This window comes from Nipponia nippon, unplaced genomic scaffold (genome assembly GCF_047370975.1).
Source record: "Nipponia nippon isolate SJK-2023a ecotype South Korea unplaced genomic scaffold, ASM4737097v1 scaffold_3, whole genome shotgun sequence".
In the NCBI taxonomy this organism is placed as follows: Eukaryota; Metazoa; Chordata; class Aves; order Pelecaniformes; family Threskiornithidae; genus Nipponia; species Nipponia nippon.
In genome coordinates this window covers 35,992,505-36,136,683 of record NW_028262347.1, presented here as the reverse complement: position 1 = coordinate 36,136,683, position 144,179 = coordinate 35,992,505, and the positions used below count along the sequence as shown (strand labels likewise).

At 36.8% G+C, this 144,179-nt stretch overlaps 1 protein-coding gene and 1 long non-coding RNA gene across 4 annotated transcripts; one reads left to right on the top strand and one right to left on the bottom strand.

Moving 5' to 3' along the window:
* Positions 1 to 28,351: 28,351 nt before the first annotated feature.
* On the bottom strand, positions 28,352 to 110,511 carry SLC16A7 (solute carrier family 16 member 7). Of its 3 annotated transcripts, XM_087764846.1 has the most exons (6): positions 110,243 to 110,511; positions 82,953 to 83,079; positions 58,049 to 58,291; positions 34,277 to 34,420; positions 31,886 to 32,698; positions 28,352 to 29,262 (listed from the first exon to the last, which is right to left on the bottom strand). In XM_087764846.1, exons 3-6 carry the CDS (start codon positions 58,260 to 58,262, stop codon positions 28,991 to 28,993), a joined length of 1,443 nt encoding a protein of 480 aa, XP_087620972.1. In that variant the 5' UTR covers positions 58,263 to 58,291; positions 82,953 to 83,079; positions 110,243 to 110,511; the 3' UTR covers positions 28,352 to 28,990. The 3 variants fall into 3 exon arrangements, with proteins under 3 accessions (XP_087620972.1, XP_087620971.1, XP_087620973.1); XM_087764845.1 differs by lacking the exon at positions 82,953 to 83,079; XM_087764847.1 differs by lacking the exons at positions 82,953 to 83,079; positions 110,243 to 110,511 and adding an exon at positions 89,559 to 89,582.
* On the top strand, positions 109,841 to 121,076 carry LOC148054548 (uncharacterized). The gene is made up of 3 exons (XR_015706369.1): positions 109,841 to 110,307; positions 111,991 to 112,132; positions 114,832 to 121,076. It is a non-coding gene; the product is annotated as an uncharacterized LOC148054548 (long non-coding RNA).
* The last annotated feature ends 23,103 nt before the right edge of the window (positions 121,077 to 144,179 follow it).

Here is a 144,179-nt window from a genome sequence, read left to right as displayed (position 1 = left end):
GAGCACAAGTTGAAATAGGAGAGCTTGGGACTGGATACAGGAAAACATTTTTCACCGTGAGGACAGGCAGGTGTGAGAGACTGGACTGTTAAGATAATTGTCTCAAAGCTCGCGTGAGCCTGCGGTGGTAGCGGGAGGTTCTGATACCTGTCAGACACTGGCAGAGCAGTTGCAGAGACATCTGGACCTGGCTGGCAACTTGTCATGGGGGGAGGGGGGTTTGCGTGAAAGACAAGACCCAAGACGCGTGGACAGCGCAGGAAAGGTGCATGCATGTGCCGGATGGTGAGTACGTGCCAAACGTGCCAGAGCCCAGGTACCGACTCCTGGTACCAGAACTCCGCCCCTGCCCCCTTCCGACCCTCTATAAAAGGAGCGTGAAGCCGAATCGCAGTGAGCACCCACCACCGAAGATGCGACTGCGGACCAACGGGACGCCGCTGGATCCATGGTGGTGACTATCCTCTGCTTATCTCTCCGAATGCTTGCTTAGTTTCCTCCTAATATTTCCTGCCTTTCCTATCACTCTTTTTCCACTTATACGTGTTCAATAAAGTGACCAAATGTGGCGGCATTTGACCTTGTTTGTGTCTTAATCTCACTCTTGGGATCATTACAAACATTCCCCAAGCTCGAAATCAGACCAGGACAGCAGGTAATAGATCCAATGGTCCGAGCAGGCTGTGAGGTCTCTGGCCTTTGAAGTTTTCATGATCTGACTGGATAAAGCCCTGAGCAACTTGGTCTTACCCCAGAGCTGATGGTCAGGGTGCCACAAAGCCAGGGTCTCCTGTGGGCTTGGTGGGGGCTGCCCATGAGGGCAGCAGGGCAGGACCCCACAGCCAGGGCCTGTCCCACTGCCCCATCCAGGAGCAGGGCAGCTGGCGGGAGCCAGGGCATTGGGCACCTCCCTGGGGACGGGGACAGGCCGAGAATGGGCCAGGACGTGGGTTCGCAGGTGGGCCCAGCTCATATGGGCCTATGGCCCAGCAGGGCAGGGCTGTGGGGAGCTGGAGACCAGCCCTGCTGCTGCATTGCTGGTGCAGGAACTGATGGCCCCAGGGGACTGCAATGGTGTCGTGGGACATGCGCAGGACGGGAGGAGCCCCAGGGGCTGGGCAAGGGCAGTCAGGGCTCTGTGTGTGCCCTCAGGGCCCAGACACTGACCCTGCTTTGAGCGGGAGATTGGACTAGCAACATTTCAATCTGAATTATTATATGATCCCATGACCTTGGGAATGGCAGCATAAAATCTCTTTTTCCTAAAATGAGATGCAAACAAACAAAAAAGAAAAAGAAATATTTAAAGACTGAACTTTGTAACTTTTAATAATCAAAGAACAAGCTCAGCAAATGAAGTCCCTTTAAGCAGGGCATATTGACCATAACCTATTTGAATGGTGGTAACACAAATGGTGAAATACCATACTGCCACTGCACAAAATGCATAGGAATAACAGAACAGATGTAGTAGTGAAGAAGCAGTGCTGCTGCTTAGGGAGCTTAGTCAAATATAATGAATACATTATATTTGTATTAAAACCTAGTATGGAGTACATTTCCAAAGATAAGTAGGAAATGTAATATTAAATATTAGCTAAGTGATTGTGCATCTGGCAAGCTTTAACTACAAAATTCTTAATAATACTTGGAAGATCTAGTTATTCATATGGATAAATAATATAAAATTTAGTTCAGCAATAAAACTTTAGAGTGTTGCTTGAAACAATTAATACAAAACCCGAATCTATACACTGAAACTGGTTGAAAATTGGTTTATAACCATTTAGTGAACACAATTTACAAAATTCAGTTAGCTGCATAAAACTGAAAAACAAAAAAAAATATCCACTATATTATTGACTAACTTCTAAGAAACGAATTATGGGAAAATGAGAAAGAGTTTTAAAGGTGCATCAAAAGGAGTAAAGTGTTTGCATGCAATACTGAGAATGGTTAATGACACCAAACCCTCCAAAAATAATCTAAACCAACTTTAACAAGACCACAAATAAAAGCAGCATGTGTAAAAAGAAGTGTAAATGAGCATCCTAAAACTAAAATGACTGCCTACAAAGGCTGGAATTTCTCTCTGGAACAATAAAGGTACACAGATTATAAAAAAGTTGAATGAAAAAACATAATACATTAATCTAAAAGGCTATTTATGAACAATTTAATAATGACATCAAAAGCAAGTAAAAATTTTTTTAAAGACATTAGAAGCATCTCACAACAGAGACTGAAGAGCCAACAGATGATCAAGATACACTCAGGAAAATAAAGACTGTTCAGGGAAAATAAGGATAAAACAGAAAGTTATAGACTATATTTTGCACCAGTGTTTTTTTATGAAGACATTCAAATAATTTCCTTCATGGAATATATTTTTATGTGGTGAGTGGAAGATCTGTTTCAGATTGTAATATGTATCATCTTAAAAGAAATCAGTAGCATTAATAGTAGCAATCACTACAACCAGATTTTTTTTTTCCACAGAAAGCTAAAAGAATTCATTGTCAAACTCCTAACAGTCATTTTGTAGTTAGTGGAGTGTGTACTTAGTTCATTAACTTGGCTACAGTATGAAAGAATGACAGTCAATAAAAAGTGATGCTAATTATAAAAACGTTCAGGGGGCTTCTCAGAAATTATAGTTCAATAAATCTGGCCCATATACTGGAAAAGCTAGCTGAAAACATACATTTGACAATGGTCAGAAAGAATATTGGGAAATATGGACATGTGGTCTGAGTATGGCAGCTGTTCCTGTGTTTCTGTATGTTTCTTATATGAAATTATCCGTAATACCGTTCTGTTTCACAGAGAAACATAAGAAAATCAGCAGTATAAAAGATGTTAATGCATTCTGAATCATTAAAAACCACCCATCCTATTGTAACTGATCCCTTTTCACTGGTTGAAACACAGAAAAACTTCAGTCATTTAGCGTACCTTGGATTTACACTGGCAGATATAGTAACTGGATTGGGAAAGTGATTGGATCATTTTGCATATAAATTTGTATTGCATTATCTGCCTGATGGTATAATGAGAGGAAAGAAAGTCACAATAATCACCTTTTGTAAAAAGTAAATACAGTCATTTCCTTCATTGTTCATATCAACTATAGGCTTCAGATGTATGGTTTATTAAGTGTGATGTCTTCGTGTGTCACTGGAGGAGAGGAAATTAAGTCTCTGTTATTTGCTAATATTTGAGATATTTTCTTTTTTCTTTTTTGTGTAATCTCTGTCTTAAGGTACTTGAATAAAGTTTGAATATGTTCACAAAAAATGTTTAGCAAGATTACATTCAAAAAACTTCTGTTGTTTCAGCAGAATACTTTAGGTGATCCTGTGATTTCAGTCAGGAGCATGGAGATACTTTGAAAGCACAATTTTACTTCGTTTTCCAGGGAAGAACATGGTGGTGCTGGGTGTGAAAATGGAAGCTTTTTCAGGAAGAAGTGGGAAATTGGTGGTGACTGCAGAATAACTTGCTAGAGGCTGAATGGTGGTTAACTGCATTACCAAGTTGTTGATTTACATGTCGTACACTTACAATCAATTTTACAAGGAAGTCTGTGAGTCTAACTGACAGGAGATTTATTTACTTTCTTTAATAGTTTTTACTTGCTCAAAGTATTTCTGTTTTTCCTTGAGGTGCTTACCAACAGGGAATGTTTGTGACTAGTATCCACTTTTTTTAAGAATGACTTTTTGACTCTGCATACAAGAAGTGCACATAACCCTTTCTGATGTTTTTTAGTCTTCCATTAAACAAAGCTTCTTTCAAAAGCCCTGTTGGTCATGCTGGCCCTACAAACATTTAGGCATGGCTACATGGTCTACTGGACAGGGAGGGTCATAGGTGTTGAATTCTTCAATTTCTCTATATGAAGGTAAAAATATACGGGGGATTTTTTCTTTTCCTATTACATTCAATTTCTACAATAATTGCATATCAATTTACAATTAATTAATCAGTTTTATCAGCATAGCATGTACGGTAGTTATCAATTCTTTCCTGAATTTGTCTGCATGCTTTATTGACTTCCACCCACTCCAATTGTATATTCTATATCAATTTATAATATTTGAATGCATTGATGAAGATTTAATATTTAAAATTTATGTAGTTAGTAAAAACAATTAGATGTCTTTTCCAGGGTTTATTCAAATTATGGATTAGTTTGACAAAAAAATCAGATTAGATTTCTATCAGCAATGAAAAAACTTGAGAAGGTAACTGCTTAATAATTGATCTCAGTTTAAGCACTATTGTGCTACTGTTGCCTTTGTGAGGAGCTATTTTTTGCCAGTTAGAAACTCTTTTTTTCCTGCTCAGTAATCTACAAAGCTGTATCATGTAACATATTCTGATTAAAAGTGACAGGGTCTAAGGTCCAATGAAAATACATCTGCTCACAAAAAGAATTTATATGCTTTGGCCTAACAATAATATTGAATACCCACACTGTTTCAGAAGCCTGTCAAATTAGCAAAAAATGACAGATTTCATTTTCAGCACTGATCTTGACTATCTACATTTTACCATTTGTGATGTCAAATTAAGTTGGTGAAAAAATGCAGGATGAATTCTCTATAAATTTTTTGAAATAAAAAGAAAACCACTGTTACATGTGATTATCAATAACCTGCAACCTACAAACAGTAGTAAAAGAATATTTACCTTAATTTTCTGAATTATTGAAAGCCATAATTACTAAGATGAAAGTTCCAGGATTTGTTTTGTTTTGCTTTCAGCTTTAAAGTGTAACTTTCAAGCAGCTGAATTGCAATTCATGCATCCAATCCCAGGTCATTTTCTGAAAAAAAAAAAAAAAAAAGAAAAGAAAAAAGAAAGGATGATCTTGTGGTTATAGCAGGGTGTGTACTTGACATATACATGTACATAATATTACTCTTTATAGAAAAGGAACAAAAAAATTAGTTACATGACTTACTAAAGTCCAAAATTACCACTGAAATGAAACTGTATGCAGTAGCTGCTTACATGTAAAGGTGTTTTTGTGGATGCTCTTTGATCTGAAAGTTGCCCTGATTTCTTCACATCTGGATATGGTGCATGCACCTACAGGTTTGGACTTGACTTTTGCCTAAGCATCACTGAATTCTAAAGACTACAGGAATAACCCCAATGTCACTTGAGTTGATCTATAGGCAACTTTTTCACATGTCTAATGACACTAACAGGAATGAAGCATTCATGAATGGAAGGCACAGGTTCTCACTACTACCTACCCTACACATCCTAGTGATTACAGCCTCAAAGTAGTAAGTATGTATTTACTTCTCTACTTGGAATGGAGAGTTCTAAATTTATATTTCTCCCTCTCATTTCCTACAAAATTTTTAGTAGGCTGGATAGCCTCCTCCTTTAGAAATTGTATAAAAAATTGCAGTTTAATGGTTAGGCTACTGACTGTCTTCAGTGTTAGTAGACACAAGCCCCTCAAGCGCTTCTGCATTTGCATTACATTGCTATTGAATGAAACAAAACAAAAAAATTACTGGCTGACCAAAATCAAAGACTCCCTTTGAGATAGGCAATGCATAATATAAAAGTATAGAATCATATTCTTTTTTTTTCTCATCTTCTGTCTGCAGGACAAGCATTCAGCATCACAAGAATTACACAGGAAAGAGACAAAACTTTCTCAGTCCCCAGATAGTCCTTCTGCTGGAAGTTAAGGAGCTTTCCTAGGAAGCATAGCTTTGAATGTCAGTTTCCCCTGGAACACTGAACCAAGCTATTGCTCTCCTTAATGATCCTTTAGATAACAGTATAAAAAAAAGGGAGCATGAATTCATGTACATCACAAAACTACAGGTACCCAGTATGTCTACATAACTTACTATTTCTGGATTAATAACCTGCTCATGACCAGTTTCATTTATTTTTACATTATCAATAGCCTCTTTCTTCTATATGTGAGGGATGTAAGAGAATATAATCTTGACTTTCTTTCTGTGAAGTTTACTGAAATTTCATTTGCATCTACATGGAGCATCTAGTAAGAAGAAGGTGGGAGATATGTGCTTTACACAGGGAAAACTTGTACACAGCTATTGTTTTTATTAATGGTGAATTCATTCCTAAGGAGTAACTGAAAAATTGTCATAAAAGATTCTCAGAAACAGAAGACATATCTAAGAATATATCCCTTAAAAGAGAGTCCTAATTCCCGTCACAGATTAAAAGATATTTTGCTGAAGCCAAGAATGCGCAAGTCAAATCACTGATCAGTCAGACCGGGAGCAGTGTTGGAGCAGACTGGGAGTGTGCAATGTTAGGGGGTTGCCAAATCCAGCAGTCTGATAGAGAAGAGGCTGCCAATGCCCCACGCCTGCAGATCCACTGGGTAGCAAAGATAAGTGTGTACATGTACGCACGTGCACACAAATACGTGTATACAACATACATACATACACAAATGACCAACCACATAGATCAGCACAGACAGACACACTCAGCACTCGTGGGAACACAGCCAGCACCAATGGCCTTATCCTGTTCTCCTCTCTGGCTGATCAGGATTAAGGTTCATCACTGTGAAATACATTGATGTTGTACAAAATGGACCCTCCAGCAGCTGGGGTCAGACACCCAATCTGCGCAATAAAGGGCCTTGCTGCTGGCACCAGGGGACAGACAAGCTCCCAGGGCCACAGTCCTACTACAGCTACTGGTACAGACACATGCACACACGCGCAATGGATCCTCCAGTAATTGGCTCAGACAGTCAGTCTGTCCAGTACCTGGGCCTGCATCCTCACTCTCCCCAGTTGCCTCCTGCACTGCCTCCAGCACATGTACACACACACGCACACACACACAGGCAAACGGATCTCTCAGTCAAACTCCAGACCCCATGGCATCTTCAGGAGCTGGCTTGGACCTCACAATTCATCCAGTAGCCATGGCACAGACCCCTTGTTTTTCCAGTATCCAGCCTAGACCAGTGGTCGCTCTGATTTCCAGCTGCCATACACACACAGACATATGCACCCTCACACAATGCACACATACAACAGCCTCTTCAGGTGCTGGCATCATAGGCACGCGGGGTCCCAGCTAGTAGTCCACCTCTGGCACTGGCACTCAGCTCCTCCCCCCAAACAGGCACACACCCGAGGAAGCCATGAACCCAGGAAAATCACTAGACATGGAGTTTAGTGAGAAGTCAGGACAGACTGCACTGGTCACGTGCAGGCATGGCCAGACAGACGTCCATCCCAGCACCTGCTTGCTTGCACAGGATGGGCTCCTTTTCTCCCCTTCTTCCTCTGTTTTCCCACGCTTGTTCTTCCCCAAACCACTGTGATCCTTCCCTTTCCCCATCTGCATTACTTCCCCTAAACATGCTATAGTAAGCCTTGTGCAGTCCCGCAATGCTCTTCTCTGCACCCCACAGCAAGCCCTGTACCCCAGGCAATGCCCCCATTCTGTGGGGTGACCCAGAGAGCCTTCTTGCTGACTCCTGGCACTGGGTGTCCCGCAGCACATGGAGCTGGTTCTGCCCTGGGACAGCCCTGGGGCTGGGACAGAGCTATCTGTCCCTGACTAGGGCATTGGGGTCCCCCCTGCCATCACATCTCTGTGCTCCTTCTTGGCCATGGGCATGAGCCTTTCAGCACCCCTTGAGATTAGACTGTGGTTCACATAGGCAGGGTCTGCAGAAGCACCTGAAGAATGGTGGCATGAAATCCCCATTTTTCTTCCACTCTTCCAAATTGAGAAAATTCCAAGTATATGTAAATCTGTAAAGGACTTATATAGGACTCTCTTCTTTAACAGATTTGAGATGTCTTTATTGTTCCACAAATTAAGTTGGCTAACAAGTATAGAAGCATCCATGCCTTACCCTTTTACACACGGTTTTCTTAGACCGGTTAAAAGAAGAAATAGAGTTTGCAAATGTAATATTCTTGTCCTGTCTTGAAAGTGATTTTCTCGACCCCATCAAATGCAACCAGTGAGACTGCATTTCCCAAAGTAAATCAAGATCTTATATTTGAAATCTACATGGAACCCCCCAGGACATAAAAGAATGCTCCTAGAAATATTAACATTCTTTTTTCCTCTATTTACATTTGCTCATTCCTTGAAGTGTCAGATGAGAACAGATATTCTCTATAGCTTTTCTAGTTAGGACTTTTTTTTTTTTTTCCAGTATTTGCTTTGTTTTTAATTTATAGAAATTTTAATAATAAATTTTCCACTTCTGGCTTATGTATTTACCTGTATGCCATGTTTTATCCTGTAAATGTATTCTGTTCTTACTAACAATTAAAGGCAAAAGCTCTCAGATTCCATTATATCAAAAGTTTCAGAGGCTGATTGGAGTCAATAATAATAATAATAATAATAATAATAATAATAATAATAATAATAATAATAATAATAATAATAATAATAATAATAATAATAAAGAACAGTGGAAAACTCCACAAAAGAAGTAAAAAGAAAAAATATCTTCAAATAAAATTATAGACTTAAAATTAAGGAAATAGGTGAGAGAAGATGAAGCATAAAGCAATAGCCATTTTTGTATCAGTGTAGTTCATTAAAATTAAAGTAACCTCATCACATCTGAATTGGTTGATCCCTTGTTCATTAATTAGCTAATAAAAGGGATTTTCTGCTAAAGTATTTTTGTGTAAGGGATGTTCCTTAGGATTTTGTTGAGAACCACATCGAGATAGTGTTCCATTATTCATACTAACCAACACCAAAGGTCAGCTCCAAAGGGGTTATTTAGAAAGACTTATGTCTTTTTAAATAAGCAGTGTAGTACCTTCACATGTTATTCTGTAATAATTCCAGATTTACTCCTTTCTGATTATTACAAAAGGACAGTAAATTGTCTTTTGTAAGCACATATTCCTTTAAGAGATGTAAGGATTAATTTATGACTTATTTTTGGTTTTGAATTAGATAAATATGAGGGGTGACTCAAAGACCAGTGATGGGAGAGAGGTTTTCAATTATTAATGTAGGGATTCGAGTGCAGTACATGGATGGGACTTATCCTTGCTCTGTCTTCTCAAACCTCTCAATCCTTGCCCACTCCACAGTCATTTACATGTGTGAGTGACAAGTGAGAAAGAATTAGGAAATAGTGAAAACAAAAGCTTCTTTATTCCCTTCAAATACGTTAAAATCACTTAAGTGAATTCTGTGATTTGGCTCTTATAATGTCCCATTCAAAGTGATATGTTAATCTGGCCTAGGTATGTTATTCTTCTCAAATGAAATAATGGACAAATTTAAGCACCTGTTATTGAATGCAAGTTCAACAAATCAGCCAGCACTTCACTCTTCCTGCTGTCAGCATTAGCTCATCCTGTATCCATGCTCTACTGCCCAAGAATGCTGCTTCCACAAGGCATAGCCTGTATCTCTGAGGGAGATAAATATGCTATTTTGCTCCATGATAGGATACTTTGTTTCCACCAAACTTCTAATACAGTTTCTCTTTATCCATTTTATTTTCCTAGCTCAAGGAAAAGAAGAAAAAACAAACAAACAAACAAAAAATAACCCGTTATTCCACACCCTATAAAACACCACTGACTGCTGAGAAAATAATTTCAGTGGAACAGAAGATCTGGAAAGAAATCTGTAGTAGAAGACACATAAGAATAAACTGAGAAGAAAATTAGTTACTAGAAAAAATCTTGCAACTAGAAAATTAAAGATCTTAAGTCTGATTCTGATTTGAATACATATATATTAGTTGATTCCTGTATTATTTTAGATTTTTTTGATTCTTGACTCATACTTGGTTTAGCAGAATCTTATTCTTACCAATGATCGGGAGGAAACAATAATTACCATTATTTTCCTCTCATCTCTGAGATATTATAGTAAAGAACAGCACACACTTGTAGAATGGGGAAGATGAAGTCCAAAAATAAGGAGAAAAAAAGAAATGGGCAAGCATAGCAACAAGATTGGGAGAGAAGGAAGAATATTTACAAATTGGAAAAAATTGAAATAGTCAACATATTTCAGTCATTTATTTAGTGACAAAGAGACTGGATATGGTGTCAAGCGGTTTTGATTTTCTTTCTGTTCCTCACCAAGGATAACCCAATCTCACACCTAATAATTACGTGTCTTTTATCACGAGAAAGCACATCTTTGAAGTGAGACTCCATGAGCCAATTAGGCAGATTAGTTTCCAAACACACAGGATGCAGCAGTTCTCATTTGTTGACCCTTGGACAGCTGTGCTAATGGCTTTGTCTCTAGATTATCGATGTATTAGCTCAATTACAGCTACTTTAGTTTTTAAAAATGTTAGGAACCTGATTAGTGTACCCAGCCTAGCTGGAATATGTGGGCTGACTGTCCAGCTGTATCTTCTGTTGCTGAGTTTGAAAAACATAAAGAGGACAAAGACATAGTCAGCAAAGCTGAGTGTCAGCTCAGAGTTCAGGTCTAAATGTTCCTAATTGTGGTTGCTTTAATTGACTTTATCAATAGAAATTTTCTCTCTAAACAGTGTATTATTTATTTAAGATACGGCCAACAACACTGTCAGAAAATGTACGTATTTTTCTCTTACTACATAAGAGTGTAAGAATGTAAGTCAGCATATCGTATTATAACTTCCTCTCATCCTGCTGAATATTAATATTGAATCTAGTTAAGGCCAAGAAAAAACTAAGAGTTGAAACATGATGGTCTTCAGAAGATACAGAAGCAATGTGAAGGTTATTACATCATTTGCTCTGCTTGCCACTAATGTTACAGGGAAAAAGATCCCTAGTCCAGACTTCTGCTATCACATTGGTGCTGGTGATCACTGTACTCCAAAATCAATTAGAACACTCCTGATGAGAGTAAAAATAGTTCAGGAAGACTCATCTGTGCAAAACACCGTCAGGATCAGGGTTCTGTGAAAAATAAATTTATGAACCTCAGCCTGATCTAGCCATATGCCAGAGGTGAACCAGGTTTATGATAATACTGGTTTTTACTGCTTGCTAAAAAATAGTTCTTACAGGTTTTTTCACTTTGCTAAGTCTTTTGTTGATCTTTTTGTTAATGATGAATGAAAACAATTTTTTGTATTTTTTCAGTGAAACCTAAAGCGTGAAGAAAACTTAAATTTTACAGGAAGAAAAGGGGTGGGGGGGGAGAGGGAGGGAGAGAGGAAGGGGAGGGGGAGAGGGAGAGGTATTCCACTGTCGCAGTGTGCAGGAAGAGACCGACATCTCTAAAAACTAATTAATCTCACCTTATTTTGAGATCTGAGGACAACAGAAATCCCGCTCTAGAATTAATGGAAAGAAGGAGAAAAGTGATGTGTCAAATGACTGAGGTATCAAATACTAGCAATATACTAGTAGAGAGTTATTTTCAAATAGTGTAAAACTAGTTCAATAGCACAATACATGCATAAGAAAACATTAGGTTTATTGTGAGTAGGGGTACAAAATCAGGTCTGTCATGTCCAATGCATTTCTAGTGAAAATGCTGGATTTAGTTATTGAGCTCATGGAGACTAAGAGTCTTTCTACTATGACTGAAAAAAAATCCTTCATCAAACTTCATTGGTTCTAGATAAAACCTGTGGTGTAACCTTTGCTCTTTTTCTTATTAGTTGACTGCAATTGTTATGTAGGAAAAAACTCCTTTGAAAAAAGAAATACACAATGCTTGTGTTATGCAAAATTATATTAATAGTGCTGATTTACATCAGACGAGGATCTGGGTTCTCAAAGAGCATTATTTAATCAAGTGTTATATATACAGTTTTACTTGAATCTATTTTTGCTTAACACATGCTTTCACTTTTCTGTATATATTCAATCAGTTTCACAGTTTAGACATGTGACACATCAAATCCTCTCATTTTCCCCCAAATTATTTGTGACAAATTCACAGCTCTTAACACCAGGCTTGGAAAGCTCTAGACAATGTATGATTTACATGGTGAGCTCCTCAAATGATCAAATATCAGGTGACATATCTCTTTTATACACCAGTCAAATGTCATTTAATTCTGGGAAGGTAATCTTATTTTTAAACTATATTTCTTGCATTCTGTCAACAATTTATTTTTCCATCACAGGGTTGAATACAAATACCTTGAAGAAATAAGCCAAGAAATTTCATGGAAAAGCATATGCCACTGGGGTGCAAGGAAGCTATTGCTAGATGAGAGTCATAATGGTGACCTTTTCCGTAATGCCATGGAAATAAAAGAATCAAAACTGGAGGATTACTGACTTTGCACAGGTATTCCCTGCAATGCAACGGGCAGCACACCGGAAGATCAGGTTAACAGAGACATGCTGAAGGGTCAGAAAGCTGTAGACAGCCATAAAATCAAAAATTCTCAGGTGATTGCATGAAGAGTTGTTTCAGCACATTAACCTGGCCTTTGATGAGCTTTAAATATAATTTTTTTTTGTAGTGGGTACAATTTGTTGTACTTGAGTGTGCCTTTTCAAACTATTTTAAAAGATGGCAGAGCCCCAACTGGGTTTCTTACAGGAAGACTTGAATCATTCTTTAAAGGCTTTAACATAAATTTTTATTCTCCTCAGCTCGATTCTAAGCTGCAGTCTTGAAGTTTGAGAAGGCCAAGGATGCCTTTAATTTCTTTTGTTAAAAGTATGGATTTCACGAACAGAGCAGCAAGCATGCTTTTTGACTCTACGCGACTTTGATTACCAGAAAGTTTCAGGGCCATTCCTTTAATCTTCTGAGAAGATTCTCTTGATGACTCAGATTATAAAGATAGATCTCATTTACTGATCAGTGCAAGCAGACTAAGTTTCTGACACTTTCATATATACCCTTTTTTTTAATAATCTTTCTAACAGAAGAGCTTAAGGAGCTGAAATATGAAATAGACAGTTAATTATGAATATAGAGAAACTGCCTGAATTAAATGAGGATTGTTCCCTATGAGCAGGAAAGCTTTAAAAGTTGAAATATGAAACATTTTTAATAATTAATATTTTAAAATTGAAATGAATCAAATGGAAATTCAGCTGAAAGTTACCTAGAGATCTCCACAGGAACTGTATACTCAGTACAGAAGATTCCTATGGACCTTCACGCATACATGATAGGGAAAATGAAAGTTAAGAGATATAAAAGCTGTATTCAGTACTGGGATTTTAAATTATTTGATTGGGATGAGCAAATTTTTTTAGTGCTGAGTGAAATCTTGTCTGACCTTTTTTATAACCCTATTTTCATTAAATGTAAAAGAGACCAAGTAAATAGCTCTGAGAAGTATCTGCTTTCTGAAGCAAATTATTTTCTTTCTTTTATCTTTAGGGACACTTACAAGATATTGAACATTAAATAAAATGTGTATACAAATGTGATAAAACAACTTTTACAAATGTATGCCTGTTTTTTTTCTGTTTATAATATAAATATATATATGTATATATATATAGACAAGTTCCTGGGGATTAATTTCAAATTGCAGTTCACTGCAGTCACATTTTCCAGAACTGTTACCTGCCCATCCAACTTGTAGATTTTAATGGTAGGATTTACCCAATGAAACCTATGGCTGGTATTTTCAAAGCTACTCCTGAGATCTCCAGCTGAGAATCACCAACTCGTTTAAAATAGGTTGCATTCAAGCAATAAAACTGTTGGAAAAGACTGAAGTTTGCAGAGCTCCATGAAGACCCTAGGTCTTCATACGTTCAGTTGTAAATCCAATGCTAGGTTTGGATGCGCATCAGAATGGACATGTTCATTCTTGCTCTGTATTTAAAGATTAACTGTAGAAGGCCATAAACTAGCTTCTTAGAGGTTTGTTTGTTTCAACGCTTCTATAATGCAATGGAAATCATGTTCTAAATAAAAAGCAGCATTCAGAATTACATCACAGCAGGCAGAAACTCTGCATAGCACCTGTGAGTCACTCATGTAATGCAAGTGAAGGCAGGAGGCTGATTGTGATTTTCATCAATTCACAAAGCGTTTCAGAAACACTATTGTTAACTGAAGCAAGGAGACTGCTACACTTTGAACTTCATAAATCAGACAATAACTAAGAAACAAACAGAGCTGACCGTGTCCTTCGTGAATTGCATTCATTGTTTCCTTCCTCCCTCCTCCTCGTCTTTGTACTGTTGAAATGAAGGCTTTGGAGAACAGCTTATTTCCTGATCATGAGAACACAGTCATCTTCATTGTAGAGTCCCAACAGGCAACTCATATTATGACTGTCTTCCAGCCACATGTACAGATATATGTGGGTTGGTAAAGCTGAAGCAGTCACAGCATGTGGCACTAGAAGACCTCCCCATTCTCTCCTCTCACCTTGTAGCCTTACTAATGAAGAGTCCAAAGCTAATTTGAAGTGCTGCTCATCAATCCCTATACTGGCAGTGAGGTATCCTCACTCACACCTTCTTCAAAGTTTCTCAGCTTTGTACAGGTAGTTGCTTTCAGGTGGATGGAAACAGGAAAATATGGTGTGGTTTAGAGAGCTATTTGTTTGGTGATGTGGATCAGCCAGGTTTAACGATAGCAGATACAACAGAGATGATGTGGACGATATCTTAGCAGAGATGTAGGTGATCTAATTCTCCATCTTGAAGCAAGTGGCTGCTGTGACATAGATGTTTCACTGAATCGCTAAAACATAATATGTCACAACCTGTTATGCAGTAGAAGAACAATATTGCAGCAAGATTATTTCTACTCAGCAGCAGTCACGTATATCTTCAGTTAGAGAGCATTTTGAGAGACACAACAATGCATTTGGAAAGCCCCTGTGAAAGGAAGAAGAGAGAGAAGAGCTAGCCAGATAAGGACCAGCTCCTAGACTCCACTTACTAGCTTTTAGGGTAGGCGCTACTCACATGGTACTGGGAAAACAGAGCCTTTCCCCTTTGTTGCATCCTGTCTCCAGAATGGGAACTATGAGAGAGCATGCCTTATCTTGTGAAATGGAGGAAAAGACATAATGGAAAAAGAACACGTTGTACCAGCTTAGCAGCATATGACCTTCTCTTCACCACTGGTGACAAAAAGGAGCTGTCTGTGTTTCAACACAGCACCTAGGAATGCTCAAGGTCGTAGGAGGCTGTGAGGACCTTCCGTTTGCTCCACATCCTCTGCAGGTCCACAAAGCTATATGATGTTAACCAATTAATACAATGTAGGAGTAACCAGCTGGACTTACAGATTCTTGTTTTAATAGTAGAAAAGGAGATATGGTGACTGTGAGCAAGATGACTTCTCATGCAGAGTAGATACTATTCCTGAAACTCTGGTGCTTGATTTATATTTTTAGCTTCACAGAGCTTTATATGTTCTTTAGCATCTAATCCATTAGCACTGTTAGAAATATCCATATCTATTATTTCCTATGGTAATAAAGCCCACTTAGAAATAAGCAGCTGAGTAGAGAAACAGTTGCCTTTAATTTAATGTGGCTTTGAGTTTTGCTGAGCTATGAAGCTATTTCTAGGCCAGAGGTGTTAGGAAGTAAGTAGCTGTGTGGTACTCTTTCTTCAGGGATGCTAGCAACCTCATGCTGAGAACTTATTGCCTGCAATTCTGTAAAAGGGGAAGTGGTTCTTCAGCTGCTACAAAGGTGACAAGGAAAACAGTTTGTGTTCTGAGAACATAAAAATATTAGTAATCACTGATATTACACCTAGAATTCATAGGTTTCATCTTTCTTTGCAAAGGTCTTTAGACATAATTTCTTGTATGCTTAGAAAAGTAGGAAAATAGAGACAAATCAAGTCCAGAAAATTGCTTGGAAATTTCCTAAAATAATCCATGGGACAGATATGAAACAAATTCTGGTTATCTTGCATTTAAATTTCTTTTTATTTATACTGTGAACCTGTTTTAAAGGGAAAACTTTCTAATTATACAAACTTTCCCATAAAGTCTGTATCAAAAGAGAAAAGCTTTTCAGGAGTGGCAGAAAGACTCTTGAATGTGGTATTTCTGAGTCTTCTTATATTGGAAGGTTTTTGTGTTCCTTCCACCCACCCAAAGATACTTCCAGTGTGGGATTGCTTATAATTTTCACAGTCACCTGTGTGTGGTCAAAAAAATTATTCCAGAATGTATTTTTCCATGCAGTGACTGAAAATTTCTTGACAGAGAAACTGTCCTAAGGACAGGCATCCTGAAGTGGAAAAATCTATTCATAAAGCTTTTCAATTGGTTCCATGTGAGATTCTTAAGGTTTTTTGGCAAAATCCATCATAACGAGAAGTCCCTAAATTAAAAACTTTACATTTTTCCCGTTGATTATATTCATGCACACTGACGCTTGCAACTACCACAGAAAGAACCACACAAACTGTTCAGCCTAAAAGTTTTGTGGTCATGCCTTGATATGGTTTGGGGCAGAGTGAGGAAGAATCTGACTGTGTTCAAAACAGATATTTCTTGACGTAACCCAGTGAGATGAGCACCTTGCAGTGCTGAAGCAAGGCATTGCTTAGCTGTAAGGTGGAGGATCTGCAAAAAGTGTGAGGCAAGCAATTTGCACCCCAGGCTCTGCAGTCAGCTGTCTGGTCGACACTCAGAGGAAGGTGAGAGAAAGGTTATCCTGGAGGCCTCTCAGTGACCGTTGCTTTGATAAACAGGAAACACATTGCCGAGTTTGATGACACAGATGTGGGAATAAGTCATTAACTGATACACAAAATGGAGTTGTAAATGGTTCCAGGGTGTTTCATGCTTGTTGTTGATGCCCTGCACCAAATGCAGAACTTAAAGCAGTCCACTGGCTGCAAAATTCTGTTAATAGCAAATTCTTGAGGACAATTAAGTATGTCACTCTTTTGAGCCCCCAGAACTAGATATTTCTGTTAACAGCCCAGTTTCCACCCTCTGCCAGCTGCACTGAATCTCCAGGTTGCTGCTGCTGTTGTTGTTAAGGCAGAGTTTAAGAATGAATTTTTAAAATCTTTTCACTTGATTAATTTTAAGACAAAATCTTGCTTTAATAAACCTGAGTGGAACCCAGAATTAAGACCATTTAGTGACACTGTTACTCATAGGGAAAATATTGCTAGAAAGATTAACTCTCTTGGAAAATAATTGCTACTTTGGGGTATTATTTCCCATTTTCAGTTACTTTTTGTATCCAGACCAAACTTTTGCATCTCTGGGTTTGAGGATGGGAAGATAAGTATGTAGTTCTGTGAGGCAGTCATTTTCAATCAACTCAGACTGTACCTCTGATATGACAAATCCAGTGTCCATGTAAACACAAAATAGCTGACTGTGGATTTTATTAATACCCAACAATAAAACACCAGCTAAGTAAAAAGAAAGAGGAGATTATCAATGCCAATGTACTTTATTTCAGTCTTTCAAAAGCTACAGATACAGTATCTTTTCAAACCAATGCATTTCCCATGATGTTCCCCAAACACGTTTCTGTAGGAATTTTCCGGCATGCAGGTATTAGCAGTTTCTTTTATTGGTGCTCCTTCACTTTGCATAAAATATTTGTTGTTGGAAGACATATACTCCAGATGCTAGAGTGCCTCCATGCAAAATGGAACAAAAGATTGCTAGTCTCTGCAGCAGTAAAAATTATCAGCAGGACAGCAACTCGTTCCTGAATCCCCAGCAGCTTTAGAAGAGGGAATCATGGGTTCATTCATGTCAGTCAGAAGAAAGAACTGAATCTGTCTCTCTGTATGTCTGATGAATAATGTGATCGTTTCTGAATCCTGTTGTTTCATAAATGGTATCCAACTCTACGTTTATTTCCATTCATAAGGTCCAAAATGGAACCGAAAATCTTTGTTTTGTAATTAAGGCACAGAAATGCTTTTTCTATAAGGGGAAAAAAACCCTTCAGTTCAACCTCAACAATTTTTCCCCAATTATTCAGTTCAGTGATTGAACTGAATAATTACACTGCCTAACTGCTACTCATCTATCATTCAGGCCAAACTGGAATTGCAGTTATTAATCAGAGTATATTATGATGGTTGGCAAAATGAATCACTGTTCTTCCGAAATAAACTCTTTGCCAGTGAAAACAGATACGTGTCTGACATTTCAGAAAATTTTGCCATTTCTTTTGGTACCTAGCTACAGCTTTAGGGTTCTACAGGATCATTTCTGAAAATACTTATTTTGTGGAAAATACAAGCACACACAAGCTATGGGTATCTGAACCAGATTATGTAAGACAAACCTTTTCTATTAGTATTCAGTTTAAACTTATTTTAACAGAAACCTTTGAGAGTTTTAAGATGTTTGAATAACACATTTTCCTAAATATTTCATATGGCTTTTGTGCTCAGAATTTAAATACCATATAAAGAGTTTTATTAAATACTTGTGGTTTTTGTAGGTCTCCATGAACTTTGATGAGGAAAATAAAACCAAAATAGATTGTGCTGATGAACTTCTGCCTGTCTTAAATTAAGAAACAAGGAAATTGGCATTAGCAAATTTCCTGTTCCAATTTCATAGATATTGAAGGGTTCAAATAGATTTTGAAAAATCTATCTGAAATCTATCAGCTTATGAAAAATAATATGAAGGGGAAGTAGAATGGGGAACAACCATAAGACTTGACTGGGACTACGTATAGTTGGTATAGAAGGCACCAAAACTCCTCTGCTGTCACAATAAATCTGCAACAGTTTTATACAGAAAATATATATTGCTTGATTAACTACAGTTACACAATTTCCGGCGGGGGGGGCGGGAATAGAATTAAATTCAGAAAAAAATAGACATATCAAGAGAAAGAAAATTCATAGGTTTTGTAACAAGACAAAAGAAACCCTTGCATAGATACTACTGCTTAAAAGCACTCAAATTAAAATTTACAATTTCCAGACATTAGCATCTAATTCTATCTTTAATTGAAATAATATGTGCAAGATACATGATATCTACAAATGCTGAACAGTATCTCCTCCATTCATTCATTTTGTTTCATTTTTTTTCTTTATGGAGACTTGGTCATTTCCAAGAAATTTCTCAGAGATGCTTTTTATCACATAAGATCTGAGAGTTTTTACTTTTTCAAATGATTGGAAAATAACTTTTTTTTTTCCAAATTTTTCTTTTACTTACTGTTGTTGTTTAGCTGTAATTTTTTAAAAAAGAAGATCCATGGCTAGCTGCTATAATATATTACTTTATTTGATGGATATTTTTTCAGCATGGTCAGTATGAGTGAAAAAGTTAGGAGGAGAAGAGCACATGAAAGAAAGGAAGTAACTTAATTACCTTCCAGGCCCATTTACTCTAAATTTTGACAAAATGCTAAAAAGAAAATAATTTAAGATGAATATTAGTTTTTACAACTTACTTTTCCTTCAGATATGCTAATTTGAAATATTGATTTGAGGTAATTTGCAAATAATACTTGGAATCTGCAATTCTAAAATTTTAAACTGGATTGAAGAAAGTACAGTTCCAGGTGTTTTAAGATCCATCTGTGATAATGGACAAAAAGTGGGTTAAGTGTCCTTAAAATTTCATTCTGCCTGGGTGTTTCTGTATTTTCTCCAGGTAAATAATCTTTTTTTATATCTTGTGAGAAAAACAGTGGAACTGTGAATTAGCTCAAGAGTTCCTTTGTACAGAAAAGACTACAAGACTGAGGTCTCATGCTAGTCAAAGAAACAGCAGACATACATTTACATCTCAGTTTTGAGGTGAAAACATCATTACATTATACAATAGGATCCTGTAGGACGTTTCTATGAGAAAAACAGTTGTTCAAAGGGGTGGATATATTCTAACCAAATATTTGTTGCCTCATGGGATATACTTACAGTCTGGTGTCACCAGGCACTGGAAATGAGAAGTCACATAATGAAAATTGAACTACTTATTCAACCAGTGAATGTCATTCACCAATTATGTGTCTTTTGTTAATGCACTATATATACTATTTATTTTTCTTTGACTTATGATTCTGATTTTATATTTAAACAATAAACTTGGTATCTCTGATCTCTAGGGGATTGTCTTATCTCAATTTAAGAAGATGAACTGAAGCATAATGTGCTATGGCAAATGCTTGCATACCAGAGCTTATGAAGAGGAGGCATGAGGAAAAATAACTGTTCGCATACATACTATTAGGGATATAATTATATTATATGTATTATAGTATATGCATATTATGTATTAGGAGCTTTACTGAATGGCAATGCTTTTAAGTCTTGATCAGAGGAATAAAACTGTGGATGTGATTACTGCTGAGCTGCAGTTGTAAATGTAACCTATTAACTCAATTTGGGATAACCAGTAGAGTTAAAAGGGCTCATTACTAGAATAAAATACCATTTGTGGGAAAACATAGTAACAGCTGACCTTAGAGAAACTACAGATTGAAGTCTTCATCTATCTTGCCACTGAACTATCAAAATAGAAACCCTCAGGAATAGGCATGATTTTTCTGAATTCAGTGTCTGTTAATCAGCGATGTATTTTAGTCATGCAACCAGATTCAGTGAGACAACACACCTTTAGTCATGCAAGTGATATCAACAACGTCTTTGAGCAGGGTTAAATATCATACTTGGCTTATTGTGCCAAAGGGACAATTTTACCACTATGTATTTTTAGTTTTATTTTCATTTTTTGCTTGGTCAATGCCTGAAAAGGGATTATTTATGAATATTACAAATACTCAAATATGCAAATATGACAAGGGGCTAGAATCTAAACAAAATCTAAAAATACTCTGGTAGCTGAATCAACACTTCCATATCAAGAAGACCATAGCTAAATTCTTTGAAAATAGATTTTACAGTTATTAGAAATTTAAAAATAAAGATCATTTGCTTTCATAGACAAGGTTATTTCTTTCTTATTCAATAGTTCATCTTTTACACCTTTGTTTCCCGGTAGCTTATTCTGCTTCTGTGTAAAAGGTGTGTAGATAGCATGCAAAGGATATTAATAACTCTAATATTAATATTATCTCTAATATCTCCTTAATATCTCCAATTTTAAATATCCAATCACATTCTATAAATAAAAACCAATTTAACTGGGGCAAGCAATCATAACCTTAAGTCAATTGACAAATACATAGCATCTGGGAATGCTTAGAAAGATGAGAAGAAAGAGTCATCTACATCCCGGAGGTATGTAAAAGATGGGCAGATGTGGTGCTTAGGGACATGGTTTAGTGACGGACTTGGCAGTGCTAGGTTAATGGGTGGACTTGATGATCTTAAAGGTCTTTTCCAACCTAAACAATTCTATGATTCTATGATTCTATCCACTATTTCAAACCATATGGATAAATTCCTCTTCTGTATGAAAACAAGTATTAGTGATAAATGAATGATATTCCATGTACATGGAATACAGAAAAACATCCCAATCAGAGTAACAGGGAAAAATCCTGGGTGTCCAGATGGTATTTGAGTAATGTATGAGATTAAATCACAATTATTGTGGAATTAGGAAAAGCAAGGGTCTAGCAGCACGTTCTGCTGCTGGTAGTATCTTTCCTACACAGGAAATCTTCCAGTTCTGCTTATGTATGCAAGGAGAAGTGATTTTGAGATCTTAGCTACATTTGAACAGTGAATCAATTAATATATCTATGAATATTTGCACACTTTAAAAGTGTAGACAACTTAGTATTAAAGAGTCTAAAAAAACAGCATTTACATCCTTTCAGAAAATTTACATGGAAATTTTATTTTAATTTTTCTTTTTTTTTTTTTTCAATTCTTTATCATACACATTTTTCATTGTAGTTTTCCATAAATATATATGGACAAACTTGACATATTAGACACTAGTACAAGCCTGGAATAGAAGTTAATGAGCAAGTATGCATTTAAATACAATGTAATGCAGTGCATAAGCATTTTACAGGGTTAATATACATTATGAACAATGAATCTTGTCAGGTCAAAAAAAGGATTTGGCATCTAGAAAGAGAGTGTTATCACTCACCCAGATTTCTTTGGAACATAAATAGCACCTCTAGCTAACAAATGATTGTCAAAAAAAAAAAAATCTAGCCAATATATTCAAGTAAAAACCATACAGTATTGCAAAATACAAAAAAGGAAGAAAAAAATTTGTTAGTCAACAACAATGGCTACTGCATGTTTAATTATTGCATAGCAATACCAAGTTCTGTTGGTATACTGCAGATGTGGTGAACTTTCCAAGTAGGCTGTAAGTGGAAAATGCACCTATGTCACACTTCAGGAAGTGTATTTATGTAAGTGCTTTATGTGCCACTCTGAAAAAATCTCTCAATAACTTTAAGGTAGAACTTTTAAAGAGTCAGACACAAATGTAGACTTTTTACTGGCTCGCCTATTTGCAGACGAAATAAAAAAAAAAAAAAATCAAACCTGGAAAAGGTATGAAAAATTGTCAGTGTTTTTAGAGCCTAGTGTTCTGGAGAGTTTCCCATAATAATTTAACAGGAATACTGTTTGCAGGGCCATGAGGATCCTCTTTCTCCATACTTTTTACAAGAATATCATGTCCCTCAATACCTCATATGACCTTGTCATACATACTACAATAGATGAAAACTCAGTCTACGTTTTGCAGTCTGTTCAGAGATTACCTAGTTAATACTTCCACAGCAAAAACAACCAACCAACCCCTTCACCAACAATGTAGGTTTTACAGTCTAACAGCAATGAAAATTCTCAGTGCTCTTAGGCCACATTGAACTGAGTCATGGTTGAAATACCAGTGTTAGGTAATATTGCTCTTTTCTAAATGAATTTCTAATATAAATAAAACCAGCAGAAACTAAAAAATAATAAAATATACTCTTGTAGAAAACCTTTAATTTTTTCTGTCATTTGCTGAAGTCTTTTATCTGCTTACAAATATGTTCATTTATCAGGCACAGTATGCAACTTACTCTAAGACATTATATATATTTTATATATACATAAATATATATAATATATATAAATTAGAGGTTTACATATAGGGGAATACATATATACACACATTCACACATATGCATATATATTCCCTTATATATAAATCTATATATACATTCCCAAAAGATATAAACCATTTTTTATGGAAATAACAAAAATGAATCGCTGAAGGAAGGCTTGAAAGGCAATAGATAATTTCCTTTGGGGTTAAACAGATTTGTTCAGATATTTATTTAAATATATATTTTATAATCTACATTCAGAGTTTGTTTGATTTTTTTTATTTACATAGGCTATTAAAATAATACATATTGTGCGTTAATTTAGGGACTGATTCATTAGGAATATTATGCAGGCATAGTTAAATTTGCCAGTTGCAACAAATCCTGCATTTGCTGTGTTATATCTGGTAGTCCTGAGATTTGATATGGAGAAAATAAGGCTGAAGCCTCCACTGAAGCCACATCAACTCTGATGTCTAATAAAGCTCTTTGACTTTGAAAGGGTTTTTTTATGTTGGCTTCAGTGGAATTTGTACTAGGTCCTAGAAGGCAAGCATGGTTTGCAGACTAAAAAGAAGAATATCTTTGAAGAAACAATCATCTCTTTTTTTGTAAAGAGCATATGAAGAACAATCATTACTCTTTGGCCCCAGTCCAACATTTTGTGACCATTTCCCTCAACTGCCCCACAAAAGGGGGGCAAGCTAAAATTTTGTATTATTTCTAAACCAAAGAAACTTTTTTCTTCAGGGGTGCAAAATGCAAAGTATTCTGTAACAGCTTTTAAAAATGTTTTGATGTATTAACTATGCAATGTTTCCATTTAATTACTTCCCCTAACTCAGAAATGGAAAGAAAACCAAAAAAAAAAAACCCAAAAACAAAAAAAAAGGAGGGCCAGCATCTCACAGAAAGGTCAGTAGACTTTGGATATCTAAATGACACATGACACATTGAGTTTTTCTATCAGTTCAGTGATGTAAAAACTACACCAGTATGGGTTAAATCTTTAGATTTAATAAAGCTACGCCAATTGATACAAGAATTTGGTCATAAATATGCACTGCCTTAAAAATAGAATTTTAAGTAGCTTCAAATATTTGGGAGACTTTCTAATAGTCTGTACAGGTTTTATGATTATGTTTTTGGCAACTGTATTCTTCCAGGGTCGTGCAAGTCTCCAAACTTCAATTGAGAGGTAGATGATGAGAAAAATTTGAACTGCAAAACAACAACATGCAAATTATGTTGAAATTACATAGCAATGCTTATGCAAATTGTGATCAAAAAGGTGATAATACATGCAAACACTTTATATATACATATATATATACATATATATGCACAAATATCAGAAAAGCACCCACCCCCCAAAAAAAATCCAGAGAGCCTTGTTAAAATTGATATGTCATTTCGGAAAATAATTATTTAAAAATTCCCTTTATATTCCTCTCTGTGAGTAGAAAAATAGTCATCTATAGAGAAACTAACAAAAGTTGCCTTGATTCTGTTTTGTTATAGGCAAAATTGTCAGTATCAGTTACAGCATGTTCGTCTATAAAATTGGTCACTGGCTCTGTTTAGTGAAATCCTGATGGCTACCCCAAATCTGGCTGTATGTGGTATCTGTAGCTTATTATGTATCTGAATAATACGTCCCCACTAATACTCACAACCATCCAGATCTGAAAGTAGCAAGTGAAAATGTTGCTTAGGCATTTGATGAAAGAGAATGACAGGAAAGCATTTAATAAAAGTCACTACATGCCAGGCCCAAATTCTTTCTGTTACATTAAAATGGAGAACGGGGTGGAGGGTGAGGAACCTTCAGAGGAACAAGAGTTCTCTGGGAGGAACAATTATGTACACACTGCCAAATGTTTTTTAAGCACACTGGATGCTGATATGCAAAAACACCATTAAAATGTTAAAATATTGAATCATGATGTCAGTGAAATTCCTGCCACTCACTTCAGAAGTAAGCACAGTTGAACGTCCTCTCATAAGGACAGCGTCATTAAAAAATGTATATTTGAAGATAAAATAAGACTTTTCCTAACTCTGTCAAAACAGTTCACAAATCAAACTCCTGAAATAAAAGGATTGTAGTCTGACTACTCATGTTGCAGGATTTCATGTAAAAAGATGCTTTTGTGAACTTAATGGAAATACAGAACTGACAACCTTTGCAACCACAGTTCAATGGTAAGAGGTGGGAGGGGTGAACTTCTGATATGTTCTTGAAAAAGTACTGAGAATTATTGGTGAGAAGTCTTTCTCTGGAGTTGGAAAGGGCAATACAGAAGAACCCTCCAGCTACTAGAGAGTACGATGTCAAAAAACCCTAAAGAGATAAAAGTATCTGCATGTCTACTTTGAAACTACTTGAAATTTAACCTTGATGTTAAATAGGAAAAATATTATTGATGTTATCCTCTTTCCTACTAATTTTAAGATTCTGGCATTATTTTTCTTGATTGATCAAATAAGAGCAAGATGATAATTAGGCTTAGTGATGTTGTGGCAGAGAAATGAAGAGGATGAAGTATAGATGAGTTCAAATGAGATTAAGAGCAATTAAGGATTTGCTTGCACTGACTGAGAGAACAGACTCCATAGTGCATCGCAGATGCATCTGGTATGTCTTGAAGTTTGAGAGTACATTTCTTGATTGTAGGGCAGGGGCATCTCTTAGTCCTGACCCTGCAGTGGTCCAGACTGGGGGTGAGGTAATTAAAAGAAACCAGGAGGATTTAGAGAGATGGTATATATCCAGGTCTTATCCTGAAAGCAGAAACGTAATGATGAAATGATTTGCAGTACAAATTACAGCTCAGTACAAGTAAGAGTGGTATTCAGGGGTTTGAAGGCAAGTTATACTCATTTTGCTACTTTGCTGCTCAGTATAGAATTGATTCAAGGCAATTTATTATTACTATTACTTTTAGAAATAAGAACTACTTAGACAAGGCAATTGCCCCTTTAGGACCTGTTATTTGGAAGACACAGCTTTTTAATTCCAGGCAATTTTTGCATAGATATGGTTCCAATTTTCTTCATTCATCTCTGGATTTTAACTTCTTTAATATTCAGTAATATGAAGAGTATTCTGATGTTTTTTATTTTGTTGCTAGTATTATTAGGAAAAGTAGTGTAAGAGGTGTAAGGAAATGTTTCACTTGACTCAGTTCATACTTTATATTGCTCCAGTTGCCTGCTGCATCATTTTACCCTATGGGATTAAAAATTACACATTGGTGAGTGGTGATAAAGCAGCTCTTTCATTCCTATTATTTTTTAACATAATTGACCAGAGATGAAAGAGTAGTAGCTCTGCAGAGGGTTGTGTTTATATAAATTTTTATTTCCTCTGAGATAGTAACATAATTTTTGTTACTGGTGGTCAGGTGTGCCTATGGCTCGAGGAACCTTGTTTTTCCCTTATTTCCTATGCCACGTTGCATTGTATTCCATGAGCCTGCATAGAACAGGTAAGTTGCCTGCATGTTTCCTGAGAGCCTTTTTTTATCATCTGAGTCCCTTATTTACTCAATAGCAACTTTTAACAGACTTAAGTCAAAAACTTGACACTTGTTGTCTTCTACCCTATATTCTTAATCACGCTGCTTTTTGCAAAGAGATAATAAGCACCTAGAATTTTGCCTCAATCGTTTTGGTTCAGCCTCTATATTCTTCTCTTTTCAAATAATCTCTGCCTTTCTACCACTTGCTGTCAAGAGCAGAGTGATGTTCCTGATGACTACTCTTTAGCTAAAAATTCAGTTCATCTTTCACAATACAGTATTTATAAGTGATATTCCTCACTGTATGAAAGCTTAGTGTCTATGAAACTCCTTATCACTTTCTGGCTCTGGGCACATAGGGCCTTCACAGATCCTGGAATTCACCCTGTACGTTTGTATAGCCAAAAACAGAGCAACGCTTTTACCTTGTGGGGTGCTGGCAGGGCTATGGTTCAGAAGGAGGTGCAATGTATTTATTTCTTCTCTGAAGCTGGGGGCTGGGAGAGGAACTGTAATTTTACTGGGACTAAATCATTCTCCTTTACCCAGTACACTGCTCAAATCTGAGCATGTAACCCATACTTTCTTGCAAAACTCTGAAATGCACATATTTTGTTGCTGATGCGCCCATAAAATTACAGGACTTGTAGAAGGTGTTTGGTTTTCTTGCATATAATTAGGTAAAAAGTAGGTATTAATTTCTGTACCATGCTGTAAGTAGATTCATGATGCTTCTGCCCCAAAATGGTACTCAGATAATGAAAAAGTTCAGCATTACTGTGGAAGATCATAGTATATAAGAGGATAACCCAGCAAAACAGAAGCAAGCACTACCAAAATTTTTACAAGAATGAAAATAATAATATTGAACACTACTCTTTCTTAAAAGCACTCACGTTTGCTAGTTTTTACTATTTTTTTTCTTTTGTTATTGGCATGTCAAAGTATGTTTAACACAGTTAGCTGTTTGTCCAATATATTTGCAACTTTTTAAGATTTAAAAGAGGGCTAAAATGAATTATATCCTTTTCCCTGAATTGAATGTATGTGTATTCTGCATAAACAGTGCATAAATGTTTTATGAATCAGACCCTTAATTTTCACAATTTCTGAGGCATTTACATGCTTCTCTCCAAAATGAATAGCACCTTTCCTTGTCTACAAATAGAACAGAAATATTTTCACTTAATACCTTCTGAAGCTTGCACTTTTAGCTTTCAAGTGCAATGCTAATTTCTGTAAAGTAGAATTGCAGACCTATGCTTTCTTTTGCCTAAAGGAAGGGGAAGAGTTCTGTAAATTTTAATTGCTATGAGTGTCTGTGCGAATTTCTAGACACAAGACCAAATACCCTGCATGAAAATGATACGTCAATACAAAGCTTCCAGACTGGCACTTTCAATGCGCCTTGCAGCATTTTTGCTTGAACTGGCATTACAAAAAAGACGTAGCTTTTCACTAAATACATGGGAAAGGGAGGTGAGAACTGGTATAAATTTATCTGTCTGCAAAAACCTGAAGTTAGACCTTAAATCTCCTCTCAGTAGACCAACTAATGAGTTGCCAATAAACCCAAGCATCTACTTTGAAGTCATTGCCATAAAACTGATTCAGGCCACAAAAGCCAAGGGTAAGTACCCTTTTAACATCAGCAGGTTCTGAATCTAGTCCCTTTAGAGGAAGAAGGCTCACAGTCCAATCCAGTTCCTTCAGCCATACAGGAATACATAACCAAACAAACTAATTGCCACTCTTGTTAGCAATGTAAATCTTGGTTTGAAATCCTTTTATGTACAGGCAGATTTTAGCTTAGTTTGAATTAGTGAGGTCTGAATGTACTTTGTGTTCCAATGTGTATGTTGAAGTACAATGTAGTCAGCTGTCACAGGAGGAAACAACTTCTAGAATATACTGTAATTCAGCTGTTTATTGTGTTTTAGAGATGGTGCCCACCAATTGTTCATCTTCTAGCCTTAACTTTTACATCCATATTATAATTGTTTATACAGACATAATGTATCCTTTTGATCTAGTGGGCATACAAAAGAGAAAAAAGTTTCAATGTGCTTCACTCAGGTACTCTGTCTCTTTTGAAACAAATCTTTGAGTTTATATTCTTTTTAATATTAGTGGTAAGTACAGTTTGGGCAAATTATTTCAACAGACTTTAACAATACTCTAAAAATGAACACAAAGTATCTTCACAAATAGGAGTAAGAGATTCTTTTGCATTAGATATACTTTTAAAACAAAACTGTTTGTCATTGGAAGGCTTTATATATAGTCTGGTTTACCTGACTCTTGATTGTCCAGAGCTATAGCTTGATGGACTTATTTGCATGGAGTCACTACCTCTGTAATCTCAATTTTGTATCACTGAAATAAATAAACTGTAGATAGTAATTTAACTCAGAGTCTTGCCACAGGGCAAAAATCTGTTCCCATCCAATATTGTGACTGATCATTATTACCACAAAACCTGGCCTGTGTCTTGAAGACATATTTCTAATGGAAGTCATAAATGTTGCCTTCTGAGCTGTACTGCAGATTAAATATTGGTTTCTCTTTCTGAAGGATCTTCAAGAGCTTTATCAGCTCTGCTGGCAGCATCTTCATTCTCATTGTTTGTTAATGGTTCTGCTTCCTTTGAGTCAGCATTCTTATGTGCTTTCTGCTTCTCATCTTCTAACTTCTTTTCTTTTGCCAAAAGCCTGTAGTTAATGGCATTGCCAATGAACAACCAGATACTGGCCACAATCACAATCACTCCGCAGACAAAATACATGTACTGATATTCACCAGTAACGTCCACTAACCAACCTGAAATACAAAGACAAGAGAGAAAAAGAGTCTTTAGAATAGAATACCCAATACAATCCAGATCTTTCCCTAGGAGAAATACCTATATATTGCCTGGTTTTGAAGTTGGAGCAGAAAAGCATTTTCAACTTGTTCAAATGGTCTGACATATATAGTGGAACTCTAACAAAACCTGTATTAGTCAAGCTAGCAATTGTCATTGGAGTCACTGACAATGATAAAATATTGAAGAACAAAGTAAGTAAAGCTTAACGAATAATGACAGACAGTTTTTTAGTTCTTTCATTTTCATTCTTTCATTGTCTTATTTTATTCACCTCCTAATTTTGTTTCCTATTGTTTTGGAGTGACTGTCTGACACTCACGGAGGCTGCATACAGACAATAGGATGAAGAGGTATGTGCCTTTTTACACTGCTGTCACTGTGCATCAACTGCTTCCTTTTCATTTTTACTTTCCCGTGACTGGTGAAAGAGATAGAAAGGCTTGTCCTTTCAGCTACCATGCTCAACTGCTGAGTTTTGAACGCCGAAGCCTGTACCTAAAAATTACATCCACAGCTTTGAGATTAATTTGGTCATGACAAGGAAAATAAAATATAATCGTTCTTCCATTTTATGAGCTATTTTTTCTAAATTTTCCCAACTGCCAAATCAACATTTGTATGTATCCAACTATTTAGCTCTGAACTCTGCTCGACTATCATTGAAATTCACAGGATAACCTGTGCACTTCAGTTTAGTATGTATTTACATGCTTTTACTGGGTTGAAGCCATAAGGCCAGCCTATTCACCTGATACACATTTACAAGCCATCAAATTATTTTAGTCTTTTCTTTATTTCACGAGCTTAGTATTAGGAAAAACTCAAATAGCACTGCAACTGTATAATTCACCTATTAGTGTAAATAGTACAATTTACTGTTTTTTTATTGATGCGCAGTCTCATAAAACTGATCATTAAAAATGAAATTCTGCACTAACATTACTTCAGCATAATACTTTAAATTTAGCTTTTCCACGTGCTCATCCCCTTTGTTGTCTCTATTTAACAAGATAAATCAATTATTCCTACAGTTATAGCACAAACACATGCTTTTCAAAATTTCTGCAAAGCTAATATACTGAAAAATAAGTAGTTGCATATGCTATTGCTCCATAAATATTAGATTTAGTATCTTTGGAGTTAATATTGATTTCAGAACCTGACTGAAAAGGCTGGACTCCAGCGGTCACAGGCTCAGTGCCCCCACTAGGTGGCATAAGAAGAGTCTGTGTGAGAAGAATATATTTTGTTCTACCATTACCAAAATGAATTTGTATGTTAAAAGATGAGGGAAATATGGAATATCTTGAGGACTATTAAACATTTACTTGTACAAATGTTATTTACTGAAGTGAGTGGAATTGTTTTGGCATATTTAAAATTTCACTCAACAATGCTATTTTCATACAAATAGTGAGAGTAATCCTTAAAATACTTTGATAATTATAAATGGTTTTAGGCATATATAATCTTGCTGTCTTTTGTAGCTCTGTTTATGTGGGTACAGTGTATGTTCACAAGGCTGGTAATCTCAGTATCTTTGTATTTTCTTATTGTTGGGCTTACACCGCAACACACATACACATTTAACAGACACATTTCAGTAAGATTTAAGCTTCTGTTTCTTTAGTCTCTTATATCATGAGAAATCTTAAGATTATAAAACTTACTAACAGTATTACTAGATACTGACTAAAAAGCTAGCAAACAGAAAATACTTTAGATAAGACTCTTCATCATTTTTGGTGCTAGAAGCCCAAACGTTATGAATATAGTCCAAGCTATACACCTAGGCTGCCTTTAAGCTCCCCTTACACTCAAAAGAGACAAGTTGGCAACATTACCATCTTTTAGTCAATGTAAGATGGTTAACACTCTGAATTGCTTTACACATATCTGTTGGCTATAGAAACAGGCTAAAGGACTGGCTGAGAGCAGGCTGTGGTGTGAAATCATGCCAGGGCGCAACGCTCCACGGCACTGCACTGAAATCCCACCAGGCACACACCCTGCCTAGGCTGCTAAGTATGCCCCGTCCTTTCTGGCACCTCCTTACTGGTTTCTTCTCTCTAGAAATGCCAGTCCTCTCTGTTTAGGCAAACTAAAGTTGCCATTTTAAATTTACATGGGTGCTCCTCTAGCTGCTATTAGGTTAGAAAAACTGTAAGTCATTGTGAGATCTTCACAAAAACTGACCAGTGGATTTGACCAGTTCAAGAGAGTAAGAACTGTGTTGGCAAAGAGCAAATTGGAGCTGAATACACATAAACCAAGGCTGCAAAGTTAGCACTACATGCTAGCAGGAAAACATACATTTATCACATGGATATATGGGCCAGAAGAAATGTGCTTTTAATCTATTTATTGCACACACACACAATGTATGCCTTTAGATTCTCATATGGATCTGCACCTGTAAAGTCCAAAGATAGTTATGCAGTGCACTGCTGCTACAATACATTCCTAGTCACACAGACAACGTTAAATAACTTTAAGAATAATGTTTGTATTAGTTTAATACTAAATTGCAAGATTATGCTGTAATGTCTGAAAAAATGGAATAAAAGAGATTCTTACCTCCTAGAGGAGGGCCTATGAGCACGGGGCAACATTCCACGATGGTGACAAGTCCAACTGCACTGGAAAATCTGGCAGCCCCAACGAGGTCCATCAATGTCTCAAAAAGAACGCTGCTAACCATTCCAAATGCAAACCCAAAAAATACAGCATATATCACCAAGCCAGTGTAATTTGTTGCCAAAGGGCACAAGATATGACAGACACCATTGTACAAGACAGCAAAACTAAAAAAGTACTGAATCTTTGGCCGGATAAACTTGGAGTTCGCTACGAGTCCCATTGAAGGCCTAGCAAACATGTCTACAAAGGCTAAGATAGATAGCAAAAAAGCAGCAGAATATTCATCAATTCCCTTGTGCTTGGCATAAGGAGCCAAGAACACTATTGGAGCGAAGAAACCAATAAACATAATGACATTTCCTGACAAATAGATCAGAAACCCTCGGTGTTTGAAGAGGGACAGATCTAGATATTTATTCATAGTTTGCCAAAAAGACTTCTTGTTGTTTTTGTGCAAGGTAGAGTCTCCTGTGCCTTTTTCAACATCTTTTTTCACAGGAGGGACTGTTTTCGGTCCAACAGGTCTCATAAGTGACCCAGCCACACAGCAGTTCAAAAGAAGTCCCCCCAGAATGAGAAAGCTTCCTTTCCAGCCAAATGCATTAAAGAGGAATTGATTGAGAGGTGCCAATGTGCTCAGAAACACTGGACTTCCAGCCATGGCCAATCCATTAGCAATGGGACGCTTCTTATAGAAATACTTGCCAATCATGGTCAAGGCAGGCTGTAAGTTGAATGCTAAACCAAGACCTAAACAACACATAAAAGACAGTATTATTGAAGGTCATGCACTAAAAAACATATCACACCTCTTTCAAGTTATTTTTAAAATGACCGGTATCTAATCCAGTCATTCCCAATGAAGACAGAAACCAACTAGCATCAGAGAATGAAATACAGCTTCATTGCTGTCCATGCGTGTTAATGCCAAGACTATGTCATGGTGGCATTCCGCCATTTCCCCTATGGCACTGCAATAAAAGCCAAAACTCCTTGTTGTGTTTCAGCGATGATAGAGACAGGGGAATCACAGAGGAATGAGATGGTATCAGCACCTTGACTCACCATTTTTGTATTTTCTGAGCTATAATGCAATTCTCTCTTGGCTCATTTCACAAAAGTTATTAAATGTCACCTCAGCTACAATGAATGCAGGGTGTATTTAAATACATAAATCTCCTCATTTCTTATTTCCAGCCCTATTTAAGACCAAACTTGTGTACAAAAGTGGAGCTTAAAATGGCTAATTATTTTGGAGCACATTCAGCTCCACATCCCCAGGTATGGAAGTCACTACTAAAGGTGGAAGAGTTGTAGAGGACATGCATGGGAGGAGACCACCCATCCACATCAGCTGAGCGTATAAACCGAACCTCTAGGCTTTCTCTCTGCATTAAGACATCTAGGCAATAAGGACAAAGTAGCTATGCAACTGCTGGATGGCACAGGAGTTTTCTTCTCAGATAGGCCCATTCCTGGACCCCGATTTTATTCTTTCAGTAAGCCCCAAGTTTAGGATGTAAAAAATAAGAGCTTTAAGAAATAATCACTGAACAAAGAAGGACTCCTTTAGTCCCAACATAAAGACAGATTAACTTGAATATAGTATTACCTCATTCATTTATTACCTGCCAATATTTCACCTCACTTGCCTTCCTTATTCTGAGGAGGTAGTTTAAAAAAAACCCACAACTTTTGATAAGGAGGCTATTTAATTTACTGGCTTTATGTTCACTTTAGTTCATTGCCTTAGGTAATATCCAGGCCTTTGATGATATATGAATAATTTTATTTGGGGATTGACCCTGGGGGATTTTAAACAGAAAGCTATTAAACTGTAAGTTGTTATACTTATCTGTGAGAGTATATGTATGTACAAACCTACAGAAAGCTGGAACTAGCTTTTGCATTTTTACTAGAATTCTGCTAGCCTCTGCCACTCCATTTGAAGTGCAACATGATTGAAAGCTAAAAGAATGAATGTGAAATTCTACACAAATGACTGTAATAAGTGCTGTCACAAGCCAATCAATTTTTATACCATAATTACAGTGCGGTGTGGAACAGTACATACATACAGCATTTATTGAATAAAATCATCAGTTGTTCCTGAAATACCCTAAGAAATAATTTAACATAATACCAGCTAATTTAAAGAATTAGATAGTTCAGGTAGCTGAAATGAACTGATCTTGCTAACTTCTTGGTTTGCATTTGTACAATGTCTTGCACAGTGGGTTCTTGATCAGCAAGGCTCATTGATAGAACAGTATTAGAAATACTACAATATAATATAATATAATAATCTCTTTTAAACAGGACTCTTACCTCCAACAACACCAATACATAGATAAAGTTCCAGGACACTATTACAGAAAGAGGAAGCAATCATACCAAATGAGCACAGGATACCTCCTGCTATCATCACAGGCCGGCTACCATACTTATTCACCAAAATGCTGCTTATGGGACCTGTTGGTAGAAAGAAAATATATTAACAGGTAACAGGCAACTCCGTTAAACATATCTTTGTGTTTAGGATATGTTGGAATGCCTTGCTCTTCCATCCCGGAAAATGTTTATCTGTTTCTATACCGATTTGTCTTACACTCCATGACTTTGCGGACACATGAGCCTGGATGTGGATATATTGCCTCCACGACAATATAAATATTGATTAGTCATGGAGATGGATCAAAAGATTAAAGACATCAGACAAGCAAGAGGGATTGTTACAGTTCACAAGCAATCAATACTGAGTTCTGTCAATGGAAGTTTTGAAAGTACAAGGACTGAAGAATTTCAAGTATGAGACAGATATCAAAACTCCACAGAGCAGGAGGAATATCCAGAAAAGCAAACGAATAACTGATCTTAATACTGTAGCATGTCCTGGACCCCTACTTAAAACTACACGTAGACTTAAAAATATTGTCAAATCAGAATGTAAATCTCTGGCCCTTGAAGCTTGTTTTCCCTTACCTCATCCAGAAAGGAGTGTTAAAGGGCAGCAAGATGACTAGTTGTCTGGGAAAATCTGAAATGTGGTTTAGCATAAAGACCTATAAACTTTGAAAATATTGCTACAGGTCCGTTTTCCAGTTCCAACTGCAATTCAGTTTATGGTGTAATTACATCCATACTAAACAAACAGCTAGTCTGCAATTCAGTGTGACATGCATTATATGTTTTTTAAACGACCGTGACTAGAATAGATGGTGTGCTACATATCAAGATTAAGAGGTTGTCAAAGCTCTTTAGGTAAACCTGCATACCATCTGACTGCACTATATTTGGCCCAAACCATTATGAATAGTCTTGCTTTTGCAATAACTAAACTTATCCAATTCAAAAATAAAATAAAAAAAAAACATAATAAAAAGAAATAAATTTCAAACTCAAGACAAAGCAGGCACCTGGCATAAAGTGAAATGCCAAGCTCTACATCTGATTTCACTGCAAATCATTCACTGTACTGGTAACAGTTTTAAGTCTCTCTCTTTATAAATATCTAAAGGAATAAATGCCAGAAAGTCCATGATGTGAAAAAGCCAAATCCAACCAAATTTAAAAGTGTATTTTCATAGGTACAGTGTTATTTTAGACTCCACTGTTTGAATTACCTTAAAAATATTAAAGTATTATTATGGATGTACTGTAAATGTTAATTACTACTTGCATATCAACAACAAAAGTCTTAAGCACATGTCAAATGATCAATTTTTAGCTTACTTCCTTATGGAAATAAGCTTCTACAATAGTGTTGCCCTGTGTCTGCCCATCTTTTCTAATAGCTTGTGAATCCAGAGGTCAGTTTGAAATTAACTTGACTGAAAAGCAAGGATTTGAGTGATGTTTAGATCTTACAGTTTGTGCATTCATTAAATAGCTATGGTCACAAGGAGTCCAGGGCAGCACCTGTTTTAAAAAGGAAGTCCCTGTCCAGGCAGCACAGATACTGGTCAATACACTCAGCTTTCCACCAGTAAAAGCAATCTATCTTCTTGTCCAGGCAGCTGTGCTGTTCAAGATAGGTAGGGGCGTAGAGGATAAACAGGGTGTCTGTTTTACTGGGAAGGTAAAGGATGCTCAGACTGAAGGCATTAGGGCTCATCTTACAGACACATAAACGTAGGAGACCAGGCTCTGCTGCTGACTGAAATGCAGCTTAAGCATAACCGTATATTGAAACCAACAGACTTGAAAATCCACAGCATAGAATGGCCCACCAAATATACAACAGCCCAGAGATTTATTAAAAGACTTTAAATCACATGTGAAGCACTAGAACATTTTGCTGACAGCCTATATTATGAGATACTTAACACTTCTTTATTTCCATTTGGGGGGAACCACTGAGCAGAACAGTGACAAGGTGTGGTTTCTCCTTTGAGGCCATATGGAGAAAGCAGCGAAACATGAAGAACGGACAAATTATGCTCCAAACACTTCCCAAATATATCATGCTTACTTCTCCTGTCTTAATAAACTTGTGCTCTCATAGCTGTGCTGAAGCATAACTTTAATCACATTTTTTTAATTCATGGAGCTATGTTTGGATAATCAGTAGTTTGGCTCATGTTTGAATTAGAAAGCCTTTTTGAAATACACGAACAATACAAATATTTCCTCTGGGTCAAAAAAGCTCCTTTTTTACTTGAACTCTATGTTTAACTCAAAGCAAAAAGTTTCATCCCTATATCAATTAATATTTGTATTTTTGAAAATAAATTACAGGCAGTTTTCTGAAAAAAAAAAAAGTTTTGTTATCATTGATAAACACAATAACACTATTTCACTTCAAAGATACCAAAATAATGATTTTTAAAATTATTTTCAAGTTCCTTTTCCTTTGATGAGATGGAAGTATTTACAAAATTGTAAATGAAAAGTCTGTGCAGTATTTGTTAACATTCTGACCTCGCCCCAAATTACTGCTGTAATAAATGTTGCCTTGCTGTAGTCTTACTTAAAATGTCCCTTTACTGGTCCTTAGAAAAAAATGTAGGAAAGAGATGTCATAGCAGGTAAATATTTGACCATACTATTTACAGATTTATTTATTACAGGCAACACCTTGAATTGTACCTTTATACAAATACTTCAGTTATTATGTATAGACCTGTTAGCAGTCTGTTTCTTTTCTCATTAAACAAAGACAGCGTGAAAAGTTAGAAGGATAGTGTGAGACCAAATGAAAAAAAAATGAGGTAAATCCACACATAGCAGACTATCACGTGTTGGAAAGAGAGGAACGGCATTTAAAAAGATTGTTGTGCAATATTGCTATATTGTTAGCATTTTAAATAAAACTATGGATCAAAAAGACAGCATTGCACAGCATTGACAAAGTTTTCCAACCATAATCAAGGACAAAGATGAGCTTTACTGTAATATTCACCCCAGCAGAGTACTGACTATAATAATCATATTCTTTAATACTATTCCATCAATCCTTCTTTCCTTCTCCTGCAGAACAGGAAAATGAGCCACGTTTCTTGTTTGTTTAGGGGTTTGGGGAAGAGGTTTGGTTTTGGTGTTTGGTTGGTTAGGTTTTTGGCGGGCTGTCCAAAAATGGCAAGTTTCGTAGTACAGTCCTTTGAGGAAGATCATTTTGTGAACAGTTCTTTATTAGGAACAAGAAAACTGTACCTCTGTGGATCTTAACTGTGGCAGTTAGGTCAGGACTGTAAGTTACAGCTTTTCAGATCAAAGCATGCAATGTTAGCCTCACCTACAAGACATGTTAGCTAGAGGTCAAATATGGATGTGTTAATTTAGGTAGGCAGTGGATGAACACACCAGAGGAAAGACAAAGCTGTGTGATGGGTCTGAGATCTGTACTTTCAAATTACCTAAATCTGGAATGTATTATGAATTTAAAATTCCTTTAAACATAATATTCTCTTTGTGATGTTTTCCTTAAGTTAGCGATGTCTATTGCAGGGAGCTCCATTTAATTTTGGTATTTCTTTTAGTATATTCCAGTATTTTGATTTAAAATTTGTGCATGTGGGAAATATTAATTGTTCTATAAGCCATAAAGTTAGTTTAAGCTTACTTCCTAAGTTATCTAGGAATCCTTCCAACCTGATAAGTAGGTTAAACGTTTTCTTGACATCTGCATATATACTTGGTTTTGGAGTCTCATAAAATTATGCATATTCATACCTTAACATATATGAATCTCCATAAATTCCAGCTGTTTGCCTGCCATCATACGTTTTATAGCCATGCACAAATTTCATTTCACATCTAACAGCTTCTACAATTATTTAAGCAATGCTCACATGCCAGCATGTATCTATATTCCTTACATATTTTTTCTTTCTAGCAGAAGGAAGATTAAGTACTATAATACTGCCAAAATCATGCTATACATTAATGCACGTTAATGCACTAAAGGACTGTTGGATCTCTGAGTCTACTTCTCCGAAGCCTGAAGTAACTACATAACAGATGTTAAGTCAGGAAGCCCACAAGAATATTTACTCTGATCTCTCCCTTAGCACCTACAAACCATCAGCCACAAAAGACTATACACTCCCTAAACCAAATTTAAGACCATTATCATAATATGCTAACAGACTCCTGGCAGTATTTTTGTTTTATGTCTTTCTGTTTGAGGCAAATGACCAGACTGTGAGAAGGAATAAGACAGCAACTGTAACCAGTGCCACTGAAGAACAGTTTCAGGAAGGGCTGAGAAGCAGGACACAAATGCTTTAGAAGACAAGAAAAAATAGCACCTTTTCACATTCTTCATCATATGTCAAGGGAAAGATGACAAAAGTCATTTCAGCTTATGTGAGCAGACACTGGCTGATGCATTTGGGAGCTGTTTATGATGTTTTGTACAAAGCCTATAATAATGTGACACCTATGTTCTGTTTTGATGTCTCAGCAGAACATTCACTTGCACATCTGTATTGTGCAAAATGTGAGGACAAAGCTGCTTTCACTGGTCTTCATTGAATACCAAGACCTCTCAGAAGAAATATATTGCTTACAAATGAGATTAATTATTTATTATAATAACAAAGGTAGCAATAATCCATATTTTCCTCTCACTTCGAAGTTTAACTTTTCAATCATCATTAAAATCTTCCGTCTTATGCTAAGCCATACTGTTGTAAATGAAAAGCAATAAAAGAGACTACATAACTGAATAATAGTACATTTAAAAAGCAGATGTTTGAAGACATAATCACTTTTTTCCTCTTAAAAGATGCTTATTGTGCTAATATGGTTTAAACATAACTCAAACATTAAAGTTTCTTTTTTAAAGAAAGGAACTACTTGTTATTTTTGTGAAATAAATAGAGAGCTCAAACTATGCACTATAAATTTAATATTTTTTCTCATATAGTTACATTCTCAGAGATACACACACACTCATATACACACATCTATCCATTTATTTGCTTTTTTCAGCCCTAAGAAAATATACACTTCAAAAAATGGTCTGACTCTGGAGACAATGCAACAACTTTATATCTAGTATCTCTAAAAGCTTAAAGGATGCAAACCAGATAACAGTATTTCCATTTCATAATACCTTGAGATAATAGTACAGGCAGATCAGTTTTAAGGCCATGAAATAGAATAAAGGAAGATTTATTTGGCATAAAATCTATACCTTTCTGAGCTCTCAGATAGAATAACATTTATAAGTCCAAATGTATTAGGTATACTATACTAATTTATAAGAGGAAGAGAATCTAGGACACTAGAATTCTTGCTGCCTTTCCACTTTTCCATGAAGTTTTTTCTTACCAAAATGGAAAAAAAAAAATTACTTTAGACAGTTCTCCCGTATATAGACACCACTTTCTGTGAGGGATGAAAAAATATTCTGCAACTTAAATGTGTAAGAACTAGTCAGAATGGTTAGAATACTAGGGATTGGTTTGTAGTAGTATCAAGCTGCCATAATTGTCTTGTATGACCATAATGAGGTCATCTTTGGGTCTATTCTATATTTATATTCACTGAAGAAATGAAAGTTTCTTTAAAAAGTATATCATCTAGGTTTTAGTATTTATTTCTCCTCGTTTGATTTCTCACTGCTATAATACTGTGATGTAATTAAAGATCATTCACATCTGTAATTTGTTTCACATACAGCCAGTGCATTTATGCTTTTTATTTTGCTACCTGCATTATTTTTAGTATGGAACTAGAGATGAACCTTCCTGATATAAAGGTAATTTTTTTAAACATATATTGACAATGTCGTACAGTGTTCATAGTGTTATTGATCCAAAGCAACCTGAAATGACTCAGTCTGAACAATATGACATTTATTTAAATAAAGTGAATTGCTGAAAGAAGTTGAAAATAAATGCAATAATAATATTTCAAGTTGCACTAATGCAATATTGTAGATTGCATCCTGTCAAGTGAAGTGATTTAAACACAAGTACATTTTCAGCCATCTGCTCTGCAGAGTCAATGCAGCTATCTTTCCAGTCCAGCTTTATTTTTTATTTCTGTTTTCTACAAGGCTGGAAAAGCCCGAGGAGCTTCCCCTTTCCCTTTCCCTTTCCCTTTCCCTTTCCCTTTCCCTTTCCCTTTCCCTTTCCCTTTCCCTTTCCCTTTCCCTTTCCCTTTCCCTTTCCCTTTCCCTTTCCCTTTCCCTTTTCCTTTCCCTTTCCCTTTCCCTTTCCCTTTCCCTTTCCCTTTCCCTTTTCTTCTTTTGCTTTTCTTTTCCTTTTTCTTCTTCTTTTTTTTTCTTTTCCTTTTCCTCTTTCTTTTTCTTTTTTTTTTTTCTTTTACAAAACATAAAATCCACTTGCAGTAGCAGATTTGTTTTGTTTGGCAAAGTATGACCAAAATTTTGCTAAAGTAGAGCCTTATCTTTCACTTTCAAACAATTAGTTCAACCACAAATGCTTTAAGCAAGTACTTAGTATTGCTATTGAAATGTCATCGCAACTCAGAATTGATTCTGACCATGTTTAAAACCTGTTCATTAAGTTGATAAATGCTTTAAAAATATGCTGTTTTTCTCAAGCAGGGCTAAGTCAAAATACTGTGCATTCTGTGACAATCTTAACTCTATTTCAAAAATATTTGGCTAAATACTTTTAGTACTCTTGGATAGCCATTTAGAGAAGGCAGACAGAAAAAAATCCAAAAAAGTATCAATGACATTGAAAATATTAAAATGCCATGCAACTATTTTTGTGTTAGATTCCTTATCACATTTCTGGAAATGGTAACCTGTGTTTCTGACATATCCTATGTGTTTGTGTAATAGCAATGAAGGTAACAGTTCAACAATCATTGGAAAGCTTTCTCTGTACTTCCTCTGTGCATTTGGCAGTATTTTTTTTTCCATTTCATATAACATTTACAACTGGCTGCACTGATTTCATAAACCTAGATAATATAGTAACCTCGACAGAAAGTGAAGAGAAAAAACGCTCTTGCAATAAATACCACCAAAAAGAAATGGCTAACATTGAGATAGGGTCGCTAAACTATGAGTTAAGACAGCTCAGCAGCTGAAAGCACAGCATGCTGGGGAGTAAGCAGTCAGTCATTCAACCATCCATCACACTTTGCTTACCACTTCCCCTCCTCTAACTCCATTTCCTGAGTGTCATTACCCTGACTGCACGCATTCTCACTTGTGTCCTAAAGGATCCTTGAATTCTATTTTCTATCTTTTGATTACTTTTGAGGATTAATTTGACCTTCAGATATTCCTTAGGACTTTTATAAGAAATACAGTAATCTTGTGCGGTAATCCATAGGAGCCCGGCTGATGGTAGAGTCCCTCAACACACTGGCTGCTTCTTCATGGGTCCTCCTCCCAAAAGGTTACATCTGATAATTTTGAACTGACATGCTCAAGTCAGGAACACATATGTCTGGCTGCAAATATGAGATGTCTTTTTCCTTAAATGTTCAGAAGAAACGAAATAAGTGATCAGTGGTGCTGGTGCTTGCACTAAATGTCTTGCTTTTATGTAGAAATTACAGATCCTTGATCTGTTTTGGTATTTTGTTTGTTTTTTTTTCCAATGATACATCAGAGACATGAACCAAGGGCATTACGCATTTTGATTAAAGCTGTTGTTTGGCTTACAGGTTTTTTTATTGTTTGCTAGGGTGCGAATGTGTATGGAGTTATGGACCATGTAATTTAGAAAACATCTTCAAGTTAGCAAATTACTCTATATCTATGAATTTAAAAAAGTTGGAAAATTGCCCAGTTTTTAATCAAGGCATAGCCATGCTGATTATTATTTACATGGACATATATGAATGCTTTATATTAATTATTTTTTACATGTTCTGCTACAGAATTTTTCTCATAAAAGGCTAAAACACTTGATCACAAAGCAGAAGACTTTAAGACGATTTATGACTTTTTTTGAAATTAGCAATATGAAACTTCATCATATTTAATAGGAAATGAATGTAATTCTATGAGCTGCTGAACACTCAGCAGTTTTCAGAAACATTTATGGTCACGGACTACAAAAAAAAGTTCTGTCTCAAAATTAATTGCCCAAATTTCACATTGACACATTTATTGTGAAATGAAATCAGATGCAGCAAAATATTTCAGCATTTTTTTAAACTTTCCTTATATCTGTATTCCTGTTACCTTCAGTATCACTGAGTAAAGTGAAGCCTATGCATAGAAATTTGCAGAAACTAGTCTTTGAACTTGGACAAAGGCAAGAAACAAGAAAGAAGAAAGGAGGGAACAAGCCAATGACGAGACGGAACCAAAGCACCTATAAAAGAGATGCATATAAATAGAGATATTGTAATACCAGGCACATATTTTTCACAAAGTGGCCTGCATGCCTCTGTAATGGGGACAGCTGGAAACAGCATCAGCACACAATATGTGCATTGCGAATGGTCTTCTCAAAAAAATATTCTTTTCTTCTCAGAAAACTGATGCAACCAGCTTGTAACTTACACATTAAATGTCATGTAGTGTATCAACATGAACATTAGAAAATTCAGTGGCCATTATGAGGTACTTGGAAGAATTAAAGAAAGTTCCTTGCGGAAGAAAAGACAATGACTTTTTAAAGCTTAGTCTTCAACCACAATTAACTCAGAGGCTTGCATGAATCTAAATTTAAAACAGCTTTTCAGACCCAAAAAATGTGCTGGGGATTTCACCTAAACAGTATTACTGTTGACACACACAATGCACCTGTGCCATTAAAGGTTACTTCTCCTTCAAATGAAAAACCAAACAAGGAGTTACTCATTTTTCCTCTCCAGAAATACAGTAAAGATAATAATACTAATATATAAATATTACTAAATATAATTCTCTATAGCAGTAGTTAATATGAAGGTATTAATAATAAACTTCACTAAATTTATATCCTTTTCAGGGTTTCACCAGGAATTTCAGGAGGCATAACTCTAAGTATAGAAATGCTCCAATGAAAATATTTAGTTGTTTTCTTCCAGAGGTCTCATCCTTGAAGTGTTATGCGTTCATATCCTTCTTTCTCTGTGGATGGTTACAAGTGAAAGACAGTTCAATTTGGTAATATCTGTGTTTGAGCACTTGTACTGAAAGAACCATCACATTTCTGAAAAGATTAAGAGAAATCCTATCTAATATGCCTGCTTTTAGGGAACAAAGGAAAATTAATATTAATCCAAAGCTAGAGGTTCATTTATAGCTATCCAGGATTTCTACTAGTTTTTCTATCTCAAAAATAATCTTACTAAAAACTGCTATGCCCAGACATACACACTACACATTCACACAAATGGACACACAAATAAAAAACAAAAAAAGCCCCACCACTTTTCCTCAACTGATTGTTGGACTCCTAATGATATAAATGAGTTGTTTTTTCCTGGGATAATAGAAAGTACTTATGCCATTTACAAGTATTTTTCACCTGGAAACTTCTGAACTCAGTCTTTCAAGTTCAAAGAACTTGAAAGTTTGTAACTGAAGAAGACAGCGTTTAGTACTTTGTGCCTTGTCAAAGCAGATTACAATTTTTAGCTATAAAACTTGTCTTTACAGCTTGCTAACTGTGTAAACCAGATTGCCAAACAGGTTCTGTATATTCTGCTGTTACAAAGGGAGGACGATTTTCTGTATTGTTGCAGATCATAAAACTGAAAAGACAGACAGAGGTTACAGTATACCATTGTCACAACTACAATTGTAGCAACTTGAAAATAAGAGATATGTTGTTAATCTCAGAGCTAATTGTTGACAAGAAAAAAAAAAAAACCAAACAGTGCTTGCAAATATTTATTTTAATTCTTCATAGACATTTTCCTAAACCATGTTATTAGCTAGTGACAAATATTTCCTTTTTTTTTTTTTTTCTTCCTCTTTGAGGAATGACTGCCTTTTCTACAAATCTCTGTATGCACATGTCAACACAATATTCATAAATGTTCATTACTCACCACTTCCTATTTATTATTCCCTATTATCATTCATGATTTTTATACACCTTCTTAAAAATCTCTGGCTACTTTTCCTGGAAGCAGAATGATACTTTGTCATTTGGAAGCCTAGCAGACATCACAGAGAGCAAAAAGTCATAGCAAACACTTTCAGAAGACCTTGCACAGGCTATTTAGTAGTTCTTATGAATGTAGGGTATATTCTCTGCAACTCAAATAATTACATTTTTTAGATAATGCATTCACTGTGAAAAATTAAGCCAACTTCAGTTAAGATTAATATTGTCATTTGGATTTCTCTGTCTATTACAAATTGCCCATCATATCAGTGTTCATACAATATCCCATTTTTACCCTGCACATCATCCTACAGTTTGTTTTCTTCCAGAATAATACTATAACTAACTCAACTTGGAAATGAATCCTTATATATTGTTACAGGCAAGAACATATAATTTCAGAGAAAGCACAAGATACATGCTTCTTCCTAGTTGCTCCTTTATCATATTCCTTTCCGGTCTCAATTTTGCACTGTATAATTAAACTTCAAATTGAAAATACTCAATCTACTACCTATGATGTTTCCGTGGACCACTTACTGTGAATTATGGATCATGAGTGGATCATTAAATCTCATCTACATATTCAGAATATATGTAATGAGAAGTATAAATCTGGATGTATTTGTAACTTGGAAGTGTCCTGAGAAGTCATCATATTTAGGTCATTGTCAATGACATTGTAAGAGTATTTCCAAATGCATTTGCTATTTAACACATATGTATCATTAAGACTAAAGTGTGCTTTATAAAAAAATATTTCTAAAACATTATTTCATCATTATTCTCATTATAACTGTATTTTTAATAATATGCAATAAAATGCATATGGTGACTTTCAGTGGTAACAATTAGAAGCTTAAGACTGGGAATTTCCCAAATTCCTTTACAGCCTCTAAATTAGACCATGTCTGAAGAACTGCGTAAGGTAAATATGTGAATAATATTTAGTTCACAACATACTGGGGGAAGAGGGAAGAGGAAGGGGAAGTAAAAGGAAAGAGAAGGGGGAAGGGAATGTATCTGTGTTTCAAAGATATCATACAAAATGGGAACTGAGCATTCTCATTCTGTTTTGGCACCTAAGGTATTTAGAGTGCAGACAATGGTAGTATATTAATGGGATCATACCAGGTACAGAATTTGCATTTTTCCCACTATTTTACAAAAGGGGAGACTGAGAAACTGGGGTGGGGGGAGATACAACTACATTCAGATGTCAATTAAAAGTGAGAATCTTTAAGGGGGGGTTGTTTGTAGGGTTTTTTCCTGTTTTCAGACAAGTGAAAAAATAACATGTATACATATTCAGAAAATCTGTTTAATTATAGAATGATATGTAAAGGTAACACTCAATATTTTGTCTTCCAGGTCAAAAAGACTAAAAGCAATATAAACTGTTAAATGTCTAGAAAGATGAAGAAAAAAAATCAAAACTAGAATAATGAAAAGCCAAAAGTTATCAAAATACTATCCTCTTGATTAACAACAGTAACAAGAGTTATGCAATGTTTTCCATCTTTCAATGCATTTCTTTATTTCAGCCGTGCCTGAATCAGTAGCCTTTATTACAGCCTAGAGGAAGCAGAATGTTTGGAGACAACTTAGTGAACAGGTCCAGAATTCTGAAAGTATCCCACAGGTTCAGATCAGAACATTTTCCAATTTACTTAAACTTTAGACAACTCACATTTACTGCTTTTTAAAAGTAATAATCTTCAGGCAAATATTTACTGACTAACCAAAAATTTAAGAATAAGTTCTAATCTCTTCTCTCCTTGTTCTTTTTTCCTCGCTTCTCCCTAGCCTTTTACAGCAAAATACACATGCCTGAGAATAACACTCTGTTCAGTAGAATTGAAAGAGCAATCAGATACATTTTTTTAATCTCTATATATTTTCTGAGAGGATGTCAGTTTATCTTTGCGTATTCCCATACCCAGCTCACAGACTTTTCGTCATCAGACTTGAATTTGTCATCAAGTTGGCACCTTTAGCTTTCCATCTGCAATGGAAAGAGCTTTACCTGATAGGTCTTTCAAATTTTTAGGTGTATCCTATGTATAGTCACATGCCATTTCTTTTCTGGACTGGAACAACAAACACACTTTCCATGGACTGTAATCAACCAAAACAGGATGACTTCCTTTAATGAGGGGGAAAGTATGCCTTCCCCTATGAAAGCAATATTTCATAAAATATAACCAAGTTAGGAGTGAAAGAATAATGAAAAATTAGTAGAGGAAGCCTGGGACTTCAGCAGTGGAAAAGGAATATATTATGAGGGAGCTGGGCAAAGGTCTTTATGGTGTTTGTGTTTTCCCTGGACTAGAGAAGAAACAACAGGTATAATGTTGTCTACCCAGTCCTTTAGCAGCACAGGATACATCTCCATGGACAAGGTCTTCTGAAAATGTGGGGATGGAGGTGGGGGAAGCCTAGATGGGATCTGCTTACACGAGCAGGGAATATTTGAGCTCTGCTGCAAAAAGCAACATGAAGTGGCTTGGTGACCTAGTGCCACCTTACTGTACTTGAAGATAATATTTATGTGGCTTTTGAACCAGACGTATTTTCTTACCTAGTGTGAAGAAATAAAACAACCCGTCACTGGCAGAAACCTTATTGTCCACCGAGTAACGTCAAGCAGCTTACTTCTAATGACTGTAATGCATCATAAATTCAAAATAAATTAAGGCCCATTAAAGTATAGGCTTCTCATGATTTGTATTACACATGCTGCCTAAATATCATGCACTCCTGAAGCCACATTTCATCTAAGGAGTTATGTTGATATTCTTCCACCAGAACATGTTAAAATAATCCAATGAAATACACCTACTTCTGCAAGGATTTAACATGTGTGCCTGTGAGCCGAATATTACTCAGGTTTACTAATGAAAGAATTATTTTCTTCCCACAGGAGGAACAATGTTTCTTTAGTGAGTTTTAATACATCTTACTGAAAAGCAATTGGTTAGAAAGTTGACTGATCTAGGCAATAGGTATATCTGCACACCTTGTCAGGTAAATTTTTTATAACATCAGGAGAAATGATCCAGAAGAAATTCTATGATACGAATTTTTTCTTGTCTTAATCCCATATGCCACTTCAGCTCTGTTTCTCTGAGCATAGGGTCAAGTGCTTTGCACTCAGGTTGCTGTTTACATTTGAGTAAATAAATACGAAAAGCTTCTAAATCATAATGGCAATGGTTTATATAATGTTGCACACTCTTTGCACAGGTATAAACTATGGCACTGTGTGAAAGAGAAGAGAATCACTCCCACATGTACTATCTTTGTGACATGCTATTTGATTTTTAAGGAACAATACATAAAATTAGAACTAGCATTGCATGAAACACTTATGCTTTAACATCCATTTTATTCCCAAACTGAAATAAAAATTTCAAGTCTCAGAATTTTCAGTTGAATTAAAACTCTTCAAATAAGTTACTCCAAAATATCTCAAACATCTTCTGTCATACAAATAAACAAATTAGAAATATAACTATCTGGCATTCCCATGACATAATTCTTCCTCTTAGCTTTTCAGAATAATTGCAAACATTTTCTTTCAGGTCATTCAGTACGATATTGCATTTCATTACCAAACCGTCTTAAAAAAATTGCTGCTCTACAGTTTGTTAATTTAGTATAAGCCCAACTGCTGGACTGTGTTGCTCATTATTGTATATGCAGTCACATAACACACATTGGACCTTGCTCTGAGATGAAGTGCCCTGTCACATGCTGGGAGATGTAGTCCTTCTGCAAGTCCAGCCCATAGGAGAGACGGGTTTGTGGGGTCTTTTGTCAAACTTCTTTTTTTTTTTTTTTACATTTTCTGTAACTTTCTATGACAATAAAAATGTGTTAATCAAAAATTATTATTCAGGCCATCAGCCCCTTATAACCATCTCTAATGTTGACTACATTCTCTTCTCGTGAGAATCATACAGTTTCAGGTCATTACCTGAAAGCGTTTTGTTACATAGTTTGTTGCTTCAATGAATAATCAGAACCATCCTTACAGTCACGATGCCTGATTCTCCACTCCTCAGTGCACTTTGCAGCACTGGAACTCTATGGAATCCAATAAATTAAAATTGAAGTTAGGAGACTCATACTTAAGGACAAATTATACTGTGTCCTTAGATTTTTATTTTTTATTTATGAAGCAGAGAGAAGCTTACTGACAAATAAGTCAAAAGTTTAATCAAATGATTACTTTAATAAAGTGAATACTGCCAGTTTTGCTCAAATACTGTAAATCCTCAAAGCTAATCTTCTGTATTTTATTTTTATTTTATTTTGGGGAAAAGACATGAATCATTTATGGATAATGAGTTTTTAAGGTTGATATAAATAAAAATGAGATTTTAATGAGTACCTCAGGGAGCACTTAAGTTATTGAAGGTACACTGTCAAGAGATCTTGATGTTACAAACACCTATGGATAAACATATTTGCATAAATATATAAACATGTTTATATGTTGATTTTAAGCAGGTGAAAAATTTATTTTAACTTTGAACTTTATGAGATCACTAAGATATTTAAAATTAAGCACATATTGGAGGATTAGCATCATGGTGCCCATACTTGGAATGGAGTCCCAGGCAGTTATTTCACATGTCTCTGATAAGAGCCTAACATCATCAGTGAAAACTGTCATTCATCACTATGTATATCTATGGATCTGTTCTAAGTTTTCCTAATGTCATCTTTTATTTTTTCTAGTGTCGCTAGCCAAACTGTGACTCTAGAACATTTGGCTATAAATTCAAAGAAGACCTGCAGATTCACCATATGTAGCACATAACCTAAAGTTCTTTATCAATAATGTAGCTATTTTACTTTAATTTATTTTACTGCATTTTGCTGGGCAGATGTCCAGGTAAACTAACTAACTAACTAACTAACTAACTAACTAACTAACTAACTAAAAAATCTTATTTCACCATAAGTAATGTCATGCTGCTTCTCACCAGCTTTAAAATCTTACGTTCCTTAATTAAATGTTTCATGGTAACAGTTGTAGAAACTTGGTTTCTTATGGATTGAATAGTTCCTGCAAAGACAGTCTTTAAGTACAGAAGTAAAACCTCCTGCACTTTGTTTATTTACTTGCTGCTCTGGAAATTACAACTATTGTGATTAGGCACATAACAACAGATTCAGCTGCTTAATTACACACACTCAAAGCCTTGCAACGTCACAATAAGGAGGGATTAATTCTGCCATTTGGGTATAATCCAATAATTCAAACAATTTAGAACAGAACTGCTCTTGAAGCTTTTCTGAGCGATATTTGTCTTCCAAGGACACAAGATTATTCCCCCTTCTAGGGAAGGCCAAGCAGGACACCCGCCACCTTCTCTTGTGCCAGTCCTACCCTGAAAGCCATTGCAGAGACCTTGGGAAGTCCTAACATTAAGTTATATTCTACAATGTAGAAAATAACAAGAAGATAAAAGCTAGGACACGTCTGCAAATCTGGAAGCAGCATGCGCAGGACAGAGAAGCTCATTCTTGTAAAAGAAGAAAAAAATTCAGTCAAGTAAGTTCTGTTCCTAGAAAAGCAAAGGAGTCCTCCCTAGGAAAGCAGTATGAGTAAGCTTTGTGCCATAACAAAATTGGTACTGTCAGCTGATACTGATAGGGAAGTGTTTGGGACCTTGTCACAAAGAGGCTGAAGTGTATTCAACTTTCAAATCATTCACAGAACAGAAGAAAATATAACAGATCCATAGATTTCTATCAGCTTATAATCAGCTACAAAAGAATGTAAACTTGGTGAATTATTAGACAAACCAGCTATTCTCCCAGTTGTGTTTTTTTCTTAGCTGGTGGTGGAAGAAAGGGAATTATGGGTATAAGAAAAGTCATTGCAAGATTAGAGAAGATTTATAAGCTAATAGGTAATCTTAAAACTACCAGGTATTTTTAATAGTATCAAAACTAGTACAACTGACTCAGTGTCACAGAAACGTGGAAGAATTACAATACATGCAACATACAAGAGGAATATTAAAGAAGAAAATTAAACCTTAACCAGAACAAACTCAAAATCACTAACCATGGATGCATATCTCTAACAGGAACATTCTTAGATTTCAAGGTCTCTAGAGAGCGAAATATAATGTATTAGTATAGGGCAACAATCATGTAGGGTGGCATCACCTCAGATTTGTGAAAAATGGACATCCAAATTCTTCCTCTAGTTTCCTTTAGCACTCAAAAGACAGAGAAGTCTTTCTAAAACATGATTCATTTGATGTGTTTTGGACACTTAGCTTAGGAAGGGATGAATCAGAAATTCCCATTTTTATTGACAGACAACAGAAGATGTCCAGGCAACTGGATAAGATGCAGGTGCCTATGCTGAAGACTAAACACATGAATCCTGTCCATATAATCTCTAGTTACCATTGTTAAAAAGTTGTAAGGGTAGCACTACTTCCTTCAAAGTTTTCTAAAACTCAAAGCACTTATAAGTGTTTCAAAGCGGTACACATAGAAAACCAAACAGGACACATGTTTCTGCCATTAGTGGGAAAGTGTTGCAAAAAGTGTTTGAACTAGATGAGGAAATCAACATCTTATTTCACAATACAGTCTCCTATTTTAATCACATACTTTCAGTTGGTTGTCTAATCATAGCACATGTTCACCCAAACAAAAGTGAGGTAAAACTGCAGTGAAAATGCTTAACTGTTTCATGACAATTAAAAAAAAACCCTGCCAAAATTTGTGGAGAAGAAAGGTAAGCTTTTCTTTTGTTTGTATGCACCAATGAAACATATATTACCTACTAAAGCTGCAGTTGTTTGTGCTCTTTGACGTACGTTATCTTAATAGAATATCACTGTTAGATGAAAAGGTTCTGACTAATCAAAAACTCTTTGTATGGTATATATGTTTATCTACATGTGTTACATGTGATCTCCACAAAAATCCTCAAAACCAGTTAATCAATTAAAAGTGTTTAAAGTAATCATAAAGACAATTTTAAACCACCTCATTCTTTGATTTCTGTAGTTCCCCTGGCATCAGCATAAACCTGTCACTAAGTCCCTGGTCCACTTACCTCTGTTAACAACTACGTATCTAAATATCTTTATGAATCACAGTAAAAATCTCAGCTGTTGCCATTTGGTACTGGCTTAGAATATCTTCTAAACATATCAGTGCAACTCTGTTTCCCTTGAATATACCCTTCAAAATAAACAAGGGAATAGTTCTTAGACATTCCAAAACAATGGACTAGTAAAATTCTATAATAAGTTCTTTGTAAAGTGCTGGGTTTATTATTTCATCTGAAGTGCTGGTGTGACTACAATGGTATACACAGACTTTTCCTTCTCCACAGTACTTCTCTGGTATCTGCTTAAATATCTCATGATTCCCAGTTGCGTTAGACCATTGTTTCATTACCTTTGAATTATGCGACACACATCACAAATACAACCATTGTATGATCCAGTGATATGAAAAACTATATGGGAACTAATCCAAGATTATTAGTACACACAAAATAAGCATTCTTTCGTCAAAGTTTTACAAGCTCAATGAACATATCAAAGGCCCAAGTCTGTCCCTTGATATCTTTCTTAAACAAACGCAAAGTTTTAGACCCTTAGAAAAGTATTTTATGATACATGTTATTTATTGTTGTTTGACTTTGACCCATTACATGAAACTAAGTGGGAGAGAAAAAAGAAACTTCTTTGCAGATAAAAAAGCTGTCAATATTGATTACTTTACTTACAGAAATCCCTGGCTACAAAACCAAATGAAGATCAAGAAAAATACAAAGCCTTAAATAGTGCTTAACTAAGGTTCATTATGTAATCCATGTTGCCTACTTGTATGTAAATGAGAACTGTTTTAGTAAAGGGCTTCAGTTAATTAAATTTAAGTTACCACAAGTATTTCTATGATATGCATCAAATCATTACTAATAACCTATGGTTTGCATACTGAAAGAGCTTGGTAGAAGCACAGTGGGAATTCTTTGTCATGTAATGTCTTTCTGACAATTATTCAAAATTAACATAATTATACAATAAAATACAAAAAAAACCCCTTATTTCTTTCAGTGGCAGCGTGTCCTTAACTTTGAGACTGACTTCCTGAGTGTGGCTCAGTACATCTCAGTAAAAACTATGTTCCATTAAAACCTAACAAAATTGGATCCCCAAAAGGCACTGAATATTTAACAATTAGATCTTATCTGTTCAGCCAAACATAACAAGTTGCTTAGAGGAAAAAACCAGCTTGCTACTGTAGCTAGGATGACAAACCTAGTTTGAAAAAACTGTATAAACCCACCTACAACATATCTACTTTTTTCATCTTTCTTCCCATGACCATTTTAAAGAGCATTTTCTAAACGTTAGGGAAGGCCTCTGTTTGAAACAGCCACTGCTACTGCAGAACACTGCCATACAAGGTACAGTTTTACTAAAACTCAAAGCCTTCCAAGAAATAGAAGAAGTGGCTGTATTACCCTTCAGAGGCTTCATCAGGCTTCCTTAGCATTCAGGTCTTCTTTTTTAAAAACTGAACAACTGTAAATTTATAATATTTTTGTTACTCTTGATACCTCTTTTTTGTACTTATCTCCATTTGCTAGTAAGATTCAAAATGCTCTCTGTTCTTTTGTCGCCTCATTATGACTTCTTTTCCTGTATCTGCGAGTCTCACGTTAACTTGCCATAGATGTTTTACACATATTTTAGGCTAAATGTCAAGTATTCCCTCATGCCCATGAGGCATTCGGAAAGTTGATAAGTTCTGCTTTCAAGGACACTCTGAATGACATTATTAAAATTCAACACTTTGCATATTCTGATGGAGAAAAACGCTTGTCCCTGACAACAAAGGACATAGGTCAATTTAAGGAAGCTTCTCAATCTCCTTACCCATGGCCAGAATTCCTTGTGCCAGTATTTGTAAAACCAAAATGAGAAAATGTTACGAGGGAGGAAGAAAAGTGTAGGAGCCCAGGTCCTGTCCAAAAGTAAAAATCCATAACCATCTGTTGTTTGTGTTACATGGATTTCACAACTGTCATCTCCACTGTGCATGCCATTTCATCTTCACAGCAATATCACCAAAACACCCACTGAGATAAAATAACAAATATTTTGAACATACCATATGATATGTTATTTTCTAAATTAATATTTGACAAAGTCAAAATGAGAACTTGTCTATAGGTTACTTTTGTGTTGTCACTTGAAAAATCCTTTAAGGGTTTGCTACTGTTTGGAAATACTTAACCTCAAACTTGAATAACTTAAGAAATACAGAAGAAGAGAAAGGAAGTTATTAAATGCTGCATTTTTAAATTATAAACATGTTTTGAAAAATGGTAATGGCCACTACTTACACTTATATAGCATCTTTCTTCAAAATGGATCCAAAGGTGCTTTTAAAATTATTTACTTTGAAATATCATCTAGAATTTAAATGGACCTTTCTTTTTTGAACTTCAGACCAGCAAGACTATCCCACATTTCACAGCTGGGTATGTCCTGAAGGATTTATTAGCTCTCAAGCTAATCTCTATAACCCATTGTCACACCCAAAGAGTTATTTTGGAAAAAAAAACAACCAAACAAACAAAAAAAAACCCCAAGGAAACAAAAAACCCAAACTGAAATTGCCCTTGGAAAAATGACAGAAAATGAGTTAAAGACAAGTGAGTAAACCAACTGCTTTTTCCCTAAGGAAATCCAAAACTCAAGGTCAGCTGTGTCTGAAATCACTGGACCTGTCACATGGCTTTTATAGCTGCCACTAAGGCTCCTATCAAACCTACACTGAAAGCAATGAAAACATTTTTACTGGAAACAGATCAGGCTCCGATAAGAAGCTCTCTAATCACTTTTGCTGTTAATGCTGCGCAAAGTGAGAGGTGAAGTTTTGAAAAAGAGAAGAATGAACTGAGAGAACTTGAGGTCAAATGTATTTGATCTTTTCCTTTAATTCCTTAATGCTGGTGTGTGTTAGACCATAAATACAGCTCTACAAGTATACGAATACCTATATAGTTTATGTATATAAGAATACATACATGCACACACATTTTATATACATGTTCATACACATACAGAAACACAGGTTGCCCTGTCAGGATAACTCAACAAATTCCATTTTATCCCAGCTTATGTCCTCCACTAACAAAAGTTTGGTGGTCTCAGTCACAGTCCCTTGGGTGTAAGAGTCCATCACAAAACCATCACCCTTAATTTAATACAATTGACAGTCTCTGCTCAGGAGAGGCAGAAGGAGTTGCCATGGAGACTGAACTATTGCTCTTCTCCAGACGATGCCTTTTTCAAGCACGGGCTGAACAGTAGAGGCTGTGTAATGCCTGTAACCTTGATCACATCACAGGATCTTGGTTTTTGGGATGGCTTTATAGTGAACTTTAACAAACATCCAGGAGATGAGGGGAAAAAAAGACATAGCTAAGAAAACAAACAAACAAAACAAAACAAAAAAAACCCAAACCAACAAAAGCCAATATGAACATGCATATTATGCCAGACTGAGAGTGGAAAAGAGTTTCATATTGATTTGATTTATCAGATTTGTCACCTCTGCTTAGTGGTTTCCTAACAGGGTGAATGCTGTGCTTGACCTATTTGCTGGAATTAACCAGGACTGCAGGAGACCATATGGATTGCCAGATGGTCTGCTATAATTTAATGCCATTTATTCTAAGTATGAAGTAAGTGATAAACATAATTAACATTCTTTTAGCTCCTTACTGGATGCCCTTTATTAGTTTCTTTTTTTTTTTATTTCTGAAGCTTTGAAAGGTAAGTTAATACCTTGTTACTGAAACACAGATGCCAGCTAATTACTGCAAGAGGCTGCAGCCTCCAAAGCAAAGAGTGTCTGCACAGACTCTAACTTATTCACTGACCCCACTGTGATGATTAATAGGTTGAATGCTAAGCTCTAATGAGGATGACAGATCTTAGATGTTTTCAGGTTACCTTAATTAGTAGTATGATGAACAGAGTGTTCATTGAAGATGTACGTATCACACTTCATAGTAAACAATACACCTTGTACTCATGGGCTGAATGTGTATTTCACATTACAGCACATCAAATGCTAAGGAATCAAACCACCTTCAGACAATAAAAACAATGGAGTGATTTCCTTCAGAAATGTTTTTCCTGATTGCTATTTCATATTCTGCCAGTGATTGTCTAAATGGCCTATTTTTTAGGAAGTGGTTCTAGAGAAGCTATGGCTTCAAAGAGTGTTTATATCAGGCAGGGTCGTCATTCTCAGCATTTTAAAACCATGAGTCTGTAACAAGATAATCCAAACAACTTTGCCTACTGTTCCTGTGCTGATAATCTTCATAGTGACTAGGGTAGGTGTCAGCACAATGAATAATAAACCATTTTGTAATTTTTAATGTCAATGCATAGGTGAAGTTTGTATGCTGGTACTCAGAACAGTAAAAGAAGTATTAGAGAAAAGGCAGAAGTACCGAATGCTTTGTATTTTACATGAAAAGTTGTGCACGTTGAACCTCGCAGATAAAAATGACCACAGCTAAAGGTCCTGTGATTTGCATTTGTACTGTTAATAAAACTCAGGTGAACTTTGAGATGACAGAAATGGCATAAATTAAACGTTATTCAAAGATTAAAATAAAAGAACAGCACCTGCGCTATAAAGCAAATCTGCCCTTAGAAAACTTAGCTTCAATTAAAAAATGTGGTGAAAGGGTCCAGGTCAAAAGTCATAGCATAAGGAAAGAAGAATCAAACTCTTTCAACACCTCTGCTCTTCCCTTGTTCCAGGTGGGTCCAGCACTTGTCCAGGGGCCTCCACAGTTACACCTGTACACTCCACAGTGCAAGTGCTTATGCATCCTTAAGAAGCAACTACATTAGAGGGGACCTGAATGTGACAGGACATACCTGCCCTTTTACTCCACTCTTGATTGCATTAGTTCAAGTTACTTCTTCACCTGGTGAATTTTGGTGAATCACTTGGTTATTGTTGCTGGTCCTATAAAATCCTTTATGATTCTCTACTAGCATATGAATAAAAATGGGATCAAAATATCTGAACAGCAAGCTTTTGTTGATATTGACACCACTTGTCAAGATGTCTTTATAAGGTCTCTGTCTCTGCCAGCATTTGAAAAAAGGATCCATTTTTCCATGCCATTAACTGAAAAATATTTACTTGAGGTCCTTAAGCTAATGCTATACTGGCTGCAGGTTCATTTTTCTAGTCAGAGGGGAAAAACAGGTAGTCTGAATCCCTCCCTGTAGGCACCTACCTCTCTTCCCTGACTGCTAAAGGAGCTAGGGTCATTCAGGTGTCAAAACTTAGGTAGGCTGAAATCAGAGATAAAAAATTACCACGCTAAAAATGAGACTTCATGCTTCCTTCACTAGTTTGTTTACTGGACCTGATAATACCGTACTTTACTATTACAGATACCACTTCTGAAAAATTTTGGAGTGATGCTCTTCAGTGATTAACAGTATTGAATCTCAATGTGCTATTGGGACAGTTTTCACTTTCTATGTTTATACATATGTACACACACACACACACACATATATATAAAAGTATACATTTAATTGCTCCATCATTACAAACAGTCTGAGATGTTCCAAGTGGTTACCTCATAATATCCAAAGAAAGAGCAATGCCAGATCTAGTGCCTGAAATAACATCATATTCGGCCCTCTGGACTGCCTGAGAAAGTGTTTTGCCTAAATAGCAGCTATGTCTCACCAATACTTAAAAAAAAAATTCTGAAAGAATAAAGAAATCAAGCAGAATTTAACAGTTAGTCTTTGAGGCTGATAGACACAAAACCTGCCAAAGCAGGTTTGACACTTAGTCCTTAAACATGGCTTTATACTTTAAGATCCTTTTTCATCTGTCTTGTTCTTTACTCGCTTGCTCACAACAAAAAAAGATATCAGAGAATTTATCTTCACTATTCATTTCAGTCCCAACAATAAGATTGTCTGTATCTTAGCTGTCATACAGATGGCATGTATGAAACATGGCTCTTGGCCTAAATGGAAAGCAAGACTTTATTTTAGGACAAACAGGGACAAGATATAAAACCCCTGTCTACAGAAGAATACCTGTGCCTGACTAATGAACCCTCATTGCCATAACAATTTTCTGTATTTAAGCTCTATCATCTGATCTACTGAGAGACCTCACCAAGGCAGTGGAAACAGAGCAAACATACCCCCAGGCCCTGAAGAAGTTACTTGGGCTTTGCTTTGTTGGAAAATGAAACTGTGAATTTAGGGCAAAATTGCAAAACAGAATTAGGTAGAGGAACAAACAAAAGGCCCTAAGGGGAAAACAAAAAGGAAGAGAATATAAAATGTTTTAAAAGAGAAAGTAAACAGTACTTTGATGATGATGTGGCTACCAGTACTCTCTGATAAAGTATGATGCAAAAAGAAGCATGCATTTTGGTAAATTCTTTAGGTAATAATGACAAAATCAGGTAGTAATTAACTTCAAGTGCTTTAAGACCATAGAAAAATAAAACAAACTATGATATTTGCAAATTTCACAAATGTCTTACCTCCTGCATACATGACAGCCAACATTATCGATGATATCCAAGCTATCTCACTATATGATGTGTGGAAGATTTCTTGTATTTCTTTGAAGAATACCGTGATGGCTTTGGGGAATGCATAGGAAAATCCAATGGAGATAAAAGCCCCAAAGACCACAACCCATCCCCAGCCTCCATCTGGAGGTGGGTACTGTGGCGCTGCTATTGCTGGTGGCATTTTTGGTCTCTGTCTCTTCTCCAACTAGGCTGAAAAAGAACAGAAGAAATAAGGTTTCAAACAGTTTTCCTTTTTTCTTTATCAAACCACAGTATTCAGTCATCATCTGCAGGGATTAAAAAGAATCCTCAGAGCAGAGACCAATTTCCAGCTTTCATGGGACCACGGAACAGGAGTACCTGTTTTTAGAAGCAAAATCTGTTCTGCAAAAAAACTTGTGGCAAGAATATTTGCAATATCCTATTCAGTATATGACAACTGTTACAAATCATTGATCTCAGTCACTGAAGTTGTATTTGCAATTAGTCACTTATTGGAAAGTGATGTGTCTGTGTGGGTTAATTTATGTAGCTCTATCATCTACAGTGTGGATTTAGCACAGGAATAAAACAGAAAAAAAAATAGAAACTGGACTTACAGGAAACAATGGGAAAAAGTTACAGTAAATTATCACTAAATGCCATTGTGTTAGCAAGACTTACCAGTACCTCAGCAAAATCATCAGCAGCGACAACAAGGAATAAATTCATTACATGGTTTTTTATCATATGCTGTCATTATCCAATTTTTGACCATTGTTGGTATCTCTTGCTTACCTCATGAGAACATCTAAAAAGCGGGTTCTATGCAGGGAACATAGAGAACAGAGAAATTCCCTGTGTATCCATAAAATACATACAAAATATTATAATTCCATATTGTACTTTTATTTTTAAAATTTTCATCTTCATATTAGTTGATGCTGATATTAATTGTAGGAACAAAGTGGAGCTTGATGATACTATTTTTGCTCTGTTTCCACGTCAGAAGTTATCAGGAATTCTTTCACTACAAACCTCACAAACTTTCCACAGCTATTCTTTAATTTAGAGTTTACCATAATAGATACCACCAGAGTGATATCTTATAGAGGTACTGAGAGGTGTAACCAACACATTCAGGCAGCTCAAGAAATCATAGGTAATCCACACAAAACTCCTAAGGCCTGAAATAAATTTCATACTGTTATTATCATCCTGATATCTAAAAACTTAAGCTTTCTACATTCTGCATAACCTTTTTAGAAAACATGCAGTAGCGAGAATCCATTTTGTAATTCTGAGATTTTTCCATTATCAAATCCTTTTATTATTAAACACAGAGATGGAGCCCACTGTGTTTTCTTCTGTGTAATCCAGCCTACACAGACAGCATGAACTGAAAATTCCTCCTTCCTCCCTGTTTCTTTCTTGGGCATTTAGGCAACTTATTACTCTTGATTGTCTCCTGCCATACCAGTATCAAAAGCTGTGGATGATAACAGTGTGTAGGTTGCTGTTATGCTTATGATTACTAGCAAGTCTCTATGTGATTTCTTCCATGCCACTTACGGCATATTCCAATTTCTTGCAGCAAACTGCATTAGCACTGGGAGTGATATGATTACCTTGATAAAAACTAAAAAACGAACCGTGCTAGTTTATATTAATCTCCCAGGATAGTGCCTGGAGTACTTTCAAGGTAAATGCCACGTAGCACTGTGTGCAATATATGCCACAAAATTAGCAGTGTTGCTTTTAAGATTATCTATCACTAGGATAGCCCTGTGATAGAAACCCACTGTATTTCTGATTCTCCACTTCACGGAAGCTGATTGTAGACATCACCCTGATATTGGCAGACCTCTGGGGGAAAGTTAAATCAATGACTAAACCATCTGGCTTCTATGCAAGGTTGCAAAAGCCCAGTTAGTTTGGCTTCTGCATCATATCATACAGATTTGCTGCTGGCAGCAATAGACATCTATTGCTCTGTACATAAACCATATAAATCTTTTTATACACATGTCCAGAAAGAACCTCTGGCATGTACTTTGTTTCTGCTTATCCTAGTCGCAGCTTAATATTAGTCCACATTATTTCCATCAGTGAGGAAAACCTGGGCCTGCCACTAGAAGAGGTTGGACAAGTAGAGACAATTCTGGTTGCTGAGACTTTGGCAAAGCAGTTAAAGACCAGTTTGGTTTTGCTGAGTCAGGACCCATTAGAAGGAAAAGTATCTCAGAAAGCCCATTGTAACTTCTAACACACATAGTGATGAACCATTGCCTTCAAAAGCACAAAACCTCAAATTGGCATGAAAAGCAGAACTCTGTTTTTGTGAATTGAGTGACAGTAAACAACAGAGTTTGCTATCTGTCCCAGAAAGCTGTTGCTCTGCTCATCTGAGAAAACTATTAGTTATTTCCTAAAAAAAGGTTAAGTATTGTTTTCTTACACTTCAAAGGTTTGAGCATATTTGTTTTTGTATTTCCTATTCATATGACAACACTTCTATGCCTATTATAAATTTTAGTAATGCCACACAACACCAAGGCATTGCTCTCCATAAAAATGGAAAGGGATTATCAACTTATTGAGGAAGCACTCCTTTTCCTAAAAATAATACACAACCACTTTGAAAAATCACTGCCACCACATTAGTCAGAAGAACGCTGAAGTTTTCTGAATGTCACTAAGGTGTTGGTGCTTTGGAAAGATCCCATTATATCCATCGCTTTAGGGCAGCAGAACAGGATCTGACAGTTCAGTGCTCTCCTCCCTTCAAAAGCTTCACTGTAAACTAAGGGGGCACTAAGAAGATGAGCAAAGGGGCATTGGCTGATCCTATGCCTCAGCCTAGAGGCAAACTGCTGCAAAGCCCACTGCATGGCCAGCTTGTAGTGCTGTTGCAGTAAAAGGCTGTCTGCTAACCTATACTAGATGTTACACTGTCACAAAGAAGAGCCTGGATCATTGTATCTCACACCTCCTGTTTATCCCCCAGAGTTGAGTTAATAATAGCTTCCCTGATGTTCCTTTATGATCATGATAGCCAATTTTAGCTCCAGTTATTAAAAGGTAAAAAGGAAAAAAATAATAAATACATGTTTGCACCAAGAGGAAAAAAAGTATTCATGTTGTCAGAAACATTAAATCCAACATCTCAAACATCCCATACCTGCTCAGGAGCTAAAGCAACTTTCTCCTGTAAAACGTGCACTTAATATTCCTGAAACTGAACTCCTCCTAAAGCAGTCTAGCAAATTAATATACCTAGCTCTAATCTAAGCCTAACTAGTAAGATTTGGGTAGTATAGGTAGTATATGGACAAGTGCAAAATCCATTAGCAACCAAAACAAAACAGCATTTTAGATGAGTGGATATAAATGTTGACAAGGGAAGAGGCGGAAGAGGCAGAAAAGGAAGGAATAAAGCAGTGACAAGCAAAACACCTTTTCAGAGCTCTCAGAGCTTATTATGGGCTGTGAAGAATAAAAAGAAATACGGTAGAAAGCATAAAAACAGGCAGGTGTGTTGTTGTTCATGTGAAGGACATGGTACTGGACAAAAAAAAAAAAAAAAAAAGGCAGCACTTGAGTACATAAAGGTCACCACCAGTGTTTTTAGTCAGTCATATGAATTCCATCATGTGCTTAAAGGTAGTGAGAGAGCAGTGCTCATACCTATGCTTTTATAGGCAAGCAGTGGGCGAGGAACGCTGCCTGCCCTCTGCCCAGGGAAGCAGCAGGGGAATAGCAACTGAAGCGTGTTCTGAGTGAAGCCATCAACCTCCCTTCTCTGTCAGACAGAGAGGTTGCTCAGCCTTTCCATACCCCGAGTCAGACTGTGCACAAGGATTTTCTCCTAAGCTCCTTCTAGTTCCCCTGTATAAATCCCATTTATGTAAGCAGTGAACAAGAACATAGCTTACTGTAGTAAGAGCTGCATGTGTCTACTAACAAATAATAGGAGAGAAACAGGGAAAGAGGACACTTTTAAAACATCTGATATGCAAAATTGTTTACTATATAGATCTTGGCGCATATGAACTTAATTGAGCAAATGAGAACTAGTGAATGAGAGAAAGGGAGGGAAGGACAGAGGGAGAAAGGCAGGAAAGAAGGGAAAGAAAGGAAGGAAAAAAGGGGAAAAAAAGAAAGAGAAAGTAGCAAGCAAGCAACAAGGTCAAACTAAGAACGAATGCTACAGACAAATAATGTATCTTGATATCATGCACCGTAGACTTCAGTCAGTCATGATCAACCTGTTCAGACTGCTCTTCTACCAATGCTTCATTAATATTCTGCAGTTGCCAGCTGCCAGAATCAGCTATCAATACAACAGCTTGTCAAAGATTCTTCTGAGAAGGGGTTATGTTGTTCTCTTGTTTATAGAGACTCTGATTTTACTGGGAGTTTTAGTTTTGTTTTTCTGCAACATTAGAATAACTGTTTGCTTTTCTGCTTGCATTTTGTCTGCCTTGTCCTCAATGTGCTCCATCACCACTTGACTCAGCAGCCATTTGTCCCAGAGTAAAAGAGCTGGTATGTGAAAAATCTGTCCCCAGTTGCTGTAGGATAGCAGGAATATTTGGCACATGTGTACTGCATTCCACTTCCACACAGTAAGCCAAGGACCACAAAAAGCTTTGCAAACTTGAGCAAATTCAGTCTTATAACATCCCTGTGGGGTGACTCGAGAAGTATCATCTACTTTCAGACGTGGGAAACAAATATAATAACAGGCTAAATAACCTGTCTTGTCCCAAATCAGTAGCAAAGCTCGGATGTGGACTAATGTCCAAGTAAGCTGTGAGTTATGACTGAGATTTTTAAGTACATGTGTGTTTTAGAAGCTCATTAAGTAGCAAATGTAGATTAATTGTACTGCTTCATACTTGAGCTAGGAGCACAGGTGGGGTACAATGTTTGCTCTATAGGTTTGAATAGTCTGCTGCTCTAACACTCCCAACAAATGTTAAATAAATTACATATTTGAAATAAATGACTCTGTGGTAGCATTAGTAAAATAATGAGCTATATAGAAATTATACTCTTATAAAAGATCTTTGCTTAAAAGCTGCAAAATTTCAATTTTCTTATTTTTATTAACAGCTCTTTAATGAGTTCCAAGCAGGATGGCAGGATAGTGGGTGTCACCTCATCAACTGGTATTGCCTCACCAACTTCTACAAGCTATTGTCATTATCTTGTGAGCAATATCCAGTATTTGATGAAAAAAAATCTTGTTAGTTTTGTGAGATGGTTTTGCTCTGACTTGCAATTTTGTTGTGGAAAAGGGGAGGATGTGGAAAGGCTCTGACTGAAGGGATCAAGAGAGCTTGTTCTCTGCTTTTAGCTCTAACTAGTCAGTTCTGGAGGCAAAGTAGCACCTAATGAGCTCTGGTACCCAACCTTAAAGAACTGGCTAATCGTCCTGAAAGAGGAAAATAGTCCACATTTTGTCTGAATGTATGTATTCAGAGACTGAGGGGTATGTGATAAATGAAAGCCAGGTAGATGAAAGATGCACTCAGAATCTGACTTTACTGCATTTTTTCCACTAGGGTCTAACCTGCAGGACAAATACACCCTGTGTGAGACAGAAACTGCTAAAATGTGCCCAGGCTACCTAGCATTTTAGAAAGCTGCTAGTATTTGTAAAGTTTCTCCAACAGTCTTGAATCAAAGGGCCATGTCTATGAAAGCTTTCCAGATTTTTATGGACAATAAAATACATGGTATATATAGTATATTATATTTAATTGTATTTATGGGGCTTATGTTAGGATTCACTATTTTTGCTAAAAGTCAAAGCAAATCATAAAAAAAAAAAACTAAAATCACCAGTCTTATTTGATTTTAAAGCCTATTTAACTTCGCTCTTTAATAGCACAATATCCAACAATATTAAAATATATTACTACAGGTATTTTATGTATAAAGCTGTATCTTACTGAGAAAAGACAAACTTTTTTTTTTCTTGAAGAGGAGATGAAGGAACTAGTTCTAAATATTCACATCTATGAAACAAACATGGAGCTATTCAACCCATCCATAATTTACAGTTAAGAATCAATATTGTAGTATACTTGTCATCCCACTGAAGCAGTAACAAGACAAGTATGTGCTTGAAGACAGTGTGGGAAAGTAACAGCCCCTCACACATCCAAAGCAGGCATATTAATATCATTCTTGCAAATGCCTAGGAGGTTAGCAGAGGCAGGCTCTGTGGAGGGAAGCAGAAGGGAGGGAAAGACACGTGTTGTAAGATAAAAATAAATTAACAATCCCAATAATTTTGTTTCTTCTTAGGGTCTGGCATTGTAATGGGCTGATTCTTAATAACAGCATCAGCTGAGCAGATAATTGGATGTAAAAGCAAAAACTGTTTGCTGAGTTAAACAAGGATGCTGACAGGTGTGAGTTCCTGATGGCTGTGGGAGTAATGAAAGGTCTAATTCACTTTTACCAAGAAGACTGGAATAAAGGCACATGTCATGTAATTCCTTCTTCCTGTTTGAGGACTCAAAATAGGATTACGGAGACAGAAGTAAGTTCTGTAAGATATTGCCCTATAAAAAGCAAAAGTGTATAAATTACACTGTGAGAGTGAAATTAAAATCCAATTTGCACTAAGGCCCTATTTCATCATGGTTTAAACAGAGGCTGAGGCCAAAAGCTATTACTAAGTCAGTCACTCAAGTCAGGTTTTTACAGAACTGGAACCCCCATCTGAAAAAATTATATTGAAACTATATTGGAATTGTTATATCATTGAAATCTGATTTTGAGAACCACTGAGTCAGTAGTGAGATAACTAACATAATTTTTCAAAACTAATATTAATGCAGCATTCATTGGAGCTTTGTTGGGGGGTGGGGGTGGGGTTTTTTGGGTTTTTTAACCTCATATATCGTGCTGCCACATTCTCCTGGGAAACCATATTCACAGTCACAGTCATGGGTTGGACTTCTGTTCATCATGTCTTCTGTTACTACCTTTTTTCATTGACTTTAAGGGAAACCTAAATGACTGATTTACTCTGCATGACTAAATGCCTAGATGACTAAAGTTAAAGGAAATGAATTCCAACCAAAGTGATTGCAGTTCTGTTTTAATTACTTCAAAAAAGCAGTCAATAGAATGTCTAGCCTAAAGAGGTTGGCACTCCACCCAAACTGAAGTGCACTGAAATGACATGTTGATGGCTAAATTGAAAATGCCAGTGAGCCAGTCTGAAGAATTATTCAGTTTTAACAATAAATTGATTGCGGTTGATGAAAAATTCTGCATACCTAGAAAAAAATAAACTGTCAAACTAATCAACCTTTCAAAAAAACCCAAACCAAAACTTTGTTGTGCCATTAAAGTACTAGTTTTAATAAGCTCAGCTAAACCCATCCTTTATAACTCAAAGTGTTGGTTCCCTGCACTGCAAGAATATTGATCCACTTATTAATTAATTTCTAACCATTTGTACCATCCTTTAAATTCTAGTACTACTCCTCATATTTAACTATGGTAGTTACCAGCTTTACAACCTGTTGTATAAGCTTATTATTTTAACTCTGTATAGACCAATTTGGAACCAATTTTGGTAATATAAGCATTTTCAGTACATCAGCACAGTCATCTTCTTTAAAATTCACATTGAGTGAATGTTATAAGAAAGAAGAATACCCAGAATAACAGAAGTCATGTAAATCTGGAGCTGTATGTTTGATACATATTTTTAAGAGTTCTGATGTTTGGAAAATGGGGAGTTATATTTTCACTTATTTGTAATGTTTTATAAATGGAAGAACTAAGGTTTCAGGTCAGTGTTAATGGAGTTTTCTGCACAGCTGCTGCACATTGCTTGAAAAATAAATAGCATAATCTTTCCAAAGCAGCAGATTTTCCATTATCAATAATAACAGATATTCATTTTAATATCATTCTCTCAGTACTAAGCTGCAGAAAAAAAAAATCAATGATGGGAAAAGCTACTCTATTCTTAGGCTGTGCTATTAGTTAAGGTTTTCAAAATCAAAATTTGTATCTTGTTACCTAAACATATAATTTGGAAGTGGCAATATTTAATTCATTTATTGCTGAAGATAATATTCACATCCATCAGCTTAATATTTGATGTTACGAAGATGCAATAGATTCCAATTCAAATTCTGCTCACATTAGTTTCTGTAAACTTTATCAAAGTTACTCTGTGCTCTTGAGATTAGAATCCAACTCCTGGCTGTCTTCTCTACTTCAATATTGCGGCTCAGTGTACTTTCTGAATATGTCCTACCACTCGCCTAAATCCTGGCCTGGAAGCATCATCGCACATATACTGGGAAAATATTTTTCTTCTATTCTTGTGCAGCACATGACTCCCATGGGTGGAAATACTTACTAATGCTTAAGTCTCAGTGACAACTACTTAGATTATGTAATAGGAAGTAAACTGATCTGGATTCTGTTCCTAAGAGCATATGACTGGAAACACATAACAGGCCAAGGCTGGAAAATAATTCCAGACTGCAAAAGCTTATACAGGGTTCACATTTCATTTATTCCTGCCAGTTTGGAAATTGTTACTAGTTTAAGAAATATTTTCTATATTATTAATAAAATGGAAAAAGTTAGGAACACTTCTGATGACATATAGACTTTTAGAAGTGTGAACCGGGAAATCTAATTAATTATGAACTTTCTGTTAGCAAAGCTACAGTTAACTTATGTACTATACAGAAAATTACATAAATAAGGCAGACAGGAAATGGGCAGAACCACCAAAACTTGCAATGAGGAAAACAATACCTTTTAAAAGAAATGACTTGGGAACCATTGTATCTTGGAAAAGCCAGAATAGTTTCTGCAATTGTAGGTATCCTGTCTAAAAATCTGCCCAGGATTTAGGTCATAAGTAAGAAGCTATTCAGTTAATGTAGATTTTAAACGCTCTGTGAGAGTAGAGAAGGTAAGCCATCTCTTTGTATGAAATAAAATTAAAAACATACAGATAATTCAAACTGAAAAATCCAATCAATACAGCTGTGCCCATAAAGCCTTGATGTGTGAGCTCTTTCTGCCAGTGAAGGTTAAAATATGAGCCACTGATTCCAAGCACAATATAGCCAAAAGATAAATTAATCCAGGGGTCCTTCCAGAATTACTAAAACATATTAGGTCAGTAGAAAGAAAGGAAGAAAGGAAGGAAGGAAGGAAGGAAGGCAGGCAGGCAGGAAGGAAGGAAGGAAGGAAGGAAAGAAAGAAAGAAAGAAAGAAAGAAAGAACAGACAGACAAGCAAATGAACTTCATCCACCTTAACAGAATTTAGCAGAGATGAAAACTTTTTATACCTTTATAAAAAAAGTTTTTAGAACTGAATCAGTGTGGCTGCATAAAATGAAGTGGAAGAATTCTAAAAATGTCAACATTTTTCTCACAGCCATAGCCCACCTGAGAGTTTTCTCAAGCCAGACACATTAATTTTCATTTTATTAATCTCATGACCAGTGATAACCATGGCTCTGAAAAAGCAAAACATGACAGCAAGGTATGCTCCTCACTCCAACTGTCTCCAGTTCCAGGCAGACAGATAATCATGCAGATATGCTAACATGGTGTTTGTGTTTGGGGCCATGCAGGGGCCATCCTTGAAGATGCACTTGCCATTTCTTAAGTACAGAAATCAGATTTTAATAGAACCTTAAGGACTGTGCAGGGGAAGGCAACATCTCTGACCACCTAGCATTAAAGTAGACAACTATGTCCAGCGCACTCAACTTTCAGCCTTTCTTATGCTGATACTTATGCTGGTAAAAGATTGTAAAAGAAGGTCTATTCTTATTTGATAGCTCGTAACTTTGAGCAGACAGCTAAACAAACGGGGAAGTATATATTTACATGGGACAGTATAGTACTATGCAGATACTCATGCTATCTCTTGATGGCTAAACATGGCTAGGAGGAGCAGAATAACTATGTTAGCTCAGTATCCCACTGAGGCTACTTAGCTCTACTCAGGTATCATGGCATTGTGCTACATAAAATAAGTACATGTATGATGATTATTTGTCCAGCCTGGAACATGGTGATAAAAAATTCATTTGAAGTATGTACCAAAACTAATATAATTTAGGCAACGGCAATGTTTTAGTGTAAACAAATACAGGGAAGGAAGAAGTTATGATTGTATTTGATTTCCATGGGAAGGAAGAGGATGTTTGATTACAAACTTACTATGTACTTTGTCCAAGTGTTAATGAAGTGACCTGCTGATATATATACAAAACAACTTTAAAGACCAAGATGGTTTAATCAAATTCTGATGTGTACTCCTCCACCTATTGTGAGAAACTGGACATGGGGAGATCAAAAAACCTCTCTTGTCTATTATGGAGGACACTTTCCTAACACAGTACACAACACTCAAAGAGTACAACATACTGTTGTACCTTTCAGAGAGTAGTTCTATAATGCTACAGCTAAAACAGTCTTCGACTAATTTGCAACAAGCTTTGGAATTCATCAAGTGTTTAATATAAATCATATTGTTTATATATGTATCATTTGCAACTTTTTTATCGTGCCAAATCCCCATAGAACGTCCAGAATATATGAGTGAAGCCTGTGGTTCTCCTTTGGCACAGCGGCACTGAAAAGTTGTTTAGCGCTTATCAATACACTCAAAGAGATGAAGAGATGACCAGCCACTGAAGGATGCAAGAGAAGTGCTACATAATTCTGAAAGCACTCCCCTCTCATGCTGACATCAGGAATTTGTGAAAAATCTGGAAATCCATTTTTTTTCCCATATTTCCCATATTTGAATCCCCCATTCTAGATTTTCCATTTAATCCCAGGACTATGCATTTATCTTATATAACATCCATTTCCCCAGCTTACAGTGGGGAACATACATAAGCCTCTTGACTAGAACCTACCAGCTATCTTAGCCTGTTATGAAAGCGCTCCTTTCAAACACTAAGACAAGAGGAACTCCTTTTCTTACTGCAAATGGATGATCCAAATAGGCCACTGTTTGGGTTGCAGACCCAAAAAGCAGACCTGAAAATTGAAGTACTGAAGTGCAACAGCCTGCTAGTTACATGATATGAACTTGTTATTGCAATAGTTCTGTTTTAGCTGGTAAATTACTCATTTTTTGACAGAGAATATGGTGTAGCATTGCTTCATTACTCAAAAGCAACGTGATAAATCCACAAGAAGATGCACTTTTGTTGATATATGCTGGACTCTAACTGTAAAACTTCTCCCATGTACCAAAGTGCTTTGCTCTACATAACCCGTCTTTGCCAAAACCACACCGAAGTAAACAGGCTCACAAACATTAGCTTTTACATTTCTGTATCATAACAAGAAAAGTTTTACACTTCAGATTGTTCTCCTGTGAACTGAGATAACATAACACTCATTATTCTCATTATTGAGAATCTAGATCAAAATAATTCAAATCCTCAAAATTTCACTGTAATAGCTGCAATAGAAACAGCAGTACAGTTTACATAAATATGTAGCAATTGAGACAAGAAGTATAAAGATCTCTGTGGTATTTGCATGCTTCCAATTAGCAAAAGGGCACAGCAAAAATATTCACAGAGGATACTAGTTAAATCATATTTACCTGGAAGCTTAATGTATCAAGAGGAAGCCATATCGAATGTAGGGCAATGAGCGCATCAATCTAAGCAATGACTCTGTTGTCCCTTTCAGGACAGAAGTTTAATCAGTTCAGAGGCAAAAAACTGAGTTGTGTTTTTCCTTGTGAAAAGCAGATACATACACACACTTGGTTGTTATATGATTTCTACTGAAGGCCAACTTACACATAAACCCAAGAGTTTAGCCAAACTTTCTACATGTAAAATTGTTCATAATGTGTAAAAAGACATACAGCACACTACACATATCTATTCATTTTGTCTTGATAACAAGACAAGGAAGCAACAGTGGAGTTTTGTAAATCTCAAGCTTTTTCCTTGAGAAAGCAATACAATGCTAAGATTCACAGCCTAAGAGCATTGTAGTCCACTGAAGATTACTCTTTCAGTCTTCAAGACAACAATACTTTTCTTTGTGTACAAAACACCCTACTCTGGAGTTTATATGTTTTTCTAAAACCTTTCAAGATATCTCTTTTACTCATTTCTACTGAAGTCTTAAACTATTATCCTACCTATGCATAGGTATGCATAGACTATGCATAGATTTCCTATACCTAGACTGTTACTTTCACATACAGCCCAACTGACTTCAGAGGGGCTTAGATGGATTTGAACTACAAATCCATATTTCTAATTGTCATTTAGCTAGATCCTTTTTCAGTCAATAGCTGCAGATGAAACAACCACCACCTTCTGGGATGACTGGATTTAAGTAGCGCTTTTTTTTTTTTCTTTACAGATTCTTCTCCAAACACACTTTTCAATAGTTCACTTATCTCTGAAAACATTACTGGATGTACTGCCAGGTGTTCCCGAGGGGAGGTTGTACCTGTTTTAATCTGTTTGATTTAAGCATAAAATCTGTGTTCTGTTCAACCTTAGTATTCTTATTCCCTTTCCATGATATTTTGCATTTTGTATATTAAACATGGGATTTGGGGCTGCTTCTTTTTTTTTCCCCTGTAAATTATGTAGGGCGAGATTCACCTCTTCAGTCAACAAGGTGTTTATACTAAGAGACAAACTCTGCCTTAACTAACTCCCAATAAATCTGTATGGCTTTCATGTGTAGAAAGATCACGGGTTGTTTCTTTCTCTTTTCCGTAGTATAATTTACTGATTCAAAAACTATGTCTGTAAAATCATTGTCTGTATGCATATATTTATTGCATCATTTACACGATAAAAGAAGCATATGATGGAAAAACATACCTAAGTTGCGTTTTTGTGCCTGTTCATCTCAAAAAATGGTACGATGTATGAAGGTGGTGGTACTTACGAAATGAAAGTTGAATGCATAGAATTTTTCATTTGCTTTTTGTGGGGAAATGTGTGATTGGCCCCTGCAGAATAAAGCTGACTGTTAAAAGATGCACACTGATAAATCTTGAATTTTTAGGAAGTGAAAAAAGACAGTAACAGAATATACATGTTCAGGTTTCCTGAGCAAATATCAGAGTGCAAAAGGATGAAGCAAATAGTGTGTTTTTATCTCCAAAATGTGAGTAAAGCTATGACTCATCTTCTTTGCTAAACAAAATAGGACTTTAAGGAGAGCTCTGGCTATTCAGGAGTTTTTCAATTGGCTCCAGTTTCTGTCTATCATGCATCAGACCCAAACCTGCCTTGTAGGGTTAGCTGCATTCTATGAAGTCTTGCATATATTTGCAGTACATATACATTACAAAATAGCTATTATTATTACCTATGATAGCTGTGCATATTTTAAATGGTAAATTAACACAAAGTACTGTTTAATTTTCCATCAATTGAAGGAAAATATTAATCTTTTCTAGCACCATCCCTAAATAAGACTACTGTAGGATTTTTTCATATGCTAGTTCATAGATTTTTTACAATTATTTAAATGAAAACAACATAGTAATGAAAAGATGTTGTACTAATTCTGTACATAAACGAATAAAAATTTTTCTAATATACACTCCTTCAGTAATATTTCTGGAGGAGACAGAGTGGGCATTCCGTACATTACAATCTGCCAATTCAGTAAAACAGCAGAAAAGCAACAGAATAGAATGCAAAAGTCTGATTTTGAATGATAGCAAACTTTTGTGTACTTTTGACACTTCTCACACCCCACATTTGAACATTCAAGTGGTGGTTTCTAACAAGTGGATTTTTATGTATCTATCATCTCCTACAAATTTAAGCATGAGTGCTCGCTGAAGTAAAAGAAAAAAAAATGCTCCCTCAAACTTCATTTGGATTTGACAATTAATTCTGAGCTGGAAAGCTGGCACAAAAGATCAGTCCCACAAAAATAAAAGATTAAACCTCTTAAATAGAACAGTTACTGTAATTCTTGAATTGTTCTTAGGTATAAAATAAACAGATTGAAGCTCTGCACTCAGAATACTTGCTTGGTTATACAGAACTTGTACTATTAGAGCAGCCAAACATAGAGATACAGTAGAGTTCTTAATAAAAGAACTTGACCAAAATTGTGACCAGAAGCACTGTAAGGAAAGAAAACATAAATAAATAAACAAACAAACAACCAGCACTCCTGTCATACAAAGTTGCATGCTTTCTATGATCCAGAAAAAAAACATATAAACCAAAGCACTCAACACCTTTGAGGCACATAGGATAAAATTACATGTAAAAGAGATACTAAAGCAATATTTTGGTAGACTCAAGGATAAGACTGAGTGATTACTCATTACTTCATGCATTGCACATGTATTTCAGACCAGCGGCTGGATCACCTAATATAAATTGTGCTTTTATAAATGCTCCTGTTTATCCTGATTTCTTGAAAGATCAAGGAAAAAACCTCTTGAAGAATATATTCTATCTATCTGCATATTTCATTGCTATGGGTTGCTCCTAAGTAAGTGTTGTAAAAGCCTACTCTGACCATTACCTGAGCCTTGAATCACCCATGTTCACACTCTTCAAAGCTTTAACGTCACTCACTGAAATTCACTGTATTTTGGCTTCTGCATGAGGAACACCTCCAAGGTTCATTAGACAAATACTTTAATACAACTACTCTAGAATTATTTATTTTAAAAAAAAAAATGTAATAAAAGCATAATTATTTACAAGTTAACACAGTTTGAAAGAAAAACTTTACAAGCAATATCTTTCTCTAAAACCTAAGAGGTTAAATAGGACACTATCTTTTGTAAATAATGATTATATAATGCCAAAAATAATTTAAAATTGTGAAAATGACTTAGAAACAGTAATGATGTTGACATGAGCTAGACAACAAGGCTGTACTTGTGCCTCCTCCATAATTACATATGGAAAAAATAACTTACAGTTACATATGTCACATACAGTATATACCTACAAGTCTTTATGATGACTTAAAGAAAATGATTTCTTTTGTCTGTTAACAGGGCAAAGCACTTATTTATTTGCTCTAATATATCATACATACCTGCTCTGATGTGAAATAATGTAATATTACTCTACCATTTCCTGCCAAATAACTACAAAATCATTGTTAATTGCCAATAAAGCACTTGAAATAAAGTGCTTATTTAAGCAAAGCAAAAATGGCTCTAGGGCATATTTGCACCATGGGACTGACATAAAATGGCTACTATACAATCCGAGATGGAGTCTTTATCCTTATCACTTACAAAGAAAGATGTATTTTATCAACAAATCACTATCCAAAATAGCATTATTATGTGTATTCCAGGATATTACACTTCACAGAAGAATGTGACATACAGATAAATTTAAATATAATAACTGGTTGTAGGTTTTTGTTTCTTCTGGATATCAATGCTAAGTAGCTGGATGTGAAAAATATGCACCCTTTCTGAAGTATGATGTTTATTTTACAAATAGGCTGATGTACCCAGGACAGGAAACATGAAGCAGAGGGATGTATTAAGTCTTTCAAGGTGTACATTAGCTCTTTCACCCTGGAGCATACTTCCACTCCAGTATGAGTTGATTGGTATGTGTCAAGTTGATTGACACATTTAATCCCTCCTTTTTTTCAGTTTCTTGTTTTTAGTATATTCCGCTGTATTTATTCTTTCACCTTAGTTATGAATTCTTCATGATCTATATTTATCCTATGAGTGTACCAATAATATTAAGTATATACCTGACTATTTTTAACTCCGTGCCTGACATGGAAGCAGAGTCTTCCAGTCACGGCAATGACTTAGGTTTCAGGTGACCTGGACCCATTCTGTCATTCTGCATCAAATTTTTCTTGTAATTTTAGGCAAGCCTTTCATTTCTCAATTCAACAAAGAGCTTAAAAACATGCATACATCCATTTTTATTTCAAACAAAACATTTAGGCTCAAGAGCTTTGCAAACTGGTTGTTGGTTACAGGTGTCTAACATGTCTGTAGCGGAAAGACAGTCACTTCAGGAAAACCTAAAGTCTACATATCCACCTCCAAAGCAGCAATTTCTCCTGCTCAGGCTAAATTTTGTCAGTACTTACATTTTCAGCAGCCAAGGAATATGAGATTATTGCCTCCAAAATAGAACAGTTTTATCAAGATGGACTGAGAATGTCCTCCTGAATAGTCTCACAACTAAGTACTCTTCTGAAATGGAAAATATGTTGGCTAGAATTTTCTTGGATAGAAAACAAACTTGAACATCAGGTAATGTTCTGATCATTGAGCACGTGTCTAAAAAGGAAGTGCCAGTGTCACCTAACACAACCAACAGCATGACACGCTATTGACCAGGTAACCTCTAAAAATGTAGAACAATCCAGACCTATCAAATGACCTCATATTGTTTACTTAATAGACCCCAATGGGAGTAAGACATCCAGCACAATCAAGGCTGGGGCATTTCTGACCATGCTAAGAAACAGAACATTAGTACTCTGAATCAACTAGGAAAAGAAACTTAAGGGCCTTCACTATCATGCAGCAGCTCTTTGAGGTTTTGATTACTAAATTTTATATATAAGGTTATATTTATTATCATGTATGTATGAAGCTTACATATGAAGCTTATACTCATTTCTGTGTCAAACTTTATTGTAGTGAATTGAAGGATGATGAGAACTGACCAAATACATGCCTGCGATGCAAATAGCAATCAAGACCATTTCCTCCAGCCATGAAAAGCTCTCCATTTAAGCGCCTATATATGATTAGTTTTGTTATCTTTATTTTGTCCATTAAGGGAATTCAGTGATGAGTGGGACTGTTGTAGAATATGTTGTCTATAGGCTTCTTTCCTCTTTCAGTCTTCAGTGTGAAAGAATATGCATGCTTCTCAATGGCAAGGTCTTTAACACTGTATTATTTTTGCCCTTTAAAACTGCCTTTTGCAAAGCCAATGTCAAAAGCTATTTAATCTATCTTCATTTTTAAAGTGTTTATCGCTGTGGCACTGCCCCCAGAGTGGTGTACAAAGATTAAGTAACAACAGGCAGGCTACCTGCAGGTAGGCAGTGGAATCTTTGTGTTCTGAGAGCTGTAATACCATGAAGTTTCTCTGGGACAATCAAGGGAGACAGAAGAAAATCAGGCTCTGCACAAAAGTTTCCAAAATGAGAGTGGTAGTGGGGAATCCCAAATTTCAAAACAATTTTTTATTTTATTTACTTACTTATTTATTTGTTTATTTTCCCATATTCATGGAAAAGCATCAAAGGTTTATTTATGCAAATAACCTGAACTCAATGGGAAAAAGGTTATTTCAGAAACATTCTTTCTCACTCTTTCAAAAAGAAAAAAAACAAAAACAAAAAAACCCCAGATTTTTAAATGCAGCTTTCTTATTTGGTCTAGCACATTCATTCAAGATTTATAGATGCATATATTTTGCAGGGTGAACAATAACAAGTCTTTTTTTAGTTGAAAAAGAGACAAAAAGCATTAAAAGCAACATTTCAGATGAGGAGAATTTTTAGTGATATGAGAAACCATAAAAGATTAAAGCCAATGTTTCAGACTTTGCAAAAATATTCCCCTTTCTCTTCAGTATAAACTTGACAATTTCAATGCCAATCACATTTTTAACTGAGAGTGAATGAAGCCTAGAAGCAGTGTTAATTTGTTGATTGTATGACAGCAACAGTCTCTCTACAATTCATCCCACATTATTTCTCTCTCCTAGGCAAAGAAATGTATCTTTTTGATTATTCTGAATTCAACAGATTCTATCTTCAGTGGGCCAAGTGGAAATACAATATCCAAGTTCTTCTACTGGAAAAATATGACATCTTGATTTTGAAAATCTTAAATTACGATGTAGCAACAACCTCTTCCTTTTACTTGTTGCAAATGAAAGAAGCAATCCATAAAAGACCCAGTGTTCATCCCAAAATGTAAGGATTTACTGGAAAAATTAAAATCAATGCTGGCTTTGGTGTTATACGTCACTTAGCTGAAATCATATATGCAAAGTCCACATATTCAGCAGCAGCCAAGCTATTGTCTGTTTATATTTTGCAGCATGAGCAAGTGCTTGTTAAAAGACACAGAAAGAGGAGCAGATTAGCATATTTTCTGTGCCAAAGTAGAATTTACACATAAAAAAGAAAAAGTTGCCATAAACAAAACAGGAAAGCATTCTGGGGGATTAGCACATCATGCATAATATTTTTTGAAGCCTCAGTTGTATTTGTCGTCCATTCTGCCTTTTGTATCATCACATTTATCTTATTTAAACTGTCTTTTACTTCTCCAATATTTTAATATCTGTCCTCACACTCAAGGATATCGCAGGAGGACTCAGCTGTGATTTCAGCCGAAATATTTGGCATCACAGCAGAACAAGGTCACCTTTTAGCCTCATGACTAGAAGTTTTGGTTCACCCTCATTGACTCTGCCTGTACTGTATTCTGAGTTAAGTCATGCAAGGAGGTGGGAAGGATTATGCAAGAAAATGTGTGCAGGCTCAGTAATGTGTATAACCATATGCACCTTTTTGAAAAGAAGCACTCGAGTCTCCCCTCTCAGCAGGATTTGCTTCTCTCTGTGATCTCTCAGTTGCCTCTTTCCTTCTGTTCTTTTCTAGTCAAGGCAGAGAAAAATTCTGTGCTTTCACACAAATAATTAAGGTATCTTTCTTTTGTACAGTATAGCACAATCATGGTATTTTAAAAAATCTATTTGTGGCTTGCTTTCACCCTGCAGCACTTTCTCATATAGCTGTTCTCACCTCAGCTGACCAGTGCAGAATGCCACAGCATTTCTGGAGAAGAACTGCCATGCCAAACAGCTTTCAACTGTGAAAATCATTCAACAGTTTTAGGAGACAATGTAGATCTGGGCCACAATGCTGGGTTTTATTTGGTAGAATTTATCAACACAGAATTTCATGGAAATTTAACAGTTTATACCTTCTTCATCGAGTGTTCTGATTAAACACTGGTTTTAGGAGAAAATAAAAAATAATTTCTATTCTCTGTAATCGTTTTCTTACTCTTTAGCTTGTTCCCTGGCATCCAGCATACAGACAGTTGTTTCTTTGCAATGATCAGATTCATTATTTCCTGCAAGAAATACAGATGCATGGGCTTGATCCCCTTTTCCAAAATACTGCTGGCCAACAGAGTAGTGTGAGCACAGCTAAGATCAGCTACAATGAAGAAAACACAGCAGCAAAATTGTTTTTTGTCTTAGAACAATCACATCCTGAATCAAATTACAGAGGAAGGACAGAAGATTTTATAACTAGGCTCAGAGGATAGGAATATCTACCATAAACCTTTTTTCTTCCCTCAGTTTCAGAGGTCTTACACACAAGAGGGGGGAAAAAAGAGGGGAAAAAAACCAACCAGTCTTTTTTATTGGAACAAAATTATATAAAGCTTTTCAGAGATTACTTTAATAGCACTTTCCAACAATTAAATCTATATGAAACTGGGGGTTTGGGTTTGTTTTTCACCCAACATGTTTCTGAGACAAAAGTCATATGAAATGTTAATGTTGATGCCAAAATAGTTGAAGAAAAAGATATTGACTGCAATAGGTAAGCAAAAAAAATCAATATGATTTTAAAACTCTAGGAATTAGTTCTCCAGACTCATGCTCTATTTGAAGCATGTCTGTCTCACCTGTGCATGCAAATAAAAAAAAAGCTGCTCTCAAAAAAAGAATTGCTCTCAACAGTCCAGCTTTAAACTAGGACTCAGAAAGGGTGATTTTTAAAATTGATGAGTTATTTCATGAATCTCAATTTCTGAGTAATCAACTCATGTCATGACAAAAAAAAAAGACTCATTTTCAGAAACTGTAGAAAACTTACACTGTGCAAAGTAACATGATACAGTTAGGGTGCAAGGCAATAGGAATCTGGTTCTGTGTACGCAAGGCACTGATCAAGTTTCTCATACAGAAACTAAGAAAATTCAATGTATTTTGAAAGCAAACACATCTGCATCTGTATAGCTCCCACCATCATCTGATCCCAAACATTATAGGAGCTTTAGGCTTACAGAAGACTTTTGACTGTTTATGGGTTGAATATCCAGATTTCAGATTAATACTGCCTAGGCCTGCCATATTTCTGCCTGAGATTTTCTGGGCAGAAATATGAGCATCTGTTTTATATGACAAAGAAGCAGTGAGTCTCAGGTACCAAGCTGCAGGAGACCACTGTGCATCCACAAAAGACATATCTGAGATTTCTGGATAACTACCAAAAGTTCTAAAATTCTGACTTGTAAAGATTTCCAGATGAGAAACAAGGATCTGCACATCAGGGTACAAATATCTTCTAGATGCACTGAACTAAGCCATAACCCAATTGCAATGAAATATATAGATGAATCCTTCCTCTGTCTGTTCTAATAGTTTGGATAATATTTATGCATTTCATATTAGCATCTGTGTTTTAATTTGCTTTTGGCAATCCCATTTCCCATCATTCATCCTTTCTTCATCTCTTTGTCATATAAAAAATAAATAGCATTTAGAAAGAATTATTTTTGCACTTTTACATCTGTTTAAATTCCTTATGGTTTCTTTTTATGAAAAGGCAAAAGAATCTTATTTAGAAATTATCTATTAATTCAGAATTCATCAAGCAGCAATGCTGTCCACTTCACTTTCCAATTTCAAAACTAAAATTTTCTTTCTAAGGAAATATATGAAACTTCACCTTGATAATGCAAATGAAGAATAGCATCAGAGTATTTCATATCCAAGACGTTGATTCATATGTAGCAAAACCAATTTAAGCATGTCACATATGATATGTAGAATTTTATGAAACGTGAGCAACACGGCAACTAAAGCACAGTGACAAACATTGGAAATTATGTCAAAAGGAATAAAACCAAACCAAAATCATCCTTATTTTAGTTTTATTCCTCACACTGCACCTCAGAAATAACCCTTACAAAACTTGTTGCAGGACTTAAACTACAAAACCCTTTGCTACTACGTGACAGGGGTAATTAATGATTCAACAAAAATGACAAGGAAGTAAATCTTATATTAACAGAGTAACATGCTGAACCACCCTCAGCTGGCTGAATCCAGATAAATGAATCAAGTCATGCCATACTATGTCAAGGCTTAAGTACAATTTTCCTACTTGCATGGTATGCCTGTGACAAATACAGCCTGAGGTTTCCAACAACAGACATGCTGTTATTATGGCAACTGCACAGGGTAATAAAAGAAACCATGTGAAAATCACACGTGACAAAAGTTGAAAGGAAAGTCACAGTAAATAATTGCTTCACTGAAGCTGGGCCTACTGCTATTCTTTCAAGTATTTCCATGACTGTTTGCTAGTCTGTACGTTACACTAATTCCACAATAAAATAATTTTTATTAGTATTACAGGTATGCACATTATATTAGATGCTGAAATGAGAATTTTGTAAAGCAGGCTTTAGGCTAGAAGAATGTATTAATATTTGATTATTATATCATGATAGCATCAACCATTATCTTTAATGGACTTCATCCTCACTTACAGGGCATAGGAAAGAAATAAAGTTGGTTCGCTATTCATAAAGATGTTAAGATGATCAAAAACAGGAAAAGGTGGATGTGTCTTTGAGAATTCCATGAAACAAAATTTCATTTTATCCCAATACCTGTCTAAATAGGTAAGGCACTTCCGGTTATTAATATATAGATGTGTGACTTTGTCGGAAGAAAGAGAAATCAAGGTGAAAATAAAAAAAAAAAAAAAAAAAAGAACAGGAGTTTAAAAGATGAAATTCAGCATAAAAAATTTAGAGGAAATGTGCTGATATAACAACAGGTAACTTTGGGGCAATATTAAAGTAATGCAAAGTAATTTTTATAACTTGTAATGCTGTCAGATTTTTCCCTGACATCTTCTCCCAGAAATATTGTCTATGAAAATATGAGGATCTTTTGGAAATCTAGCACTTCTAATGTTGGATAAACCTTTTCAGTTCTGAGTAGGCAGAATCACGTTAGTACTGTTCATACTGTGCAACAAAAGAAAATAAGTGGCTAAATGTCAGGAGCTAGGCACTTCTGATTCATGCTACAGGTTCAGAAAAATCCTCTTGCCAGTTCATTACAGAGTCAACATATTTCAGAAATTGTAGTACTCACCATGAATAATAAATAAAAAAGCAATGCTCTGAAAGCAAGTTCAGACACTGTCCTTACAAGAAATGTGGAAATAGTGGAAGTAAGCTTTCATGTGAAAATACGCCTCTTTCTTATCTGCCATTTTGAGATACCACATTGAGATACCTCAGAGGCCAAGATCTAGCTCACCAGTTTAAAATTATCCCCAGACTCATCAGCAGTGCTTTTTTGTCTGATGCCCCGTACGTGTGGCCATCAGGGTACAGAGATTAGGATAGTCTGTACTTCATGTGGACATTTAATGTCTCATATAAAAAGCCAATACATCCATCTCTTCATGACGCTGGCTTCTATTACCAGGTACCCACACAATGGGCTTTGTGGCATCCAGAAAAACAGCTTTACTAGTATCTTGGTTGGATAAGGACAATGTGAATGTGTGTATTTAGATGAAGGAAGAGAAAGAAAGGGGAAAGAGAAACAAAACGTGCAAGAAAGAGCGAGGGAGTGAAAGAAAGATGGATAAAGTGATACCTGAGAGAGAAGAAAATAAGATGTTTTTCATTGAGTATTGGCAGACAAGGAAAAACAGTTTCAACTTCTTCACTATTATGGTTAGCAGGGAAGGAGAGATGAGGAATTTATATTTAGCTAAAGAACTACATTTCCCTAGTGACATAAGGATATTAATGCATACCTACTTTTCCATGAACTTAAGGTTAAATTGCCCTTCAGACACCTTTCTGTTAGAAATGAAATGCTCCTCAAGAATAGATATCAACTGTTACCCTAGTCTTTAGAAGTAATTTGGTGACTCAGCTGATAAGACAGTTGCAATAACTAATGAAGCTGCATTTCTGTCATTGAGATATTTCCTTGTGATATGTATAATACTTCTATTCATGAAGGATTTGCTTCTGTAATTTCTCTTCAAATTTTCTATTTCAACTCTACAATACCCAGCAAATCATCAGCCTTATAGTATGATTTGATTACACACAGGGCTAGCACTATTTTCCTCAGTTTATATCTACTGTTTGAATTACAGTAACTTTTATTTTGGAACTAATTACATTTTCCCATATTAACACATCTCAAACTATCTCTGCTTTGTCAGTCTGTTTAACCAGCATTACACAAGAATACTGGGCCCTTGAGTCTAAAATTATGTGTATTTGCATGCCATTTTCTTCTCTTACTGCTATCGCACGAGTAATTCAGCTGCACTATGCAGCCAGATGTTAGTACATACTGTTGATCTATATCATTCTTGCCAAGCCAGAATTTAATATCATGGGATCATTTTGAACAAATAAAGTACTTACTGAGGGACAGAAAACAATGTGTCTTATGTGAAGGATGCAACACATCCCACAAGGCTTTTTTATAGAATGTAATTAACTATTTAATATATTCATACATTATAGAAAGTCTTCCTCATAAGTCAGAGATGAATCACTAAGCAAAAAATGTTAATGTTTGTTCCAATAGTGTATTTCATACTGATTGATACAAATTAGTTTCCTAAGAATATGTGAAGAGAGCTCATTACTAAAGCAAAAATTCCTACTCTATGGAGTTACATTTCTGTTCACCTCTTTTCTTATTTCCAAGTTAAAAATGACTCATTTGGAATTTAAAATTGAGAACATATCAGTAATTTTATGTATTGCAGTGATACTAAAACTCAATTCATACTTTCTGAAAAGTCTTACAAAAAATAAAGAATGAATTCAAGCCAGTTAAGATACAGAAATAGACACCCAAAAGCACTTAAATGGTTGTTTCATTATACCAGTATTTTAGTACAGTGATGGTCTATTTATGACCAGTGATTTAAAGTGTCTGTAATGCCAGATTTGGTTAAAATACTTTTTAAAGATTCCTGATTTGTTATTAGGTGGGATTTCTTCTCCCTTTTCCATTTTTCTTTATTTCACTATTCAATATCTTTATTTTAAGTGCCTGTTTTGTGGGGATGAAGGTGAATAAAATGAAAAATTGCTTCCTCCTCACACTATGCTTAGTCTTCTGATTTGCAGAAGGTGTAATTTTGCTCTCATTCAAACAGATCTTTTCAAATGTTGACTTCTACTCTTAAAATGAGCGGTTGTTATAAAACTGTCTGGGGAGAAGGGGGATGGCTTTACCTCTCACAGCTTAAAGATTTCTGCATTTGAGTAGCTAAGCTCAGATAACCATGCCCAAAAAAAGCTGATTCTCCCTCTTGTAGCCCCATCTCAGTTGTCCTAATCCAGAAAACATCAAAAGGAAGGGTTTTTTGGCTGCCTCTGATGGAGCCTTCTTCATGTTGTATGGTGATGTACATCATATTCTTTTCATCCCAGATACCTCCTCCATCGTTTTGCCTTTCTACTGCATGTTTCAAGTTCTCACCTCACTCCAAGCCTGCCATCATTCCCTTTGTGCAAAGGGACAAAACCTAAGGGGCTCAAAAAGACTTTCTTTCCCACAGATCAACTGTTCTAGTTTTGCTTTTCTACCTCCTTCTCTCGACCTAGCGCACTACCAATGCAGATTGCTTGAGTTGCATACCACTATCAGGCCATCAGCTGAAGTTATAATGACCTCAGGCTGAAGTTACATCAACCTGCCATTTACAACGTAGATTAAGTTTTTCTTTTCCTGGTGCCCTAATTCAGATGTCTTCAGGCAAAGGCTAGCCAGCAGCATAAGCATGCGTGTGAGTTACCTCCTAACTTCTTCTGGGAGCGCTGTCTGCTGCATACAGCCTGCCAGGGGCTACCCTTCCACCAGCAACCTGGGTATCCAGGCTGCACCAGCATGTCTCCATGTCTGCATTCCCAAGGAAGTGCAGGCTGCAAAACAAACACAAAGACCAAGCCAAAAACGTTCACACTATGTTATCTAATGAGTATCACTTTTTTGCAATATCCATTTCTACCATACTCTTCTTTCACAAATACCTGAGGTTTACTGTCAACCAGGGCAAGCGCTTCAGCTTTAATGAATCTGATAGCAATGAGGAGGAATGGAAAAATGAATTAACACTTCATACAGCCACCACAGACAGCCACGCAGAATGAAGCAGAATACATGAGAAGGCTCTTCCCAGTCAATCTAAAGATGATGTAATCACATCAATCACATATTCTTGCTGTTCTGTGTCCGTGACACTGTAAAAACTCAATGATGTAAAGAAGTTGTAGATAACAACTACTTCTCACAAAACAAGGATGAGGAGCTACTCAAAGAAATGATCAGGTAGATTCTTTAATGATGCATGTTTTTAAGGCAAATCCACAAAGAGTGAATTGTATTCCTTTCTACTTCCCTAAATAAACTCTGAACCCTCTGAACCTTGCTTGAAACCTAGGAGAAAAAAAAAACGAAACAAAGAAACACTACCCTTCCCTTAGAAATCCTACTCCTCAAATAATCCTAACAGCCATGTCACTATCCCTTTCTCTCAGAACAAACATTAAGGAGGTGTTTGCTTGGTATATTTTATCTTTCTCCCACAGGTCTAGATTTCAGAAGACACTGCGTGGACTGTCACATTTTGCAGTCACTGTCAGAGTATTTCCTGAACATATTGCAAAATTAACAATTTTGAAAAAGGGAGAGTAATTATTATTCCCAAACGTAGGAGTTAATCTAAGCATATCTCACTAAGCATTGCAAACCAGTATTTACCAAGAAAGCACTAATTTCTTCCAACAATATTTCCTATGACAAACCTCAATAACCAATCTCATTATCTCTCCTAACAAGGACTGTATGCTTCTCTCTAGGAAAAAACTCCTCAGAGATTCAGTGGCACAAACACATGCTAAGTAATTTTTCTGGATCGGAGCTAGAAAGCCTAACACACCCAGGGACTGAATTCTAGACAGGCAAACAACTGCGAAGAAGTGCGCCTTCCCCTTTTGATTCATGTTTGCAGCTCAGCTGCATGATGGCTTGAGAGCGTAACTACTGCTGTCAGGCTGATCTCATGAAAAGGAGGGGGATGTACAGGACAGCTGGCCAGCAACAGATGGGGATATGCAGTTGCATCTCGCAGGCCTGGCTTTAAGCCACAATCAAGTCCCAGAATTCAAAGAACTTCTTAAATTGTCTATCTGCTCCTTAAACAGTCCAGTCATTTATAGTTCAGATCAGTTGTTTGCACTGGAAATTAATTAGTCAGTTCTTTAAATTCTTTTTTTGTTTAAGATAAGGTGAAAGCATGCCGTAACCTTCTCCGGTTTTGTGAACAGAACTTGATATACCTGTTGACAGCTTAAGATTTCTTGTCCTTGAAGGAGAAAATTCTTTGTTTTTCTAATCACATGATAAATGCAAAAAGGTCATCATCAGTTCCAGTCACCACAAGGATGATTGCTTTCACTCATTCTGCTTTACAGTAACATTGGCTTTGACCATCAATTGACTTCTAAAATAGTTAAGCTGCATTAAAATTAGACTGTTGTTATTGAAATTTACAATGAAATGAATTTATCTTCTATTCATTCTCTTAATTTTGTATAGACACCTGGAGTTCAATTTTGTTCTTTTGATATTTCAAACTCAATAGTACTTGAAAACAAAAAAGTAAAACTCATTTGAAAACTTATAGAAACAGAAATGAAGATACCCGTTCATTTTGACCTTCTGAGTGGAAAGAAATGAATAAATTAAACATTTATGCCATTTCTCATTATCAAGGTGACTGGACGCAATTGTGGGGAGCTCATTCCACTATGCAAACTCACCCTGACCCAACTAGTCATTGTGTGTCAATATAAAGAATTATCATCTCATCTTATCTCCTTAAAATAGAGATACTGTCTATTATGGATAAAGTTATCTATACCATGTCATACACAGAATATCAAAGAACAGTATTCATTTGTAGTGCTAGATTCACACCACGGTTTAAATTAAAAGGCAGTGATATAAACTAATGGAAAAGCTGAACCAATACCTGAATATACAAAATGTAATAAGAAAGTTAAAGGGGATTACAAAATAGGATTTGGCTGAGAAATACTGCCTCTTTGCATTATCGTCTGTGGCACTGCACACAAAAAGTGCTATAACTTCACAGGGTATGACAAGACACCTTGAGCTCATACTTGGCAGATTATTAGGCATTTTATGCAAAAGACACCTGTACAATCCCATAGAGAGCCATAAGAGTTCAGTAGCACATTTTTTTCTTAATGCCTTTTATCTCTTTTAAAATGGCTTTCAAGTAAAAGAGATATATATTAACAGTGATGTATAAACACAACTCTGTAGTAAATCCTTTTTAAACACACAAATTACAAATTAGAAAAATGGATATGGTCTAATATTCATTAAATGCTATTTTTGCATTATGTATTTCCTTTTTTTTTGAAGTGAAGGATCAGTTTCCAGAAATACATATACAATCTGACCCTTTTGAAATGCCTACTGACTTAAAAGAAAATCTGCCTAAGAACAGGAATGCATGTTTTACAGCTTCTTCCTCATTATCAAGAAATATTTCAGTATTTGAACTAAAGGAGCAATTCTTGTGAATGCTTACACACAGCATTTTAGTACTTGTGCGTATTCTTACTAGACCCTACAGCATTATGTTTCACCCTCTTAAAGGGAGTCTTGATGAAAAAAATGCCACAACTTTGCATAATGTGCTCTATAAAAAACAGAGGATACTCAAAGTACTCATACAAATAAAATGAATATTCACACTAAATGTTTACAGATGTGAGCCTTTAAACAAATGCATTGAGCTAGAATTGAGTTTACTTTACTCTCTTAGCTACTAATTCACCGTCACCACAAACCAGAACATAAATCAAATACAGTTCTACCCAGAAAAAGGAATTGAACTTGCTGGATAAAATATTGCCATTTTTATGTCCTCTCTTTCTCTGCAAAGTCACAGCCTACCCTTTTTCTTTTTCATTGTCTTTCTGTTCTTAAATTTGAGGCCTACAATTAAAGGCACATCATCAGCTTATCAAGTATCAAATATTTTTAATTTATTATTAAAATAGTTAAATTATTATTCTAACGTATTATTGTTTCTCTAGTTTCTTCATACATCAGACATTGTTAGTGTTTTACACACAACATGTGCTTTATGATATCCATGTAAATCACAATCCCTACATCGGAGTTCAAAATCTAACGTAAAAGGACAAATATATGTTTATAATTTTCATAATTTATATAATTGGCAAATATATGGTATATAGCTTTTGTATCAGCATACATCATATATACTGACATTTTTGTGATTACAGAAATGCATGAATTATGATTTACTGCTGCTAAACATATGATATTAATTTGCTGCAGTATAATGAAAGAATAGAATTTTAAATGGAAATCTGATGATGGAGATAGTTGAGTGTTTTGTTAGTCTGCAGGATCTTCAGGGCCAAACATCACATATGGCAATTTTATTTGAGGTTGACGACCAGTTCCATTTGTCATCTACAAGAAGTTGATTCCATCAGTTTTGTATTGTTTTGAATCACCAAATGGCACTTCTCCTGCTTTAAAAAATCACCATCTGAGCATGTAGGAGTTAGATCTGGGAGAAACATTGCCAGCTGAACTGAGATGCTGTATAGATGTTGAGTGCTTTAACGGTAAAGAAGCACTTGTCTTCTTTCAATCTCTCTCTTTAGCTCAGAATATTCTTTCTCAAATTAGTTGCTGTAGACAAGTTATGTCTACAGAAATGGAAAAAAAAGAATTAAAAAAACCCCACTTTTGTCAACACATATGCACTGCCCAGAGACATTTTTTAAAGGCACTTTTTCACATTCCCCACAAGACTGTATTTAAAGCTGCATTTCTAACTTGAATAAAATAATATTGACAAAATGAAATAAAAGTGTGATGAAAAGTTTGTCCACTTCCAAGTACCATTATAATTTTGCTGCTTCTATTCTGGTTATGTTCTTCAAGTAATTTCTCTCCCTTGTTTCCATGTGCAATCCACAGGAAGGAAAAAAAAATCAGAAAAGTATGCAGTCATGACAAGAGCTCTCAGTGAAGTACAATCATGATTCATTATCATCACATACTAATGGAATATCTCAGTGGAAACACCATAAAGCAATGTTTAAACATCACGCAGTGATTGTTTTATAATGTCTGTAACTACATTGCACACACATCTTTCACCCCCCTGCTTTCTTCTGTTATGTGCATCAAGTATAGCGCTTCTTTTCCCTGTGACTTTGGAGAGAAGAGACAGGATGATTTGCTTTTTTTTTCCCCTCAGTTTCTTTCTATCTTCTAACTGTTTAAAAGGCTAGGGAGTTGTACTGGTACATAAGTTTTGTGTGACAATCTGAAAAACAGTTTTTGAGGAGGTAAGTTAAAGCAAAAGGAATTTTCTGCATATTGAAACTTCACTAAGATTGCATGCAGCATCACGAAAAATAACTTATTCAAACATGACTCCTTCATGTAAGGATTTGGGGACCTCTCTACCATTACCCTGTAGAAATACCTTTCTTTTATCTCCTTCTATTTTTACTAACAGGCAAGTGACTCTTTTACTGTTGGAGAGTTAAAAGACATCAGTTCTACACGAGGATGGGATTATGTGAATATACACTGGGGTCCCAGTCACTGCTGAAAAACAGAATATTACTTATTTCTTGATCTCCCCAATAATTTCTTTTTTCATAAATAATTTATGAATAACATTTCATGTAGATTTATTGAGAATCATATAATGAGCAAATATGAATTAAAAAAAAATATAAAGAAAGGTATAAAAATACCCATCAGAAATAAGTGTGAAAACTGTCACCATTGACCGGTTTTGTAATTTTTTGTTTTGCAGTTTGACCCATTTAAGTCCATAGCCTTACTATGTGGTAAGCCATTACAGTGCTTCTGACGTCAGAAGAGTTGTGAAGATGACAGGCAAAATTCTGACCTCTGAGCCATCAGTCTGCTCCAGTGAAATCAAAGACAACTTTGCACTCAGTTTTGAGCTCAGTAAGCAAAGAATTAGACCTTGAGGCTTTAAAATTTGATAACAGGGATGACAAAAACAGCACCAAAAATCACCAGGTTATCTCCATGAAATAAACTAAGTAAACTATTCTCCAAAATTATGTATTTTGTAAAACTGCTAGTGCATTAACTATTGGCAAAACTGTTCAGTTTGGTTGGAGGTTTTAGAGGAATTGTTATATATGAAAAACAGAATTGGAAATTACTTTTGCACTTGCTTCAGTCAAAGGAATCTAATAATTTTTAAGTGCCTACAGCTAAAACTAGGCATAGGATACTGAGTTCTGAGGCTGCAAAAGACTGAAACAGAGTTACTTGTGTCAGTGAAATATACACCCACATTGCTCGCTTTAAAGCAACCCCTCATTCTTTATTATAAAAATCTCTGGCACTGCAGAAGAACCAACTGTGTAAGTGCTCAGTGAGGCTGAAGAGCCTTCATTCTGTCGCTCGGTTTCATGCAGGGGGATTATGTTATTGCTACCCTCCCAAATCCTATGAAAATAAAATGTTTATCATGAAGACTTGTCTTGTAAGTAAAATTGATATTGCATTTATAAATTATGTGTTACTTCATAACACATGGGATTAATTCTCCCTGTCAGCCCAGGCTGTAGTCTTCATTCCCACATATGCTGCCACAGCAATCATCACCTCACCTGTTGCCTCAGCTATGTCCAACTGGTCTTCAAATCTTCTCCTGCCCTCATTCATCTTTTCCATATTAGCTGTGAGCTTCTTGAGCTTCTTCAAAGCTGTGTTTCTGCCAAACACTTTGCTTGCACTCTTTATCACTGTCCTATCATTCCTCTAATTCAATCCAGTCACGTAGCCACAGAACCACTGCCAGCACACCCTTCACTCTAACTCTGTACATTTCACGTCCATCAGTTCTGAAATCTGACCTGAGCTACACTGATGCTTCCCTTTCTTTAAAGCTTCTCTTTAGAAGACTCATCTTTGAACTCTATTTTCTCAGAAATGTTGGCAAAATATATGAACAACAAATGTCAATCAAATCTATAAAGCCTGACAAGACTGGGGAGTGTCACCATTCAGTCATTAATTCTTGTTATAATTTTTTAGAAGAAGACAGAGTGTAAGAATATTTCTTCTTTAAAGTGCTTCACACTCTTTTGTCAATATATGCTAGATAATCATTAAAAAGCCAATAGCAAATATTGTGCAACGTGCATTGGCGCATTGACTTGTCTTGCATTTAATTAGTCAATTAGTTTTGCATGGATTACCTCAGTAATCTGAAACTACCTATTGCCACTAAGTAAAGCTAAAAGGAAATAGAAAAACAGCACATTACCTGGCAGAGAGCTGCTGTCCAAGCGAATAATCTGAACTTGATAGATACAGAGCCTTTGTTCAGTTTGAACATTTAAAGACTCTTTGGAGACCTGATTGGCTGATTATCACACATGATGTTTGGACGGTTTATTTTGTGTGACCAATTGCCAAACCAACAAGCATCTCAAATTACTGAGGCACAAGAGGTTATGGGGAAGCTCAACATTCAGAACACGATCCCACAGAAGGGCATCCTAGGTCTATGAACATCACACTGTCTGTTTAGGGTATCTTTCACAGTTTCTTTGTCTGACATGCAGGATTTTTTCTTATCATCCTCTGTGTACATTCCAAAGTGTACTTAGATGCTATAGCCTTTAAAATGAGTGCTAATATCTGGGGACACCTGAATATAGTTTGTGCTTAATGATACAGGAGTTCAGCATGTACTGAGATGCTGGGTGTGAACCTGCCTTTTAAAACATATAGCAAGTTAAGATCAGCATTAATATGATTTTGTTCAACAAGTTAAAAATGTAATAAAAATGCTCTAAAGTTCATCAGCAGAAGTTTAAAAGCAAAATTGCAGGCACTCAATGAAGCTAACATGTTGCAAAAGTCTAATCTTTTTCTCATTTGAACAAAATTGTCCAGCAATTAACAGTAAATATGCAATTAACTTAGACTTTTTTAGGCTTCTCCATTTACAGGCATAGTAAAATACCGCATTAGGCTTTATAGAGTAATTAGAAACTTCTTTGTATTAATAAGCAATGCTAGCCAATACATTATTTAAAAAGCTCTATTTTGCTGGAGACAATGCAGAGTTTGCTTCAGAGCTCCAAAACTTATTTTCTGTTATTTCTTAAATTTTACAAAAACTTATCCTTTTTGTATAGGAAAAAAACTGAATCATCTGCAATACTGATAATAAAATAAACACATACATTAAGGCCAGGTTGTACCTTAGACCAGACCATAACTTCACTCAAGAATTCTGAGCAAAATGCTTTTACAAGTTCACATCAAAGCCCTTCCTTTTTAATTGCAAAAATGACGTTAACTATTTTGTTGGACAAGCAAACAAAAAGGTGCATGTATCATTACAATTTCTATTTTTCACCAGTCTCATACACTATACTTGCCTTGACCCAATAAATGCTGGAAGGGATGAAACTGCATGGCCAAACGAAATGGAAAAACATTCTGACGACTCAGGTTAAAAAAACTGAAACTTTTTCTTGTCCTAGGTACTCTCTGTGCAACTGATGTTAAAGCCCCAAAGCTCTTAGAAGTGCTTTGTTTGGGAATTTCAGGCAGTCACTGGGACAAATTTTATGAGAAAACTGCTGTTACTTTCACTGCCCACCACTTCAAATATTCACAGGGAAAGGAGCAATTCTCTCAATGAATTTATTAATTTATCTGAAAATAATGATGTTAATGATGATCTGCATTTGGAAGACCTGTGGTAATCTCACATGAAAAGTGAGACGAGTTCTAGCACTACTGGAAGCACACCCAATACGAGAGTTGCTTAAAGGAAAAGACCAGACTAATCATGAGAAAATATTATCATTTAATTGATCTCTCTACTGTCTAAAACTTTAATTTGAATCTGAAATGGTTCCTTCAGGAAGGATGAAATATACTGGAGATAATACATGGTGGTGATAGGTAAGCCTCTAATGCCAAACTGCGGGGACGACTATTTGCAAGGGGTGTTCGTCTCAGCGCTGAGGACAACGGCAGGAAAGGAACACGTTTGCTGACACAAGCACATAAGAAGAGGACAAATAGGAAGTAAACACGGGTTGCTGAACTCTGACAGAGACCCTGCAGTGACAGCAATGCCGTGTTTCCTATTATTAGAGAGAAATAGGAAGTGAGGCATTGTTCATGCTGGACACCCTCTGTTAGATTTTAACAACTTGTGTTTAGTCCCGGGTACAGCTTCTCACTTGTGTCAGCAGAGCTGCTCCCCCCTGCTGTGGCCTTTGGTGGCACGCCCTTCCTTCCACAGGATCCCTGTCCCGCCCTGGGCAGGGGAAGAGAAAATCACCTCTGGCCTTGAGATTTCTGCATCTGTGATAAGCAGCCACAGAAAGAGGGATTAACAGCAGGTACCACTGTGATGTCCCTAGAAGGTGAGCCCACAGCCATCCTCTAGGGACAGCTGACAGAATGGCTAACACAAGCGAGCACAGCACAGCACCAGCTTGGCATCACGGTGGCAGACCATAGCTGCCTTTTGTCCATTCACTTCAGAGAGCAAACAGAAGGGCTTAAATCTGTGCCTGCACCAAGGCTGATCTTCTAAATTCAGGGGACTGAGCATGAGGTAGAAGGTCAGAGCTAATGCTAAAGTGTGCTTGTGGGTGACAGAGCTAATTGGCACAGGGCACATCAGTGGCAAGCAGTTGGCCTGCAGTTCACTGTCAGCTTGAACTTGACAAAAATAAAAGTTAATACTGTCTTGGACCATTGTCTAGAAAAACATATAGATACCAAGAGGGTTATTACTCAACTCACCATATGAGACTAATCTGGCAGTGTATTTTGTGAATAATAATGGCAGTAGGTTTTTAAATATAATACGAATCCAGCTACTTGAGAGCTCCTCTGAGATAGGTGCCTAGATGTAGTTGCTCTACTGCACCTTGCTGCCCACTCACACATAGGCACATACTTACTAAATTTAACTGTTCCTTCCTGGAAAACAGCCAGACACCAGAAAGAGGCTGAGGTTTTCTTCCAGGATCATGAGCTTAAACTGTTAAAATTGAAGTTCACCATAATTAGAGACTGAGGCAAGAAAAGGAACCTTGTGGTTAGTGTCTACTACAGGCCGCCCAATCAAGGGGAGCCTATTGACAAAGGCTTCTTACTCCAGCTACAGGAGGCTCTTGTCCTGCTGGGGGACTTCAACCACCCCGACATCTGCTGGAAAAGTAGCATGGCGAGCTATAGGCAATCCAGGAGACTCCTGGAATGCATTGAGGATAACTTCTTAAGCCAGGTAACACACAGCCCTACCATAGGTCATGTGATACTGGACCTGTTGGTCAACGATGCAAGTGAGCCAATCTGTGACATCAAGATTGGAGGCAGCCTGGGCTGCACTGATTGTGCACTGGTGGAGTCTACAGTCCTGAGGGATATGAGTCAGGTGAAGAGTAAAGTCAGGACCCTGAATTTTAGGAAAGCAAACTTCCAGCTCTTCAAGGAATTAGTCAATAGGACGCCCTGGGAAACTGCCGTCAGGGACAAGGGAGCAGAAGAGAGCTGGCATATCTTTAAGTATGCTTTCCACAGAGCGCAAGAGCTCTTGATCCGCAGGGGTAAGAAATTAGGAAAGGACGGCAAGAGACCGGCATGGCTGAGTCAAGATCTGCTGGTCAGACTAAAGGGTAAGAAGGAAATACATAGGCAGTGGAAGCAGGGACAGGTATCGTGGGAAGAGTATAGGGACGTTGCACAGTTGTGTAGGGATGGGGTCAGGAAGGCCAAGGCGTAGCTGCAGCTGAACTTGGCAAGAGATGCAAAGAATAATAAGAAGGGCTTCTACAGGTGTCAGCCAGAAAAGGAAGGTCAAAGAAAGCGTACTCCCCCTGATGAGCAAGACTTGCAAACTGGTAACAATGGACAAGGAGAAGGCTGACATACTCAAGAACATCTTTGCCTCAGTCTTCATTGGCAACCTCTCTTCCCACACTTCTCGAGTGGATGGACCACAAGACAGGGACTGGGGGAGCAAAGTCCCTCACACTGTAAGAGAAGATCAGGTTCATGACCACTTGAGGAACCTGAACATTCATAAGCGTATGGGACTTGACGAGATGTATCTGAGTCCTGAGGGAATTCGCTGAGGTAGCTGCCAACCCACTCTCCATGATATTTGAAAAGTCATGGCAGTCAGGTGAAGTCCCTGGTGACTGGAAAAGGGGAAACACTGCATCTATTTTTAAAAAGGGTAGAAAGGAGGACCCTGGGAACAATTGACCTGTCAGCCTCACCTCTGTGTCTGGGAAGATCACGGAACAGATCCTTCTAGAAGCTATACTAAGGCACATGGAGGACAGGGAGGTGATTCAAGACACCCAACATGGTTTCACCAAGGGCAAGTCCTGCCCAACCAACCTAGTGGCCTTCTATGATGGAGTGACTACATCAGTGGACAAGGGAAGAGCTATGGATGTTGTCTATCTGGACTTCTGTGAGGCCTTTGACATGGTCCCTCACAACAGCCTTCTCTCTAAATTAGAGAGATATGGATATGATAGATGGACTGTTGGGTGGATGAGGAATTGGTGAGATGGTCACATCCAGGCAGTAGAGGTCAACAGATCAATGCCCAGATGGAGATCAGTGACAAGTGGTGTCCTTCAGGGGTCTGTACTGGGACCAGTACTCTTTAATATCTTCATCAATGACACAGACAGTGGGATCGAGTGCACTCTCAGCAAGTTTGCAGACAACACCAAGCTGAGTGGTGCAGTTGACACGCCTGAGGGATGGGATGGCATCCACAGGGACGGGATGCCATCCAGAGGGACCTGGACAAACTTGAGAAGTGGGCCCATGTGAACCTCATGAAGTTCAACAAGGCCAAGTGCAAGGTCCTGCACCTGGGTCGGGGCAACCCCCGGTATAAGTACAGGCTGGGGGATGAAGGGATTGACAGCAGCCCTGCAGAGAAGGACTTGGGGGTACATGTGGATGAAAAGCTGGACATGAGCCAACAACGTGCGCTCACAGTCCAGGTGGCCAACCGTATCCTGGGCTGCATCAAAAGAAGCGTGGCCAGCAGGTCGAGGGAGGTGATTCTGCCCCTCTACTCTGCTCTGGTGAGACCCCACCTGGAGTACTGCGTCCAGCTCTGGGGTCCTCAGCACAGGAAAGACATGGACCTGTTGGAGCATGTCCAGAGGAGGGCCACAAAAATGATCAGAGGGATGGAGCACCTCTGCTATGAGGAAAGGCTGAAAGAGCTGGGCTTGTTCAGCCTGGAGAAGAGAAGGCTGCGGGGAGACCTTATTGCAGCCTTTCAGTACTTAAATGGGGCTTATAAGAAAGATGGGGACAAACTTTTTAGCAGGGTCTGTTGTGATAGGACAAGGGGTAATGGTTTTAAACTAAAAGAGGGTAGATTTACACTAGTTATGAGGAAGAAATTTTTTACAATGAGGGTGGTGAAACACTAGAATGAGGTACCCAGAGAGATGCCCCATCCCTGCAAAAATTCAAGGTCAGGTTGGATGGGGCTCTGAGCAACCTGATCTAGTTGAAGATGTCCCAGCTCATTGCCGGGGGGTTGGACTAGATGACCTTTAAAGGTCCCTTACAACTCAAACTATTCTATGATTTTATAGCCATTTAGTTTGGATGACGATCTGAACTTCAGCTCAGGTTTGCTACTCACTAACATCTGTTCCAGTACAATGTCTGATTATTAACAGACACTTAAAAAAATAATCTGTTTTGCACACAGCCAAGTGATATCATTAATATTACAGCACATTTTTTCCTTCAGTCATAATCCAAGGATGTTGGTTTTCTTATAAGAATGCTTTAGGTTAGCAGTGGCACTAGTACTTAAAGCTATATAGTGCCTTGTTCTAATAATGGAGGTTTGGTCACAAACTGTTTTCTGTTGGTGTGAATATTTTTTTTTGTCTAATCCCCTGCAAGACCTCAGATAGTTGGTGACAATCTCTATTTCTCCTGTTTCTCCTACTAGTACCTACTTTCAGCTTTTCACATTTTAGGGAAGATTTAAGTTTGTAATAAAGCTCTTAAGATATTCTTTGGTTTACACACAATTTGTGACTTTTTCTGATTTAAGGGAGGGATTCATCACAGCCATATTTAGACATTGACAGTGCTGACATCTGCATGTGATCTGGATACCTTGGCTCCACTTATAGTCAATGGGCAGAAATGAACTTCTGGGTCATATCTCACTGACTTGTTTTTGACATCTAAGCTATAATGAAAAGTGCCTATATGTCTCATTACATAAAGTGAGTCTAGATAACTTGCTCAGTTATAGATATCTATGCTACTGAACTCTACATTTGGACGAACCCAGCCCTATATGCTCATAATACAGTTTCTTGGTATTGCACGCAACTGGAAATAATGACATAGTTCCTTCTTCCAGTTCAATGTCTTTAAATCTTAAGTGTTTTGGGGTAGGTAGGAGGAAGGTTCTCTTATTTATTTAACTCCTACAAAATAAGAAAGCGAAAAATATATGTTCTGGATACTAAAAATGTTCTTTCCATCTTCTTTGAAATAGATCCACAGCTTAATAGTATAGTGTTGAAATCTGAAATTTTGCAATCTTTTCTGTATTGCTGAGAAAAAAATGTTCCGTTTGGCTGAGTAATGAGTCTCTGAAAAGCATGTGCTGCAATACCCATATTTTGTTGCTGTGTTTGTAAAATGTGCAACTCAGGAATGTTGCATTATGAACATTTTTGTGGCTATCATAGCTGTAGAGAAGAAAATTTGTGGAAGATGCAGATAAATTATTTCATGCTTTATGTGTATACCATAGGTAACTGACCCTATCCTTTTTGAAAGTAAACCTTCAAGTCAAGTCTTATATAGCAAAAGCAAATCTCTAACTGTCTTGTTAGACAAGAAACAATGACAAATTTCATATGTGCAATTTTAATTCACAATTTACTCAACTAAGTCACTGCATAAAACGTCCAATTAAAACTTGAAACAATGTCCAATGCCTTACAGAACAATGTAGAGGGCAGCTTACCTTATGTAAAGACTGGACAGTTGCCCAGAGCTGCAGAATTGGAGACGCAGCATTTTTAGAGCCAATTTGTGACTGCACTGATTAAATTGTTAATAAGACATTAATTTTTATAAGGTATAAGTACTTTGCCTCATATTTTTCTGGAATTTTGTGAGACTATATTTCATAATAGCTGAATATGTGGCATTCTAAAGTTCTATAAAAATGCCTGGTATTAAAGATGATTTCTTGCAAATGTTGGAGTAGAGGCAGAAGAATATATTTTACTCAAAGCTAGGGTTGCCTCTGATGATGCAGATACCAAATATGCATCAGTGACTGCTTACAACTGACCAGAAAAACAGTAACTGTTTGCCAGAGATACTGCCAAGACTTTTTGAATAAGCTCAAGAATTCCATAATAAACACAAAATAGAAAAAGACAATATTAATTTAAAAATATTCTCTGTGAATTATTTAAAAAGTGTTATCATTCAGTTCTGAAGTTTTTTTGGCTTAGATAACTGCAGATACACAAGAGCTTGAGTAATAAGATATGCCATAGGGTGTGACAGTGCACAAGTTTGAGTGTGTTAGGTATGAAAAAAATGCACATCACATTGCCCAACGTTGTGTGAACACGCAGCTTTTTGGGCTGATTCTTGCCTGATTCTCCTGTAAGCACTCTTTTGCAGAGGTTAACATCAAGGCATAGCAAGGACGAAATGGAGAAGACCATAAGGAACCATGAATGTACAACAGCATGACCAGACAAAGTTGCTGTACCTGGGTAATGAGAAACACAGAGATTTTCTCATCTGTCTCCAAAATGACAATAACTCTCCCTTCTCGTACATCACCTTTCAGAAAGAGCCAGACACATTGGTGGATTAAAAACTGCAGCACGCAGAGGGCTGCATGCACCTGTACACACAGGCTGAAGAGAATATCAGTAGTTTTCTTCTCACCACCTGTAATTTAGTGCTCGTTGCAATGGCACTGCGATGAAAACACATGCTCCCCTACAGTTTCTTTAGTCTGTCAGCACTCCCCAATGGTGACCACTGCTGCAGCCTGCTCCACCAGAACACTCGCTGTCCTCCCTCCACTCTTCCTCCCTAATCACCCAACCTCAAAGGCTGGCAGTCTCACCTCCCTTGCTCTAACAGCCCTAGTAACTCAAAAACTTACCAGCATACAAAGTCCAAGGTAAGGAAAAACTACTCAATAACTGACTTAAGGCTTGTTCACCACAAGACTGATACTTCATGTTTCCCCTGGTGCCTTGATTTCCCTTCAGACGTCCTCACTTTCTTGTATTTAAATGTATCTATATGAATATACAGATAATCGTACACAAGACAAAAGAACACAATACCTTCAAAATATTTTTTAAGGCTATGCTATAGGGCAGAGTTAAGCCATGATTATTTTAGTATCACCTAATGCCTTAAATAAAGAAGTATAATCTTGGCCACTAACTTTCTTACTTTTTTAAAACACTGCAGTAGCTCATGAAAACAAAATATGATCAATTCACTAATATATATTTGTAATTTTTCTGTTTCGCTCAGATCACTTCAGATTCTTATACCGAATCCCTTCCTTTGTCTTTCATAAATTATTTGTGGGCAAGTGTATTTTTTAGAGTAGAAAAATATCTTTTTCTGGTCAGATCAGACATGTGTATGTGAGCCTAATTCAGTGAAACTGAGTGTGTACATGAGACTTACTGACTATTAGAAAATAAAGGGTGTTCTTCAGAGGGGAGAGGATGCTGCGAGGATATTGCAAAATATAAGTGAAAAGGAAAATGAGCTTGAATGGAGTGGTACTACTGCCTTTACTGGCATCTTAATTTTTAATGGTATCCATCCTGTGAAAGCCTGTAACTCTTAGCTTTCACTTAGCACATCTTTGTAGTTACGTAATTATTACGTTAAGCAAAAAATATTTGTTTCCAGCCTGTAAGAAAACACAAGATGGTCTCCAACCTGAAAGTTTATGATTTACATACAGATCTATAAATTGCTAAATATGTGTTATATTTGTTGGAGGTACACTCAGCTTTTCAGCCAAATTTGGACCATGATTAAGGGAGGCATTTAAAACAAGTAAGCAATAAATGTAGGTGTACATTATAGTGGGAACATGACAGTTGTACTTCAGTATATATTACTTCAACATATAAGCATAGTGATAAAAATATTCAGCAATTGATGAAGTAATTTTGTTTAAAGACAAGAAGCAGATATAACCCATAGTGATTAAGGGGTGTAGTATAATGTCTTTCTACTTTGTCTAGAGGGGCAGCTGTGCTGGCAAAAGCTTTCACCCCTGAGGGATCAACTCTTGGCGGTAGTTCCTACCAGGGTAAAGCAGGTTTATTTTTATGGGCAGAAATCCAGACAAATCCTGCCAACTGAGGCTCCTCAGGAGACAGATAAATTTTATGCAACTCCCAGCTGGCCTGCATACCGCAACAGCAGCACCTTTCCCTTACAACTCACTTTTCTTTTTTGCTCTCTGAACTAATCAGCTTCTTTCAAGCCACCCTGAGTATGTCTATTTGAGATAAATACAACACTTTTAGCTACCACAGGTGAAAGATTCAGATCAATGTACAGGTTCAGTGTAGCTCTACAGCAGCTATTTTGTGCATGTGTGTGTTTTTTTAAAGACAGTAACCTTAGCAGTAACACAAACAGCCTCTCAAAAGTCAGCTCATGGTCCACAACAGAACTGCTCAATCTGCTCTAATCCTTACGCTGTTGAATTTTAGGATTGAAATTAAAGCCAGTGCTCCAACAGTACTGTGCACTCCCTCTGCTTTGAGGCACAGAGGGTTTTTTTAGGTAGCTCATGCTACTATGGCTTCCCTCAAAAGCAGGGCAGAAAATGAGTCAGTGCATTGCTGGACTGCCTGAGAATTAAAGCCCAGCAGCCTGACAACATATATCATGTACCATTCCTTCTTTCTCTACCTTCAAGATCTTGTGTCTTCTCACTGCTGTCACCAGCCTGCCTACTGCTTAAAGAATCATGGCAACACCCTCCACAACAAGAAATTACCAATTCTCTGAAGGGGAAAAAAAAAATCAAAAACCATCTTGCATAAGCTCTCCTCTCTTTAGGACAAGTGATAGTCTCTCGTGGTTCCCGTTTGCAGCAGAAAGTAGGAAGCCCATTTCTATCCTCAGCAGGGCCCAGATAAACAGTTCTACCAAATGAAGAAATAAACAGGGATTCCCTCTGGCAAGGTCAGAAGAGCAGATGAAAATGACCTTGGGAGCACGAGTTCAACCAAATACAAAAGGTTCCGTGCTCAGTGGGGTTTGGTTAAATAATTCAGGTCCAATCTTTTAGGAACACAAATACAAACCATTCCCTTCTCAATGGGGTAACAGAAACAAACACACAAAGTTAATGAACCCAGCAGGGATTGACCAAACAGTTCAAACTCCCCTTTGGAGCAGCGAGAACAGTTATGAAGCAAACAACCTTAGCCACCTAGCACTGGAAAACCGAACCTGCTCTGCTTTGGTTGGATGAGTAAAAACTTCCTTGATTACAGGAGTCCTTCATTCTTTAGGGGCCTAAATTTACTATTAAATGCTAACTGAAGAGTCATCTGTTCGGTTCTGACAGTTCATGTGCTAAGCTGAAGCAATGGCAGTGAAATGCCTTCTCCAAGCATTCGATCCCTTTGTTTTCTTACTGGGTCCAGAATCTACATCTCCTTACACTCCTGTACGGCCAACATGCAGGTTCTCCTTCAGACCCATGCTTTCTTTCACACTGTTCTCCTAGTATAAAACACTCTTCCTGTTTTACCCACTATTCCTTCTATGCACCTGGTCATAGAAGTGTTCCAAAGGAGTCAAAAGGATCTTACAGAAAATACACCCACATGTATATATGGTACTCATGGCAGATCAATTGCAACACTAGCACTTCCTGAAACATCAAACCAATACATCCACACTTCTTTTTTCCAGTGCTTTCTTCTTTTCCTCACTTCATCTCCTAGTATGCAGCACATTGTGTATTTCTTCCTATTGTTTGTTATCACCTTGTGTGTTTGTATATATACATACAATTATTTCTATTAGAAAACTATCATCCCCTCACTTCTGTATATACTCAGTTGCCATAATGCGAAGCAAATAGACGCTTCCTTGAGACTACACCACAATGCAAGGTTCTCTGCTTATAAAACAACTGTATCTGCTGTTCAAAGCACTTATAAAATAGGCTGTTCAGCCTACAGTTATAACTTCTGATTTCATCCTCTATGAATGCTAGTTAGAAGAGAGGATTGATTTAAAAGCAGGATTTAAGCTTCAGTTATTAAGAGATAACAACCTACTTACCCAGGACCCTATAACACTGAAATTAAAGATCCTAATTTAGGTGGCTAATTTAGGTTTTGTAAGACTATTGTGCTGCATACAAAAAATGTATTTATACACCTGGGATAAAACCGGTAAATGGGGGAAAAGAAAAAAAAGGAAGAAAAAATTTGTAACTACCTTATTAAGGTTAAAAACATATTCTGGATCCTCAATAAAAAGTATCATTTAGTAGTCTGTAAGAATCCTATTCTATTAGACTAGCAATTTAAGTATAATAATTTAAAAGGAGGCTTGGACATGGTAACTATGACAGCTTTGCTAATTTTTCAGGAAATAAGTACTAGAAAAAAAAAATCATGGTCTCATAGCTAAAACACTTTTGCAGTGAGAACAATACAATTTAAGTCATCATTATAGATATACAATATTTCAGCAACTCTAAAGTATATCCAAAAGCACAAGCTGATTACCTAGTTAAGCAAGAACATCTTGTTTCATTAACACCTTTCTATGCTATCACGTTCAGAAGAAGAACCTATTTTAATCATGTAATGTTCAGGCTTTTGTATCCTATTACATTATAAATACAGTATGACTATTTTCCAAGTTGCATAAAACAATCAGCTTTACTACTAAGCATAATGGTGGAAGTCACTATTATTTTTTTAATCACAGAAGTAATTTTGAGCTGGAAACCGTCAACTGGATCAACACTCCTATATGTATTTGGGTGCTACTGGACACAGCCATGTACACATGACATGTTCGCATTTCACATGTCAGAGCTCCTTTTTCATGGCACACTGAGAGGGAGTTGCTTGTGCACATGCAGATCAACTTAACAAACATGCACAGTGGGATGCTGCCCAGTGCTGTACAAGCCGTAAGTCAGAAGCAATCCCCTTTTTGCCCACCCACTGCTAAAGCACCTGAACAAATCCATACTGCGGAGTCCATGTTGGCTCCCACTGAGGTCACAGACCATCATTACTCCAGTAAATCTAAATGATATTTCTAGCCTTTATTTCATTTTACAGTGTTAAGTGTCATGGTTTTGAATGTCTTATATTATTTACAAGTACTTCTGAAATTCAAAATATTCTCAACCCCCAGGCTAAACAATGACTATAAAACTCAACACTTGCCTTCTATTTCAAGGCTGCAATATTAATGTTTGAGAACAGTATTGCTTAATTGTTTGCTAATTTTTTCTCATATAATATTTCATATTAATTTCTTTATTAACATCTTGGACAAATATACTGGTATACACAACAGCACTGCCAAGACTGCACACCCATTTGGTGATCAGACAACACAACACTTCATCAACAACAAAAAACTTGCTATGGCCTACAATTAGCACACAGAAATAATAAAAGCAAAGGTCAACATTCTCTCTACTCCTTTCTCAAAAAAAAAAAAAAAAAAGATCTGAAGACAACTAAAACCCACTCTGACTGAAAATATGACACATTATTCCACCTCTGCTAGCTTGAAGATATTTGCCTCTGCGAAATTCCTCAAAATAATAATATTTCCTCAGGTTAATATCTCTTTCCCTTCTACTCTGTTTTCACTTTCTACATTTGTCATTCTTCTAAGGCTACATTTTTTCTTTACCCTAGTCATAACACCTGAAAGGCAGAATTAAAAAACAGAAGGGCAAAGAATGTAAACATTTGTAACTCTAAAGATAAAAATAGCATGATAAAACATAAACACTGGTTACTATGGAGGAGCATCATCTATGCCATATAAAAGCTGTCCTACACGTGAGCATGTCTCTGACAGTTTCCAGTTTTAGTGTTGAAAACCCAGTATGCCAGTAGGATGAGCAGAGCAGAATAGTAACTCGATAAATGAGTATTTTTATTCTAATAAATGGGGAAAGGGGATATGCTATCACAGAAGGATGGGAAGAGAAGGACAGAGAATATGGACACATGAAAATATTTGTTTGAAAACAGATAAATCATTCTGGTAATCATTATGAGAAATAATTTCCATTTAAGCTAATCAGGCAAGTCAAAGCAAGTGATCCAAAAGACTAACTAACTGAGTCTTGAGAAGCAGTCAAAAGAATCTCTTCAGCCATTACTGTGTGTAAACCACAAGTAACCCCTTTTAACCCAGTGGAACTGCACAAGAGGAAGGGAGATCAAGTTTGAACCTGGAGTCACAGAAGCAGAGGAACTGAGACAAAACACCACAGTGCTTTTAGGTGTCAGTTTTAAATGCCCTTCCTGGATTTCTCTACCTTATGTGAGTTTGGCCCTTGTATTCATTAGCTTTGTGTATAAATCTCTTTCACTATTCTAATATAGCTAAAACTGAAACAGGCTATGCACAGCGCTCATAATGCTCCAGTGTTGTTATGTATGAATGAGAAAATAAGCTAAATTGAAATAAAGCACCCTCATATCCGGCATAACTACATCAAAACATCTCTTTTTGGATAGCTACATCAGAAAAACATGAGAACAAAAACTACCTTATGCCTCTAGCCAACATAATTGTATCTGCACAGGAACAAGAAAACAGGATCTCCTTTTTTCTTATTCTTCACAAATACAATGTATACTTCATACTTTGTACATAGAGGCTATTATGGCATAGTCTTTTCTACCTATTTTACTTAAATATACAACACAGAGGTCTCAAAATACAAAAGCTTTTTTCACTCCTTGCTAAAATCTGGTGTTGTCATTTCTAATCATGGGCTATTGAGTCCCCTGATTCACCTTTTGTAGTGCTGGTGAGAAAAAGGGAAAGAGGCTGCCTAATGGAAGACAGGGAGTTAGGGCCCCTGTGCGATACAATGAGCAGAGATCTCATAAATTCCTCAGGGCAGAAAGGAAGCCTTCAGTTTAACACCATGTACAAATTATTATAAAGATGTACATCTTAAAAAAGGGTTTGGTAATGGGATGATAAGCCCATTGCCTTCTTCAGTTTCCAGCACCAATTTCCCTCCACAGTCTATTCTCTTCTCTCCACCTGCTCCCAGATGCAACCCCTTTGCTCAGCCAGCTTGAGTCTCTGCCCTAGGCACAGCTTTTCTGTCTCTGAAACCAGTATTCAGTTCCAGTTTGCAGTTTATAGCTCAGCAATTTCCATTTCTAACATCAGTGGGAGGCATTGCTGAGGACACAGGGTCCAATACCCAGTTTCAGACCCAAATCCATCCCTGGCATAGCATACAAAAGCAGTTAACTTTTAGAAAAGATTTGTTCAGTGGAGAGTGTACTCAGCAAAGGCAGAATTGTCAAGGAGTTTAACACGTAAAATTCCAATTGTTAAGAAATCAGACACCTACATTCCCATGGGGAGCTTATTTGCATCATTAAGTTTTTCTTTTTTCTTTCTTTTTTGAACCTGCCCTGAGGGCTGTATTAAGAATGCAAACTATAGGAGCTCAATTTAGTAATCACAACTTCTATGGCATTTTAATTCAATAGCATGGCAAACTGTTGAGACATCCTACATTTTGAGGTTTCCAATTTCCATCTCTCAATAAGGTCAGAAAAGAAAAGCAGCTATGTCACTCAGAAGCCAAGTTGTTATAGTTGGTAGTTAGAACAGTCCTGTGTCACTTCAAAAATTCTAACCTTCACGACCAAATATTTATATCATTATCCCAGAGATTTTAAAAAAAGGCCACAAAGCACTTCATTTCTAATGCTAAAAAAACCCCACTCTAATACAATTGATTTCAAAAGCATATGCTGAAAGTGAGCGTATTTCTCTATCTGCAATACTAATCAAATACATTACAGGAACTGCTTTTGTTTAAAAAAATCAAATATGCATTTTGCATGTATGCTTTTGCCATTCTTTTTCAGCACAGAAATGGTAAGCCCTTTTGGTTTGTTTCTTCAAGTTTTTAGTACTGTAAAATACACATTTGTTCTCAGTATTTCTTGAATTCAGAAAACAAGCACTGAGAAGTACAAGTCTGAAGTTGACACTATGAGTTTGAAACTAATACAAGAGACAAATTGAGATTTCATCTTTTTTTTTCTCCTTTTTGCTTGTACGATAGACTGCAAGAGTGTCTAAGAGATGAGTGGCAAGCATGAATGCTAAAATCTTAATTAATATATTTCTGTGAAAAAAAAAAAAAAACATTTCTATGTTTCGGGATGATGCAGTGCTGTTTTGTGACTGATTTTACTAATTTCTACTGCACGGAACACATGCAAAAGGTAACATACATCATTGCATTTTCGTTACCACCGCTCTAGTGACAGCAAATGGCTAAAGTTCTTTGATGTCAAACACATTTTGAACACCGTTACAATGCTTTGCAATATGCGCTGTCCCTAAGTGCCAAACTTGGGAGTGCTGCCAACAGTTTGCTATTACTGAGGTCATATGAGGGGAAGGACACTACACAATGGACATGCCTGAATCTGCAGCAGGAGTCTGCTAGTAGGTGTGGGAAGATGAGATATTCTAAAGGACCAGAACTTTTAAAAATATATAAAGATAAGAAAAGCCATGAAATACAGGAGCTGTTCTGAGCTGTCTTCTGTGCATTGTGCTTTTTGAATGTTCCCACAGCACCTTTATCATCACCTACAGCCGAGTCCTCCACTAGAAAACCTTAAAGAGATATAAAAGTGAAATAACTACCAAGCTTGCTGTCAAAACAACTGGAAAATGTTCTTTCAGGGGATACAAATGTTCAGGCTGGAAGAAAGCACTGTTTAAACAATCCTGCATGTTTGGGCAACTCCAGTCCGCGGAGTTTTATGCTTTGACCATTAAAATCAGACGCTGTCATTATCTCTCACAGTAACCATATGAAAAGAATGTCAAATCCACCTATTCTGAAATATTCCAACTTCTACAATGTTTGGGCCTTCTGCAGTTTGTCAATAGCTGACTTAATAGCTATTGTTTCCAACAGTCTAAAGTTATTAGCAATTCTATACGATTTACACTATTACTCAGAGCACTGCATTCTTGGATGGAACTGAAATACATTCAATACTTCCCATTCAATAATGACACCAAGTTAAAAGAAAATGCATCAACAGCTAAATTAAAAAAAAAAATCAGGCTTAAGTTCATTCTCTAGTGCTTCCTGATTTTGTGAATTATCATTAATTCCATTTCTTAAGATCTTAAGTCTTAAAACCACAAAGGAAAAGAGTATATCATGCTAAGGCCCCATTCTTTTCCATTAATTTTCCTCCTTCATTTTGGGGAACTTTTTGAATTACCCTAGTTATGTTAATATCCTTTCAGAAATGCTTATTCAATTTTTATCAGCAAATGCTCTTAATGTACACCTCTGATTACATATTACTGCAAGCGTCATGAGACAGGAAAGCACCATGTCCCGAAAATAAATAAAAAAAAATATTAGCATGTAACTGGGGGCTTGACCTGGAAGATAACAAATAAAGGAACTACTTAAAGACACTGCGTAAACTAAAATTAAAAAGATAATCAACAAAAGAAGGAGCTGATGATGATGAATCACCCCCCAGACACAAATATTATGAATTAAAAAGCTTGAGATTGCAAGGAAAAAAAAAACAAACTGAGACTCTTTCTAGTTTGTCAGCCACCATGACCTGGTTAGCTAGACATTTGCTCTTCAATAAAAGCCTAACATTATTTGGATTGTTTGACCGTAAGACCAAGAGCTATAAGAAATATCAGAAATATGTGATAGATTGTAAAGCCAGATAGAGCTCCCCAGTCAGTTTGTCCAACATCCTCTGTTCCTCAAGTCATAGAATATTATCTCCTTACTCCTATATCCCAGTTTCTTTTGTTTGAATACTGCACACTTTTCTTCAAATGTTCCAAGATTCACAATAAAATTATGAAAGTTGGCACAACAGCTCACAAATACATGCAAGTCAAGGAATGCAGGTTTGGACTGAGATGCGTATGTGGGGGACAGCCTGTTTCTCACTTTCATTTAACACATAAAACAGTTGGTCAATGAGGTCCTATTCTCCTATCTAACTTCCTCCTTGGTGATGTGCAAACATTCCCAAGTAACAAGTGATAGCACAAGAGGAAATGAGCTCAAGTTGTGCCAGGGCAGATTTAGACTAGATATTAGGAAAAATTTCTCCACAGAGAGAGTGGTTAGGCATTGGAACAGACTGCCCAGGGAAATGGTACAATCCCAGTCCCTGGAAGTATTCAACGAACGTGTGGACGTGGTGCTTAGGGACATGGTTTAGAGGTAGACCAGGCAGTTAGGTTAACAGGTTTGACTCGATGATCTCAGAGGTCCTTTCCAACCTTAATGATTCTATTATTCTATGATTGGGCCATATGTATTACATGAACGGATACAGAAACTGGTAACATTCTCTATTAATGATTAACAGCTATGACCTAATCCTTTTTTAATAAAAATCAAAAGCAAATTACATTTTCGTGATCGTACCAACCTTGAAACATAAAATTAATTTAACAGCACAGATTATTAGCATAGTCCAAGAACATTCTTCTTTTCTTGATCCTTGCATAAGAAAATGGACAGCTTTAATTCTGGGAAATGGTGTAAAGGATATAATTAATTGAGAATTATATTCAGACACCATCTTTACTAAAGCAAACTTCTACTCAATAAAAATTCAACCCTTCATAAGCATACTGTGATGTTACAATAGGAAAAAAAGCAGGTGAGCAGTAGTGTCTTTTCTTGAACTGGAAGGGACCCAACAATAGCCAGAGTTACTGGAAGAACAACCACCTGCTCATCATAAAAAGAGGACAAGATAACTTACTTAAGAAATGAAGGATACCAAAGAAGGTATTTTTTCTAAAATGAAGAAAAACGATGGTTACCAGAAATAGTTATATATTTATGTATAAATACATGTATTTCTTTATATAGAAAGAAGAGTAATGAAGAAAAACATTTTAAAAAGCACCAGCTTGTGATTCAAGAAGTGCTCTTTTCTCTCCCTTAACTTTCCTGTCTGTAAATAACAGCATTTACTTTAAGGCTGCCCACAGGATCTCCTGCCACCATAAAACTCAGATTCTAGAATGAGGATTTTGCCATAGCAAGAGCTGAGTGAGCCTAAATCCAACATATACCCCAGAGAAGTGACAGATGGAATTAGGTTAAAGAGCTGGAAGGAGACTTTTTTATACTGTTAATGATGCCTTCATTTACACTGAAAATTGCTGAAACAGAATTCCACCTCTCTTCATTGCAGCTGCAGAGCCACAATGTTTAGCTACACTCTGTTGCTTTTCATATTTCCCTTTGTAATATTTTAAAGTCTCCCTCAAAACGTTATATCTACTGTTCCTTCATCACTTTACATGTAAAATACCTGCTCAGATCAGTTGTATCACTACATAATCCAAAAAGTTTTCCTATCCATAAAATGTGTGAATTTAGTTTTCTGCCATCCATGAAGACCTTCCATGAAGACCACAGTTGATATTTAGGCTATTCCACATCTCTATCATATAAATAAAATAAGGCTGACTTTATTAACCAAAATCACTTGCTGCTGCCATAAAAGAAAATCCACAACCTCCAGCCACCACCCTTTGCCTAATCAAAATAATTAGCTGTTTTGTTCTGAAGCCACTTACATTGCAAATACTATGTTGCAAACTAAGCTAGCTGGGCCATTACAGATACGTGGAATTACAGTTCTATAATAAATTGCACAAATAACAGAAACATCTGGAGCATAATTTCTTCTGTGAATTTATTCCGTGTGGAAGGAGTAGATATTCAGCACTCACTCTCAAGTATGATATTGAAAGTTAGCAGACAATAATGGAAGGAGAGGAGAGAGCTGTCTTTAAAAATAAGAAGTGAATCACTTATATATTATTCCCAGATTTAATACTTGTACGTAAAAGTGTTTACCACTTTTATTGAACTATTTGTCAGTTTTCTGCTTCCTTTAAATATCAGTCTACATCCCTCTGTCTTGAAGACTAACTTTTGTATCATGATTCATCTAGACACAGCTGAGGCAATATTTTGTTGGCTCGATTGGTGTGCCGTTAAGTTTATGGCCCCATTCCTGCAATGGAAGCTGCAAGCACCTCTTTCATTACTATTTGATAAGTAACTTGAGAGCCACAGATGGATGTCGCTATGGAAACACGAGTGATTATTATAAAGACCAATGCAACAAAAATGGACACCTCCATGAGGCAGCAGCTTCCTTCAGTTTCTTTCTTTTTCCCAAAGCAGCTTTCAATAATAATTTCAGTAAGACTTCTTCTTCACTGAAAGCTCAGGCTGGCATCTAAAAAATCCAACTATCTCTAAATGTTATTCTTTTCTGTTTTTTTTTTCCTATCCACCTGACTGGAAAAGCAGTGGAGAACCCGTGTCATTTCTGCAAGCCTGCAGGACTGAGAGGTTAATGTCCCCTCCCAGGAGTACAAGGGGACACTCTGGTCTCTGAAATGTGAACAGGGAAACTTCTCGGCCTCTTCTAAGATTGTTTCCCTGCTTCCCTTTCCCTTCCCCCTTGTAGCGGCCACTTCAACAACCACAAACCCAGGGCACAGGGGTCTCCATGAGCACATGGAAACCCTTTTCTCTCGGAATGATTGCCCCTCACCAGGGAGACTCTTCAGACCATTCCCTTCAAGGACCTTGAGTCCACGGTGTGCTAGAAGAGGTCAGCTAAAGAGAATGATGGAGAAGGAGTATTTTCCCTGCTCTGGTATCAGTTACACCGGGAGCTCAGTACACAGCCACTAACTAAAGCCAGCAATGTTCGGAAATAGTAATGCCAGCATTGCCAGGCGCAGAGCAGCCCGGAGCAGAGTAACGGGTGCTGCAGCTGGCATGGTGCAGCAGAGGGTCCATGCCGACCCACCTTCCCCAAGGTCATCCTGACTATGTCAGCTATGACATCAGCACTTCTTGCAGGCCCGTTTCTGATGACGACGGTTTTTGCTTTGCTGCTCTCTCCATCGCGACTCCCCGCCCACATTTCCCAGCGGAGCTGCCCCCGGGGCCGGGGCGCCCCGGACCGCGGCTCCGCTCGGGGCGGGCGGTGCCGCAGCGCCTGGGGATGTGGCGGGAGGCGGCCTCGGCGCCCCGGTTCGCCGCGCCGCGGGGATGTGCGCAGCGGCGCGGGGGCGGGATCGCGCCGCGCCCCCCCGAAGCTGCGGCCTCGGCCCGGCCCCGCCGCCCGCCTCCCAGCCCCGCTGTCAGCGCCGGCCGCCCGCACGGCAGCGGGGCGCCGCTCGCTGCAGGGCCGGCGGGGCACGGCGGGGCGTGCGGCGTCTCCCTGCAGTGGCTGCTTTGGTACCGGGGGGCAGCGCCCTCGGGGGGGCGGCGGCTGCGCCCCACGCGGCGTCCGTCCGTCCGTCCGTCCGTCCATCCATCCATCCATCCATCCGTCTCTGCGTGGGCGGCGGCTCGTGTGTGTGTGTGTGACTGACAGTGCGGCGCGCACAGCGCGGGGGCAGCCGCCCTCACGCAGCCAGCCGGGGGCCACGCCGGCGCGCCCCGGCTGCGGCAGCCCCTTCTCCGTCCCCCGGAGCCCTCCCCGGCGGGGGCGACCTCAGCGGCCTCGCTGCTCCTCCTCCTCCTCCCTCCTGGCGGGTAGGTTACGTTACCTGGTCTCTAGCTCGGGCTGGATCTAATCCCGCGGCCGCCGCCGGCTCCTCTCCCTGCCGCGGGGGTGAGTGGGGTAATTAATTTATTTATTTCCCATGAGGTGTCCTCGGCAGCAGAGCAGCGGCGGGAGAGCCCGGGCCGGGAGGCAGGGAGGGAGGCCCGGGTGCTGCTGCGGGGCCGATGGGGCGCCGCTGTCCCGGGGGTGCTGCCGGGGAGCGGCCGAGGCGCTTCAGCACCGGCGCGGGGGGGCGGGGGCTGCGGAGGAGACGCCTCCCGGGCTGCCCAACCCGGCTCCGCGGGGCCGGCGGGGGCGCGGCGCCCGGCCCGGGGAGACGGAGCCAGCGCGGGAGGTTGGACGCGCCGCGCCGGGCCGCGGCGGGGGGCGCGGGCGGGGGGACGCGGGCGGGCAGCAGCGGGCCACCGCGCCCGCCGGGGCGAGCCGTGACCCCCCCCTCGTTTGCAGCCTCCCCGCCTGCCTGCCTGCCCGCCCGGGGCCGCCGCCGCGGGTCCAGAGGCCGCTGAGCCCCCCTCGCTCTGAGGCGCGGCCGGGGCACCGGGACCTCCCCGGGGAACAGAAGGGCACGGAGAGCCCCACCGGCCGCCTGTCGCGCTCTTCGCCTCACTTCGGGCAGCACAAGACATGTCCACCCCCCCACCCCCGGCCCCACCCCGTTCTCCTCCTCTTCAGGGCTGAGGATGCCAAGTATTTCACATTCTAAGGCTGTTTGCACTCGCTTTTCCAAGGAAAGGTTACAAAAAAGCCCATCAGTTTACGCGTTTTAGGAAAAAAAAAAAATCGCAGGAATCTTTTTGTGCAAAACGCAGAAACTTCTTTTTCTGAAGCAGGAACTGAAATTTGGCTAGTCAGCAGTGAGTTCTCAATTTAAATCGTGGTCACCTCTCCCTTTGTCCCCTTTTTCTGTCCCTTAAAAAAAAATAAAATTACAAGGACTATTTTGTATATGTCATGAACATATTTATGAAAGTGGCCACTAAATTCTAAAAAAAAAATCTGTCCTTAAGGCTAAAATCCTGTAGGGAAAAAGATAGAACATAATCACATAATTACATAATTAAAGCCTTTACCATAATGCCTATTCTCATAGGTAAAGGTTGCACACTATGTGCAACATTTTAAGTAGTGTGAGGAGGCAGGAGTAATTACAGTTGTTGACATTATGTTGCAAAATATGTACAAAAGTAAACGTGGTTATCATGTGATTTTTTTTTTTAACTTTTTTGCATGTACTTTATTTAGTGAGAGCTTTATGAATAGCGTCTTCACAGACATGTTAGGAACTGAGACTGCCTGTGTATGGATGGGAGCAGAGAGAACTTGGGTTGTAGTTGGAGATATTCCAGTTTGCTGAGCTGCTAGTGAAGGAGGGAAGGACTTGATAGGGTTGTCTGTTTATTTTCCATTAATAACATTTGAATCCCTTAGCTAGCATCAGCTGCAATGAACAAAAAAGTTTGAAAAATAATCTGGAAAGGAGCATGGCATCACCCAAAAAAAGCTGCAGCATGAGTGGCAGTACCTATTACACATCAAAGAATCTGTCCACAGAGGACTGCCATCTTGAAGGACAAATTCATAGAAATCAGGTTTCTTTGGCTCCGTTGCTTATGAATCTGTTTGCTTTTATGTGAGAAGTGTTAGGAATTATTCTGTGTTTTAAACTATAATCATTAAACCAGAAGACACAGACCCAGAAATGTAACATTTTATCATTCCTTCTTTCTCTAGGATATTATTGTTATAATTTTGTATCGTCTGCTTTCACTGCAAGTTCTTCAGATTAAGGAGAGAATACTTTGTCACGTGTTTGTAAAGCAGCCAGATCGCTACAGTCTCTGGGCAGATCCTGGCACTGTAGTCACAAGGAGCAGTAAGTAGTTCACTGGTAGACATAGCACACACTGTTATTCCTGAAACAGACTGAACATTTTGGAGTAATTTTTGTGACATCACGTAAGCTTATTAATACTTGAGTTATGTACCTGAGTCCAGGGACATTTTTAGGAGCAAACACCCATAGTGACTGCCAGGGCAACTCATGGAAGTCATAGTTGCATTAATTTAGGTAGTAGTGTCAGTCATCTGTTGCGCAAGTGTGTGAAGGGAGCCTGTGCCCAGCATCCCCACAGTGACAGTGTCTGTCCTGGCAGCAGGTTGCACTCCAGGCTTTGGAAGACCAACAAGCACACAAGAGGGGCCCACTAAGCCACTCGAAGAGAGGAGCAAACACTAAGCAGTGACTCTTGGGCATGCAAGCAAAGAAGGTTTGGGTACAGATGCCCATAGCCAAACTCACTGTCTTTTCCAGCCAGGCCCGCAATTACAGGATTAAAAATATGTAAATTAGGATGAAATCTGATGTAAGCTCTTTCATAGAGAAACTGCTAGTGCTGAAATCAAAGTTGTGTACCTGGCATTACAGCGGTGTTAAGCTCTCTTCCATATTCGAACGCTTTGTATGCCCTGAAGAAAATCATAGGCCATATAGGACCTCAGACAATTCCTCTAAAATGCAGAGTATGGCTACATTGTCTTTTACAGTGAAATGTTAAAGTTCACATACTGTTTTATAGAATGTTAGGAAAGTGATTTTCAAAGGGAGCTGAAAAATAAATACATGAAGATATAAATGGTACCTGTTTTTCATTGCATGGTTCTATCTCCTCCACTGATGTGCCTTAACTAGAATAAATATAAAGTTATATAGATATAAGCATAGATTTTTTTATAAATGTATACAATGTATATTACAGACAATACATTTTACACAGTGATATATGTGATAAGGTATATCATATACACAGTATTTGATATAATACATAGTACATACTGCACACTATGTATAGTACAGTGCTACATACAGTACAAATGGATGTATTCTATGTTTATATATAATAAATTGGTATTTATATTACTACTGTATATATTAACATATCTATATAGAAATAGTAGATTATATTAACATATGTTAACCATTACAGACATACACATTTTCTGTATATACATATGTGCCTCATACAGTTTCTTTCTATATGTCTTTTCAAAACACACTCTCTAGAAAAGGTGTATGCATCTTAATTTACTTACTGTTGCTGTGTGCTTCATCGCATTTTGCCTTTTCTAGTCCAAGGCAGAGACTGAACATAAGCTAGCTGCGCTTATAACAGTGTGTGATTCTGGCCTACAGTCTGCACAAGTTTAGATACACTTAGTGTCTGCATCCTGCTTAAAGTCACAAAAATTACCATGAGACCTCAGACTAAAAGTTGATGTATGATTTTATTTTTTATGTGGACCTCAGCTGCAGTGGCATCAGTTTTTTAAAGTGAATGCACTCCTCTGCGAGTGCTGCAGAACAAAGGTTCTGAAGTGATTCAGTTCCCTGTTGCAGATACAAAAATTGTCATCATTCTATATTGTTCCAATCTCAGAGCACCTTCAGTGTAGGAAACCCATTATTCAAATTAAAAATATTCATATCCACCCTCTAAGGGTAAGAATTAAAAATGCATTAGTGATAACAATTGATAATTTACATGTGAATTTCAAGAAGCTAGCAAAGGTTCAGAGCTGCATGTACACGTGTGTATGTGTCTGTGTATGGGAGGGTGGCATTCTGTATTTTTCAGTGATACAATTATAAAGAAGAAATTAAACAAACTTATCTATCTAGCATGTGTGTGAGAAGAAGTCACACATCTGGTTACTCATTCTGTGTCCATTCGATAGTGAGATAGACTTCTGGGAGGTTGAACATTATACACTCACCTGTTTTGGTTGATAACAGCTTGAGGTCTCTTTAGTGATATTAACGGAAAAAGTTTTTAAGTATTATTTTTCACCAGAGAAAAAGAAAATGCTGCAAATGCTGAATACCTGAGGGTATTTTCTGTGAGTATATCCACTAATTGTTTGGGTAAGTTTCCTAATGGAACAGTCCATTTACCCCACGTGCTACTTGTCATGCAGTTTCATTTGAACCCAAAATTTTACAGGCCCTCTTCTAAGCTTACATTCCTCTGCTACATCACAGGTTATGTCTTCTAGTCGCAGAGTCTGGATCTAAAAGGTGCATGTTTATGATTGTGTGTCATTCTGGTCTACATAAGATTACATTCTGATTATGTTATGTTTTTTCTGGACTGATTTCTGTTCCATAAATACACAACTCAAACTTCTCTCACATCCATATACAGGCTGGTGTGGTGTGCGTACTCCTCATCTCCAGCAAATACACAGGATATTATCATTAGGATTATATTGGTAAATCACCTAGGCCACCTTCTGTAAGCTTTGTATCAACAACTAATCATTGTCAGTCTGTGTCTCACTCCACCCTCATTCATACACACAGATAGCTCTGTCACTAGCATAAAACTTTAATTCTAGTTCTCTTAGTGAGAGATATGTATACTTCAATTTTTGTGATAAAATTCATATAAATATGATTAGACTGTAGAATTCTAATGATAAAATATAGCCAAAGCATGTCTTTCTATTAAGGTCAGTTTTCTCTATAAGCATCAACCATGTCTATTCCAGGCCCAATAAAATTCTTTTCTTTTACAGCTCCCGGGGACACAGAACACCGTACATTGTAACTACAGCAATAGACTCAACTGCAAAAGATCTCTATCAGGCATCACAGAGAATTTGAGGCAACTGGCAGTTATCAGCTGAAGCAGGTAGTCAGTAGAAGTGTAGAAGATAAATAGATAATAGAAAAGCAATCTGGAAACCTGGGAGAGATAATAAACCTCTCTTCTAGAGGGGAGGTAACAACTCAGGTAGGTCGCTGATGAACTCAACTCCCAAATCAGTGCTGCGTCTAGTACTGCTGAAAATACAGTAGCAGTTTGTGCCTGTCAGCTCTGAAGTAGTATTCAAGATGTTGTTGGAAATGCAGTTTGACATATTCAGTTATAGAAATCACTATTGCAGTCAAGTGAAGAAGGATCATACTGCCGAAAGACAGCTGACCAAAATCCCAGGGACACGATGACCCTCTATTAAATTACAGCTGCCAGAATAGAAGACTAGTTACACCCCCTTCTTATTCTGCATGTTGCTGTGTCTATGCTGCCAGTGCAACCATTACATAATATTCCTGCCATACTGACCATGGTCTTCTGTGAGGCACGTGATTTCTTTTTTGTGTAATTTCTACTTGTCTTAAAATAACCTAACCATTCTATTTTCTCTACCTTGAGCACAGAGAAGAGAGGGAAAGGCCTATGTCTGTGAGTAAAAGAATGTGTTGTTCTTAGTAGCTGTATATTAAAACAGTCCTACAAAACATCTTTCTCTTCAAGTGTCTCTTATAATTCTCAAATTCCTGTCTATGAAAAGTGTGAAATCTTCCATGAACATGCAAGGAAACTCATACCATTTGATAACTCTTCTTGCTGGGTTCTGAGACGTTGTAGGACTATATTGATGGTAGGGAGATAGCATTGTTAGAGTGAGCACAGAGAAGTCTGTCAGTGGCGTTTTTCCACCAAAGAAGTGCTAGAGTTACTCCGCTGACATCTGTCTTTATTTTGTTAACTCACTCAGGTGGACCATACAAAGTAGCTGATGTCCGTGAAATTTGAATTCTTGTGGAGCTGAACAGCAAAAAAAATTTAAAAAAAAGACTTCTGCTGCTCAATTTGCTTTGAAAGATGCTTTAAAAAAATCTATCTGTACCACAGGAGTTATAAATCATTCTGTTCATTTACACTGAAAACACATAAACCAAGACACATGCATCAAATATTTTTAGAGTATTAGTTACCCCTATGAAAGAAAGTCCTAATCAAGAAAGCAACATAGTATATTCACAGAATGCATTAACAAAATTTAGATGTGTCCATGTTGCTGGTTGCGTAAATAATGTATGTCCTTTGAACAGTCCTCTCTATGATTCCTAAAAAATAACTGATGTACATGTTTTTATTTTTTATTTATTGTTTTAATACTTGTTTTACTATGCCACTGGACATGAATTAATTGTGTGCTTTTGTAAATTCTGCCTCTAAGCAGTGATTGCTGAGGGTATTTTTCCTTTCATATCTCATTCTGTGACTGCTAAAAGAAGAAAAGCCCAAAATTTCAAAGCTTACATACAATAGAAGTTTAAAATGACCTTATATTATTTTGAGGCCTGGTTAGTCTTTCCATTGTGCCAGTATAATCCTAGTGATAGACTCTGGGCAAGTCAAGATCCAGTTTTTACATCAATTTCTCAGTTCAGGTGTTATACAACTGCAAATTACTACCATTGTGTTATAAGATATGCCTAACTTCATTAGATTACATGTCTTTTTAGGCAGCAGGAGAATTTTCTTTGTGACTTACATATTTTTATTTGTTTTTAAAAGAAGATGAAAGAGAAAAAAAAACTTAATATATAAAATTCTAGAATGTGCCTAAATATTTATTATATGATTCCTGTATATCAGTAATGATCAGCTAACAAGGTATTGACAACATGTTGTCCTAAACAGTGCAAATAATACATAGGGAATATATGGAGCGAGAAGTAAGGATGCATCTCTCCCAGGGAAGCATCCTGAGCATTAGGATAGAAAAAGGTCTTTTTTCACTTTTTTCTCTCTCCCATGAATCCTTTGAATGTTTTGGTCTTTTTCTACTCTGTCATCCAGATTCAACAGGAAAAGTGGAGAACAAATAATTCAACTCAGTCTCAGACTACATAACGCTCAGATTCAGGTACTCCCATAAGAGGGGAAAACAGAGGGAGGTCTTAGCATCTCTTTCTGCTAAAGAGATCTCGAGTTCCCTAATTGTGCATAAAAGGAGGCATCCTTCATTACCTGCTTGTGCTCAAAAGTGAGTTCAGTGCTCTGAGTCTCAGGTGATGAAGGTGTCTTTGCTATGTAGGTACATGAGTTAGAAAACTGTTCAGACAGACATCATGGTTGAGCGTTCCCGAAACTACTTGCTGTACCACCAGTGGAAAGGGAAAGACTTCCTCCTTAAGGTTTCTGAATTTCCTTGTGGAGGCACTTAACCCACTGACTGTGTGAGAGCTGGGGTACCTAAGGGACTAAATCTGAAACATCCTGCCTGGCAGATGTTATGTCTTCTTATTAAAATCACAGTTTACTTTGCAACTCTTCTTTGGGATAGTCACTGTTTCTCGAAGTGGGTAAAACCTAAGAAAAAGAACTACATTTGGATTACTAGTGCTTTGCATGCTTCAAAACTGTAAAAATCCTCAGTATATCATGTATTTACTTTCTTTACTGATTAGGTCAAAAATGTGGTTTTGCAAGATAAAGGTATTATAAAAGATTTCAGATGTAGCGATATGTTTGTTTTGGGGGCTACACACCCAACAGGTCCTTCTCCCAACACACAAATAGACACCGGGAGACTTTTGAAGAAGAAACCACACAATACTTATGTGTGTGGTTCTACAGGGAAGTGCAAGGAAGCAGAAGTCAACTCTCTTTTTGGAGAAGGCCTCAGACTGCTAATCCAAAACCCTGTTTTCCCCAACAGATATGTGGCACAGCACCTATGTGTTTGCAGGTGTTCGCATACGTGCTTTTCTTTTTGATGTCTCTCTTATTCTGTAACAATTAGGCCTGCTGGAGCTTCTGCTGGTGCCCTGGGATCACACTATTCTGTTTTGGTTACTCCACAAAATCAGTAGTAAAAATTTCTTTCTTCATGTTTCTTCAGTCATTGTCTCGTTGCCAGTAATGTCTTTGGATACATAAGTATGATATCTTGTACTGAAATATCCACTTCTTATCAAATGGATGGAATTCTGCAGCAGTTTATTGTGGTCTAGGGTGTGACTTCAGTGGAGATTAAGATGCCTTAGGCATCTATATGGAACTGCTGAAGTGTAAGTTATATGTGTAAACTCCTGTTCTAGCTAACAGAGTCAGTGCAATTCATGGAGCCTACTCAGTGCCTTGTCAGCTGACAAACTGGTTTGCATATGTTTCAGAGTGAGCTGGGTTGTTCCCTAGGCTCCATCTAAACACAGAGAAAAAATATGGCATCTTGTAAAATGTACTGTCAGTTTCTGTGTCTTGCAGTTCTCTAAAGGACGCAACTCCCAGAAACTGGAAAAATATTCTACTGTAATCATTAAGTTTCTGACAAAAATAGTAAAAAGAACTTTCTTGAGTTTCCTTCAAAAATAAATTGGATTCCGTGAGATTGTCAAATCTTCTCTTGTCATTTGCTGTGACTTGTGCACATCATATACCTCTATACTCTAAACTGGTAACACATATTTGGCCAAGTAAAAGCAATCTTGGGTAATCTTTGTGTGCCTTTATCCTGAAAACATGTATCAATATAATGATGTCAGTTCTTGAATCTCTCAGGCTTATTCAATAAATATTAACAGGATTATTTGCGTTGGTAGCCTGTAATAATGGGAGACTGCATTTGTTGATGCAGAAGGTTACTCTGAAGTCGGTGTCTGAGTGTCTTACTTACCTGTTCCATGTGAATAAAATACTTCCCTGTAAACATAGTTTTTCATTTCCTTTGTAGTGAGTGTATATATTGGGGGAAGTAATTTATCCTTTAGCCTAAAGATTTTTACTTCTCATAGCATCAACAACCTGTTTTGTTTTAGAGCATTGGGTTAATCTGAAGATCAGCAGCTAATATACCAGAGAGCAGGTTTGAATTCAACCATCAGATAAAAACAGAAAGCCATAACAAAGGAAACAATCCAAGTTATGGTTGGACTAAGGTTACATAGGGTGGCTACTGACCCAAGACAGCTACAGAGACAGAGCCTAGACAGCTGCAGAGCAGTGGCAGCCAGCCAGTGTTCCTGAACAGATGAAGATGAGGCCAAAAGGAGGAGGACTTAAATCTCAGATATTAGCTGCTCTAATCTAGAATGAACAAGCTATTTAAGAACCTTACATACTGTGTCAAGAATTACAACAGCTAGTTGGAAACAAAGTCCTTGAAGTTTCTTGTGCAATTTTTCAAATAGAAATTCTCATAACCAAAGTATTTTAAAAATATTAGCTTTTGAGACATATTTACTTCTAAAAATTGTATACAGTAGGTACATCATAAAAAATATTTGCCCTCAAATATGTCATATACTGAGTCATTAAAGCAAGGCCATGACTTCACAGGCACATCTCAGTTTATGCAAAGATAATCCTAGTTATCCTTCTTTGGCTGGGAATTAGGATCTGTGAGCCCACATATATCGCTTTTAGTATCCCAACTAGCCCACTCTTCATGATGGTATACTGTGTCTTGTATACTGTAATTGTTCTTTGAACAAACAAAAACTATTTATGAAAGCCCTGTTTCTCTCTGAAAGTACATTTTTCAGATATAATCTAGAAGTCGTGTGCATCTCCACTGTCTGAAAAAGTTGCTTTTCCTATCCTATTTATAAAGCATATTCATGCTTTACAAAATAGTTGCAGACCCTGACACAAAGGCCTGGCAGTTGAAAACCAGACAATTAAACAGCTCAAAAATGAGGAGAAGAAATGCAGTACAAAAAGATCTCTGCAAAGAACCTGTAGCTGTCTGTGGCCCTCGCCATTATTCTGTGTAGGACATACTCAGGTAGTTTGGATTAGCCATGGATACAGATGACATCAGAAGCAGTGCTTTAAATCTTTTCAATTTTCCGTTATGAAAATATGCTGTAGAGCTGTGGTATCAGATATGAAACAACCCCTTACATATTTTTTTTAATGTCAATGGAATTATTTTTCATTAACTTTTAAGTTATGTGTGCTGTATACTATGTACATTTTTTTTTCCTATTAAATACAAAAATCTTTCCTGATAAGGGCATCCTTTCTCAAAGTACTTAAAATAGAATAGCTTCATGCTGTGGATAGCACTTTGACATTGAAGAAAACCAGGGAGATGCAAACAAATTCTAGCAAGTCTGGAAGTGGTGCCTGTATACTTTGGAATGGTTTGACTCATTAGTAGATTAATAGGCTGCATAGAGAGCTGGATCTTTGAAAGAAGCCTGTGAATTAAGGGCAGGTTATTACCCTGTAGTTCCCATTAGCCTGCACATTAACCAGAGAGATCTACAGATATTTCTGTCCCATACAAATCACTGGAACAATGGATATACGCTTTATATAAAATAAGTATGGCCATAAAATGGAATGTAGGAACATTTTACAATTACTGCAGTTAGAATGTCCAAAGCCTTTGAATACAGCTGTGTCAGGATTTTTATTCTCAAGAGCCTACCTATTCACGAATCTGAGGCAGCTGAACATCACAGAGTTAGGTTTCCTAGTATGGTTATTTTTTGCTCAGTAATAATTCATAAAACCATTTAACAACTTTCATGTAAAAATATATTTTGATATATAGATTGTGATGACAGATACAGGGAGATACAGCAGTTCCTTCCAAAGGGCTTGTAGTGTTCTGTGCATCCAGGAAGTTCATAGGAAAGGTCAGCAAGGTCCCAAATACTGCACATTAAAGAGTTCAGTTGCAAGGGGGAGCCTCTGCCAGGCACATTTTGAATTTCAGTTACTTTATGCGGGATTCATATGACCACATGGAACTTTTGCAACATAGCAGCTACATTGGAGCTAAGCATCTAGGCTACCCTTGTTCTCAGTGGTTAGAAGCAGGCATCTGAAGGACACAGTTAATTTAATCAAAAAGGTCTAAAATGGGTCAGTGGAATTGTGTTCTGGAACTGCCCATTTGTCTCTACTGACTACAAAGACAACCCAGGGTGTTAGTACAGGTATAAACATCTGCAGTTCAAAAATCTAAAGTTAAGTGACATGACTTCCATACTAACTTTTCCCTTATTTGCATATTGCCATCCTTTTTCAGGGAAAAATTGATCAATGGACTCAAAACAGATTTATCATACTGCCTTTAGCTGATTTTTGACTGCTCAATAGTTCATTATATCCACTCCGTTTGTGTCCTGTAGTACAATGACTTATCACAGGCTTCCAATTTTGGCTGATAGTTCTGCACTAGATAAACACATTACTAGTTAAGCTGAAGAAAATAAAAACAAAAAGCCATTAAGTTATGCATGAGAACTTATGAATTTCCAGAGTAATGGACTTTCTCCTATAGTCTCCAGCATTGAACAATGACAAGGATGGAGAAGAGAGAGATTTTGTTGTCTTTCCCGATTTTACTTTAGATGTAGTAAGAGAAATTTCATCCTGATTCTGCCTGCCCATTAACGTATGCTCCTACACATAAAGACTTAAAACTTTGTTGGTCAGTTCACTATGCTTTAACTGCAGGTTACTATTTTTATGTACTCCATATTTTATTACTTGAAAAGTATGCTTTGAATAGATCCTGTAGTGTGGATGTAATATCCAAAAGCGAAAAAATGGCACAATTCTGCTGCACTCGTAGTTTGTGTAAGGTATAAAGAATCTACTTACAGATGGCTTGAACCTCCATGAAGCTCTGCAGGAGCAGGAGTATTTTATGCATTGACAAGTCCAAAGCTACGGCTAATGAACCCAGGCCAGCAATGCAGCTACCATAGACCTGCCTATAGCTGGCAGCTGATCTGTGGTATTCATGGAGAAGATATTTTTCTCCTGCATGCAACATCTCTTTTCCAAGTGTATTCATACTTGGCACAGGTAGATGCTCAGCTATTTTCTACTTTGATAGGAAATATTGGTGTTTGGTGAGTTTTTTCTCCCACATATGAAAATTATATTCTCTGTTTCTTACAGTCCTCATCAAATACTTGGCTAACCACAGCTACAAAAATACGGTAAAAGAAGTAACATTCATTAAAAGTCTAGCTTACATTCTTCTTGTAGTGATACTGATCATTTAGGATTATCAAATACAATAAAGCATGATGTTCAAAGGGGACAAAATTGGATGTATATATAATGAATTCAGTTTCTATTTATTTCTCAGTGAGAATTTTTAAAGGAGAGAAAGATGGAAAAAGTATAGACATTTGTTTTGAGCAAGCACAATGAGACTGATTTGTTGTTTATAAACCAACGCTCATGTTTTGTTATGCATATATGACTATACAATTAATTTTGCATCTTAGAGAACTGTGTGTGTGTTTAGTTCTTTACCATACATTCCTGTCAATATCCTGAATGAAAGAGATGAAAATAGAGAGGCTTAAAAAAGTAAAAAAAAAAAGCCAAACAGCTGCCCCCCCAAAAAAAACCCACCAAAAGTTCCGATGGGGAATGGTTCTCTCTGTATTGGGGTAATCTTTGGAGTAATTTATTGGTGTTTGTCTCAGTGTTTCATTTTGGTGGTGTTATGGTAATGTTTTTATTGTGAATGAAGTCAGAAGGGCCCATATTAGCAAATGAGTGCTTTTCTAAATCTTAATAATGAAAGATCAATAAGTGATTATAAAATTACTTGTGACAGATCTCAGCAATAATAGAAGAATATAGTTTTCAATTCACTTGTGTACTTCAGCACATTTATGTCAATGAGACTGATTATGTTTTAAGGCTGTGCAAAGAATTGATTTTTCAATTTAGCTTCTGAATTAAGCAATAGAAATAATGTTTATTCTGAGAAGCCAGTGTTTTGTTTTTCCTTTTTTTTTTCACTTTACGTCCCAGACCGATGAAAAAAAAATCAATTAGTTTGAGATTGAAGTATTGTGTGGCCTTGTACATACGATTTTCTTGGAACACAGCTAATAAAAAGCAAGGGAGAAGATGGATCAGATCCAGACAAAGCTGCTGGAGAAAGCCATGTATTTCTTTCTGTTGGAGTGTTAGGACATCCACCTGTGTTGTACAGTCTAGGTTTAGTTTTCAGTTCACCTTAGGGGAATTAAATCTTAAACTGCTGTAATCCTAACTGCCAAGCTATGAATGGTTTTGTAAAGAGAAGAACAATTCTAGCAGAAGTAACAGAAGTCTTATCTTCTCTCTTCTCTGCATTACCCTCAGAATATCTATAGCCTTGGGAGAAGGTATTAATTTAACCTATGAAATAAACTCTTTCAGATTCCTACCCTCAGTCAGAAAGAGAACAGATCTGAGTTCAGACAAGCACCATAACAGATGGGATGTGGAGCATGCGAAGGCTAGGAAATTTATGGATAGGATATCCGTATGTTGCAGGTACTCCATTTTGTGTAAGACATCATCACTGAGTCAGAGACAGCAATAGCTTGATAGTATGGGGTGCAGAAAACCTTTCAAGAGCCACTGGATTTAAAACCAATAATACAAAGCAACACAGTAAAAGGTACATGTGATCTCCCATTTCTGCTTTGTACTCTGCAGTTAGGATGCTAACCTAGGATCTGGGAGAAAGTTAGGAATTTAAGCAGGGACTGCCAAATTTTGTATGAATGTCAGGAGCACTAGATTAAGCAGGCATAATGATAGTTCTACATTTGCGTGTAATGAAATTTTCAAAATTCTGGTAATGAGTACATTTGGCTTGCACTCACATAATTTTGAAGTGACTGAAAAAGCATTTTTTGAGGAATTTATACTTTGTCAAATCATCATCAACATCATCATCATCTCTAATCTCTGCTCATGTGACAACAGCCTTAGCTGCAGTCCTTCAATGGATTAGGATGGAGCAGAATTAAAGAATACCATTGGGAACACTTGGCACAATGAGGGTGTTTGATACAGGGTAGGTTTCATTTTGCATCATGTTACTAAATTACTGCAGGAAAGGGGAGAAGAACTATTTCTAGTTTCTCAAATGCACCAGATGTTGGAGTTACAAAATTAAACTGTTTGACTTAAAGAATTGAAATGCATAAATGCAGATTCAGAAAAAAATGTTTAGATGCTGATGCATTGCAAATTTGGAACATAACTGTATGTACAAGGACAATATGGCAACATGGCAGTCATTCCCTCTAATCTCTGCTCATGGGGTTTAGTGACTTCCCTGACTCTATTTTTGCTACACAGTGTATTTCATAGACTGAGTTAAGGGTCGTCAGAATTACAACAGATCCTATTCCCTGCCACATTAGTACCTACTTAATACAAAACTCTCCCTTCTCTCTGTCCCAGCTACACATATACACAGAAAATTAAGAATAGGTGGTTTTGCATAACCCAATGGTTTAAAAATTTGTAGATGGAATTAGAGCCTGGCTTAAATCAAAATGAGTAAGAGGAAACAAGAGGTCATTTTAAACTATAAAGTTATGTAAACTTGTTTTTGAAAGAAGGAACATGAATGATATATATTATATTTGTTTAAATTAAAGGAACTCTTGATTATGCAGTTTCAAGATTTCTAGGAAAGTAATGAAAGTGTCTTACTAAGACCCTAATATTTTGTTGGGAGGAAGCGTGTATGTACAACACCACTAGAGGTTTGGTTCTTATAGATCTCAGAAATAGGATTTCAATGGATATCCTTGGCAATCAAGTTCAATTTCCTGCTATTGCTGACTGTTAAAATAATTTTTAAGATTTAGACATCTGTATTAAAATAAACTTTTCTTTCCCAGAGTTCCTCAATATTTTCTTCCCACAATTCCTCACTTCAGATGGATTCATTTCAGAACTTCTCCTCTCTGGTAAATGTCATGGTCTCTTTATGTGCAAATGCGGTACAATATCAACCGTATCCAAGATTTCTGAACACAGCCAGTTCATGCGCTCCTTATTCACATCTTTACCTTATTTTGACAATGGTCTTTTTAAATTAAACTGACTTACCTTTTTCAAGATACAAATGTCTGTTTTGTTTTTTTTTAAGCTGCAAGTTGCTCCCTTTAATTAATGGCTTATTAGCTACTTACTGACTCAAGAAAGGATAGAACTTATTCATTCAAAGAACTCGGGATTTAAAATGAGAGTGAAATATTTTCCTTCATTGCACTATGTAGTTAGATCAACCTGTCCATTAAGTATACTAATACAAACATCTTCATTAATTTATGGATTTTATACTGGTTCTTGGTTTAGACCATTCACAATAGTAGTCAACCATTGATTTAATAATAATCTTGGGGTGACTCATGCACAAAACTATTTTTGAAGGACACTGTAAAAATTATGCCAAAAAACAAATAGCTATTCCCTCCAAAACTGATAATCCTTTGCTGCATTTGCAAAGGTCAGGCAGATTCCCTCCCAGCACTTTTTTTTCCCTTCAGTTTCCTACACAAACCAAGACTATAATTCTGATCTCCTTCAGGTCTGGGTTCCCTATTCCCTGCAGCTAGTAGCCTTTATATTATTTTGATGGAGCAATGTCTTTTGCTATGACTTTTAGAAGTGATTTTCCATGATGCTCTTAGATTGAATTTTGGGTTCCCTACTTCCCACATCTGAAAAAGATCAAGATACCTAAATCTCAGGAGGTGCATACTCTTCAATGACTTTTAAATCTGGAGATGTCTGTATTCAATTGGCACCTCTCTTTCAGTCTAAAGCCTTGTACTTAACGTATATGACTGCAGAATTACTTTGTCTTGAGCAGCACTGCCCTCTCTACATCTGAATTCCATTACAATTTATAGAAACCTAAAGACTGTTTCCCAAAGGATCCAATCTAGTAACTGTACATTGGACAGTCTCATGAACTGGCAACAGAGAGTTCAACCTATGACAAGCCACAACATGGCTTCAGAAACCATGGCTGGGAAAAGAGATGTGATTACTGTGGTGTGGGCACTGGCACGTTTTTTTAGAGGTTGAAGCATTCTGATGGAAGGCAATATACATAGGGTTTAATCATTGCTCCCTAGGTAATTTATGCACATTAAATTAGGTTTGGGATTAAAACAAGATAATAATAATAACAACAACATAAATTATTCATGCAGTATGATCCAAAACTGACCTTTCTAGCTGGGTGCTTTGGGTATCACTGTCAGCCCCAAGCTAAGCTATAGCCTCGTAGAGAGGGCATTTGCTTGAGATATGACAGCTGTGGATTTAACTTTGTTGGAGTCGAAGGGTAATAAATAATTCCCTGCAATATATTTATAAAATGGGCTACATTCAAAGGGTAGGTAGCATCAGATGTGTTTTAAAAAGGGTGAGCTCTTCTTGACTGTTTCTATGTCTAGCCTAAGGGAAAGGCTTAGCATCTGAACCAAAATGGTTAGAGGAGCCTCTTTAGATTAAAAAAAAAAAAAGAAAAAAGTGATTGGTCAAACAAACCTATTAACATTCTTCTAGACTCTCTCCGTACTAAGAATATGTTATCCATGAATAGCTAAACCTTGCCAAGTTCAGTGACTTTCTGCATCACCAGTAGCTCTGACCTGCATCCCCACCCTGGCAACAACTGCTGAGAGCTGTACCTGAAAACAGGTAAACCTGTAAAAAGCCAAGGAGCACTCTTCAGCTCTAAGGCTGACTGATATAGACTGGATATGTCCATGCAATATTCTTGACCTTGGACCTGTGCCTGGGATGGTATCCTTTGATCCATAGATATAATAATGACTTTCCATTTTCCTTTTTTTTTTTTTTTTTTTTTTTTTTCAGTTAAAATGTGTGAAATAATGAAAGAATGTTGCAGCCCACTGGCATCTTGTTTTCAAGAGCTTGTTGCGGAGGGCATCTGTTACAGGTTCAAGGGTGTGGGTGTATTTCAGGTACAAGACTTGCTGGAACAGTGCTGGAGGTGGGAGGAATGGGTAGTAAGTAGGTTAGTAGGGGATAGCAGGGTGGAGAAAGCTCTGGGTGCTGGACTGACTCTTGGCTCATGCAATCACAAGCATTTTCTAAGAGAGTGCTAGATGGTACAGGCAAAAACCATGCCAGAGAGTATGTTAATAATTAAGTAGCATGAGTGGTTGGGTTCAGGGTTTGAGCTTGCTCTCTAGTCCTATTTTGTTTAGCACTGTAGACATAGCCAATTGAGATAAGGTTTTACTGCTGGGCTCATTTTCTCCTAATCCAAAAAAAATGTTCAAACATGACTAGATAAGGAGACAGAGGCAGATAACATCAGGCTGGTTTCAATAACAAGGATTCAACAAAGGTAGGAGAAAATACTTGCTTTTCCCACTCATGGCTGAAGTAAACTATGATTTTACCCTCTGCTCCACATACAAGTTTACTGGATTTTATTAGAATGGGAAAGCTGTAGGGATACCAGAGCAAAAATAGAAAGCAAAACAGAAAAGCAGAGGTGTAAAGAAAGAACTATGAACATGTTATAAACCTAGAACTACAGAAATGCACAAAGAGGAGTCTTAAATAGGACTTTCATAAATGCAATAAAGATTGCAATGACACCTTCACTCTAGTCCCACAATAGATCTTTAAGGACTATTGATGTTAATACGGCATTAGTAATGTGTTACTGCATTTTATTCAGTTGCTTGTTTTAAATAGAAGATCAAAATAATAAATAAGTCTAGAGATATATCAGAAAAACAGAAAAATGGCTTGATTTTTAAAAAATGAACTGATACATCTTTGGTCAACCCTGGTGTCCAAATCTATTTGTCTTTAAAATTATGAAAATAAATGTCATCCTGTTTCTTTGAAAGGTCTTGAGACAATGTATCCATAAAGTACAATAAAATAGTAACTATCTGGATCCATTCAGAATATAAACAAGGAAATATGGCAGTTTAATTAATTCTCATTGAGTTTATGGATTTTTACATTACCACTTTATTTTAAGGGATGATTTTGTAGATTGCCAAAACATACTATTATTCTTATTCTTACTATTATTTGTGTATCTTTGGTTGGAAATGATTATAGACAATTCACTAATGGCAACATAAATGACAAGAGACTTAGCAGTTGGCAGGTTTACAATACAAAGTAACAATACATCTTGTATAATGTGATACCTAAAGAAGATTAAAAGAATTGTAATTATATTAAAATTCAGTTGTAATAGTGTTTTTAAAATGCAGAACATCAGTGTGGCTCCTTGAAAAAATCTCTTTTCATGTCATTTTCCTCACAACACTCCATGCTGTTGGTTTTGTGCTGTATTTATTTAAATGAATGTTCAATCACTTTTTTTAAACATTATAGGTGATTACCAATTACATGCTTATACTATTGATTTCAATACGAAAAATTTAGTGCTGAGACTACACCCTCAACCAGGTGCATTGACTACAGTAGAAATGCAGATTTTTAAAGGACTGAACTGGCACATCGTTCTCCATGCAGTGCTTTTACCTTTCAGTACTGTTAAGATTTTTAAGAGTTGGCGTGAGATATACTTCACAGAATAATGGCCTGAAGTGAAGAAGTGCTGATCAAGCCTTTTGTCATTGCAAAGTAAATCATCAGCCCACTGTTTTTAAAATCCCATGGACATGGCTTTATAGTGTGACTCTGAGAAATATTCTTTCTAATTTTTCAAGGGGATGAGCCAATCTGTGAGAAATATTTGCTGAGAAATCAAGAACCCGAGTTGGGAAAGAGGGATAAGGTATAACTTTAACACATTTAATTCCTTTGACTATTCCTGCACTATAACTCTCTCTACTTCTGGCAGGGGCGCTATCCTGTTATTTTTTAGTGCATTGACAGCCATACAAAGCTGCAAAGATACTGAATCAAGTACATTATTTACTAGCAAAGATGACAGTGGGAAAAGCTTGAATGGCAGCTCTACATTCTGCGTTAACATCTAAAGACGAAGATCTGAGAACAAATCTATCATAAGGGCTTTGTACCATAAGGACATCTCTCTCAGAACGTAGCCCAAAGGACTGCAATCATGTACTGATGAATCTGAGAAATCCAGGTCTCTTTGTGAGTAGGAGAAATGATGCTATACTGTTTCTTCCAATGGCAGGTTACTAGCACAAAATTCAAACTTGGCTTAAGTGCAGTGTGTGTATACTGTATTAAAAGGCTTTCACACTGTCTTGCTTAATAAGATCTCTGATCTGCATAGATGAAATGATGATCAGCCTTAGCCACCCAGTCAAGTAATTTATTAAGACCATGGCTTGCGTCCAGATTCTGCTTGCTACTGTTTTGTGAGTTGCTGCCTTGGAGACCCTAAATCATGAGGAAACATAATTTAAATTAATTTCCTCACCTATGTGCAGTTTTCCACCTCAATCAACAGAGACAAATATTGGCTATACATGACTATAAAAGCATCTTTTTCATTCTTACATAAAAGTAAATCCAGCTTGGAACTAAACAACTTGCTGCAAAAGCTCTTTTTTTGCTGGGCTGATGTAATATTTTCATATAGTAAGAGAGACTGGTTTGTACTGTAATCAGGCAGTCACCGCAGGTGGTGTTATTTAACAGTGAAACTGGGAAAACTTTTCTCTGTCCTTGCATGTTAAAAGGCAGGGAACATGCTCAGATGAAGTGTACAAATATCACTGTGGGTGAAACGAGAAGGCCAAAATGCACTGACAAGGACTGGAAGGGGTTGCTGTGAGACTTGGTGATGAAATGTCCTTTGTATTAATCCTCGTCATCAAGGAAAGATTACACTTCACACAACAGATGTCTTGACTCAAGGTGTCTGGGAGTCTCTGTGAATCCCTTGTCAGGACAAGTGTGAATCATTTCTGGGAGGAGAGAAAAAGCAGATTAATAAAAAGGGACAGCTCAACATCAGAAAGATGTTTATCTGAGTGGTAGAGAGCCACATTCAACCTCCTGCTGAATGTGATTCAGAGCAGAAATTAAAACATTGGTCTCATTCTGCCTTTAAGAGCAGAAATCCCATTTTGAGAAACTCTGATGAGGAGAAATTATTGTTATGTGTAATTGTGTAAATAAGCTTAGTTATGCTGCAGCTGAATTTGGCTCAGAATTTTATTTGAATAACTGCTGTATTTCCAAGTAACTGGGAATGAATATTTGACTGCAGATATTTTCCTTGATGACATAAATGTCTCATACCTTATTTGCAAGTAGTTATGGCAAAATCACTGGCATTTTTCCTGCTTATGTGGCTGTATACCCACAGCATTCTTTTGCTAGCTAATAAATCAGCTGAATTATCACAGATCACAGGGGTTTTTATGTGTTATAGCCATACCCAAAGAAAGTATTTCAATGGATGTCTCTCAGTAAACAAAGGAGTGGCCCTCTTAACTTCAGAAATGTAAAGCAAAGCTTTTGTTTGCTTCCTGTGTAAGATAACTACATTCTACAAATAGCTTTGACCTTTCTCCTCATGGATAATAAATCTACCATTCTTTTCTAGAACCTCCTTATTTTGTAATTTGAATTTCACCTTTAAGGAAAAAATGTACAGGATCAGTAACAGTTGAACCACATTTATTTAATTCATTGTGAAAACTACAGAAAGAGTAATTTATAACCAAGAAAAAGCTGATTTTTCTGGTTAACAAGTTAACAATTCCTATTGCTAAGGATTTAATTTCTGTCACTATAAGCTATATTAACACAACATTAGTATATTGTAAAAGCTGTGAATGCAAAGCTTCATATTAAACATCAGTATATTTTATGACACAGCTTTTTATCAGTAAATTTTCTAATATAGTAATGGAGCCTGATAATAGTAAAAATAGTATTATGCCAGATGGGTAATAAAAGCAACAGAAAAACCAAGGAGCGGGTACATGGATAGGAAAATCTATGAAATAATTGCTTATGTAGTAATGTATTTGAACAAACAATTCCATAACCATTTTTTTTCTTTCTGTTTGCGAATTATTTCCACATGTTAAAAACTCGGAACATCATATAAAGAAGAGGACAAATATGTGGATATACTTACCAGCATTGTACCAAAATGTTTCTGAAGCTGATTCTGAGCAGCTGTAGAATGATCTAGGTGACTGATTGTTAAAAACTGCAGATGAAATTCAACACCAATAATTGCACAGAAATGCACATGCAATGAAAAACAACCCTAGCTGTAGACACAATGACATGCATTAGTGTAACTGTTCCCACTTGGAAAGAGATCTTGGGAGCTTTTTTGGTTAGTTCTCTGGGAATCTGAGCTCGATGTTCAGTAATGGTCAGAAACCAATCACAGTGATATGATTTATTAGCAAAAGAATGCGGAGCAAAGCAGGAAACATAATTATACCAATGTGTAAAAGTGGTATTTGCAAATTGTAAATATTTCATTAATTTCTGGAAATGCAAACACGTAAAAACCTCCAAACCTGTAAAAGGCATGGAGAAGGGTGTGTGGCATGATAAGAGGTAAGAAGTTGCCTAGGACAAGTGAAAAATGAAATAAAGAAATTGGGGGTTACAGATTCTGATTGCTTTTCCTTCAGATACATAATCTCCAGAGTACATGCTTGGCATGTTTCTTTATCAAAAGGACAAATAATTTAGTATATTCCATTATGTTCTTTAGGATTGTATGTATTTGCTCTAAATTAAGTGTTTGAAAATTAGACACCTAAGTCTTAGCTATTCACCTTAGCTGTGCTATCCAATCAATAGGGGAAAATAGACACTAGGGAAGAGTTTCATCTCACCTTAACAGTCATCCAAAATTGCTCCAATTAATTGCTCTTGAGATGTCTGTTTCCATCCATTCATTTTAAAGATGGCTTAGAGTGACTACCTCAGCTACAGTAAGTGCTATTGGTGTTTCTGCCATATGTATGTGGCCCTGCTTATTTACTATATACACAGTATCTGTATCCATATAACATATACATAACATCTATATACCATATATATATATAACAGCACAAGGACTTCTTTGGTTTTAGTATATGCATAGAGATGATAGCTCTTTGGGCTCCAACATTCTCCAGGAGAAATCTTCTATAAAGATGAAAGGTTCACGTCTGTGATGGCTAACTTGTCATCAACTGTTGGCCATTATTTTATTATACAAACCTCTAATGGAGAAGAAATCAACTAGATAGCAGTTTATACAAGAAAAGCCTGAAAAAACAGTATCAGCTGGGGATACAAAACTATTTCTAGCACTCATTTGCAATAGCAATGGAGAGAGGAGAGTTTGCATATTGTATCTACTGCTCACCTCTGTACGATGTCTGCTTGTTTCAAAGAAGCTTCTACTGTTTCAAGAGATGTTAGTAATTATAGGGGAGAACATGTTTTCTAGTGGAGTGTGATGATTTGAATGGAATGTGAAGACATGAAGTAGTAATAATGGCTAATGGGTTAATGAAATAGTTTTTCAATTTCCTTGCAAACCATGGTGTTTTTTCCTACTTTTGAAAAAAACAGAGTGTTAAAATCTGAGTGCAAAGACTTGGTTACAATGACTGTAATTAAAGTTCAAAGCCAGTTGTAGTAAGAGAGAGTTATAGCCAAAATATCGCTTTGTATATGTGAGTAAGATTTTGCTGCATGGTTTTATCAGTTTAAGGCGACAGTATTTCCATTTTTACTGTTACTTGAGACACCTGTTTCTAGAGTAGTTTGTTCATGATGCTACTAAGCCATTGTAAGTACATAAGATTTGTCCTTCAGACACTGCATAGCCTTTCTGTCAGATTTTGGAATGATTTAATAAAATTATTGTTGATTTTAGCATGCTTAATAGTCTGGAACCTTTTTGTATTAACCATTTACATATTCCTAATGGAAAAACTGTGAGCTATTTCTCTGTCAGCTGTTTGCCAGTCATAAATATCACCTTACAACATTTGGACAGAAAGGCATTTTTTCCCCGTATTGCCTTATCACATGTTTTTGCTTCTTGCCTTTCTTAGCTTAGCATTACCATGTATCTTAAACTGAATATGTGAAGCTGATGTGAAATGAGGTACATAAATATGCCTTTTATTGTATATTTATGCACAACACAGTAACATTGTGAACCTGAACCTTTTACATTTAGTAGGAAAAGTCCAACTTAAAAATACAGGAGTTTGATCAGGTTCAGTGAAAGCACAGTCTTATGTTAAAGGAGGAAAATAAAAGGATCAGGAGTGAGTGCAGATTTAGATATAGAAGAACATTCAGTAGAATTAATGAACATCATCCTTTTTATTCTTAAGCAGTGAAGTTATTTTATTCCGAGCCATTATTATTCTCTATATCAGTAAGAATGGGGGGAAGTGTACAGTGATTTGTAGTATAAAGAAGAGAAGTTATGTTTGTGCTAGAATCAGAAATATGAAATATGTGGTAATTTCATTCTTGGAGTGTCTCTTTTGTTATGCCAACTATTACTTTTTTTTTTTATTAAGTAAGAAACATTATCTTTCTTCTTAACAAATGCCTTGCTCTTGTACTTGCTAATGAGAAAAAATGCCTTTCACACCAAATTTAGTTGTAAATTTTGTCAGTAGAAGCCTTCCCTATTTAACATAGTTCTTTTCTAGACCTCTCTGTGTTCAGGTTACAGAATACTATTGGTATTTTTGTAATTTTTTGTGATATTATTAGTATGGTGTCAGTATATACATGGAACATCAACACTGGAGTTAGAGAGAGAAAGCAAAAAAGAAGGCAAAAATGCTTTTCTGTTCCAAGGAGTTAATAAACTCTCATGAATTCAGAACTAAACTTCTGGGCATAAAGTGGAACAGGAGAGGATCCTTCTGAGGGAACAATTTATTGCAAAGTTCAAATCAATCAAAAATAATTCAAAACAACATACATTCCAGATTTTCCCTCATGAAAATATTTTTCCTTTCCAAAGTAAGACCTGTCCATGCTCCATTAACTAATATTTTCTAAACCTCACTGCCCCTTCTCTCAAATTAATCCCCAAAACATGAGACAGCTGGACAATCAGAAAAGGTCTGTCTCCATGTCTCCTGTTGTATTTCATTTTCCACATATATAAATATTAACTGAAGAAGAGATTTCAACCTTACAGTGGTCCTTCACAGGATTGAATTCTAGTTTCAGAACAGTTTCTCAGTTTCCCTCTCTCAGCCAAGAATATTTAGTCATTTATATGAAGAGAAGTAACTGCATAGAGGTATTAATGGTTAAGACAATCACCTGGTGTGTACAAAGGGCAGGTGAGTTCAGGAAACTCCAAATTTGAAACAAATATTGGACCCATTCTTAAATCTATCTGATCCCTTTCAGACTGATTATCTATGATCTCCCAGAGTTCAATACTTTGTCAATAGGCCATAACATGGCTGGATATTGCCAAAGTCACGCTGAAAGCATGGAAAAGCAACCTATATAGTAATGTACAATATGTTATTGAATACTGAAAAACACGGGAAATGGTTGAGGAGGAGGTAGTAGTTTAGTCCTGTTTGAGGAGGTGGTAGTAGTTTAATTATGTTTAGAAGTGCAAATTAACTGAGAGTTGGCACATAGCTTATTAAGAAAGTTTTATAAGAGTTCATGAGATTTGGTGAACCAAGATCAAATGAGATCCTGTTGTACTGAACATAAAATGAAGAGTGGCATAGTTTATGCTGTGTTTCCTCATCTTACATGATCAGGGTGCTTAAACCTTATCTAGAATCTTCACAGCTTTATTTTCTAAACATTTTTTTAATAACACCTGACATTTCCACTTATTTTTCAAGCATTTCCTTTCATACCCATGTAGCCTATGCATGGTCTCCATTCTTCAACTTCCTATCATGCAAATTGGCCTAATATCCCCATTACAAAAAACCAGTTTTCTCCCAAGTCCTATCTTAAACAGACAATTAGCCTAACAAATTGATTTCTAATAATTTCTTTCCCTCCTTGACAGATTGCTCCATCTCTACAACATAATGAAATACGTGTGCTTCACAAGCATGGCTGTGAACAAAAGCTGGTTCATAGATGTTCTCTTCCCTTTCCAAGCAAAAGAACAAGGGAGAAGGATAATTTGTAATACCCCTCTTCAGAAGGGAGTTTACAGCTCTGCTCTTGAGGAAACCAGCCATTTATGCTGAGGCCATGTAGTCTGGAGTGCTGCTTGTAGTCTTTGTGTGTGTGTGTGTATGTATTCCAAAAGAAGAGTGCCTGCTTTGAAAACCTTTGCTTCTGTTACATATTTCTTAAATTGGACACACAAGTAGTCTCAATAAGAAATAATAGCTGTCTTACAGATACTCAGTTCTCTAGCTTTTGATAAGCTACGATATCAATTCAACAATTTTTTCTGAAAAAACATTATTAGCAAAATTGAAAATGAAAAATAAGTCTGTGACAAATAAGGTCAGCCTTGCTCCTAAATATAATTTGCTCTTCGCATGCTGATATTACTATTATGGCTATTATGACATTTCTATGAATAAATAGTTCATATTATAAGGAGATCTATTTCTATTCCAAGTAACGCTTTTTCATTTTCACTAGAAATATTCAACCAGAATGTGATTTAGTTTTTATGTCACAATGTTTTTTTCTGTTAGATACTCACATACACATTTGTACATATATAGGCATACATATATTCATATATATTTTTATACGGCTTTGAATCTGCCAATTTGAATCATGAAATCATATAACTACTGCAAACAGAGGGAGCAATTCTTGTTGCATCAAAAAGACTCAATATACAAACTAGGATGATTATAATAAAATTTCATGACAGTGAAAACATTAACATTTCAAATATGATGTTAGAGTGACAAAATCCCCTTTGCAATGTGTCTTTATATACTTCTTCAATCTTTCAGAATCTGACTTTTCTGTGAAAACGCTGTCAAAGAAATGAATGCAGTATGTTTTTAGGTAACCCTGGAATCACTATGTTTAGAGCTCAGAAACAGATCAAAGGAGAGCTATAGAAGTTAAAGAGAAAGGAAATCCTTATGTTCTTTCCACATATGAGACTCTAGGGAGCATATGCTTGAATGAATAAGAAAATAGAGCTGCAATGATTAGACGATTTAATGTTATTTTAGAACAGTTACTGCAGATGAACAGAATTTCTGTAAAACAAGAAGACAGTCAACAATTTAAGCTTGCAGGTATAATCTCAGAGGATATACTGTGCCTCACAGAATATTTAGTCTTCTGCCATCATGAAAGTACATTCTTCTGTTTTCCGGGTCTAGATGCTGAATGCTAACCTCTCATAGAGATTACATGTAATTGCAAAATTTCAAAGCAACTGCTTTTTGTGTCTATATAGTGTTACAGAGAAATATGTACGTTAGGTACCAAAGCTAAAAAGGTTTGGTGGTTTTTTTCTTTCTTTTTTTTCCACAGAAAAACATTGTATTTGACAGGATAAACGTTACATGTTTACACAGTTGAATAAATATTTCACAGGGAAAACATGAATCAGTTTTCCATTGAGACATTCTGGGATAGTTGGAAGACATATTTACTGAAATTAATCCTATGTTTGTTTGCTGCCTGCAACTATGCCTAAAATATATAATCCGGGAACACCCAATCTGGGTCTTTGGACAAAAATGCATGTTCATGTCCAAAAAAACAGGAGTGCATTATCTCCTTCCCACTTGTGACCCAGTTAACATAAAAAGAAATCTGAAAGTGTGGCCAAGCCAGGAGCCATGGCATGTATCCCACCTCCCTAAATCAGAGAAACAAGTCAGTGGAGCATGATGGTTGCCTAAAAGAAGCCAAACTATACTAATTAAGTTCAAGTAGAAAAAATGTATTTTGACTAAACATATTCCCATGTAGAGATTTCAGAAAAAGTCATTAATAAAAGAGATGATGTTGTTTTGGCAATAAAGAACATCTCCAAAGTTTGAACACTTGCAAAATAAAAGTACATACCAAATTGCAGCTGGATTGGAAATCAGTCCCTTTCTGTTGTGATGGTTAATTATCTCATGTCTCTCCTTTAAGTGCTTTCTATAGGAAATGAAAGCTAATTATGGACATTTTCCATCTTCTTTTGAAGGACAGATAAGTTCATAGTACTTTGGATTACTAGCTACTATTATAATATCCAGGCTGCTAACTTAATGCATGATAACTCCTTGGTATTACCTTCTCTGTTCCCAGGCAAATCTTTCAAGCTCCATGTCTGATGAGAAATAGTCTGTATGAAAGTATGACAATTTAAACAAAAGACAGTCCATCCTACCAAGAAAAAGAAATATCCAACTAAGCAAGAATCACTCAAAATTTCTTGAATCTTTGTATGCAAAGATGCCCCTAGTAAGAGATTAAAAATATATTTGGGGCCATTGCTTCTGTGGAAGATGACTGTGTGACTATTAGAACACATACAAGTGTAATAAGCAGACTGTTTATCATTACTGTTCATCTGGTGAAATTGGAATTTCAAAGAGAAACACTTGCAGTAAATAGTGTGTGAGGAACATCATTCCATATTGTGTCATTATTCAGTGGACTTTTAGAATGGAACACAAAACTGTACTATCTTGTTTCAAGTTTCTCTAACTAGTTTTAAATTCATCTAACATAAAAGCAGTATGCACTGTAGACATGGAAGGAATGTGTCTGGTGAATGAACAGTAATAACAAACACAAGTTATGTGAAAATTTCAATAACTCTGGACTTCAAGGATTTCTGGAATTTACATGATTCAGTTCAAATTTTTCTCAGCCTCCATTTCTGTAAGCAAGTCTATAAAACAATAACTTCAACATCATGCAGTTATTCTACTTGTTGAACTATTTTATCAGCTTGTTTTCCACCCTAACTTCTCCCCGCCTTTAACAAATTGGTCCCGGGCTAAATGCTTCTTCCTATACAAGGAATCTGCAAATCTACAAAGATTCAACATTTGCCATCCTACTTCCCCATGAATCTTACCTTAACAAATATTTGGACCACATCTAGTTCCCAGCACCCATGTAAGGAATTATCATTGTCCATCTCAAGTGAGATAGCCAGCCCTCCAAATGAAATATATCCTGAAGAATCCTAGATGAGAGGCATTCCAAAATGCATTTCTGTAAAAAAGGATATAAATGTTTATGTTAGTTACCTACATGATATTGTTGTTCCTGACTGCAGATGGCCGAGGCTGTCCTGCTGTTCTTTTGGAACCACTAGTGATTTAGATTAATGGAGAATGATGCAGAAGAAAAACACAAAGCTTAATACATGTTTTAGCATTTCAACTGTCTTGAAAATCTTTACAACTGTATATTATTTCTTACAGAGCAATTGCACTATGACTATGTCACTGAAATTCCTCCTTCCCTTAGTAAAAACATGTGAGGGACAATAATCTCTTTTAAGAACATTTTCTCAGGTGATAAAATAAAGTTTTTATTTCCTCTTCTAGCCAAGATAACTACTAACATGGACAAAAAGAGTTTTGTTCATCATTAACTTCACTGGCACTACGGGCAGAAGATCTTTTAACTGGTTGCTTGGAATGTGGTTTTAGAAACTTCTTTGCACTGTTGGTAGGTTGTGGAGAGCTGTTGTTCAGCAGTGAAGGCTGGGATCTTTATTCCTGGATTGGAATTTGAATTTCAGTGAGTAAAGCTGAGAAGTTTTCTGAAGAGCAGAAGAAGATTCAAAGCAAAGTGATAAGTAACGGAATACTAAAGGGAAGCAGGAGTCAGTGAGACTGCTTTGCTGTTTGGAGCCACAGGTAAAGACACGGTAGAACTATATTTCCCCTCTATAGGAAATTATACTGCAATATGCCATTAATGTCAAACTCTTTATTGAAATGGAATTTCCTGACAAAAAGTGGGAACACAGCAGTGCATTGTCAGAGCTGGGAAGTTTTGAGAAATATAAATCCAAAGGCTGGATTTGCTCATACATTTGTAGCATCACTCTCTGGTGAGTGGAAGGGGTTGTAATAGTGTCAGTTTACTGCTGATAAAGCTGTGTTCTTTGACAGAACTCCATATACAGTACAAATAGTGTAAGTACAGAGAAAAAGGTAGGTCCAGAGAGGCTTGTTTTAAAATATGAAATAAGAGCCATTGTTTTGTGGTTTTGTTTTTCTTTTGTTTTGTTTTTTTCTTACAGAAACACCTTAGCAATAGAAAGGGAAACTCTAATGCTAATGAGGATTTCTACACAAGCAACAGATGATAAAGCGGTGTCAGAGTGTGTGTTTCTATAGTGAGTTTCCTAAGGGACCAGTAGGAAATTAACCTAGACAGCAGTCACAGCCAGTACATATCAGGCTCCCTCAAAATTCTCTTTGCAATAAAAGCAACCTCAGCTGTTGGCAATATCACTGGGCTGCACAGGAGATATGGAAGACAAACACATTGGGAATTTTGTTGTTGAAATACTTTCTGTTAATTTTTTATTATTATTATTATTCTCTCTCATAACTGAAGACTGGGGCATCTTTCAAGTAGCAAAGTATTCTATGCCATCTTGTATTCTCTGCGTTTTTTATTGTAATAATTTAAAATCGAGAATTAAATCAAGGGTTTGGCATAGAATGAATCCTTTTTTTCTTTTTTTTCAATTTCTGTCCTCAGACAGAAGTATATAATACAGTTCAATACTGAGTTTCCCACTTGAATTATTGCAGTATTCTTTTATAGTATAAGAAAGATCTTAGAGTTCAGAAAGGCTCCACAAAACCTTTCCATGTAGATACCGTAGTGTAACATATTTTGATATCTCATCTTATTTAGATTCCAGACTGGGTAACCAGATTCAGCCACACACTTCTCTGTGTTTCAGCTGAGAATTTCAAGGCTGTCTGTGATGTGAAGTGTGGGTCTCCTGTTGACAGTACTGAAGACTACAGGGACTTCATTAGATACAGTATGTGTAGAAAAACAGGCGTGTTTATAGATGGTATCTAGAGGAATGGCACAATAGGGAAACATCTGAGTTATGCAATGATCCTTTAGTAGGCTATCAGGATTATCAGGACGACAGGGTACACAGAGTAATAGTTTTATGTAACATTTTCCCTAATTTTTTTTTAATTGACAAATTCCCTCAAGAAACTCAAAGTATAGCTGTAAGTCATTCATGAAACAACCTTTACAATCAACAGCCTTATCTGAGGCAAAGGAGTAAATCAGAAAACAAGACTGTAGGCCTAAAATTTGGAGAATCATAGGAACTGTAGGACGTGACCAAATTTTTTGATTTTTTGAATCCAGTACTTCCAACTGGAATAAGTGAACTACTTATGTTCCTTGATCTTGGGTGGTAGAACTTATTTTAATAATAATGACATTTTGATGGCATCTTTGCTGCACCATCCAGCATTATAAATTGGGGGGAAATCTTGTTGAAGTTTACGGCTTGACAGTTTCTTCAATAAGAAGAAATATCTTCACAGTCAGATATTTTGCTTATAAAAAAATGGGGGGGGGGGGGGAAACTAAACTTGCAAGCTTTTGAAATGCATTTAAAAGCATTGCATCGTGTTGCAGGATGCTTAGGGCTACTCCTATATATAGACATTCCTGTTAAACAGGGAAAAGTGTGGTTAATTGCCCCAAGAGAGTGTGAAAGTTGTTGCAATGGTCATGTGGCATGAGCACAGTTTGCAGCATTCTCTAACTTTGGCTTGGTCCATGTTGAGTTTTGGAATTATGAATTTTGGATTACTTTTGGCCCAAGGTTTTGGAAATGAAATCCCTGTTTACTTGATAATAGAGTTGTCATTAGAAAGATTGAAAGCAAACCCATAGAGTGACAAACCATTCAGGAATGTTGTACATCCCAGATAGAAAGGTGGAAGTGACCAACCAGAGGCCTCCTCTCTACACCCCTTCTTGGGACATTTGTATCTAACTGACAGCCATGTGGAATTTAGCTCTGCGAATACCAGATGATGCAGCTGGAGACATGTAATGCAACTTCTGTTATATGATGAGGCACATCAGTGAAAGGAAAGACTATGAGTACGTTAATCAGTCATCACGTCAACAAAATGATATTTTGGGAAAAAAAAAATAACTAACAGGAGAAATCAGAGATGTTTTCTGTAGAGGTAGAGAGTATTAAAGATACCAGTGAAGTATTGTCTTAAGCACTAAGTTGTTGCCTTTGATGATCAAGACAGCTGAGTTGCATAAATGTGTAAATGACTAGAATGAACAGAGAATAAGGGTCAGTATTACCAGCATGTATTGAAAGAGCAAAGGGACACCTGTGAAAGAATATTTTTGTTATTTATAAAAATATCAAAAGAATAAAAGCTATAAAAACAAAAAAAAAGTATTAACCTTAAAGGATAGTGTTGGCATATGATCAAATTATTATAAATTTATCATTAATCTATTTAGGCTGGAAATTTAGAAGCTGTTTTCATAAAGAAAAAAGAAACTTCCTTAGACCAATACGTTGATTGTAATCAAAGGTTTCTGTGGATCTTTCATTAGTTTTCAGTGATGCTTCCATCAAATGGTCCCCCTATAAGAAGACTTCTGATATTTATTGCAGAGATAGGGTTTTCAAAAAGAAAAAAGGAAATTTAATGATATCGCCCCTTTGATGGGCAATGAAGTGTTGCCTCCTAAAGCATGTACGCATTGTAAAGTAGTAGACTGGAATAATTTTAGAAAGTGTAGTCTGTAACCATTTACTTCAGTAGTGATCATACTAGACCAATAAAGGACAAGAGACTGGGCTGACAAGATAGGAATGAGAGACCAGCTATAGATTGTGTGAGAATTTGGGTGGCAAGAGTAATAGAAGTTTTGGGATTTTGTCAGGTCAGAACTTTTGACAGCACGAAACTTACCTATCACTTCAGTCTTGCATTGCCTGCAGCTTGTTAATCACTAGCAGTTCCTGTACGTCAGTGTTCAATGTTGAACAGGCAGATAAGAGAAAGTAAGTTAATTTCACTGTTAGTATGCTTTTCACTTACAGGGAAAATACATCAGTACCAGTGGTCAGTAGAGAAAGTAAGGCATTTTAGACACCTTAAATAATTATTTGGCTTGATCAGTGACTAATGTGGCAAGAATAGGTAGGAAATTTTAGGTTGCATTCTTATTCTGCTAGAGAATTTACAGATTATGACAGTTACATATGGTGGAAACAATACTTCATGGTAGGTCTTTCACAATGGCTTTGTACTGAAGTTGAACTGAAAGTAGTGACTTATCTATCTAGTCTTAGGTGAGGGTGATAATGTGGAAAAGACAGACCATGACACTTGCAGAAGAGTGATCTTAATTGAAACAATTTTTGCTGTAATTCTGTGTTTCTCAGGTATGTTTATACAGCTTCTCCAACAACAAACACACAGAAAATGTTGCTTAAATTGTGGAATTAAATATTTAAGTACTCCAGAAAAATCAATTTAATGAGGAAAGGCATAATTCATCTGATATTTTAGGGGAAACTGACTTTAATATTTTGATTTTTTTTCTGTTTTTACATCTAGATATGGTCAGACATGACCAACCACCCATTTTCTAGCACCACTGGAAATATGCCATAGAACCTCCACAAAGATGTTTTCTCCCTTGAAGTCACTTTGATAGATTTATATGCATGATGCAATATCATGCAGGGATATCCAAGTGTGTTGTGAAAGAGTTAGCTTGGTTACTTGGTTATCTGAGCATTGTTCAGCCCATACTAATGTATCTTTTTTCTCAGACCATTGTACTTCTGCTTCTTTGCACGGCAGTGCATTTGCCATCAAAGCACATTTCTCATGTTGTATTCGGTTGTATTTCTACTGAAAAATTCAGGCAGAGACATTGTAGCACTGACTTCCACAATTTAGGAAAATACTGTTTACAAGGGTCTCAGGTAATTTTTTTTTACTATTTTTTACTATTTTTGACTTATGCAAAAGATGTTCTTGGAATACCTTTAAAATTAAAAGCTGACTCCTGAAATAAATGTATATAAGAGCTGATTCTGAGACAAATGATTTAGATGATGAGACTGTGAGATAGTTCCAAGTGTTCTGTCCTAATGTCTGTATTGGAGACCCCTTGACTTCAAACAAAAATAAGTTCTACAGGTGGTGTCTTCTGTTTCGGACAAACTGTGGAGCCCCATGCTTTTTCCATCTGATCTTCTTAATGTAAAAGATAGGCTAGGACTATCCGGGAAATTGGACAGAGGTTATACACTGTAAGTTTATCTTGTTGCATATTTTCCCTGAAGCCATTAAGTAATGTCTATATCATCTATGCCACAGGAATATAGGCGATTTATGTCACACAGCCCTTCAGGTACTACTCTCCAAATATTCCATTACTGTACACCAATATCTTGTAAATACCCAGATGTAATAGAAAGATGAGAATAAATTATTATGAAATTTATCAATAGTAATACTGGGCAATGACTAGAGATCTAGAATCTACCCACAGTTCTCCTGATAACTTTTCACAGGGCTCTGCCCCATCTTCCTTTCTTCATGAAGTTGAAATAACAATCTACTTCCATTGTAAAGTTACAGTGAGTTTTCCTGATGGAAAGTTTCGTCTGAATCGTGGAAAGAATGACAACAGTTACCTAACCACATTTCTGTTGCAGATGCATTTATATGCAGGTACAACTTCACAGGTATTGCAATTATTATGTAATAGGTGCCACATTTGTCTTTTGAGAAGACATTGCTCTTTCAATTCAATACAGACATTCTCTGACAAAAGAGTGCTTCATTAATGCTGAATTAAGGTTGCCTGTGGGTTTGTGCCCTACCTAAGGATTGGGTGAGTGAAATGTAACCTTTTAAACCCAGAAAATTCTAAATTACTGGATGCGAAGTTATTAATCTGCCATCTTTGAGCAATGCCCTTAAAAGTCCACAATATACAGATTCCCACTTAGTCTTTGCCAACAAGATTGTATTTCAGAGGAAATAGAGCCCTTGATAACTTTAGGATGATACCTAACACCTTTTTTTTACCTTTTTAAAGGTAAAAGGTGTGGCCAAGTGAACTACAATGAGTTGAAGCTATCCCCATGTGGGTTACAGCTAAGAAGTAACCCCAAATATGCAATGTTTTACAATCCCTTTATATACTTCCATAAATTAAGTTGATTTTTCTGCAGGATTTTCACTCTCACAACACTGAAAAATCCATGACAAGAAAAGGCTTGACTTTCAGTATCCACTGATATTGGATGAAGACACATACACCTCTCTGTCCTTGAATACACCCAGTACTGGCTCAGATCCAGATCTCCTCATGCTGCCAAGCTGCTCCAACTAATCCCTTCACCATTCAATA

What these genes read in the sequence shown, in the direction of transcription:
- SLC16A7 (XM_087764846.1), bottom strand. Translation starts at nt 58,262, where the DNA reads ATGCCACCAGCAATAGCAGCGCCACAGTACCCACCTCCAGATGGAGGC. An exon ending in GGCTGTCATGTATGCAGGAG is followed by an intron (nt 34,421 to 58,048) that starts GTAAGACATTTG and finishes TTCTACCAACAG; the next exon opens with GTCCCATAAGCAGCATTTTG. An exon ending in CATAGGCCCTCCTCTAGGAG is followed by an intron (nt 29,263 to 31,885) that starts GTAAGAATCTCT and finishes TTTGTATTTCAG; the next exon opens with GTTGGTTAGTGGACGTTACT.